Source organism: Pan paniscus, chromosome 11 (genome assembly GCF_029289425.2).
Source record: "Pan paniscus chromosome 11, NHGRI_mPanPan1-v2.0_pri, whole genome shotgun sequence".
Classification (NCBI taxonomy): domain Eukaryota; kingdom Metazoa; phylum Chordata; class Mammalia; order Primates; family Hominidae; genus Pan; species Pan paniscus.
The window spans coordinates 79,142,710-79,286,888 of NC_073260.2; the positions used below are offsets into that span (position 1 = coordinate 79,142,710).

General features: G+C 37.4%; 1 long non-coding RNA gene and 1 pseudogene across 3 annotated transcripts; one reads left to right on the top strand and one right to left on the bottom strand.

Annotated features, from left to right (window-relative positions):
- The first annotated feature begins 13,045 nt into the window (after positions 1-13,045).
- LOC117981700 (uncharacterized) lies at positions 13,046-116,112 on the top strand. Of its 3 annotated transcripts, none has more exons than XR_004673320.3 (5): positions 13,046-13,301; positions 57,453-57,638; positions 61,198-61,295; positions 109,832-109,869; positions 114,192-116,112. It is a non-coding gene; the product is annotated as an uncharacterized LOC117981700 (long non-coding RNA). The 3 variants fall into 3 exon arrangements; XR_010109057.1 differs by lacking the exon at positions 114,192-116,112 and adding an exon at positions 114,029-114,175; XR_008619711.1 differs by lacking the exons at positions 109,832-109,869; positions 114,192-116,112 and having other exon boundaries at positions 61,198-64,328.
- Positions 116,113-136,795: 20,683 nt separating this feature from the next.
- On the bottom strand, positions 136,796-138,555 carry LOC129398679 (tigger transposable element-derived protein 1-like; annotated as a pseudogene).
- Positions 138,556-144,179: the final 5,624 nt, after the last annotated feature.

A 144,179-nucleotide genomic window follows, 5' to 3' on the forward strand; every position in this document is an offset into this window, starting at 1 on the left:
GTGAGCAGAGTAAAAGAAGCAACACAGTACAAAATAGTTGTTGAAAAGGGAAAGTGAGGGACCTCAGTGTCGGATTTTACTTATTCCCTTTACTTATTTTACCATATATCCAGGGGGCACCTGTGTTCTCCTAACAGAAGCTAAATTCCATGAGCATGGACCTGTCTGTCCTGTTCTCAGTGCCCAGAGCACTGCTGGGCACATAGTAGATGCTCAGCAGCTATTTATGAATGAATGAATAAATGACTAAATGATTGAATGAGCAGAGAAAGTAGCAAGGCCTACAGCCATCACTGATCTGAGACTCTCCCACAAGAAGATCAGGAAAAATGTATCACGAATAAAGAATGAGGCCACCCAGAAATGATTCTGGAACATTGTTACTGACATTGGGGGAGGGGACATGGGGAGAAGGAGGTAGCGAGGAGGCAAAAGGAGAAACTAAATTAAAAATGCATAGGCAAAAACATTAGAAAAAAAGAAACAATGGGTAAAGTTTAAAAATAAGTATAAAATTGAACAGAGATTGAGCACATTTAATCAGACTATAAAAGTCTTTCATAATTACTAAGATGACAAACCCCTTGAAAGGAAGTTTATGAAGCACTGCTCCAATCAGATTCAGAGCCTTTTGGGATCATTTGAGTGATAACTGTGTGGGTGTTACTCCCTGTAGATTATCATTTTCTTTCTGCATTCATTTCCTTCAGCAGAAATGAGAGCCTGCGTCACTCATGGGGCATTCTTGGGCGATGTGTGGGTTTCCCTACCCAAGAACTCATAGAATCACAGAGCTCAGAGTTAACTCAACAGGTCACAGAAGGCTCACCCTGGCCACAGTGGAGAAGCCTTGGCCATCATTCAGAGTGAGAGTCCCAGAGATGCCCACGTAAGAAGATTGTGTCAGCACACTGGGCACATTTTCAACTGGTTGTATTGTGCCATCATTTGTCCAAATGATAGGACCTTTGGGTCGTCCTCATCCTTCAAGTCTCAGTTTTTAATACTCCTTTCCTTTCCTAACTCATCCAAGACTTCCTTCTCCTTAGTTCCCACTGGGCTTTGTACATATTTACAGGATACTAATTATACTCAATTATAACATGAACAGCTCAATTACCAAGCATGTATTATGTACCACACAGTTTATTCAAGTATTCATTTATTCCAACATTCATCATTCATTCATGAGTTATTGAACATCTTTTAAACCTAAGACACTGTGCAAAGTAAATACTTGGGACACCAAGACAGTAAAACCTGGCAGCTGCCTTTAGAAGCTTAGTACCTAGCGAGGAACAAAAGGTACAAGGACCATTTGCTGGCTGACTACTGTGCTTTGGCCACTGTGCTGGATACTTTACCTTTGTTATCTCTAATTTCATAACAATCATGTATGAAAGAAGACAGGAACTGGGAAGCGGACACTCAGAGAGTAAACTGATTTGATTGCCTCAAAGCTACAAGGTTAGAAAGATTACATAGCTTGGTTCCCAACTAGCCTTTTGTTGTTGTTGTTATTATTGCTAAATTCATTACTATTGTTTTTCTTTATCAATCTCCCCATAAATGGCAGCTGCAGCTCCTTTTCTCACTCCCTTATTATATTACACTATAAGATCTCTGGATTAGGGTACATAGCTCTATCACTAGTTTCTACCAGAAAGTTTATGATACTGTAGGTGCCCCCTGTAAAAATTTGTTGAAAGGAGGCTTGCATGCATGAATAAAACGGCACGCTCCCTACACTAAGCTTCAGATCCCATTTTCAAAGTGGTCTGGCTTTAGTCAACTCTGCTGTCTTCCCCGGTTCCAGGCACGTATTACCTGCATCAGTCAGGTTTCAGCCAGGTATGTGAAACAGGAAGTATTTTAACATGGGTAAGTAGAGGCTGGCACATCCATGAGGAGGGCTAGGAGCCAAGGTCAGGCAGAAACTGCCTGTTCAAGAAATCTGGAAGTGCAGGAAGCAGAGGGAATCTTGGGCAGCCTCATAGTAATTTTCGATAGTATACTGGGACTTGCAAGTCCTGTCCCAGCTACTGCTGGAGAAGAGTGGCTTCTCTTTCTCTTCCCCTTCCAAATCCTGGTGAGATCCCTTCCTTTGAAGCATCTGACCTGGAATCCTAGTGGTAAGGAATGCTGGGAAGTGTAGTTCCTGGGCAGGGAGTGGCGGGGGCAGGGGGCAGGGGCGGGGGGATGCCTCGGTCGACAACAGACAATCTGGCAGTTGAACTCTCTTGTTCATCCTGTCTTTATTTCTTAGGTAATGTTTCTCACCCAGCCCTGAGAGTCCCGGCAGCCTTGCCTCGCTCAGGCAGTACTTTTGTAAATCGCCTCGTATCTTGTTGCCACGCTAACAATGGCAACACCGGAACTTTTGCCAGTAACAAAACACAAAAGATCCATTTCTAACCTAAACAGAAAAATTATTTTTGTTTGTTTGTTTGTTTCATCCAACAGAGACTAAATTATGAGTTCCAATTCTGGGTAGGGCTTTCAAAATAGAGCCCTGACCAGTGCTGAATCAACTTGAAGAATGATGAAGGGTTGGCTTCTCTCTCTCAGCAGCTGTGAGTTTGGTCAGCCCTTTGCAAAGTAAGAGGAAATTTAATGAACCTAAATAAGACATGATCCTTTGTGGCTATAAAAGTTACACTTTGAAAAAAGCTCAGCTGGTCAAGAGCCACTTGAAAATGATGTTACTGCAGGGGAACTCTGTCAAAAGTCCACTCCTCTTGGTGAGTTTCCTTTTCTTTAAGGGAAAACAAAGAGAGGTTTTACAAGCTAGAGAAGGGTCATTTTGCTATTTGAAAGAGTGCATTCAAAATTTGAGGCCCGGTGCGATTGGGAGACATCCACAGTCAGTACTTGTTTATTTGTCCAGCTTTACACCATGTAAGTGATGCGGAATCCTTTCCGCCTCTAATAATAACACCACCGTGGCCCTGAGTTAATGGAAAGCTGGAATGGCCAAATGAGAGCTGGTGCTCAGATTAACCACTGTGGGTCAGACCAGTCCACAGCTGCGGCGGGGGAGGCGGGAGAGAGGTGAAGGGGTGGCGTGGAGGAAGGGCAGAGGGAACGTGTCTTAAAATATTTTTGCCTAGTCAACAGATTTAATGCATGGTGTTTTTACCACCAGATTCATCAACTGGAGCATTTTTAAAAGGATCGGGGAAAACAACCACCTAATTCACATTCTATGGCCTCTAATTGTGCAAGCAGTACATTTTAGAAACCCTTTGTGCCGAGGAGTCTTCATTTGTGGAGCATTTCGTTTGCTTATACAGTAGGCAACAGTGCTTAAATAGTGTAATTATTATGTGTTTCTAGTTTGCTTCGAATTTTGATTCAATCAGAATTCCTAAACCTGACAGCCTATAATCAAACAAAGGGAGTGCTCTGGAAGCAAGGGATTAACAGAGGGGAATTAAACTGTCGTTTTGAAACAGCTTAGACCAGTATGAAAGCCCATTTAGGAGTCTCTCCATAAATATCCCTTTTGTTTTGTCTAATTGCCGGTTTGAATGTATCAGACTCATCAATGGGATTAGGGTTAATAGATGTTTGGTCACGCAGAACATGCAGAGGAGGAATCTGATACACACACACAAAAATTGCACTTAATGAGCTTAGCAAATGTTTGCCATATTTTTAATGAACCCTGGGGCTGTCATTTAGAAATGCTTAGCAACGGCTTTTCCATCCTTGAAAATAGAGCAACTGAAGGACATTAACACTATGTACACCGTAAATAAGAGGAGCTATTTAAAGACACCAGCCAGGAGGAGGGAATGATGATATTTTTCTTTCTGAGCGCCAGTGATGCTTAACACTCTGGGTGTGGGTTCAGTATGTGACAACAGAGTTGGGTGGTTCGAGTTTCCCGAAGGGCACTGCGCGGTGTGAGGTTTTTGCACAGGGTCAGGTAACCTTTTTTTTTTTTTTTTCTTAAGTTAAATCTGTTTAGGATCGAATCTGCCACCCTCCTACACCTACCCCTGCTTCTGTTTTCGCACCTTCCTCCTGCCCTTTCCAAGTATTCGTGTATAGGCTTTTTAAAGAGGAGGTTATGCATTTGCTGCTACTTCCCCAGGCCGGATACTGCACTGGCCACGAGGCCGGCTGCTCCTGTATCTCAGCCAAGCGGGCCGGAGCGGCAAGCTCTTGGGATTGATTACTCAGAAGATTGAATGATCCATCTTTGGAGCCCTTGGGATTTGGCTCCGAAACCAATGCAGTCGGCAGTAATGGGGACTTATTGAAGGAGGCCATGTGGCTTGTGCTCTCAGAGCACAGGCTGAGCCTAAAAGAATCAGGTTTTCCTTGGGGAAGGTTTGATTTGATAGAGCACGAAATGCAAGTCCAATGGATTATGGTTAGAGCAAATGAAGGATATCTTAGACCTTTAGTTTTCCACAGAGCCAATTGATTTCAAGGACTTCCTGCTCCTTGCCATCTCTCCTCCAGCCCTGCCTCTCAAGGAGCAAACATAGACACCACCTCATTAAAAAAAAATATTATGAACTAAACACAGCCACCTTTCAGCTTTGCTGGAAAATGAACAACCCTCCTGTGATAGCAGCTGTACTTTTGCGTTGAATGATGATGTCATAATTCTTATTAGGAGAGAACTGAAAAAAGAAAAAAGTTATTTCTAGTATTGTACAGGAGCTCTGTAAAGCCTACAAAATTAGAAAGTTTTCTTTGGAGGAAGCAGGTTAAGGAAAATTAGCATCATGAGGGAAAAGGGCCGGTGTGTTTTGTTCTTGTGGTGGTGGTGGTGGTGATGGTGAGGGTGGGGATGTGTGTGTGTGTGCTGTATGTTTGTGTATTTTGTTACTCATTTGTCATCAAGTACTCCTTGCCCTCAAGCAACTATTAGAATGCCTGGTTTGATTAATGAAGCTAGAGATATTACCAAAGGCTTTATGGTTCTGTAGTTTAAAAACATTGTCAGTAATAAGCTATTTTTCTTTCAGAAGTGTCTCAATTCTTGGCATCCAAACCAGTGGATCAGATGAGTTCCAAAAACTCATGTATTAAATAAATCCCTTAGGTCACAGGTCCACAACCAAAATACCTACAGAGTCTAGATTGGTAATATAATGGAATGAGTCTGGCTAAATGAAGTATTAAGGAATGGTGGAGACTGTCACAGACTGGAAACCACACCTGTCCCCTCCAAAGAGGGCAGGATGCTCTGTTCTTCAACCCCTCTGCTCTGTCTCAACTTTACCATCTTCTTGGTTTCTGGATTTTGAGCTCGATTTTGACTTTCATACCAGTGGTTCACTGACTTTATCTTATCTTTAGGCTTTAAGACACCAGCTAGCATTTTCTCTCAATTCCTCTGAGCACCATCCTACATCCAGGTCCCTCGGGTGAATGAAAGAATGAGTGAGCGAATGAATGAATGCCCTACTGTATTTTAGCACCAGTGTGTGTGAATATTCTTTTTCCTCCTTCCTTCCTTGCTTTGTGGCTTCTGTCCTCCCTTTTTTTTCTGCATATATACAGATAAGCAAGAAATAGACTCTCTGCATTGTAGACACTATATAATCTAGAGAGAGTGATTCAAACATTGTATCATGGCAGGTGCTCTGGCTGCAACACGACAGAGGCCAGAGGGAAAAAGCAGGGGTCCTCTGAGTCTCCCCAGGTAGTACCAGGGAAGGAATCACCAGCGGCCTGAGTGTGTGAAGTTGTCTGTAGGCATTTGCCAGGAGGACGGTATTGAGAAAAATACTCGATATAGATAGGGCAGCTTAGGCAAAGGCATAGAGTGTGAGAATATGGCTTCCATGGAAAGTAACAAGCCTGGCTAGAGATCGAAGGAATTGCAGGTAAGAGGCTAGAGAGGTGGACACTAATTAAAGCCTTAAGTCTGGACCTTATGTGACAGGTATTGGAGAACCATTGAAGGGTTTTCCACTTTCATATCATATTCAGGAATTATTTAGCTCTTCACAAGAAATCCAGCTGCTAACGCTTATTTAGATTTCAAACTCTGTATTAAAGGTTCTGCTTTTCCAGAACCTTTGTGTCTGCATGTATTTAACATTGGGTAAAAACCACAGATTGCTGAGAATATTCAGTGAATGTCCTAGGGTCTACTCTCCAAGGGAACCATCTGAGGTTCCTTAATTTCATAGTTGGGTACCTACAGATGTTCTTCCACTTCACTTGTAGAAAATGTGCTCAAGCTGTTTTTCATACTCCTAAATTCCCTTTACAAAGAGATGCTCAAGTGTGGCTTGACATTAAAGCCAAAAATTTTCTGCTACTGGCCTAGCAGCTTAGCCTAGAACAGACAAAACCCTCTGCCTATCTTTCTGCATGCTTCCCTTTTCAGGAATGGTGTTTGGCTATTGAATGGACACCACCAGTTCACTGAAGACAATGTTTTTACTTTTGTCATTTCCAAAATATTTGTGTTAAGGAGTGTTCTATTGTCCTGCCAGTTCAAATCAATGCAATTAGCACTTTGAACGCCTAATGAAGACATGGCAGTGTGCTATGTAAGGTGGACTTACAGAGGCTATGCCATGAAGATCTTTTCTTAAAAAGTTTATAATCCCTCAGGAACAGTGACGGGGCTACTTAAAAAGGGGTAGGGAGAACTTTTGGGGAAAAAGCCATATTTTTACAAAAAACAAAGCAAAACAAGTGTCTTCGTTGCTTGAGACTTTTCAGTTTTAAAAATTTATCAGCTAAGACATTAGAGATCCAATCAGTTCTTTTTAACTTTTGTAAAAAAAAGTTAAAAAGTACAACATTTAAGTCAGAAATTCTCTTTGTGAGTGGAGCGAGGAAAAACCGGGTAGAATTCTTAGGCTAGTCTGTTTAGGCTGAGGTTACGCTTTTCAGGGTATGGAGTTGGCCCTGCTCGTAAACTCTGTAAACAAAAGCCTCACCATGGAGCTTTGAGTGTCTCAGAAATTTAATAAACAATTTTAATATAAGGCCAGCATTACAGGGGAAAAAGCTAGTTTACATTCTGCTTGTCTTCCAGAAGACTTAAATATATTATAAATATGATAAAATTAAGAAAGATGAGTATTTTAAAACCTTACTAATTTTATCTATTCTTGAGTTTCTTTAAGACTAATTTAATATCTTGGTTTAAAATTTTTAATTTCTAAAAATTGTGGTAAAATACTCATAACATAGGATTTATTACTTAAACATTTTTAAGTCTACAGTCCTAATTTGCTTCAAAATAGGGGAAAAAAGCTTGTTGTGCCAAACTATTCCCTGGAGGAGATCATTTTTAAATGTTTGTATTTAGGTTGGAAAATGAAAAAAGTCCTTTCTTTCCAATAAAGTCAAAAGAGGGAAAGATGGGAACTTTACAGTAAAAAACAACACATTAGCTTTGGGCTTCTTACTAAGAGGGTCAGAACAAAGGCCTTGGCTGTAAAACGCCCACCCATTGTGAAATGAGACTGCCATGTCGGTGAAGAAGAGGTGGGAGTGGAGCAAAGGTTTACAGCTGACTGGTTTGGTTTTGCCTCCTGCTGATCTATGGCTGCTGATCTGTTTGGGTCTTTTCGGGAAGGGGGCAATGTTTGGGTTATTTATTCTGACAGGAGGCTAGATGCTATTTCCATCTGCCTTGGAGTATTTGAGGAGATAAATGTCTGCCACATCCTGATGAATGGCCTCTATGGTTCATTGCCACAGAAACTGAGTTATGGCTCCTATATTTCATTTAAGAGAAGATTTCAGCCATCCAAAGTATGCACTGCAGCCTTCCATTTGACCGGGACAGCAAAGTGTTTTTCCGTATAAAGGACAAGGTTTGCACAGTTGCACCTTAGGGGGATTGAAAGGTAGGGGATAAATAGAAAGCACTCCATAAGTCAGGCTAGTAAATCCAGTGTAGCCAATTTAAAATACGAAAAAGAATCCAGGGAACAGAACGTAACAGTTCTGTGTCCTGGCTGAGTTTAAGATCATCTTTTCCTGTGAACTCACATCTTCAGTCAGTGGAAATCATTCCAGAGAACATTATTTTTAAGAATAAAAAAGGGGGAGCATATAAATTTAAATGCTATCAAAAGTATCACAAGATATTTATTTTTTAAGATATGTGAAAAAGACACAACTTGTTGGCCCATATACCAATTATATGTATCAGTGCATTGAATGAAAATTTATTCTAGACACCAACAGATTTTCAGATACCAAATGGCAAGGGGATTATACTTGTAAATAGGTTTGTCATAACCTAGTATACAGAGGCATATATATCCTGTATTCATTACTTACTGATATATGAACACCTACATATGTTGAGTGGCTTGTATGGATGGGGTGGAGTATTTGTTGCATGAAAAGGGGGAAATATTTCAGGGTAATACAGCCCAGTGGAATGTGTGAAATCAGTACCTCTCGGGAACACGTGCCAGTCACCAGGACCTTTGGGGAAACAGACAAAATAAGGAGGAAAGACCAGAGAATGTTTGCATTCATGTTAGCAAGGAAATGAGGTAAGCCAAGAATTCACTCAGGATTTAATCAAACTGCAGAGAAAGTCCATACATGCCAAACTGTACCTTTTCTGGTTGTCTGGGCATTGGGGCCATACTTTATGAAAAAGCTGTTATTATGAGCCAAAACAAAAAGCTTACTCAGATAAAATGATATCTGAATGAATGCTAATTTACAGGTGAAGCCCAACCGTGGTCTAGCCAGCTCTACTTTGTGGAGATGGTCTGGAGGGAAACGTTGGAAAGTTTTGTGCCACAGACCAAAGGTTAGGAGTTGGGGAAAAAGACTTGGAGTTACGTACACAAGAGTTAATTTAACTCTGCATTCAACAGAACTTCTAGGTATGACGCTTATCTATGGTTTCTCTGACTTTGGTCAGTTGCAGACCCATGTTGCCTTGCCTAATTTAAACGTACGCCACTTGATCCTTACTGGAAGCAACACTGGGTGAAGTGGATGCTCATCCTCCCAGTACCCTATGTGAGCTGGTGTGGGACTGAAGCAATTGCAATAGCACATTGTCCCACCTAGGGTGTGTGCGTGTGCATGTGAGTGTGAGTGTGTATGAGTAAAGTTTCCTATAAATCTAACTTATTTTCCCATAAACTGGAGACTGAAGAAAAAAAAAAAAGAATACAACCTCAGAGTACTTGTTCTTATGCTAATATGATGGGACAGTATAATTTGGAGCCGAATCATGAACACAGTTTATGAAATTATTAACCTACAGAAAGAACCCCTACTTATGAATTACATGTGACTTCCCCCAAGAAACCTTCTTTAATGCTCTCATCCACCTTTCCCCATCTTTGAATATTGACTTATCTGCCCCTTTCTCCTATTGGCAAAATATTCTGTGCATGCCTGTGTTATTGTACTGTCCAGATAATAACTGGCTTGCCTTTTCAACTGGACTGTAAATTACTTAAAATCATTTGCATTCCACAATACTAAACATACTGAACACATAGTAGGTGTATTAGTCCATTTTCACACTGCTGATAAAGACATACCCGAGACTGGGCAATTTATAAAAGAAAGAGGTTTAATGGACTTACAGTTCCACATGGCTGGAGAGGCTTCACAATCATGGCAGAAGGCAAGGTGGAGCAAGTCATTTCTTACATGGATGGCAGGAGGCAACGAGAGAACTTGTGCAGGGGAACTCCTCTTTACAAAACCATCAGATCTCATGAGACTTATTCACTATCGTGAGACCAGCACAGGAAAGACCCGCCCCCATGATTCAATTACCTCCCACAGCGTCCCTCCCACAACAGGTGGGAATTCAAGATGAGATTTGGGTGAGGACACAGCCAAAACTTATTGGTAGGTGTTCAAATAATGTTGAATGAATGGATGTTTACAAATAAATCATTCTGAACCTCAAAGGAAAAGCTTATTGTGTCCACTGCCTCCAAGATCATTGTTTCCTAAATGGATGTAAAAGGGCTATTTCAAAGCAGAGGTGAAAAAGAAAAGAAAATCCTATTTATCAAGTTGGAATATATTTGTAGTTGATGAATGGTAGAAAATAGGCTATCCAAGGACTGACCGACTATAGAATTCTGCTAATTTTGAGTGCTGTGGACTTAGAATCTGGGCTAATTGTTGCATTTGACTAATTAAACTCTCAAGGAAAGGCTTGGCTTGACCACAATTCAGGCAAGGCAGGACAGATAATCACTATGGTCTTAAAGCAAAGCAGGAGCCCAGGGGGTAGCAGGTATCCCTGGGTTCAAATCCTGACATCACCACTTAACAATAGGAGTAATAAGACCAATTTTCCATGGTATTTTAAATGTCCAAAAGGATAATGCATATACAGAGTGTTAGTTTCTCTTCCTCTGTGTCTCAGAAGGTGGTTTGAATTGTGTCAGGTGCTCTGAGTGCTGCCCAAATTCTCCTTCTCTGTTCCACCAAGTTCCTATTCTACAAAGCAGACCCTGTAAGAACTTTCAGGGAGTCTCACTAATCCTTCAACACCAGCCACGTCGTTACAATGAATGAATTTCCATTTCTCCTTCAACGTATAACGCATATGCTTCTTAAATGTTCCCCTGTATCCCAATCAATTGAAACTGAATCTCGAATAATATGCTGAAGGAAGCTCCCTATTTAGAAAACTGAGATGCATTTCCTCTGACTTTAATCAACACCACTCTTTCAGGCTTGCTGGTTAGCCTCTTTAAAACCACCCCTACTCCAGGGAAGGGGAAGATAGATCTCACTGGAGAGGTACAGCTGCATCTTTGAACTGGCTTATCATTGCCTAGATTGTGGCAACAACTCCTCAGGATTGAAAGATGCACAATTTGTATACTGGAACTTGAGGCCAAAATCTATACTGGTAATGTTGCTTTACAACTTTCCTATGAATTAGTATAGATTTTCAAAAGAAACTATAAGTACAGCAATGGTAGCAAAGCAGAATTTGCTATAACTTTCCAATTGCTGCTAGTTTGAATAGCCAGTTCACAACAACCTTCTTTATTCTTTTGGGTTGTTTTATTTGAGCCTCTTTTTATCTTCTTATCAGATAGACATGGATAGACACCTGTAAATCAGTTAGCTTCATCTATATTAGACTTGTTTTGCATGTAAATGATCACATTAAGGTGAATGCAAATGTATCTCACCACACCTTTTCAGAAGCATAAATTTAATTTTTTAAAATTTTATGTACATGTGGGTTTAGGAATACCTCTGCTCTTCTTCTTGTTTTTGCCTGTCAGAAGATCAATGATGTATCAAAAATCACAAGTATTTATAAAGAAAACAGATAGGATCCATTAGGTTTTATGCCACTGCTTTTTAAAAGTATAGTTTCTAAATATCAATTTAAATTGGACTTTGATTTAATAACTCATCGAGGGTTGGATACAATTTCAATTGAGTAATGCTAATATGGATAGAAGTTGGAGCCAGGCCAACATAATTTGAGTGCCAAGGGACCACACCTAATTATTGTTACCCAGCCTGAGATGTGACGCCTTGTCTTCTGAAACCAGCTGAAGTGAGGGGAAGCATGCCAGGGAGAGGGCATGCCAGTTTGCCCTTACATGCCCTAAACTTGCTGCCTAGGTTGATTAGTGGAAAGAACATGGGCTTTGTTGACAAACCTCAGATTGAATTCTGGCTGTTGCACTTGTAACCTTGAGGCCTTGAGCATATTACTTAACCTTTCTGAGTCTCAGTTTCCTTTCCCATAAAACAAGGATTATACCTCCCCTGCAGTGCTGTTTGTAAAGATGAAATGAAATACAATAACTCATGTCTGATCACTAGGCCAGCACACAGTGGCTCCTCCTATTCGTTCCTTCGCTTCTTTTTCTTTCTGAGTAGATCAGATTAATGCAGAGCATTGTTTTTGGCAAGTTGTTGAAAACAGCTACTTCTATATAATGATGCTGAGATTCACTAGGTCTTTAATACTGTGAACAGGGATACTCATGAAAGTTATAGAGAGGGTATATCAATTAGAGCAGGATTGTTTCTTAAAATATTCTTCTCATTTTTCTTCCTCTTAGACAAGAAAAGGAAAATGACCCCATAGAATAAAAATGTATTCTGATTTCCCTACCTCTCCTTTGATTTTATTTATTTGTTCATTTCTTTCATGTCAAATTATTTATTTATTTTCGGCAGACTAGAGAACTTGAATCAGAGCTTTAGAGAACAGAGCAAATTGCTGTCTTCATTCTCCATCCTGGGCCAGTCTGATAGTTTCCTCGAGGCAGATCTCCTTTGTGATGGTCTCCTGTAAATCAAGCACAGGGATGCAGTTGCATGGGTCAGCATGTAAAATAACATGCTGTCCGCATAGAACGCGATGTGCAAAGTACCAGCGTAACTTGACATCCATGCCCCTTTAACACCTGTTTCCATAGCTACACTGTAATCCAGACATTTGAGAGGCAGGCTTGCCTCTGCCAGGCCTGTCATTTCAGGGAAATAAATTAAGAAAGCTGATGACAAGGCCTGGATTATACAATTTCTTTAAAGTACAAAGCAGACCTGAAATCTAACCAGGAATGAACAGAGTTCAGATAAAATGGATAAAATCCATTTCTGGTAACCTTTGTGAGAAAATTTGAATGCAGCCTCCTTTATACATTTTGTTCCCCGACTCCCAGAAGCAGCATCATATGTTACACCTGGCAGCCGTATTTGTGGCACCATATTTTTCTTATTTTTAAGCGGTGCTACCATATTTTTTAAAATGAAAATTTGGAAAAAATAAACAGATGGGAAGATACTGGTGGAGGGGGGACATGGTGCAAAGAGAAAAAGAGAGAAAGATGGAGTTAGGCAAGTGCTAAAGGGCAGAGCGTCAGTATCAGACACTGAGATATTTGCATATTCACAATATGTTTCTGGCCCAGAGCACGTTTTTCTGGCGTTCTGTATGTATTTCTAGGTCTCTATATTTATCCATGTCTCTGGCTACATATGTAAGACTAACTTTAGAGGTGGTGTGTTTGCTGGATGCTTTGCAGTGGTACTTGAAGAATTTCATGTTAAATATGCACTGGCAGCAGGAATGAGCTGCTCTCACATAGGAAGAGAAATAGGAGGGAGGTGGGGACCCCAGCCATGGTTCTGCTGCATGCTGGCCAGCTGGAGACAGGGCCTTTCAACACTATTTTCATCAAGTGGTTCTGAGCCAGTTCATTTATTTTTGGATTCTCCTTAATTCCAAATCAAAGCAGGTGATACTAAAATCAGACTATGCTGCATGAGAACAACTACCCTCCTCCAAAAGACCCTCACCACGCTATTTTTCACCTCGTGGAATCCAGGTAATGCTTGCTTGCTTGAGTGCATTTATCTCCTTATTTAGTATGCAGGGGAGAAGGCTGTTTTGGAAGCAAAGAAGGTAAAGAGAGACTGAGTTTGAAGAAGGGGTTATTACAAGGATATGTGCTCTCCCAGGGACATGGCACTTGCCATTACGGGAATGTTCTCATCACTAGTTGCTTTATTTTAATGTCCTTTTATTCATGCTCATGGCCATCCCAGGTAAAACTGATGACTCAGCCTGATTATTATTTTTGGATCATCGGTAAAATTTACTTTTGACTCAATATATTAAAAACTTGTCGGATCGCGTACAATATTAAACATTGCCTTTTAGTGATGTTCTAAATTTAGTATTTTATTTAAAATTGCTTTACAAGAGAAAATTTGCCAGTGGGTTTGCTCTGATTAGGTGAATCTCTTTTCTATATTGAAAAACAGAAGATAAACTTTATGAAGTAAAATTATTAGGCTGGTGCAAAAGCAATTGTGTGTTTTTGACATTAAAAGTAATGGCAAAACCTCAATTAGTTCTGCAAACTAACACATGAAAACTGAAGAAAAGCATATATTATTAACTTGAGGTGATGTGTGTGTGTATGCATATATATGTATATACATATATGTACATATATATACACACACATACATATATAGTATATGCACACACATTTAGTTTTTTTTGTTCATACTAAAGTTTTATTTACCTTAATATGAACAAAAGCAATGAACTTTAAGTTAATATAATGGAGGTAATATTTTGAAATGTTTTATTGTGCTTTAGTCCTTTACTTTTGCAGTTATAAGCTCTTAATTCATTCCACCCAAAGCATCCGTCTGCACAGGGACTGTGGATAGAACATGACGGATGATATTCAACGTGCAACCTACGACTATGCAGTGAGAAAAAAACCTGTAAGACAGGCTATTGACCTGAAAGACGACTTTCTATTCCAGTCTAGAGAAGCTACTTCTTTAGCCCCTGATGTCGTTGACAGGCTTACCTGCCTTAGGGAGTAAATTTTGATATAGTGGCTGTGTAAATAATGTGATCCCCCTTCCAGACTCAGGCAATGGTAGGAAGGAGAAGAAAGAAAGAAGAAAGAAGTGATGATAAGTGAGTTCTGAGTTTCATCTTTCCTGGCTTTCCTCCAATCTTATCTTATAGGCTCTACCATGCATTCTGAATCTGAGATGCCACCATATCAAAGTCTCATGGTGGCAGAGAATGTGCTGAGGGTCCCCAAGACCACTTCCAGTTTCAGGGATTTGCTAGGAGGACTCAGAGGGCTCAGCTTGTGGTTGTACTCATGGTTATGGTTTATTACAGTGAAAGGATACAAAGTAAAATCAGCAAAGAAAAAAAGGGCCTGGAACAAAGTTTGGTGGAACCAGACCCAAGCTTCCAAGAATCTCTCTTGGTGGACTCTCATTGGATGTACTTGATTCTCATGGCAACGAGGTGTGACAACACGTGTAAAATGTTGTTTACCAGGAAGCTCATTAGAAACCCAGTGCCCAGAGTTTTTACTGGGAGCTGATCATGAAGGTATCCTCTTCCTGGCAGTTGCCAAATTCCAGGCTCCCAGAAGGAAAACAGGTCTTCAGCAAAAACCACATCGTTTGCACAATAGTTGAGAGACAGTGATCCATTCTTATTAGTTAATATGGTGGAAATCCTCCCAAAATCCAAGTCCTAGACACTAGCCATGGGATAATCTTGTAAGCAGGCCTAAGGCTAGCAGTCTCAGGCTTGCTGTGACTCTTTTCTGCATAGAGGGTAATCAGGCAGAGAGGCTCTGGGATAGGCTTCCCTGGCAGCCTTCAGTTCTCAAGTGGTATAAGTGCTGTATTAAATGATCATGGGATTGCTGTGGAGTCTGCTGTGCAATGAGATTGATTGTGCAAGACAGGCTGGGATGGGTGGGGATCACTGGTCCAGGTGGACAACTCAGCAGTTAGGATCTGTAGCCAGCAGGAGTAAGGGGGGGACCAAGTTGTCCAGGGAATACCATCTAGAACCTTTCCCAAGGAAAGGCTGAACATTACCTAGCAGACTGTTTAGGTTACAGATCATTGCTTTAAGCTAAAATTCATACTCAATATATTTTTTCTCCTACTCACCAGTATATAGTCATTTGGGGCAAAAATCCAGGTTAGAGACTGAATAAAGAAATCACATTTCCCCCCACATCTGCATTGTAATGTGACTTAAATTCTGTGCCTTTACTGTACTAGTAATTTTTATTTAATTTGTGAGAAAGGGTACTAAAGATATTTTCCATTTCACTATCCTAAAGCCCTTTTCCCCTTTTAGATATCTGCCAAAACTAAGGACATTTTGCCACTAGGTGATGGTACTTTCCAATGTGCTTTAAATTCAAAGTCCAAGATACATCCAAATACAAAGCTCTTTTAAAGCCACTACGTGATAGTCTTCAAAAATGGCTGCCCACAATCCTATACCTCCTTTACCCCCACTAAGGTAAGGAGTCCTGATTCATCTAGTTCTCCTTCCGTGAAAACTGGGTAGGCCCTTGTGATTTGCTTTGATCGATACAATGCAGCAGGAATCCATAGTGTAACAGTCCTGAGCTGTCTGTTAGAAGCCTGACAGCTTCCTCTTTTTCTCTTGGGAAGTCTGCTGCCATGTAAGAAATCCAACCACCCCTGAGACCACGGGGCTGTGACTATGTCCAGTTATATATTTGGCAAGGCCATGGGGAGGAGTACTTAAAGCCCTGCCAACAGGAAGAAGCAACACCCCAGACCTGTGACCCCAGCGGAGCTGTCCACCAGGTTCCCAGCCATCTGCGTCATCCCAGCTAAGACTCCAGCTTTCGTGGAGCAGAGACACTCTTGCTATGCAAATTCCTGCTCTACGGATTCACAAGCAAATGCAATGGCTGTTATTTTAAATCATTAAGTTTGGGGGTAGTTTGTTATGCAGCAATAGATAACTGAAACACAGAAATTTGCATTTTATTTGCCGATAAAACTAAAAAGGTAATCTTCTAAAAAAACAAACACAAATGTTCTTTATCACCTATATGAAAAAGCTTTAACTTATGCTTTTGGAGCCAAATTATCCTTTAAGTAGCCTAAGTTTACCAAATCTTTAAGTCCTTTTCACATTAAAATGTCTTAGGGCTTTTGACAGTACAGAGCAGGGAATGTTAAAATTTAGTGTCTGTTTTTGGAAGTAGGCAGTAGAAAATTTAGCATTAATTCTGTTACTCGGAAGTCATTAACTATGTTAACTGCTTTGGTTAATTGGTTACTGATTTTTGCCTAAGAAAACATTTTTTACTTTTCATTATACAATTTTTCAAAAATATACAAGATAGGAAATTAGTATAAGGAACCCCCCCACCACGAACCCTTCAGTCGACATCAATGATCAACATTCTGTCATTCTTCTGAGAAATCAATCTTATGATCATCCTTTTCATGTAGATTTCCTCCTAGGCACTTTTGTCTGAACCACGTGGCACACATTGGCAGAGAACAAGGAAAAGAAGAACAGAGGAAGGAGAAAAGGAGAAAAGTCATTCTGCTGAAAACTTAAGAATCTCTTTTTTCATTCTCTTTAGTCAGGTGACTTATTTCTCCACTTAGCACTCTAGTTAGTGAATCAAGGAATATTGACTCCAAAACTGAAATAAAGTGATTAGCCTCACTAAATCCCTAGCAATAACTGCAGTTCAGACTTTAATAAGTGCCTCTGATATAAACCCTTCCAGAAATTATTTCTCAAAGGGCATCCTCTTGCAGAAAGGTTTAAACAAAATTTAAACAAGATTTTGAACATAGATTTACAATAGTTTCATGACAAAAGCTATGGTTTAAAATGTTTTAGAGTTGCTGTGGGTTTTCGACTGAGGACATAGTGTGTTATACATTAGCTGTTGAATGTGTTCAGTTGTTGAATCCAAAATTGCTTGGAAGGTTTAAACGTTGGCAGCCTTGAAAACAAACACTAGTCCGTGTTCCCAGTGCCTAAATGAAATCAAAGCAAACCTAATCATTTTCTTTCATATGACTAATAAAGATGTGAAAAAACAAGCTTCAGTTTTACATTTGAGCAGTAATCTTCTTAATTACATCTGGGTTACAAAATGCAAGGCTATGGTTCTTCACCATAGTTGTAAAATGAAAGCTGAACGTTTATGTATTCCTTCTTCTGCATCATGTGACCAGGGTGGGCCTCATAAGAAGAAGGCAATGGGCCAACAGGAAATTTAATAGAGACCCTGTTTCTCTTTCTTTATTTGTTGAGGGTGGGCGGGGGGAGGTGGAAATCTTTGTCAGAGTTGTATTTATCTTGGGGTCAGAGTGTTCTCTCTCAGTTTATGAATATGTGGTGGGACAAAATGAAAGTGTAGATTAGATAAATATAAGTAGGTAAAAATAGGAATTTGCTGATAGAGGGCTGCTGAGCATTTTGGCAGGCCTAATGGTTTTGGAAAGCTTTGTGTAAGGCCGAGCTGATTTTGTTTGCTTCTAAAACAATGATAGGCCCTGAGTGTTGAGCTGTAAGATACCTGCTTTTATAGGTATTTCCCATTGAGGTAAATTAATTGTATATTTCTTTTTGAAGGTTCTTAAAAAATTAAATTCTCTTGGACACACAGAGAGCACCATGAATATCAGCACACTCAGATGTCGTAAGTTTCTTAATTATGGTTTGCAAAGAACATCACGCTAAAAGAGGAATATCTGAATGAAAGTTTTGATTAACTTTTCTCTAGTGAGTCTTGTTGCTATATTGCTACATATGCTTAGATTTTTTATGCAATGGTCAATGTCTTAGTTGTTTTATATGTGAAACAGAGCTAATAAAACCTGTACTATCTACCTGATATTGTTCAAAAAAATTAAATGACATTAACCAGTGGCTTGAAAACAGGTTGAAAAAGTTCAAGTAGAGGATGAAAACCTGATTGTGAACATTAGTGTTATTTGTAGGGTGCTATGTCATGCAGAATAGAGGTTAGGAAGGGGAGTTTCAAAGAAACATGGCAGATGTTACTATTAATATAAACAAGATTGTAATTCTTAAGTAAATAATTTGTTTCCAAGACTAGGAAAATAGATAAAAATGAAATAAATACATGGCTTTTATCATTATTCTTTCCTTGCTATTAACATTCATTGGTAGATCAGTAGGTATTTGGTCTTTATTCAAAGAATATATATGCATTGTGTGCAAACTTACACATACACATTGATTTTCTAGCAACTGGTAGAGTCTAATAACACTAAGTACAACAATCTAAATGGACATCATTGATGTAAAAAGTTAGAAAAAGAGTTCTATAAAGGACTGAGCTCTACTAGGGGAAATATATCACTACAAGAACTTGCTTAACCTTCCGTTTCTGTTTTCTATTGCTGCATAATGAACCACCCCAAAATTTAGTGGCCTAAAACAGTAACTATTTTATTGCTATAATTCTGAGTGAGGAATCATGGCTGGGAGCAGTAGGGACTGGCTCATTTCTGCTTCACATGGTGTGAACCAAAGCAGCTCAGGTGGGCTTGAGGATCCAAGGTGGCCTCACTCACATGTCTGGGATTCAGTGCTGGCTGCTGGCTGGGGGTCTTCAGTCCTTCTCTGCCTGGCTTCTCTCTCATCCTCCAGGGGACTCTCTTCACATGGCCTCTCCTCCAGCATGATAGCAGGTCTTTACATGATGGCCAGGGTCCAAAGGGCAAAATGGAAGCTGCAAGATCTCTGCAGACCTGGATCCAGAACTGAGAACAGCAAGTACCTATCTCTTGGCCTCCTGTGATGTGAGAAAAACAAACTCCTAAATATTCAAACTATTCTGGTGGGGTATTCTGTTAGGTGGAGTTATGTTATCATTCCTGTCTGCTCCAACACCAAAGCCTGGCTTGTCTGGAGACTGAGCCTTTCTTCCTCTGCCCTCTGTGTTGTTTAGTGTCAAACACCAAGGCTTTCCTCAGGTAGCCAGTACTATCACTGTGTGGATTATTGTTTTAAATAAGAATGGTGACCATTTCACCATTTTATTTGCTTTGTTTTGGGTTAAACCCTTGTTAATAAGAACATTTAATTAAACTGAACATTTATGTTGCCCTGAGAAATACAGTTTTTCTAGGTGAATTTGGTGAGAGGTGACTGCCTTGTGAATTTCAAAAAGGATGCTGCAGAGAAGGAAATGGTACAGGAAGAAGAATTAAGTGGTAACAACAAGCATTAATATTCATGACAGCCCTCCAAAGAACCTTAAAGAAAAGGGAGACAGCCAAAGCTAATGGATTATTTTCATAAACCTTTACCTCAATAAATAGTAGAGAATTAATCCAGCATCAGTATGATCATAAGATTCTAATCATACACTCTTCCTCAAATGTCATAGCTGAGAACAGAAGTAAACCATACCTTATGCTTGAATACTTGTTAGTTAAATCACATCTTAGCTGGACTGCATGAAATCTGATAGATTGCAAAGTAGCAGATGTGTGGACTGAAAATCAGAAGACAGAAATTAGCTACTTCACTATAGCCTGCCCTTTCCAAGGCTTCTGAACTTTGAAAGGGATGCTAATTAGTTATTAGAAAATTGATTCAAGGACACGAGAACTTAAAAATGCAACAACAGATCACATGAAAATGGCTATTATCTTTGTGACAGAAAGGGTCCTTTCCATGGCTTACTGTGTCTGAAGGTAATCTGCTGAAGGGAAGCTACAGAGTAAGGCACAGGAGGGGAAAAGCCAGATGTCATTAAAAAGGTCAGTCCAGCGAGGCCTTCTAACCTTGAGCTTCATCCTTTCTCCCTTTCTTTCTCTCCCTTCTCCTCCCCTTCATGGGGATCGGACACTCTTGGTGTTTTTCCTCAAGTGAACATAAAAATGGGTCCAAATCATCTAGTCTTGTTAGACTGGTCCATAGATTTCTAGCCATGAAGGCCTCTTTATTCCAGAGCTGTGTAATAAGCTGAAATCCTAGATAATTTACTCCACAGAGGACCTAGGGGACTGCATTCAAAAGACAAAAACTCATGTTGTGAACACCGCTGAAGAGAAACACCCTCTCTGTTGACTGGTCACACTTTCCATTCGTGATCACGGATGGGCACACAGTGCTATTTTTTTCTTAGCCTTCGGTGTTGGTTTCTCCTCACCTTCCTGACTGCTCAAATATTTTGGTGCTCTAGGACTTCGGAGGAGCCCTCTTGCCTTCGCGCTTTCCTTGGGTGAATACTTCTAGGTCTGTAACTTTAAATATCTATCTATATGATAATAACTTCCAAATTCATATCTCCAAACCAGATTTCTCTCATAAATTCTGGGCTCCTAGATCTACATGCTACTTGACATCTTCTTTTAAATGTTGATAGGCATCTTAAACTCAACATATTTTTAAAAGTCTTGATAAATGGCGCATCTCCATCAACACACAAACACACGCGCGCGCGCGTGCGCGCGCGCACACACACACACACACATCCCTTCCTTTTCTAGGACTTCCTGTATCAGTAAAGGCGCCCTCCCGCCTGCACTTACTCAATTGTTCAAGCCAAATAGCTAGAAGACGTTTCTTATTTTTCTCTTTTACTTTCCCCAAAATTGATTCTATCAGCATGTCAAGGCAATTCAATCTCTAAAACGTATCTGGAATCTATCTTATTCTCCCGCATTTTTACTATTAACACCTTAGTCTAAGTCTGTAAGCCACCATTGCAAATGGATTAAGCCACTCTCTTGCTAACTGTTTTCCTTCCTTCTTTTTCTGACTACAATTGATTCCCCAAACAGGAGTGGAAGCAGTCTTATTAAGAATGTAAATCTGATCATGCCACTCCTCTGCATAAAACCATCCAATACCTTCTCAGACTCATAGAATAAAATCTCATTGCTTAAAGCCCTGCATGATCTGGTCCTGCCTGTCTCACCCCCTGATCCTACAGCCCCTCTTGCCTCCTGAGTGTGTTTCCAACCCATAGCCCTTTATCTCTCCCTCAAGCACATCAAGTTCGCTCCTGCCTTAGATCTTTTGCATCTGCCATCCTTTTTTGCCTGGAATATCTTTCCTTCAGAACCTTTTATGGATGGATTTTTCTTGTCATCTAGTTGTCATTTCAGATGCTGTCTCTTCAGACTGTCCCTTTCCAACCACCAATTGCATCACTCTTTTTTATTTTCTTCATGGCACTTCCATTGTGTGATATTGTTTATGGAATATCTCTCCTGGTAAATTGTGAGCTTCTGAAACAGGGACCATACTTGTTTACTTCTCTACTGAATCTCCCATACCTAGAATAATGTTTGGCACATACTGCTTTTTCAGTAAATATCTGTTCAATGTAAGATTTCAGACTGGGCACCTAGATGTTCAAAGCCTAATCCTCAGGTGAGTGAACATATGAGTGATGCATGACATTTGATGATACCGCTCCTAGAAAGGACTCTTCTCCTCCATACCCCAAATCCACCCCACTCTATTTGGATGAGTTTGTCTATCTTGGGATTTTATATGCCAAAATATATATATATATTTGGGCCTAGTAAGATTCCAAAGCAAGGAAGGGGTATTTTCTTTTTTTTTTTTTCTAAATCAAATATTTGTCCAAACATATTTCAATAGGTATTGGTATTTTTACTTTATTGGAGAGAATTATTTTCAGGACAGAAAATGTTCTTTCTACATTTATTTCAGGCATAGGATTCTATAAGTCTATTTTTCTTACATTGTATTTTCTTTACTTAAATATGGAGGAGTTACCAACAGTGTTCACATAAACTGTCTTCTATACTTAGTGGAGTCAAAGGCTAAGCGGGTGTCTTGACTTGACTTGTCTTCCAGATTTCTGCAGACATACAAGAGCAGAAGTCATTTTTATGGTCAAATTTGTTTCCATTTCTTTTGAACTATGCGACATGTTTTTCCTATTTGTTAATGGTGACCTTTAAGCATTTTGCCATTGCAAAAACAATGCATAGTTTTATTTATTTATTTAATTCCTGGTGATAAGCCATCATAACTCCATTTAAAAAAAACATTCCTATTTGGAAAATTTAATGCAAATTCAAATTTAGACTAGCAAGATACATCAAATCACATGTCATTGTTGAACTGAAAAGTTGACTAGTCTGATATTTTGTCTCCAAAGAATATTTTTAAAAATGTAAATTAATTGATTTATTCTGCACAGCACAATAAAAATGATAAATCTGTGTGAGATTAGAGTCTACCACAGATTCTGATTTGCTTATATAATGGAAACTATTTTAATTGACATATTTATTTAAAAATCAGGAATTTGTATCTATTTAAAAACTAAAAATCGGGCAGTTTATAAACACCATGTGTAAGTACATATATATACACACATATAAAATATTACTCAGACTTATTTTTATGTTTTTTCCCAATGTTATAAATAATTTGCCAGAAATCTTTAAGACTTTTTAATTGAGTAGCAATTTTTGTTTTTTCAGGTAACAGTACTGGCAGTAGGAATGGGTCAAAATTTTAAAAATACTGTCTAAATATGATTGTTGTTACCAAGTAATTTTTGTTCTTGGGTGTTGTCCTTTTATCTAAAGTAGCATAAAATATGGGAAAGCAGTACAGATTGGTATCAGAATACATGATGTCTTGGAAAGAGAATGAAAGAGAGATTCTAAGTGTTCTGGTTCTGGTTCTAGGACTCACTAATCATCTGTATTTATAGATAAGCTATACTCCTTTGGGTCTCAGAATTTCCAAACATGTTTTTCAGTAAACTCGTCTGAAGGATATTCATATGCATTTCACTAAGAAATATTTCAATAATCAAAACATTGTGGATATGTTATATAATATCCTGGTGTAGTCTTGAAAATTCATTAGGAATATTATCATATTAAAGCATTAAAAATACAAGAAAAACTAGTCTGATATTAAAAACTTGGCATTTCCTGAATATTGTTACTCACAGAACTTTCATTTCTTTTTTTTTCTTCTCAAATCTTTAAAAATTTTTCTCAGAACACCTATCAAATCTTGCAAATCAAGTGTGCTGTAGTAACCCAGCTTAGGTGAGGTCATACTACAAGATTCTTAAGGTTCTTTCAAACCCCAACCGTCTATGTTTCTTTATATCAAAATGATAAAACTAATAGCTCAGAGGAAGCAAGAGACCAAACTTTCAGAATTACCCTGTATTTATTCTCATAATGTAATATAATCAGTCAATAAAATGTCTCTTATCACCCATGTCAACCAAAAATCTAAAGGCCTAGAATTTACATCTACTTAAGGCTTGTTTAAAAAATCTGATTACATAAAACATGCAGAAAGACCTAAGTAAGTGATAAGCCTGAGAATATTTACTATGTTTCCTGCTTGTTAGATTTGATGTCCTCCTTTGGTGCCTCAAATAATGTTTTTGCTATCACGATGCTTTGGAGAGGAAAGAGAAGAAGAATGATCACTTAAAATCAAACCTTGGGGACAGTTGCATTGGAAAAAAAGGGCCATGAGAAACAAGCACCAGCTTTCTGCTTGTATCATAGTAGAATTGCCATGGATCCATTTGAATTGACAATGCCCAAGCGATGCAATCATTTGTGGTGCCATAGTGTTTACCTTCTCGGCTTAGTTCCCTTGAAGAAATTAATGAGCCATCTTTATGTTTCAGGCCCTAGGCCAGGCACTGGAAATATGCATGAGTAAAACATCGTCCCAACACCCCATGATAAATGTTCTGATGGGTAAATGTGCAGGATATTAGAAAAATCCAAATGCAGTGTGAGTATGCGTAATCTAGGAAGAGAAAATACAAGAGAAATACAGTACAACAAGAACACCAAAGTAAATGAAGGAAAACCTCTAAGATGGAAGCTGAGAAAAATTATTGGTCCTAGAAGGAAATGGGGCCAGAAGACATGGGACATAGTTGCTGCTATGGTTTGGATATTTATCCCCCCAAAACCTCATGTTGAAATTTGATCCCCAATGTTAGAGGTGGAGCCTAATGGGAGGTGTTTGGGCCACAAGGACAGATCCTTCATGAATTGCTTGGTGCTGTCCTGCTGTCCTGGTGATAAAGAGTTCTTGCTCTATTAGTTTCTGTGAGAGCTGATTATGAAAAAGAGCCTGGCACCTCTCCCATCTCTCGTTCTCTCTCTGGCCATGTGATCTCTGCACGTGCTGGCTTTCCCTTCACCGTCTGCCATGAGTGGAAGCAGCCTGAGGCTTTCACCAAATGGCCAATCGTCCAGCAAGCAGAATTATGAGCCAAATAAATCTTTTTTCTTTGTAAAAGCCAGTCTCAGGTATTTCTTTATAGCAATACACATGGACTAAGATAGTTGCCACAGAAAAAAGAGCCAGGAATAGCAAGTCTCAATAGTTAATGGATCTCATTTCAAAGAAATTTATCAGAGGATTCTAGACTTTAAGAGAAAGGGGGTCCTTGAAGCTTATTAACTTGCTCATAGCACAAATGAGTACACAAAATCCAAGATCACAAAGCAGGTTTGTGGCAGAAACAAGACTGGAAGCTAGAAAGTCTGACCTTAAGCTCATGTTTCACTGTTTTATTATTTAAATTATTTAGGGATCCTGTGATTTTTTTTTAACCATCACACATAGTTTGAAGTAAGTAGACCATTGTTTATGTGATGTAAGGTAGATTTTAATGATGTTTATTTTAATGAGACTTAAGCCATGAACCATTAAACAATTTTAGGAAAGCTATGAACCTTTAAACAATTTTAAGAAAGTCCATATTAGAGGAACAGAAGTTCAGCTTGTACACAGAGAAAATGGCAAATAGAAGATTCAAGGCACATGAGGAAGAAAGAATTGACCTGGTCTCCGATGATATATGGAGGTGGAAAGAAAGGAAGGAAGATGTCAAAACTAATTCATATTTCATTTTCAAGTGACTGGAAGAATGTTGATACCATTGCCAGCTGGAAGTAGCCTGTAGGGTAGGAAAGCAATGTTGATGTCTCCAAAGGGGAGAACACAGAGGCTGAGATCAGAAATTGTCTGTAGACTAGAGAGGGAGAACTGGAAAAGACAAAGTCTCTGCAGGGTGAATCAATGGCACCTGACTATGGACTGTACATAATGAATGAGGCCAAACGAATTTAAAAATCATGGTGATGGAAGGGCGTGCAGCCTGAGGCCTGCTATAGGGTTGGAGTCAGGAAAGACCTCTGGAACAAACATTAATATTTTCTGTACATGAAAAACTGCTATAAATAATCATAAAATTTTAGGTCTAGGAAAACTATAGCAGGTAATCGAGTTTTTTTCTGCCTCCAAAAAATTACTCCTTAGGCTTTAACAATGGGTAATGCAGAGTTTGTGGTTTGTCCTATTTTTAATAACTTCCCTTGATAAAATATTTGAATACCTATCAGTCATTTTATTACTAAATCATTCCACATGCATAACTGTGGGCCCTCATTTCTATTTGGTCCATTTCCTTGAATTTAAATCAAGAATAGATAAATCACTAAGGCATTACCTCCATTCCGCTCCCTAAAGGTATTTGAGAGACAACCCTCGTAGTCTTCTATTCTTAGAACTACATTTTCTAGTTTTGTGAAGTTTTCCTCATGGACATTGTACATCAGCTTCAGTGATATGGTTCTATTTGTCCAGCTTCAATTTGCCTATAAATTATTTTAGTTGAAGAGACAAGAAGCAGAAACAGTTGTCTTGTAAACAAAACAAAACAAAAACAAAACAAAGCAACATTCAGATAATGGATGAGCATATTGTATTTCCTGCAAGTTCTAGTTTTATTTATGTAGCCAGAAAGAACCCTTCTGAACTTCTTAAAATAGTGCTATGTATTTTATACGAGATAGGTTTGATATGTAACATATAAAGCCTCCCATTAATCCCTCCAGAATACATAAAAATAATTTTGCCCTCCTTTGCCAGACATTGGCAATTGCTTTGGAAAATATGTAAATAACTTGTTGAAATATTTTCCCAAGCTCCTTCTCCAGCATTCTTGTTTTCTTTTCAGTTGAAAGACTTAACTCCAGTACCACAATTTAATACAACAAAGGAACATATTTTCCCAGGTAGTGCAGAAATAATAAATGGAAAAGATTCCCACAGCTTCCAGAGCCTGCTACTTAACATTACTTTTTTGAATCTACAGAAAATAAATTGATCCATTGATAATTTTAATAGATGTCTGAGAAAATAAAAAGTGTATCAATTCTTGTCAGTGGCAATATTCATCTCTTTCCTTCTGTGTAGCAGCAACTCTTTGGGATCGCTCATCATAGAGACATTATAGATATTTGCAGAGGGAAATGAGAGGGCATAAGTTATTTTATTTATAGACAATTCAAATTTTTCCTGCAAAGAATTTATAGCAACACATAAAAAAGCTAAAATACTGGCATTCTCACTTCCAATCCTGCCCATCCTTTTAAGTCACTGTCCCTAAAATCCTCATTTCCTCTCCCAAATTTTCCAAAGTGTTTCCTTCACGTTTTCAAATATATCCTTGTAAGTTCAGCTCTTTTCTGTTTGTATAAAAGTAAGGTAACTATACTGGTCTCTCTAACTGTCCATAACTTGCATTTTTCACTTTGACCTTATTTAAAGTGTGCAAATATTTAGCCCTTGAATAATATCAATTATGTAAATATGTATTTGCACATTCTATTTTCTTGAAAAGATACCATGTGATAAGCATATTCACTATTTTTTTTCTAAAATGGTACCAAAATGTTATAAATATTGGTATAAAAAAGGAGACAACTAATGGATTGGTGAAAATTTGTGGGAGCTAGATTAAGTTGATAACTATTCATGGGTTGACAAATTTTATTGCGTTGCTGGTGCCATGTAGAAGAGGGTCTTTTTAGACAAGGCCATTGATTTGATGTGTTTATAGCAGAATTTTCTAAAGTGTTGTCAGAGGGCCACCTTTACAGGATCAACTCGCCTTTTAAAAATTGCAGATATTTGTGTCCCATCTGTGTCTGACTGAATGAAAATTTCTAAATGGAGAGGGCCTTAGAATCCACATTTTAAGCAAGCAATTCAGGTTATTCTCCTCATGTTAAAACACCTGGGCATCATTTGTTGATAACATGTTACTAAAACCACATTTGTGTTTTAACCCAATCTCCTTCTTGAAATTCAGAATCTGTTTCTAGAAGGAGCTATTAGTTTACTTTCTTGAGTGCTCTGTGGGTATCTCATATTCATTGCATGCTTCATCCCACGAAACCTGCCCTTCCTTTTTTACTTGTCTTGCCAATCAAAAGCCTAAGAGTCACCCTAGACTCTGTCCACACCTTCATCCTCAGTACCCAAATCACCAATAAGAGCCTTCGTGTCTAGCTTTTACGATTCTTGTGTCTTATCACCTCCTCTCAAACCTCACCTTTTCTAACATGCCAACTTATAAAGATTTTCATCTCTAAAGTGATGAGGCCCAGCAGAGCAGCACATCACTGGCCTTTATGAGCCTCCACAATTGGCACAACAAGGAGGAACAGTGGGAGTGATCTGTCACCTGTGCAGGCTAGAAGTCTTGTTTTTGTTACTGTTTGTGAAAAATTTTTAAAAATAATAAAACTGTTGGTTTGCTTTAATCATCACCATTAAGTAATGTTAGTAATAAAATACTCCTTGCTGCCAAACTGTTCCCACCCCTTCCCTTGACACACGGTTGGCCCACACTATATACTTTCTACATATTTCTATTATCTTCATACATGCCATTTTATGTTATAATGAGCTGCTTACGTGTTTGTCCATCTCCCTACACTGTGAGTTCTTTTTTTTCTGAGTTCTTTCTATATTTTATATTTCCTACTAACCAGCAAAAAACTCTCTATGCATTATACACACTTAATAAATATGAGTCTTGCATATTGGAATAAATTTATTATTATAACATTATATACAAGAAATGGATTAAACTGCAAGACTAGGTACATGTATCTGCATACTCATTTTCAAAAACATCTCTAGAAATTGTGAAGCAGGGATATTTTAGAATTACAATAACATGTAGGTATGGGAAACAGAGAAGTGTCATCAGTGGATTAGGTAATTTAAAGAATAATGAAGTGACAAAGTCAAGTAGGTATGACTATTTGAATAAATCACTCCCCTAACACTGGCTGAAGAATACATTAAAACACAAAGATACACACACACACACACACACACACACCTATCAACAGGTGAACATGGAATATCAGGTTGAAAATTAGCAAAGACCCCCATGTGCACACACACATTCACACCACTCATATTTAAGGAAAATGAATACCATAAAATAGAAAGTAGTATAGTAAACTTAAAATAAATATAACTCATATACATAGATAAAAATAAAGCATATTTCATCAGGAGGAAAGAATAGTTTTTCATGAAAAAGGAAAAACTAGAATGTAAAAAATATAATTATGGGTATAAACAGAAGCTCAATTCTCAGTAGCAGAATGGAGGCAGCAGAAGAGTACATTGTTGAACAGAAATATTGAGCCAGAGAATTGTCCAACATTTATCACCAAACAGCAAAAGAATAAGTACTTTGAAAACATAGTTAAGAGGTAGGAATCATAGATATAGAATTTAAAATATTCTTTTCATAAGAATTACAAAAGGAGAGAACAGTAACTGGAAGACAGGAAATAAACACATAATATTGAAAAAACTTGATAAAGTAAAACATGCAACTTTGGGATAAAAGTGCTTCCCAAGTGCCTACCAAAATCAATGAAAACAAAGAAAAAAAATCTGCATCTAGGTATACCTTGTGGTAAAATTTCAGACTTTCAAAGATAAAGACACTATGCTAACAGCTTCTGAAGACAAACCATGACACAAACAAGTTGCCTGTAAAACATAATGCATAAATAAAAAGATCACGGCTTATTATTTTTCTTCTGCCTTCCTTGTCAGCATCCTTCATGCATTGAGCAGACTTTGGAATTGTCAGTCTCCAAGGCTGACTTTGTTTACCAGTATTTTCTTTATTTTATTCATCTTTAAAACTGTTTAAAAACAGCTTTCCATTCTATTGATCAACTCCTATGGGTAAACCAAGGAATGTGATTGCTGAGTCATATGATAAAATTATGTTCAGTTTTGTAGGAGACTGCCAAACTAGCTTTCAAAGCAGCTTACCACTTTGCATTCCCGCCAGCAATTAATGACAGTTCCCATTGTTCCACATCCTTGCTAGCATTTGGTGTTGTCAGTGTTTTAAGTTTTGGCCATCGTAATAAGTGTGTAGTAGTATCTTATTGTTGTTTTAATTTGAAGTTCCCTAATGACATAACATTGAGCATCCTTTCATATGCTTATTTGCTATCTCTTTATCATCTTCAATGAGTTGTGCAGGTCTTTTGCCCATTTTAAAATTGAGGTGATTATTTTCTTATTGCTGAGTTATAAGAGTTCATTGTATATTTTGGATAACAGTACTTTATTAGATATGTCTTTTGCAAATATTTTTTCCCAGCCTTCTTGTTTTCTTGATACACTTTTTTTTTCTAATTCCAGCATTTTGAAAACATTGTTTCACAGTATTCCGGCTTCCATTGCTTCTAATGAGAAATTAGCAGTTCTTCATTTTGTTCTATGTACAGAACGTGTCTTTTTCCTATGGCCGCTTTCAAGATTTGTTTTCTTTGATTTTTTTTTTTTTCTTTTGAGATGGAGTCTCCCTGTCGCCCAGGCTGGAGTGCAGTGGTGCGATCTTGGCTCACTGCAAGCTCCGCCTCCTGGGTTCACGCCATTCTCCTGCCTCAGCCTCCCGAGTAGCTGGGACTATAGGTGCCCGCTACCTCGCCCGGCTAATTTTTTGTATTTTTAGTAGAGACGGGGTTTCACCATGTTAACCAGGATGGTCTTGATCTCGTGACCTCGTGATCTGCCCACCTTGGCCTCCCAAAGTGCTGGGATTACAGGTGTGAGCCACTGCGCCTGGCCGATTTTTTTTTTTTTTTTTTTTTTTTTAGACAGCGTCTCACCCTGTCACCCAGGCTGGAGTGCAATGGCGTGATCTTGGCTCACTGCAACCTCCACCTCCCAGGCTCAAGCGATTCTCCTGTCTCAGCCTCCCAAGTAGCTGGGATTACAGGCGTGCACCACCATGCCTGGCTCTGGCTAATTTTTTGTATCTTTAGTAGAGATGGGGTTTCAGCATGTTTGCCAGGCTGGTCTTGAACTCCTGACCTCGTGATCCACCCACCTCATCCTCCCAAAGTGGTGGGATTACAGGCGTGAGCCACTACGCCAGGACTTTTCTTGGATTTTTATCGGTTTGACTTTGCTGTGCTTGGTTATGATTTTCTTTGTTTTATCCTATTTTGGGATGTCTGAGATTGTTAAATCTTTTTGTTTGTATTTTTGGAACAAAATATGACATTTTTAAAGCAATGTTTTCTTCCAATTTTTTTTTCATGTTTTCTCTTTTCTCTCCTTTTGGGACTTCAATTACACATGTATTATACTACTTAATACTAGCTCATAAGTCATTAAACTATGTTTATTTTATTTAATTCATCTTTCTTCTTTCCTTTGGCTAGGATAATTTTTACTGTTTTGCCTTCAAGTTCACTGAACCATTCTTCTGTTTTGAATGTGCTTTGCTTATCCAATAAGTTTTTCATTTTAAGATTACACTTTTTAGCTCCAGATTGCATTTAGTTGTTTTTAACAGTATTTAATTCTCTGCTGATATCTTCCATCTTTTCATTTGTTAAGATCACTTTCCCAGTTCTTAAACATACTTATCATAACTTTTAAATGTTCTTTGTCTATTATTCAATATTAGGAGTCACCTTCATGTTGTAAAAACAGTTGAAAGCATTACTATTTTCAGATAATCTATATTTGCCTAGAGAATTGACCCTAAAACTATTAAAACTAGTAAGAAAAAATTAGTGAGCTGTGTATATAATGCACTATACAATAATCAATATGCTTCATGTATGAATAAACTCAAAATATGTATGACTTGTTTTAAAATATAATTTTTATTGACACAAATTAAGATGGAAAATTGTTTTGAATAAGATGCCTCAATATTGTAAAGATGAATGTTCTTCCCAAATGGATCAAATTTATGATCGTTCTAATTGAAGTATAGATATGATTTTTTTTCTGTGTTTGAAATTGCTTGGTGAACTCCTAAGTTCATCTGAAAGAAAAAAAGCATCAACAGAAATCTAGAAAGAATTTAAAGTAAGAATAGAGAGCAGATATTATAATATACTAAAAAAGCTGCAGTCATTAAAGTATATAAATATTGGCTTTGGCACCTTCAGTGCAAGCACTTTATTCCAAACTACCATCATATTTTCCCTCTATTAGTCATTACTTTTTAAACTGGTATTTCTGCTTCCACTATTTCCTCTGTCATTTATTCTCAGCCCAGCTGCTAGAATAATCCTGTTAAAATATAAATCAGATGATGTCACTTCTATACACAGACTGCCAATGGCTTCCCATCTCACTCAAAATAAAAGCTGAAATTCATACTGTAACTACAAAGTCATACAAGATCTGGCTCTTATTTGTTTCTTTTGTCATCTCTTATTGTCCCTCTTTACTGCTTGTCCTTCATGTTCAGCAAGCACACTGGGTATGCCCGTGCCTTGGGAAGAAGCAACTGGATGGGGTGGAAAGGAGACTGAGTTACCTACAGCAGGTAGCAGGGCCTCTGCAGTGAAGCTACTCAGTGACTAGAAGAGCAGCCACACTCTCTGGATCCTGAATTAGAGGCTTGGCAAGTCAGCACTGTTCACAATTGTGGAGCTGGTCTCTGGAGGTCATGTCCACATGTCATGTCTGGAGTTGACTAGTCACTGTCATAGGTAGCTTCTTCTAGCAGATGTAGAATGTTCAGGTTGCAGCAATGATCAGGAAGAAGGCCATTGGGATCATGTTTCTCAACACATGCAATTTACTTAGTGGCTTCATTTTGACGTTCTCTTTCCTTTCCACTGGACATTTGTTGAGCTTTGACAATCCTACCCTGTCTCCTTCACCCTACATCCTAGAGAGAAGAGAGATTTGCTGAATATAACTGTCTTCTGTCCTGGAAGCACCACTGAGTTCCTTTGACATCTTTTTCCCTTCCTCAGATGTCATCATTTCACAATGCATGCTTTTGTTTGCTAATTCAAACTAATGTTGCTCCTCTCCAGGCCAGGGGCTCTTCTGCTCACCTGTGTCAAATGGTGCTACTTACGATATGCATTAAGGCAGCATTCTATTTCTGTCTACACAAAGAGCTGCTGGAAGATGTTTTCACTGTGGGGAAAAAAGGCTGTATGATGGGGCATCTGACTCCAAAAGCGTAAATGTGCTCTTTCTGAGGTATAAATGCCTAATTTCAGATCATTTTCAAGAGCACATGGAGACAGAGAAGAGGAAAGAATACTGGCTATTTGGAGTAAAAGCTATCATGTTAGAGGAAAGGAGTAGTGTGGAGAAGAAGTTTGCTTTGCCCATTTAACACATTTTATTTGATACTTATTTTAAATATTAGCAAGTAGAATGTCAGATGTGAGGCAGAAGCCTTTTATAATATGGCAATGTTCAACCTGAAGAGAAAGGATCACACTCAGCATTTTGAAGTTTGTTTTATTTTACCTGGACAAATTTCAGCACCTTTTTCTTTATTTAATACTCATTTTAACTAGGAAGCACTATTGATTGCAAAGTGTAAAACTTTTCTGATTAACTTTGCAGTGCTGTGGCCGAGGCTTTTTAAGGAAACATTTAACCTTAGAATCCATAGTTTAAGTCTCCTTCTGCATCAACCAATTTTCATTTTGTCTCTGGCTAGTCAATGATCTCCATAATTTCTTTAACTTGTTCTTCCAAGCTGGCGATGTATTTAGTTGCTGTCACTGACAAGCACAGACTAAATAATAACACAAATAAGCAAAGTGATTTAGGTGACAGCTTGTTGGCTTTGTCACAATAGACAGAAGACCTAGTTAGTAGAGAGTTGCTAGCAGGGTGATTTTAGATAAATGGTGAGAATAAATTTTATGTTTTATTGTTAAGGTAATTTTCAAAGTTAATTGTAACTTGTAATATATAAGGCTCTGTGAAGAGGAATAAAAGTCACTGAAATTAAAGCTGTATGACCTGGGGATGAATCTTGAGCCAATACCTTTGTGAGTTTCTGTTTTCTCATTGGCATAAAGCATCCAGACTGATTTGTTCACAGAACTGGGATAAAAATGTAAATGATAATATGTGAATATAACTAGCACAGTGCCTGACAAATTACAGTACTTTTCAATTGGGATTTGAAGATATTTTGGGGAAACATCAGCAACTTTATATTGGATTCTTACTCATAATTTTTAAGCCATCAAATTAAAAAAATATATCTATTGAAGAATAACCTATGTGTAGAAAGATGCATTGCTCTTAAATGTATGGATTGATGAATATAACTTTATAAAGTGAGTATAACTTTATAAAGTGAGTATAACTTTATAAATATGACTCAGATTAAAAATATTATCAGCACCCCAGAAGCCCCCTCTTGCACCATCCCAGCCACTATACCTGCAAAGGTAACCACAGTCCTAATGTCTATCTACATCAGTGTTCCTGTTTAGGAACTTTATGTAATCAAATTCTCTATTCCATTTTTTGTGTCTGGCTTCTTACTGTCTCTATTATGTTCATGAAAAATATTCATGTTATGTTCTTTAGCATGAATTCATCCATTCCCAGTGCCGTAAAATATTTCATTATAACAATTTATTTATTCATTCTACTATTGGTGAATGTCAGGGACTTTTACATTTTTGACTATTAAAATATTACTACTATGAATATTGTGCATGCATTTTTTGGTTTACATGTATATGGAGTTTTAAAATTTTTCCTCAATCTTTTATTTGGGAAAGAATAAAAGTTAAAAAAAATGTTGAGAAATAGTACTATGCCCTACGTATAGTGTATGGCCCTATGCCATTCATCTACTTTTACCAATTATTAACATTTTATCACATTTTCTCTTTGTTTCTATTTCTTTCACCTCTGAGTACTTTATTGAGTTATCTCTTAAAAACAAGGGCATTTTTTTCTATGTAAGTACAATTAGCACACTCAGGAAATGTAACTTTGATAGAATACTATTATTTAATAAGATACCATCAATATTGAGACTTCTCTGTTTATACTAACAATGTGTTTTATGGCTGCCATTTTAAAAACAATGGTTATTATTTTAAGATCTAGAATTAAGAATCTTGCATTCAGGTACCAGCTTATTTTAATCTCCTCTAATCAAAAGAAATTCCTTAACCTTTTCTTGTCTTTTTTGACTTTAATATTTTTGAAGAGTTCCGGGTATTTACTTAGCATAATGTTCCTCACTTTGGACTGGTCTGATTATTTTATATGTATACATTTCTGTTCACAATACCTCTAAGTAGTGGGATTTTTGCATCAGAAGTCTGCACAGATTCAGCTCTATTAGCTATTGCCAAAGAGTTTTCCAAGGAAAAATGTTCAATTTATAATCCCTCCAGCATTATATCAGTGTTCTAGTTATCATGAAGTAATCATAGGACTTGGCCAGAAATTTGACTTGACAGTGTTTTTAACATTTTAACTATTATGGTGGGTATGTAGTAATATCTTGCATTTCTCTAGTTATTTTGAGAAATTTATCATAGTTAATATCCATTTGCCTATTCCCTTTTACGAAGTGAATTTTTAGACCTTTTCGTGAAGATGATCTTCAATCATTTAACTTATTTTTCATATATGCATATAAAGCTATTACAGCTTTAATAGAATCTCACAAGTTTTTAAAAACAGCTTTATTGAGATACAATTCACATACCATACAAATCCCCCATTTATATTATATACAACTCAAGGGCTTTTAGTGGATTGACACATCTTTGCATCCATCATCACTATAAATGTTAGAGTTATTTTTTTATTACCATGAAAAGAAGTCCCACAAAACTTTAGATGTCACTTCCAAATCTTCTCAGAGTCTCCAGCCCTAGAAAACCAGAAATCTACTCTCTCTATAGATTTGTCTCTTCTAGATGTTTCATATTAAAGCAGTCATACAATAAGTGGTCCTATGTGGCTGGCTCTTTCACTTAGCATAATGTTTTTAAGATTCACCCATGTTGTAGCAAGTATCAGTACTTCACTTCTTATGGCCCTCCTAGTGCTGTGAAGTGGTATCTCTTTGTGACTTTGATTTGCATTCCCTAAAGATTAATAATGTTCAGAGTATTTCTATCTCCATTTTGCCCATTCGTATATCTTCTTTGGTGAGGTGTCTGTGCAGGTCTTTTGCCCATTTTTAAATTAGGTTATTTTCTTATTGTTGAGTTGTGAGAGTTCTTTAAATATTCTGACTACTAGTCTTATTGGACATATAATTTGCAATTTCTTTTTCTATTCTGTTCATTGTCTTATCACACTTTTGATAGTGCCCTTTGATGCAAACATTTGGTAGAATTCACCAGTGAAGCCATCTGAACCTCAGATTTTTTTGTGGGAAATTTTTTGATTACTAACTCAATATCTTTATTTGTTATAGGCCTGTGCATTAGTAAGGGTTTTCTGCAGTAGCAGAAACACGATGGATATATATATATATATATGTATATATATATGTATATATATATCCATCACGCGTGCATATGTGTGTGTGTGTGTGTGTGTGTGTGTGATTTATTATAAGAAATTGGCTCACATGATTATGGAGGCTGGCAGGTCCAAAATCTGCCAGAGCAGATGTCCCAGTTCATGTCCAAAGGCTGGAAGCTGCTGTAGAACCAGGAAAAGCTGATATACTACCTTAAAGGCCATCAGGCAGGAGAATTCTTTCTTACTCACTAGAGGGTTAGTATTTTGTTCTCTTCAGGCCTTCAACTTATTGGATGAGGGCCATTTACATTAGGAAGGGTAGTCTGCTTTACTCAGTCTACAATTTAATTATTAATCTCATCCAAGGCTATCCTCACAGAAACACTCAGAATAATGTTTGACCAAATATCTAGGTACCCTGTGGCCCAGTCAAGTTGACACATAAAACTAAATATCACTGTCTATTCAGATTTTCTGTCCTTTTGAATCAGCTTCAATAATTTGTTTTCTATGAGTTTGTCTGTTTCCTCTAGGTTATCTAATTTGTTGGCATATCATTGTTCACAGTATTTCTCTATAATCCTTTGAAATATGTTCTGTAAGATTGATAGTATTGCCTCCTCTTTCATTTCTGATTTTAGTAATTTTAATTTCCTCTCTTCCCCATACCCTTTTTGGTTGGTCTAGCTAAAATTTTGTCAGTTTTTTCTATGTTTTCAATAACCAACTTTGGTTATATTTGTTTTTTTCTGTTGTCTTTGTATTCTCTACTTCATTTATTTCCCTCACATCTTTATTTTCATCCTTCTGCTTGTTTTGAGTTTAATTTACTAGTCTTTTTCTAGTTTATTAAGATGGATGTATACATACATATTGATTTAAAATTATTCTCCTTTTTAATGTAGGTGTTCATAGACATACATTTCTCTCTTTGCACTCTTTACGCTGCATCCTATAAATTTGGTATGTTGTACTTTCGTTTCCATTCATCTCAAAGTTTTCTCTAATTTTCTTTATAATAGCTTCTTTCACTCATTGACTGTTTAGGAGTGTGTCATTGAAAATACATGTATTTATGTATTTCCTAAATTTCCTTCTGTTATTACTTTCTAATTTCACTCCATTGTGGTTATGAAATATATTTTAGGAAATATATTTTGTATCATTTCAATTAAAAATATTGATATTGTTTTAATATATATTAGGACCATATAACATATGATCTATTCTAGAGAATGTTCCATGTGCACTTAAAAGGAATGCATATTCTGTTCTTATTGGGTAGAGTGTTCTATAGATGTTTGTTAGTCCAAATTAGTTTATGATGTTGTTCATGTCCTATGTTTCCTTACTGATCATCTGTGTGGTTGTTCTATCCATTAGTGAAAATGGAGTATTGAAATCTTCATCTATCTCTCTCTTCAGTTCTGTCATGTTTTGCTACATGTATTTTGGAACTATGTTGTTAATCCCAAATGGCAGGTAAGTCCCATATATACTTATACTTGTTATAGCTTCTTGATGGAATGACTCTTTTATCATTGTAATATATCCATCCTCGTCCCTAGTAACATCTTTTTCCTTATAGTCTATTTTGTTTTATATTACTGTAGCCATTTCAACTCTGTTTTTGCTACTGTTTGCATGGCATACCCTTTTCCATCCTTTAATTTCAGTCTATTTGTGCTTTTGAAATTAAGGTGTATCTCCTGTAGACAGCATATAAAGGTATCATGTCATTCTTTTATCTTTTTTTCTAGTATCTTCCTTGTTCTTGAAGTATTCAGTTCATTTATATTTAAAGTAAATATTGATAAGTAGAATTTACATCTGCCATTTTGCTATTTGTTTTCCACATTCTTTATACTTACTTTGGTTCCCAATCTCTCCATTATTGCCATCTATTTTGTCAATAGATACTTTCTAGTGTATAATTTTGATTTTCTTGGGTTTTCTACTGCATTTTTGAAATATATTTTTAATAGTCACACTGTGGTTTCCAATTATCAACTTACACAAATCTAGTGTGAAATATTATCAACTTAATTCCAATATTATTTAGTTTTTGTTCCTCTATAGGTAGCTTCTTTGTTTCTCATTTTCTTTATGGTGTTACAATACTAACTAAATTTTTGTATATGCCCATTCACACAGATTTATTACTATTTTTCTTTATGTAGTTGTCTTTTAAATCAAAGGGGACCAAAATATTGACAAATAAAAAAAAGATGTATTCTGTCTTTTACATTGACCAATGCAGTTACCTTTACGAGTCCTCTTAATTCTTCATGTGTATTTGAGTTTTTCTCCAGTATTTTCTCATTTCAGCCTCAAATTCTCTCTTTAGGATTTCTTGTAGGATGGGTGTCCCAATGAAGAATACCTCAGTTTTTGTTTATGCAAGACTCTCTTAATGTCTCTGTCATTTTTAAGAAGTATTTTTCTGGATGTAGAGTTCTTGATTAAGAGCTGACTTATTTCAGCACTTTCAATTTGCCTTGCTGTTGACTGCTGATCTTCATGGTTTCTCATGAAAAATCAGCTGTAAATCATTATGAAGTTACCTGTACATGATGTGTCACTTCTCTTTTGCTGCTCAAGATTCTCTATTTGTCTTTTTCTTTTGACAGTTCGAATGATGTGTCCAGGGGTGAATGTCTTTGAATTTATCCTACTTGAAATTTGTTGAATTTCTTAGATATGAAGATTTGTGTCTTATAAGAAATTTGAGAAGTTTTTGGATACTATTTCTTCAAACATTTTTCTGCCCCCTTTCTCTCTACCCACTTATTGGGACTCCCATTTTGTGTATGTTGATATCCTTAGTGATATCCCACAGGTCCCTGAGGCTCTGTTCATTTTCCTTTTTTCCTTTTCTTTTTGTTCTTCAAACTGGATAATTTCAATTGGTTTGTTTTTGTGTATGCTCATTCTTTCTTCTGCCGGCTCAAATTTGCTATTGAGCCCATCTAGTAAAATTTTTATTTTGGTTATTATTCTTTTTAACTCCAGAATTTCTATTCTGTTCTATTTTTGTAATTTCTCCTCATTTACTAATATTCTCTTTGGTGAGAAATTATTTTAATACTCTTCTTTAGTCCATAAAATGGTCTTATTTAATTCTTTTAACATGTTTAAAGTAGCTGAATTAAAGTATTTGCCTAGTAAGTCTAATGTTTGCTCTTCCTCAGGGACAGTTTCTATTGATTAAATTTTCCTTCTCTGTATAAGCCATACTTTCTTACTTTCTTGCTTTTGTATCTCTCTTAATTTTGTCAAAAATTGCTCATTCTAATTACTATAATTCTATTAATATATTAATATTAACATAATATAACTCTGAAGATGAAATTTTTCCTCCATCTCTGGGGTTCATTACTATTGTTTATTTTTGTTTCTGCTGCTTTTTTCTTTAGTAATTTTCCTAAACTAATTCTGTTAAGTCTGTATAGTCAGTCATGTGTGGCCACTGATATCTCTGTTGAGTTAGCTTAATAATCAGCTAATGACTGGACAGAGATATCCTTAAATGCCTGAAACCAAAATGTCTCCCAGTCTTCGCTGATGGGCTCTATATCTACATTGGGGCATAACTTCACACTCAACTAGGCAATTTACAATTCTTCCTTAGCCTTCACTTCCTGTTTGTGCAGAACCTCAAGATTAGCTACATGTGAGAACTTAGGGTCTTCACTGGCATTTCCTGTACACATGCATAGCTCTGTGTATACACACAGCCCTAAGTGTGCACATAGCCTTCTCAATTACCAGGAATATGTCAGATCTTTTTAAAGTTCTCTAAGGACATATTTACCCCAGATTTTTCTTTTCTTTTTTTTAAGGTTTTTTTTTTTTGCTTGTTGTTTGCCCAATTGTTACAGCTACAGGCAGCTGCCACTGATTGTTTTTAACAAGTGTTTAGGTTGTGGGTACAGAGGGTGTGGGGGTGTGTTTACACTAAGTAAGCTCTTAATTAGGTTAAAGACAAGCCTTGCAAGTAAAGTTTTCCATAGGATTGCCATACATGCCAAATAATGACAATTCCCTGAGAACAGGGCAGTGAAAGAGCTTCTACCCCATTCCAACCCCTCCATTGGCTGCTAGAATGTTGGTTTTCACAGTAATTGCCAGCTGTTGATTTTCAAGGCTATCACAGAAGTGGACAGTTGAGAATAGGTCAAATTAAATACCAAAAAGTAGTTATTCTTACTAACATTCAGCTTTGTTTTTTGAGTAAACATTCCTCAATTTTTGTAAGTCTGAAGTTAATTTCTAGAGTTCTGAAAAAGTTGATTTTGACTTTTTTTTTTTTTTTGCCAGTGTTCTTGCTGGTTTTATGGAGGAAAGGATTTTTGGAGGTCCTTTACTTACTTCACATGCCAAATGTCCTTCTGGCCTGTACTTTTGAATGACATTTCACTAGATGGATGTGAAATTTGGGGTTGGTAGTTATTTTCATTTAGCACATTAAAGATATCATTCCTTTTTCTTCTGAGTTCTACTGTTTGAATAGAAAATTTAGCTGCTTTTTTGCTGTTGTTGTTGTTGTTGTTGTACTTTTGCTCCTTTGATGGTGATATATTTTTTTTCTTCTGGGTGCCTTTGAGATTTTTGTATGTGTTCAGTTTTCAGGAGCTTCGGTATGCCCAGGTGTGATTTTCTTGGTGATTAATATTTATAGAACTTTTAGAATCTGGGGTTTGATGTTTTCTACCTGTTCGGAAATTTTCAGCCACCACCACTTGAGCTACTTCTTCTAACTTGTTGTCTTTCTCTTTCCCTTCTGGATCTCCAGGTTCCTTCATATTCACCCTTTGCATAAGGTTCTGTACATCTCTAATGCTATTTTCTGTACTTTCCATATATTTTGTTTGCATGCTTCAGTCTAGATATTTTCTACTGACTTTCTTCAGCTCACTAAATCTCTCTTTAACTCTGATCAATTTCCTTTTATAACCATGTACAGTCATCCCTAAGTATCCACAGGAAATTGCTTACAGGACCTCCTGTGGATACCAAAATCCACAGATGTTTAAGTCCCTTATGTAAAATGGCACAGTATTTGCACATAAACTATGCACATCCTCTTGCATACTTTAATTTATCTCTCGATTACTTATAATACCTAATAAAATGTAAATGCCATGTAAATAGTTGATATGCTGCATATTTTATTTGGATTATGTTTGTTGTTGTATTGTTATTTTTTTTTGTTTTCAAATATTTTTGATCTGTGGTTGGTTGAATTCATGATGCAGAATCCATGGATAGGGTGGGCCAACTGTATTGAGTGCCTATTTGCTGTTACCATATTTTTCATTTCTTTAACATCCATTAAACTCTTTTTCTTATATTAAAGTTCTTTTCTGAGGTATTTCACATTCTCTATTTTCTGAAATGTGTAACTTACTTATTTGAAAATACATTTCTGATTATATCAATATCTAGGTCTCTTTGGATTTGTTTGTGTTGTTTCTGTTTTCTCTTCTTCTTATTTCTTGGTATGCTGGTAATTCTGACTAAATATTGAACATTATGATGAAAAATTGTGGAGGCTTTGAATAATGTCATCTTCCTCCAGAGTGGATTCATTCTTTATTCTGGCAGACAGCAGAAAGTCAGATCAACTCAATCTAAGTTTCAGACTGTCCTGACTCAAAGCTGGTTTGCAGTCTTTGTAAGGATCATTCTACTTCTCGTTTTCTTCCACTCATCCACCTTCAGTGGATTCAACACACAGCCTGGAGCTTCCTAAGCCCTTTCCAACTTTGCATGTCATGAACTTTAATTTTTCCTCCCTAGCAAAAAGGGATAATGTTTTCTTATGCCTTTCAGCCATCTTAATCTTAACATTTTAGCCTTTTGTCTTTCTTAGATTAAGCAAGTGACTCAAGAAGAAAATGAGTTCCAAATATTAGTATATTAGTCTTAGGTCTCTGTACCTCAATTCTATCCTTTTTTTTTTTTTTTTTTTTTTTTTGAGACAGAGTCTTGCTCTGTTACCCAGGCTGGAGTGCAGTGGTGCTATCTCGGCTTACTGCAACCTCTGTCTCACAGGTTCAAGCAATTTTCGTGCCTCAGCCTCCCATGCAGCTGGGATTATAGGCTTGTGCCACCACACCTGGCTAATTTTTGTATTTTTAGCAGAGACAGGGATTTGCCATGTTGCCCAGGCTGGGCTCAAACTCCTGGTCTTGAGTGATCTGCCCACCTCGGACTACCAAAGTGCTGGGATTACAGGCATGAGCCTCCATGCTCAGCCTCTCTGTCCTACATTTCAGATCCTTAATATCTGGCTGCTTTGGCAGCCTTGAACTTCAAGTTTTGTCTTCCCATGCTCATGAGACTGCCTAAAGCACTCCCATGTCTTAGCAACTAAATTTTGCCTTCCTTCCTAGGCCATCATCCCATGCCAGGGCTCAACAAGTGCTGTAGGATATATCAACAGGCAGAATTTGAGCTCATTTCAATGAGCTTTCCTTTGGTGTATAATCTGGGTCCTTCAGTCCTTTTTGTCACAGTGGCATGCTGCTGTCTACAAACAGATGTTTTGTATTTTGAGGGCTTTAAAAGTTTTTCTCAGTGGGAAAACTGGTATGCTATGAGCTACAGCGTCAAGAAGCAGCAGAATTTTCCTTGTCAACCTTTTAACATACAATTCTTATCAAAGGTTGCTTTCTTTCAAATATGATTATGACTAAAGTGTACCCATTTAAGTTGTTTCAAAAAAGAAAACTTGTACTTTCAAACATGTCATAACTTCATAATTTTAGAATTTGTTTTTCCTGGAGGAAATTCTCCATTTTAAATTTTGGGCCAAGGGAGATATTTTAGAACACAAAATTTATGTCAATTTAGCCTGCTGTTTTTTATATATTCCATGGTTTGTAAATACGATGAATGTGTATGTATGCACACATATATAGAGAAAGCTGAGATATCAATACAGAATAAAACTTTTCAAATAAAAATAACGCAGAAGCAGCTGCTGTTCTCTAAATAAAAGAAACAATAAGCTTGATTTTAATTTTTAATTTATTTTCATGTAATTTTATGGCTTTCAACACTTCCTTATTCTGTCGTTAAATTCTCAGTTTTTATAGTTTAATGGTATATTCTCTGTAGTGCAGGCATTATATAGCTCTTTTTCTGTAGCTATTTATCTATATTCATAATACTTATAATTAGGAAATTGTTAGAAGACGTTTTCAGTATGAAGGGAATCAAGTTGAAAATTATGTAGGAATAAGAAGGGAGAGACCAAAAATTGGATGAAATGAGTCACTTATCAAGAAGAGTAAAACAGTGTTTCCAAACTATAATGTGATCAGAAAGAACCATAATCTTTGGAAACTATGAAATTAATATTGTTAAAGAAATTTTTGATCCTCCAAATTTTAAAATGTCCAGGAAAACAGATACTGTGATGAAAAACATAATAAGGTCATTAAGTTTGGGTTAATTGGTGTCTTAGCTACTGACATGATTAATTCAAGGGATTCTGAAAGTCATACAAAATTATACAATATAGAAGAAAGCAATTTATTTTACAGAGAATCTTTTTATTCAATAGTTTTTAATTCTCCACTGAAATTCTCTTTACTTTGCTATTCTTGAACATATTAAGCACAGCTATTTTAAAGTTTGTGTCTGTTATCTCTATCTGATTAGAATCCTTGTAGGTCTGCTCCTCTGGGATCTTTTTCTCTGGATTTTCAATCACACTGTCTTGTCCTCTCATACACTGAGTAGTTTTGATTGAATGCTGGACATTGTATATAAAAAATTGAAGAGATAAATTGACTTTCGTTAAAGGCATCTTCCTTTTGAAAAGAATTACATTTGCATCTGGACATAAAAAAATATATATATTGTTTGACAGAGGAACTAGCCATCCCAGGTCACATTAGTCCAATCAAAAACTGAGATGATGCCAAGATAAGTTTTAGACTTTGCTAGGATTGTTTTATTTCTGGCTTACCTTGCCTCTAGGGAGTATGTGGCCCTTCAGAATCCTAACTGAAAACTTGGAGAGTTTTCCAGGGACCCATTACCTACATTGCCAAGGCCCAAATTCTAATTTTTATCTCTGTAGACCTGTGAGAGTTTGGTTATGCAGGTCAACAAGTTGGCTTCTTAACTATCTTATTAGAAACTGGAAGAAACCCAGAAGAAAAGCAACCTGAAATGCTGGGTTCAACTTTCTAGATTTTCTTCTTTTCTTGGATCGTGGCATTGTAATTCTTCATGGAAAGGTTACTTCTCCATTGCCTTCAAAGAGATTTTTAATCTTGTTCATATTTTCAATGGGAGATTTGGTATAAAATGCCTAGGGTATCATTACTGCAATAGAACACCCTAGAATTATTTAAGTGGGAATATCAGTTATTTTTTTCCTGCCACCTGAGAATGTGAAATTAGTTTACCCATGTCAATCATTGTAGAGAACAACCTGGATTCTATTCTACTCATTTTATTACATTGGATTTTTAAAATTAGATAAGAAAAATATATATCTACTCTACTATACTAAGTAATATAAAATATATTAATAAAAGCAATAATTTCTCTCCTCATTTCCTCACATCCTTGACTAACCTCTGCTCCTTAAAATAGCAAATCTTCAGTATGTATAACTCTATATTTACCTTTACATATACATACACAAGCTTATATACATATATGTATTTTTTATAAAAGGATTATAGCATCACCATTGTGCTAATTTATTTTAATAACTTTCTATGTAAATTATTCAATCGGCATTTCAAAATTGGATACAGAGTTTCATCAATTTTTGGTAGACACAGTAATTCCATAAAATAAGAACAAAATTAGATTTGTTTTCATTTTAGGGGAAAAATGCATTTTGTGTTCATTCATCTTTCATTGTTTTCTTTTATTGGTTCTAAGGGGATAAAGTTTTTATAAGACCCTGATTTGAGTGGCTTCCAGGCTCTTTGTACATCCCATTTCAGGGACAGATGCATCTGTGAATGAGTAGGTATGCAGTCCTCTTTAAAGACTGCATCATCTTAGGCAAAATATGTTTGGTGGTTTAAGGCCAGCAGAAGAAACTACACATACAAACACTCACCATATATATATGTATATGTATTATGTATAGACACATATATGTATATACATTTAAATCTAATATAAAATATGCATTATATAAAAAATAATATGACATACATTTATAATCAATTTTAATTCTACATTATTCTTATATATACACATAGATACACATAAACACACACTATATGAAGACAAATGTTATCTTTATACATAAAATAAGTACATTGTATTGTGTGAGTCTGATATATTTTTAGAATACAGAAATCACTCTTCATCTACTTGGGAAAAGTTTTCATAACTGAAAAGAGGATTTTAGCAGCACATATAAGTAGCTACTAGTACTATGTTAAATGGTTTTTTAAATTGTTAATGATAGCATTTCTTCAATATCACATATATGCTATGTATTTTGTTATGCACCTTGAGTGTAGTATTTTATTTAATACTTAAAATATCTTTATAGATTAGGTAATTTTTTTCATTTGCTATTTAACAGAAGAGCAAAGCAAAACAGAGAAGGTCATTTATTTGTCCAAAATCACAGCCAGGATATTTGATACTCAAACTGTCCTTCGATTCTGAGCTCACTCCTGTCTACTCAATTATACTGTACTTCAGTTTGTTCAGTTGCATTGTGTTCACATTTTCTTTTTGATCTTGCAACTTCTTAGAATTTTGTTACTTGTTTCATTTTGTACTTTTGTACAAAGTTCCATTCTGCATTGTGTTGTAAAAAGGCAGGGTGAAGCAACTTCTGTTTTTTCCTTTAAGTGGAACAAATTCACTTGAGTGACATAAATTGTCTAATACCTCAAGGGTTTCTTGAATTTCTATCAGTTTAGGCTGATAGTTTAAAAGGGTACATGATTATTCTGTAGAAGTCCTCTTATTGAAAATGATTTCCCTAAGTATTTGGCCAGTTAAGCAGAAATTTCAATTAAAGCAGGGAATCATAAAATATGATTCATACAGTAATACATACACATATATACACAATATCATGCAATGTATTCCTATATCTTACACATTTTATTTTAATGTGAACTATATACTTGTAGAGTTTTTGCCAATCAATCAATACACTTTGAGTTCTTATGTGGCATCAATCAAACCTCTTTTATTGCACTGACTGGAATTTGGCATCATCAGTTAGGATATTATATTTGCTGTGTAGATCAAGCCCGTAAGCCATTACATACATTTTCCAGATTTGGCTGATTTAAAGATTAATGACAATTTAAACACACTTGCAGAACAATTTAAAACAGGATACCTTATAATTTTCTTCCTCAAACTTAATGTTACAGCATTTTTAGTACTCATTTTTACTGAGATTTTACTAAGCATTCAACTTAGTTTTCAGAGAAATGACAATTTTTCTGAAATTCTTTTATTTTCCTCATATTTCATCCCCTTAAAAGTAGCTGTAATAGGTTTAGGAAAAAACACTACCCCTCTTGTTACGCATGTAGCCGCATAGGTGGTAGGAGACATGCGGAGTAGATGTGTCAGAGCTAGCCTCTGGTCTCTAGCAACCAGCATATCCTACACTGCATGTTACTCAAGAAGTAGAGTTTCCTTGTAAATGAATGGAGAGTCAGTTAAATGGGGTTTCATTTTACTGCAGTGCCTACCTTCTTTCCATCCATTACATTTCCAAAAGTAGGACTGGGAGAGATATCCAGGGTTATAAAAATGCATTCTCCTGTTGGCCCTATGTGATGGAATGCTATTTTAATCAAGGAATGCTACAAAATATTTTCTGGATCTTACCTAAATAATTTTTATAAATATTTTCATTTAGTTTACTTCTCTAGCAATTGCTGAAATTGTTGATGCTGTTCCTGGAGATTGCTATCTATTTTACATTTTCTGTTTCAAAACTGTGTCTGCATTGTAGGCAATTCTCTGGCTACCCAAGAAATTTAATATTTTATTATATCACAATTTTTTTATTAGATATTTCGTAATTCAAAGGTCAGGTCTAACAAAATGATCTTTCTGACCAAACTGGCTAGCTAAATTTAGCAACTAATTGATGGCTTTTCTTTTTTACAATGTCTTGTCTGATAATTGAAGTTTCTGAGTCAACCAGTTGTTTTGCCCTCACCTAGACATTGCCTAAGCAGGTTTATTTCACAGTCTGGTTACCAGGGTGCCTCGCTCACATAAACACATCTGGAGTTCACTTCAAATTCTTAAACTAAATACTAAAGTATGCATTTGATCAGTGAAGTCTTATCAACCCATAAATCTCCCCCTTTACTGTAATCAGCGCTAGAGTTCTTTAAAACCATTGTCATACAAGCGTGAACCTGAATCCTTTCTCCTGGCCCATTTTGTATCTATAGGAAAAAATATAAATACATTAAAACACATTTCCCCAAACTTTTCTTGCTGCTTTAGGTTCCAGAAGTATCAAAAGAGTGGGGTGTAATTGAAATGAGCCCTGAGTGATTTGTTGCTAATGTCTTTTTAAGAAACCCATGGAAATCACAGTGACTTAAAATGAAACTCATGAATCTATTTTAAAGTTCACATAAATCTGAGATTTGAAGTTGAAGGTCACACAAAACATAAGAACTGGAAACCCTGGTGTTTCTTAGTGTGGTAGCTATTCTGATTCTGTCATTTCTGTGTGATCAGGCTGACTTCTTTTGGAGCATTGCATTATGAAAGGACACCTAGTCTGTCAGTCAACTTCTGCATACTTTAGTAACATCTTAAAAATTCTTTAAGAAGTGATGGGTGAACATTTTGTGGCTTTTCATCCCTGATATACAACTTTTTCTTTTTTGATTTCTAAATACTGACTATTATGCATTCAGGGTTTGAAAGCATATTTTCATTAAGGAGAGACTTCTTCACTCTGGCACAGGATATTTCCTTGTTCTACCATGAACGTTACCTTTCCTAGCACTGCAATCTTCCATCAGGTCCTTCTGCTGGGCACCCTCTTGGTATCATGCTCTCTTGTGGAGCATCCTGGCTCCTGGGAACCTGCCAGGGAACTACGGGCTGCACTGAATGTGCTCACAAATACTCTTCCACTAGGAGCCTCCAAACTGATTCCTTGGAGTCCTGGTGATGATAAACCTACATGGCCACCCATGGCAAAGTGAAATAAAACATTTCTCCCCTGTTGGTTACAGTGTTTGGAAAATATCACATAGTATGGCTGCAGCCAGATATATGCTAGGGTTTCAAAAGAAATTATTGTTTCAGTTTTCATCCCTCTCACTACTCCTCTTGTTGGGTCGGGAGACACTGTGAATGGCAGACATCATTCAGAAGTCTAAGTGTTGTGAATGGGCCAACTCATAACCCTTTGTTCTGTTGCTGCTTAAGGTCACGTTCCCCCTAGGAGCCTCTTATTAATGATTGCTGCTACAAATAGATTTTTGTGGCTCACATCTCATTCATTTATTCCATAAATGGAGGTTTTGTTCTATTATATTTATTTATTTTTGTTGCTCTTGTTGTACTGTTTTCATTGGTTCCAATTTCACTTAACATGAGTCTTTTATTCCCAACAAATAATCTTGGCCTTTTATTTATTTATTTATTTTTTGAGATAGTCTCACTCTGTTGCCTAGGCAGGAGTACAGTGGCATGATCACTGCAGCCTCAACCCCCCCCGGTTCAAGCAATCCTCCCACCTCAGCCTCCTGAGTAGCACACCACCACGCTCAGCTAATTTTTGTGTGTGTGTGTATTTTTTTGTAAAGACAGAGTTTTGCCCTGTTGCCCAGGCTGGTCTCAAACTTCTGGGCTCAAGTGATCTGCTCGCTTCAGCCTCCCAAAGTGCTGAGATTACAGGTGTGTGTCACTGTGCCCAGCCTATTCTTGGCTTTGATTGCACAAAACTCAATAGCTTACAAGACATGTCCATGTATATCAGTTCAGTGGTGAACTGAGCTTGGGTTCTCTCATGGACAACTCCTCAGCCTCTACTTCAATGTGTTTATGGAAGTCTGGGCCAACTATCTGCTGGACATGATGAGTTATATACAAATCCCACTAAGACACAAATCTGGACACTTCCCCACTTTGCCACATTAATACTAGGTGTAAAGGTTATGAATTATTACCTGATTTTTACAGTTGAGTACACTTGGCCTTAAAGAGTTTACAGAAGTTGTTCAGGGCCTCACATCCAGTGAGAGGTAGTACAGATTCCAAAGCCAGACCATATCTACTGCATCTTGTTATTCTATTAAATCTGTGATATGGCATAAAAATCTAGCATTTCCTGGAGAAAACTCTTCTAGAAAGAGGTAGGAGAAATGATCTCCATCGTCTATGTTTACTCTCTCATTCATCAGGAAGTGATTATGTGATATTTTATAGGTTTTTGTTCATGGTTCCTGGCTTATAACTCCCACAGCCCTAGTTATAATATTGTGGTCCTTTAGCCTTCAGAAGCAGGTCTCAGGAAACAGCATCTCTTTCTCTGAACTTCTTCTGCCCTCCTTTCACCTGCCCAAGGCAGGACTCTATCTGACTGTCATCATTACATCTGAATCTATCATTCCAAAGAGAATCCTGCCCCATACCCCAGAGAAAGGCATGCTGCACAGAGAGGCCAAGAAGAATCTGAACACACAGGCCTCACTGGGTTTAGATCACACCCTTTTTGTCCAATCACATTTCTACATGGTTGTCAATTATGGAAAACAAATAAAATCTTCATGAAAGGCCTAAAAGACAGGGTTCAGAGAGCTTCTGGAGAGCTGAGTACATGGAGGTTCCTAGATGGCGGCACACCCAGATATGGTTTGCCTGTGTCCCCACCCAAATCTCATGTTGAACTGTAGCTCCCATAATCCCCACATGTCATGGGAGGGACCAGCTGGAAGGTAATTGAATGATGGGGGTGGGTTTTTCACATGTTGTTCTCGTGATAGTAAGTAAGTCTCACGAGATCTGATGGCTTTATAAAGGGCAGTTCCCCTACATACACTTTCTTGCCTGCCACCATGTAAGACACGACTTTGCTCCTCCTTTGCCTTCCATTATGATTGTGAGGCCTCCCCAGCCACATGAAACTGTGAGTCCATTAAAACTCTTTTTCTTTAAACAAATTATATAGTCTCAGGTATGTCTTTATTAGCAGTGTGAGAACAGACCCAGGAAGGACATAAAAGCTCTGTACCCCTTCCCCAATACCTTACCTTATGCATTTCTTCATCTGGATCCTTTGTGATAGCCTTTATAATAAAGCAATAAACATAAAGCAAGTGTTACCTTGAGTTTTGTGAGTTGCTCTAGCAAATTAGTTGAACACAAAGAAGGGTCACAGGAACCCCAACTTATAGCCAGTCAGAAGTTCTGGAGGCCCAAACTTGTGACTGAAGTGTCTGAAGGCAGGAGGCAGTTTTGGGGACTGAGCCCTCAACCTGTGGGATCTGACACTCTTCTCTAGGCAGGTAGGATCAGAACTGAATTGGAAGAAACCCAGCTGGTATCTACTGCAGAACTGATTGCTTTCTTGCTGGTAGGGAGAAATCATGACATGTTTTGTGGTCACAGATGTCTGTGTTGATGGTTGTTGTTCTTTTGGTAAGAGAGCAGAGGAAAATTGGTTTGGGAGTTTTTTCCAACCGAGTCACTTTCAAATTCTCCAGATTGAAGAATCACTGGGGAACTAGACTTCTTTGCTTTTCTTCCAGATTCTCACAGAGAAGTTTGTTTCTTTGTTTTACTGTTAAGAAAATAGTTGTTTTCACATTACTTTTTAGTTTGTTTGAAACCTGTTGGCACCTCATTTTAAAGTGCCATCTAACATTGTTCAGTCATAATGAGAGAGAAACTTTTCTTAGACTTATAGAATGTGGGGTCTAAGAAACACATACTCTACTTCCACATTTGATGCTTCAATCTCACCAACCAGGAGACTGGCATGCTTTCCTATAGACACAACAGACCACTCTCCATAGCCTAAACACAAGCTACTCTATCTTCACAGCATTTCCTATTGTGCCAAACTTGTTCCCTTGTTGAGCACAAAGCTTCTGATCCTACCCGTGCCTTCCAAGAGGATATGAAAATGTCTCCTGTTTCTTCCACATAGAGAGCTTTCAGAAATCCTCACGACCCTTCCAATACAATAAAAATAACCCTTATTTCTTTCTTATTTTTAATTTTATGGACCACTTAAAAATCTTGTTTGAAATGCCCTCTGACGTAAGGGAAATTAATTGTTTACAGGCAAGGAAAATGAGGTTCAGCTAAAATAAAGGAGTCAAAACCAAGATTCTTCTGGCCCATTTGTTGGGACTCTTTTCTCCAAGCCTCCCTCCATTTCTAAGTGAACTGTTCCCATTTTTTGCCAGTTGTTCCTCCTATAAGCCTTTGCCAGTGTCCACTCAGCATCTCAGGCCCTGTCCCAGCTTATGATAATGTTCACAGTGCTCGGGACTGAAATTAGGGACCACAGCTATTTTTGATCAGTACAGATGGATTATGCTCTCCAAGAAAGATTGTGCTGATAAACTTATGTTTGCTCAAGTAAGATCAGTGCAGAAACCATGTAAGGTGAAAAAAAAAAAACCTCAGCAGAACACTGTAGGGGGCTACATTAAAGGAATTTTCTAAGGATGAAATTGTTACATAATAAAAAATATTATTTCAACCGTTTTCTTTTGCATGCATTATTTTCCATCTTACCTTACAAAGGTATTCACCCCCATTATATTTCCATTTCCCAAAGTTCCAAAACCGTTCAGAAGATAGAATTGTAGGAGTCTCTCCTGTGCATCCCCATCTCCATTGCCATCACCCTAACTGGGTCCTTCATGCTTATCCTGGCTATTTGAAATATCCTCCTTATTGTTCATAATCACTCTCATTACTCCCTCTTGCAGATTCATAATCCACATTGCTTCCAGGGTTATCCTTTCCAAACCTAAAGGGACTATGTTAGTCAGGGTTCTCCAGAGGGACAGAACGAATAGGAAAAATGTATATATAAAGGGGAGTTTATTAAGGAGTTTTAACTCACATGATCACAAGGTCCTGCAATAGGCTGTCTGCAAGCTAAGGAGCAAGGAAGGCAGTCAGAGTCCAAAGCTGAAAACTTGGAATCCAGTGTTTGAGGGTAGGAAGCATCCAGCATGGGAGAAAGATGTAGGCTGGGAGGCTAAGTCAATCTGGTTATTTCACATTCTTCGGCCTGCTTTATTCTGGCCACACTGGCAGCTGATTAGATTGTTCCCACCCAGCTTGAAGGTGAGTCTGCCTTTTCCAGTCCAGTGACTTAAATGTTAATCTCCTTTGGCAACCTCTTCACGGACACACCCAAGAACAATACTTTGCATCATTCAATCCAATCAAGTTGACACTCAGTATTAACCATCACAGGAACTAAGTTTATTTCCTACTCAAAACTTTCCAATAGTCTCCCCTTATGTGAAAAATAACATACAGCTTCTCAGGCTTCTAACCCATCTTTTACAATTTTCCCCAAACTCTCCAAAGACCTTCACTAAAACATTCTTAATTCTAAGAGACTAGAAATTGTATTTGCAGTTCTCCAACGACAGCTTGTATATTTCCTGCTTCTGTGTCCGAAAGCACACTGGTCTTCCCTTCTTTCTAGGATTCTAATTGCTTCTTAGCTACCTTCCAGAATCTTCCCATTTTTCAAAGGCTCATTAAAATCTAATCTCCTCTGAAAAGCCTTCCTGTGGTCTTCATTTTTCTCAACTTCTTTTCAACTCTATTATGTATTTATCAGAGTCTGCTACTATTAATTATTTATGTATTTGGCTTGCCTGAAACACTGCAATTCCTGGAGAAGAACATTCACTGCACATCATAGGCACTTAAAAGGTTTTATGGATTGAATTGAATTCCAACTGATGTTAGCATATTCACATATTTATTTATTCATCATGCATTTCCTTAGCAGATGTTTATTGAATGACTACTACATGCCAACTGAGATAATGCCAAGCCTAGTAGGCAAGATCGGCACAAACACTTCTAAGTAGAATTCAATGTAGAAGAATGACACAATCGAGATACAGCAAAGGGCTGGTGATCTGCCATACCTTAGTTTTATGTTGTGCTTCCTCAGTGCCCTTTTTATTCTTTCTGCTTCTATTTCTCTTGATTGTGAGGCTTTTGTCTCTTGTAGGCTCTATCTGAACTGTTATTGGAAAGCCATGTAAAACATGATGTCATCCAGTACTGTTTCGTTCTTGTCATAGTATTCTAGTCCTAGTTTTCTTTTCCTTTTTGTCTATAATAACAATTATGAATTCCTTCAGCATTTTCTGCCTTTTTTTGCTTGCTTCAGAGTTAAAGAAAGTCTGGTAGTTTTCTTCCTCCTAAAGATCGACAAACAAAGCATTTGAATTTTAAGTTTTTTTTCTGTTATTAATAATAAGTGAGGTCAGAGAGAAAAAGTGTTAATACAAGAAGAAAACACAAAGATCCAGTGACTCTTACAAATGTCATTAAATCTTAGCCTTTTACTCATAGTTCAAGGATTTCTTCTGGAAGAATATTTAATTGCATAATTATGCTTTTGCTCTAATGGATATTTATTTTTATTACGGTAAAATACACAGAACTTTTCAGTGCATGGCTTTGTGGCATTAAGTACATTTACATTGTTGTGAACCCTCACCACCATCCCTTTCTAGAATTTTATCTTTCCCAAATGAAGTTCTGTACCCACTAAACACTAACTCCGCATTCCTCCCTTCCCATCCACACTTTCCAACACCTAGAAACCACCATTCTACTTTCTGTCTCTGAATTTGACTAGTCTAGTTATTTTGTACAAGTAGAATCATGCAGTATTTGTCTTTTTGTGTGACTGGCTTATTTCCCATAAAATAATGTCCTCAAGATTCGCCCAGGTTGTAGTGTACGTCAAGTTTTTTTCTTTTTCAGGCTGAATAATATTCCCTATATTTATATACCACATTTTGCTTACCTGTTCATCTATTAATGGACATTTAGCTTGCTTCTACTTTTTAGCTATTGTGAATTATGCTACTGTAAACACCAGTGCATAAATATCTGAGTCCTTGCTTTCAGTTCTTTTGGGCATATATCCAGAAATAGAATTCCTGGATTGTATGGTAATTATAGGTTTAATGTTTTTAAGGAATCACCATCCCTTTTTTCAAGTGCGTACATCATTTATATTTTCATCAGCAATGCACATGAATTCAAATTCTTCCACACCTTCGCCAACACTTATTGTTTTCTTTCTCTTTCTTTTAAAGATAACCAACCTAACCAATGTAGAGCGTTCTCTCATTGTGTCACCATGGATATTTCTGATGGTGACACTTACCAAATCTTACTCTTTCTTCAGACTTTTATTTTTTATGGAAGAGTATGTTAACACTTTCCTCTATGAAGTCTTATTTTCCCAGAATGTCATTGTAAATGGTCATGTAAGGAAAAATAGTAGATACTTTTTATGGAAAGAAATTTATTTAGATTTGTGAAAGCTCCATGCTGATGATACCATCACGGTAGGCCCCTTCCCCCTCAGCAAGGTCTCCATAGGAAATTTCCTCATACCTCTATCATCACATTTGACATCAGCTCAGACATGGACCTACCAAGCAGCAATAATCCATCTATTTTCATCCAATCATTCATCAATTCATCCCTCTATGCATTCATTCAACAATTAATTATTGTACACCTATGCTCTGTTTAAACCTAGCAATTCCTTTTAGTCTTTTTATTATTTATGATAACTAAGGAAATATATTAATGAAATACTTTGGCTATTTTCTTCTGATTGAGTATCCAGGCTGGTTCTCCGGACATATTTTCTGGGCAAGATAAAGAGACAAAGCACAATGCTTTTTAGAAATGAAATGTTCACCTCATCTATGGCTCACATAGGCATTTCAAAGTGGGACCTAATGCTTTTAGAAACTATATTTACACAGCATAAAATAGGAACATGTATTCCACTTAGAGTGAAAACTATTCATGCCTTTCTTATATGGTAAATAACATATTGTGAGTTAAGGATGTTTAATAGACACTAAATAATGTAATACATGAGAAAGGAAACTATGATTGGCAAGCCCAGTTACCTCGGTCTTACAATATATTTTTTTAAATTGAACTTTCTATCATTAGAGTAATGATTTTTGTTTTTTTTTTTCTGTCTTCTCTTTTTTTCTTTTTGAACAAGAAAAAACAAGATTGACAATGAGAATTGTCACATGCAGCATGTTGTTAGATTTCAGAGTTATAACAAAATAAAAATTGAAGTAATTTCACATCAAATATTGCCCAGATAAATCCAGGGATTTCCACCCACTTTGTTCTTAGGAAATCATCACCGTATCTCATTGTAGAAGTATTTCCATGTGTAATTAATTTAAATATAACATAAAAGAAACAGACTCTAGCTGAAACAGACAATAATCTTTTACTCAAACATATTCAACCACAAACCAAAGTCATATTTTGGATCGTGTCCTCATTTTGATGATCACAGGATTTATCTTATTTGTGGTTTACTTGGGCTATTTTCAATGCCTGGAGAGACATGATGTACATTGTAGAATAATGCAATAAAGTAATTGAGCATATTTTCCTCATCTCTGGGCATATTTATGCTTGTACACACAGTTACATTAAAAGGGCCAGAATGCAGCAAGCTCAGCTGTAAGTTATTACCATGATGGTGCTGGCGTGCTAGGGCTGCTCTCACACTGTGATGCAGACTGGGTGTTCCAGTGGGATGGATTATCCTAGAGTCTGCTACGAAGTCAATGCATCTCATGGAGAGAAAAATCTGTTGGGCTTAAAAGAAAAATGCCTGTGGAACAACACAAACTAACATCTAATCCTTTGCCAGCAGAAGTTTTTAAGGGAAGTGAAAAATTATTGACAGACAGAAATGTTCTTCTGAGTCTAGAATCAGAACAAATCCAGCTGTGGTCATTCTACTAGATCTCAGCAAAACAAACTTGGTTGCTTACATTTGTTCTGACCTCTTACCTGAGAAAAGATTCAGAACTGGGTAATTTCAACTGAGAAAACTTGGTTAAACGAAATGAAATAGGTTTAGATACAGGATGTTGAGGCAAGTACAACATGATTTGAGAGTCAGAGTTTGGAATTAGGAGCCTCAAATCAGACCAGATGATTTTTAAGACAACACTAGAAACTTGAAAATGCAAATAATGAATAGGACCCCATAGACTTTTAGGGGCAGGCAAGAAATTTTCAATGCACTGGTTTCTATTCAAGTTATAAATTGATCCTGACAGTAAATAGGAGTGTTTTGTGCTATATTTGCCTTATGGCAAACAGGCTTGAGCTGATTTTGCTCTCTGTGAGAAGTGGCTATGAGTTTTGATCAAGAGTGCAAAGGAAAAAGTTAGTTTGAGGGAAAGAATCAAAAGACCAAGGTCTGAATTCTAGAACATTGGTCTGATCTAGAGTCAGAAGACCAAGGTCTGATTTCTAGTTTCTTTACTTACCAGGGTTATTTTGGAAATGTCACTTCATCTCCTCTTAGTTTTCTTTTTCCTGAGAAAATGAGAATGTTTTCTGTCATCTTTATCTGAGGACAATGTGCAAATGTTTTGTAAACTCTTGTCAAGGATTATCATTATTTTAAAACTGAATTCCTTTCTCAGTGATAATTAAGTAAACTATGAGAAAAATAATTCTTAATATGAGAACTATGTAAAACTTTTTTTGTGTGCAGTTGAGTTGGAAGTGTGTTTTGGAGAACTCAATGTCTGGAAGCTATAACTGGTTTGTTTCCAACATACAATACATTCCTATTGCAGGTTTATGTATTAGGGTATTGCTAGCAACCATACCAAATAAAGCTAAAATTGCAATTCTTTAATACAATAGGAGTATATTTCTTGCACATATAAAATAGGTATTCTTGATTGGTGGGCTGTTCTTCAAGTGGCGATTCAAGAACTTGGTGGTTTGTTTTGTTTTGTTTTTGCTTTATTATCTTTAACACACAGCTTCCTACATAGCTATGTATGCAAGCCACTGGATAGAGAAACAACACAGAGGATATGGTGTGGAAGGCTGTTTATGAGTCAGCTCTGGAAGTGGCACACATTCCTTCTGTTTAATTCCATTGGCTAGAACTCAGGCTCACAGTCATGTCTCTTTGAAAGGAAGGCTAGAGAATACAGTTGATTTTTGTGCCTGAGGAGAAGATGAAATGGGATTGGTAAGCAGCTAGCTAGTATCTGCTAAAATTTTGGATCAGAACAACAACTCATGCAGTATCTGGACTGCAATACAGGTAAGTTGATCATTTTAATTGAAGTATCAGTTGATGAGAATAAAAAGACCGGGCTTTTCATGAATCCCCAGAGGACATTCAGAAATTCCGTGTTCAGCAGTAGTGGATACGTGTATGCTTGTGTGAAGCATCGGCAGAGGGTAATCCCAATTCAGGTGTAATATTTTCCCTTTTGTCTTCTCATAGGAGCTGACTGAGTTGGCTTGGCTGTACATAGGAGGAAGACCCTGATCCCTGGTGCTCAACACAAAAATGCTTCAATGATACCCTGAGATTGTTTTACCTTGCAACACTCTCTGGAAAATTGCTGCTCCAGGAATGCGATGAAAAGATCTGTAAGAGAGCACAGCCCCTGTTGATTGACTTGTCTTGGTAAGCTTTCCTAGTTCTCTCGGGAAAAAAAAAAGTGAGCCATAAAACCACTTATATGTGGACAGCACTCTCCTGGTCTAACTTTCAAGCAGAAGGGATTTCATGGTCAAGGGCTAGCCTCAGAAAATAAGCCTTGTTAATGAATACATAATTCTATGGTTCCTGAAGGTATGTGCATACAAGAACTCTGATGTGAAAGGACCATGAACTGAGGGAAACTGACCCATTGGGTTGGTGGTGGGCACAAGAATGAAAGGCATTCAGCCATTGAATTACAAGCACCTCCAAGTACCACATAATTACATTTCTACCAGGATTTTTATAAACAAATATAACAATGTTGACTTTGGATTTGTTAGCTTCAGGCTCCCACACATTTTTATTCCTCATGACTATTTTATTTTATTTTCAAAAGAAAAGAAACCCCCATATATGTGGTCAGAGAATAATTCTGTGCACTGGGAACTTTTCAAATAAATTTACTACTCACGCTCAGTGAATGACCTTCACTAAGCAGCAGTATGTAAACTTTGGAAAAAATTAAAGCCAACATAAAATTATCTGAAAATTCCAGAGTTCTAGTTCCATGGCCCCTATAAGAAATTCTGAATCAATAAGTATGAGATCTGGGAATGTGAATTTTAATACAAACCTCATACAAAATAATTCCAATGTAGCTAGTCCTTCTACTTTGGGAAATACAGATTTGGTGATTTAATATGATTTGCTCAGGTTTGTGTACAAGTATACACAAAGAGTTTTCTGTATCCCTTAACATGACAAACTATCACATGATTATCATTGTCAAGTGAATATTTGCTCCTTTTTTATCTTAGGAAGTCAGCAAGGGTACAATAGATTTGGATCAAATGGGTAATATAATTTGTGGGCATTGTAAGTGATATGTTGACATCACTCCAACTATTTAGCACCTACTATTTTCCACTAAAATATACTGCACCAGACACTTTATATTCATGTCTAAATCTCAAAATAACAAAGAGAGGTGGCTATCATTGACTCAATCTTATAGTTGAGAAAACTGCAATGCAAAGGGGTTAAATTGTATTTGTCCATTTGCATTGCAATAAAGGAATACCTGAGACTGGGTAACTAATAAAGAAAAAAGGTTTAATTGGCTCAGGGTCCTGCAGGGTGTACAGGAAGTGTGATGCCAGCATCTGCTTCTGATGAGGACTCAGGAAGCTTATAATCATTGCAGAGGGCAAAGGGGAGCAGGCACATCACATGTTGAGAGTAGGAGACAGAGAATGAGAGGGGTGAGGTCCCAAACCTTTAAGCAACTAGATCTCACTTGAACTTAATAAGCAAAACTCACTCATCAAAAAAGGAATGGGGCTAGGCCATTCATGAGTGATCCACTCCCACGATCCAACCACCTCCCGCCAGGCCCCACCTGTAACACTGGGAATCACATTTCATTCCCTCCCTGGCCCCCCAAATTTCATGTCCTTCTCACATTTCAAAATACAATCATGCCTTCACAAAAGTCCCCTGAGATCTTAACTCATTCCAGCATTAATTCAAAAGTCCCAATTCCCAAGTTCCAATTCCAATGTCTCACCTGGAGATAAGTTCCTTCCACATATGAGCCTATGAGATAAAAAACGAGTTATTTATTCCCAAGAGACAATGGTGGTACTGGCATTGGGTGTACATTTCCATTCTAAAAGGGAGAAATTGGCCAGAAGAAAGGGGCTACAGGCCCCATGCAAGTCTGAACCCATCAGGGCAGTCATTAAATCTTAAAGCTCCAAAATAATCCCCTTAGACTACATCTCCCATATCTTGGGCACACTGGTGCAAGGGCTGGGCTCCCAAGGCATTGGGAGCTTCACGCCTGTGGCCTTGCAGGGTACACCCTCTGCACCTGGTCTCATGGGCTAGAGTTGGGTGCCTGAAGATTTTCTAGGCTCAGGATGCAAGCTGCCAGTGAATCTATCATTTTGGGGTCTGGAGGGCAGTAGCTCCCTTCCCAGAGCTCCACTAGGCAGTGCCCTTGTGGGAACTCTGTGTGGGGGCACTAACTCATTTCCCCTTGACATTGCCTTAGTGTTTCTCTGTGCGGGCCTGCCCCTGTTGCAGACTTCTGCCTGGGCACCCAGGCTTTTCCATACATCCTACAAAATCTAGGGAGAATCTGCCAAGCCTCCTTCACACTTACATTCTGTGTGCCCACAGACTTAACATCACGTGGAAACCACCAAGGCTTGTGGTGGTTTGCACTCTCCAAAGCAGAAGCTTGAGCTGTACGTGGGGGCACTTTGAGCCAGGCTGGAGCCAGAGCAGCCCGGATGCTGGGAGCAGTGTCCTGTCTTCACGGGCAACAGAGCCCTGTGTTTGAGCCCTGAAATCATTCTTTCCTTCTAGACCTCTGGCCCTGGGATGGAAGGGGCTGTCTCCAAGATCTCTGCAGTGCTTCTAAGCATTGCCTTGTCTATTAGCATTTTGTTCCCTTTTAGTCATGCTAATCTCTCTAGCAAGTGGTTGCGCTACACCTTACTTGAATTTCTCTTCTAAAATGCTTTTTTTGTTCTCTGCCACATGGCCAGGTTGTGAATTTTCCAAACTTTTATGCTCTGCTTCCCTTTTAAATATAAACTCCAACTTTAAGTCATTTTTTTTTTTTTGCTTCATTGTCTAATCATAGACTGTTAGAAGCAGCCATGCCACATCTTCAAAGATTTGTTGCTTAGAAATTTCTTCTGCCAGATACCCCAGGTCATTACTCCTAAGTTCAAACTTCCACAGATCCCTAGGTTACACACACAATGCAGCCAAGTTCTTTGCTAAGGTATAGCATAGGTAAACTTTACAGTGAAGGTCATTAGCTTGGCCTTCACTGTCCAAATTTCCATCAGCATTTTGGTCAGAACCACTTAACAAGTCTCTAGGAAGTAACAAACTTTCTCTCATCTTCCTGTCTTCTTTTGAGCCCTTCAAACTCTTCCAACTTTTTCTCATTACCCAGTTCAAAATCTGCTTCCACATTTTCTGGTATCTTTATAGCAATATCCCACCTCTTGGAACCAATTTTCTGTATTAGTCTGTGTGTGCTACTGCAAAGGAGTATTTGAAACTGGGTAATTTATAAAGAAGTTTAATTGGCTCAGGGTTCTGCAGAGCACACAGGAAACATGGTGCCAGCATGCTTCTGGTGAGAGGCTCAGGAAGCTTACAATCATGGCAGAAAGCGAACGGGGAGCAGATGCATCACATGGTGAGAGCAGGAGCAAGAAAGTGAGGAATGCGGAGGTCCCAGGCTTTTGAACAACCAGCTCTCATGTGAACTAACTGAGCAAAAACTCACTTATTACCAAGGGGATGGTGCTAAATGATTTATGAGTGATCTGCCCTCATAACCCAATCACCTCCCATTGGGACCTCCTTCCAGCATTGGGAATCACATTTAAACATGAGATTTGGAAGGGGCAAACCTCCAAACTATATCACTTGCTAAATTTTGATGATAAGTGGCAGAGTCTAGATTTGTATCCTATTGTTTCATTCCGGTTCTCTGCTTTTTCATTTGCTCTAGATCGAACCAGAGCTTCTGGCTGGGATACTGGTATCTTGAGTGAGTCACAGCAGGAGATACGTGCTGGAGCTGAGGAGGTTGGAGAGGCAGCAGAAAAGGTAGGAGACAGCAAGAGAAGGAGAGCAGCCTACAGATGAGAAGGCAAGTAATTTACCCTAAAGTTCTAGGACTGCTGTTGGTCAAAGGAAAAATCCTTCTGAGAGATTTCGATTTTAGGTTTTGATTCTACTTCTGTTTCTATGAATGCTAGAGAGAAGAAGAAGCCTATGAAGTATACATTTTCATAGTATTTTATAGATAAGAATCAGTGTATTTAAGCTATTAACTGAGTCACCTAATTAGTTAATGAAAGAGTTGGGATTACAACCCAAGTGTGTTTGATCTCAGGGACTACACTTTCTAATTCACAAATAATCTTTCCCTAGTAGAATCCATAGCAGTGTTTTCCAAACTTGTTTATTCTGTGAGATTAACAAAAGTAAATTTAGAGTATAATCTGCAATAAAAGTCATTGTTGATGGTGAATTAGAGGCAAGAGTCAGAAAGACCATGTAATTGAATATGTGAAGCAACAGGCGTTTTCGCTAATGGGCTGTGTTCTTGAAAAGGTAAGGAAAGAGAAAATAATGAGGATAAAGAAGTGAATAAGGCAGGGAAAAGACAATAATAGAAGCCGAAACGAAGTGAAAGGAAAAACAGACCATTTGCTATATTTTGCTTTATTACCACCACCATTCTTAGACATCAGAAGATTTAAAAAAAATCATGGCAGTAACTTCTTGAAGTAATATTGATAAAACTTGCTTCCAAATATTTATATTTTTTGTAAATAAAAGCATAATCAGAATTCAATGATCCCTTTTTAATGCCACAAGTAGTGCAATGTTAACAAGCTAGACTGCATGGTATCCTGTTTAAGTGTGTGTCTGTGCGTGAGTAGGGCAGAGAGGGGGTCTTTGTGATGTCATATCTACCTATCAGTATGAATGTAGGAGGTAAATTCTGAATTGAGAAAATCATCATATTGCAACTATATCTAATTTATGTGAATTAATAATAAGGGCATAAATCTTGCTGCTTATTCTAGTTCATAAGGAGCTGGTGAAGAAGTCCTTTATAATGAAATAATTACTTTTTCAAGGCAAGAAGATAGTAGTAATTTGATAGGTGAATGATTTCCCAATATATAAAAATCAAATCCAAGGGAATTTCTAAAGCCAAATATATATTATTTTTGGCTTTTGTACCACTTCAGATAATTTGTATCCATAGCCTTTAATTAGAATTTAAAAAATCAGAAGTTGATTTTAAGAAGATCTCCACAGATAGGATTTAATGCGATTTTTGTCTGCACATTGTTATTTTCTGATTATTCTACAATTAACGCAGGTTAGTAAACAAATTAAAGGAGATAATTGTTGATAAACAGATAAAGCCAATTCTCAAATTCTGAATAAGCCTAATTCATTGGCAAATATGTTGATTGTAGATAAGACCACATTTTTAGATAAAGATGACAATTTAAATTCTATTTTGATTTGAGGTCAGCTCACAAAGACCTCTGAAACTTTCATTTAGTTTAGCTTCAGCACTGATAAGAGAAACTGAAATTTACTGTCTTCTCTTTTATTATGTGATGCTTAAGACAGGAAAAAGAAAGAGCTCCTTTAACTCTTCTTGGACTTTTTAAAAAAAAAATAGCTTCACTGATCTTTAATTGACATACAGTAAACTGCACAAGCTTAAAATGTGCAATTTAACAAGTTTGACTTATCTTGTAATAAGTTCTAATGAAAAATTTGAATTAAGCCAAAGCTATCCTCTTATTCTATTTCCTTATACTGTCCCCTCTACCATGCGCATTGCAAAATATGTTTGTTAGAATGTGGGTAAAATACTGTGGAGACTAGTCTCAAAAATGACAATTACTGGTGATCTAGTGTCTATGAGAAAAATATATTCTAAATTCTTAGACACTGACTTACAAAATTATTATTATTTTTATTTTTATTTTTTTATTATTATACTTTAAGTTTTAGGGTACATGTGCACATTGTGCAGGTTAGTTACATATGTATACATGTGCCATGCTGGTGCGCTGCACCCACTAACTCGTCGTCTAGCATTAGGTATATCTCCCAATGCTATCCCTCCCGCCTCCCCCCAACCCACAACAGTCCGCAGAGTGTGATGTTCCCCTTCCTGTGTCCATGTGTTCTCATTGTTCAATTCCCACCTATGAGTGAGAATATGCGGCATTTGGTTTTTTGTTCTTGCAATAGTTTACTGAGAATGATGATTTCCAATATCATCCATGTCCCTACAAAGGACATGAACTCATCATTTTTTATGGCTGCATAGTATTCCATGGTGTATATGTGCCACATTTTCTTAATCCAATCTATCATTGTTGGACATTATTTTTAACACATCTTACTTGTGAAATGAAGACTAGCCAGCATTTACCAGTGTTGATAATCATCCTAACTGGTACATCTGGTCTTCTCACTTATTCTGAATATCACATACATTCTCTTATATCTTTCTATATCAAATGTCCAATAAAGCCCAATTATCTGATGTCATATGAAAGCAGCTTGTGGAAGGTGGGACTATTGGAGATGCTGTACCCCTGCTAGGAAGTGGCTCTGGAAAACGTTTCATTTAATATCCAATGAGATTGAGTTGGAGCTAATGTCTGAGTGGTAGATATAAACTAAAGCTGAGCTTTCTATGTTCTGCTCAGCCCTTTGATCTTTTGAGCTTTGCTACCTCTCTTCTTTACCTCCCTACTACCGCCTGCTGCCTGGAGGCCTCCTCTTTTTTTCTAACCCAGAATATAAAATTCTACTTAATAGTGCATTTTTCAAGGCAGTTAACAGTACAGCTTTCCTCCTTGAAGTCACTCTGCATTATTGCTATTAGAAGAAGGAGGAACCTGCAGGGATGTGCAAAAGTTAGACCGAGAAATAAAACACATTGGTGGTCTTCCACCAGATCATGAGTACACCCATATCCATCTTACAGCCCTGGTTTTGCTTTTATGCAGTGGAACTATCACCCACTGCTTCTATATGAAACTTTTAAGATTTTCAACCTACAAGTCTTTTCATGCTAAGAAATGGCATTTCTTAAAAGAAAAAAGAAATAAAAGAATGTCTGGAAATTAGTTCTACAATGAAGTTACAAATGAGAGCATTGATAATTCAGTCTTATGCTGCTTCTTGAAATATGACGGTTTCTTTTTTGATAGAAGATGTCTTTCATATGTAAGCAGCACAAAAAAACTTATAATTTTATATTTTATTCTTAAAATTCTTATAATTTTAATCCCATTAGAATATACTATATAAGTGACTACAGTCATTATTATGTTGATAAAATTTTATTCTCAATCATTATTAAATGTGATTGTGAGATTAGAATTGATGCATTTGATAGTTTGGTCTCTTTATTGTGAATTTCTGTGTCCCTTTTGCCCCTGCAAGATTTTGGTGAAAGATGAGACTTGAACGCCAAACCTCGTGTTACAGATACTTTATACATATTTCCACCTTTGATCTTTGCAGCAACTTTGTGAACTAAGTATCATGATTTTAAGTTTACAGATTAGAAAACTGACACCCAAGGAGTTAGAGAATTTGTTTAACTCCACATGGGGGAGTCTGAGATTTGCTTACACCTAGGTCTGCTGGGCACCCTTCACTATCTTAGGACAAAGTGCCACAATTTAGGTAAGGGCCAGGACTTTATTCTAGGTGCATTACTCACATTGCTATCTCAGCTAAGGCTCCTTGCTCTTCGTTCACATCGTCTCTGGGGTATAAACCATCAAATGAAAGATGACCCTTTCTGTCTCTCTCAATTAAAAAAGCATAATCCTGAGTTTTAAATGAATGTTTCTTTCCCATTTCATGGTCACTGTTATCTTTTTGCCCTCCTGTTCTCAGTTTTACTTTTAGGCCTGAAGCATTTGGTAGGGTCATTGCTGAATGTGGGAAGTTTCACTATTTTTCTATTCAGTAAGGAAAACCAAGAAGTCTGTGTTCTTTTATTTTATTAATTTATGTTTTTGAGACAGGATCTCGCCTTGTTGCCCAGGCTGGAGTGCAGTGGGGTGATCGCAGTTCACTACAGCCTTGATCTCCTGGGCTCAGGCAATCGTCCCACCTCAGAATCCTGAGTAGCTGGGACTGCAGGTGTGTACCACCATGCCAGGCTAATTTTTTTTTTTTTTTTTTTTTTTTGAGATGGAGTCTCGCCCTGTTGCCCAGGCTGGAGCGCAGTGGTGCGGTCTCGGCTCACTGCAAGCTCTGCTTCACGGGTTCATGCCATTCTCCTGCCTCAGCCTCCCAAGTAGCTGGGAATACAGGCGCCCGCCACCATGCCCAGCTAATTTTTTGTATTTTTAGTAGAGACGGGGTTTCACCGTGTTAGCCAGGATGGTCTCCATCTCCTTACCTCGTGATCTGCCCACCTTGGCCTCCCAAAGTGCCGGGATTACAGGCGTGAGCCACCGAGCCCGGCCCCCTAATATTTTTTTAATTAATTTTTTGTAGAGATGGAGTCTCAAACTATGTTGCCCAGGCTTGTATTCTTTTAGTATCAGGCTTTATTCCATTTGCTTCCACAGCTCAGCAAGTTAGAGATGAATGAAAGAGCATATGAGGAAAGGGCTGAAATCAGCGTCCAAATCCTCATCTGGCAGAGGGGCGTGATACATCTATTTAACTTACTTGACTTCAACCGTACACGTCAGCAAAGAAATAGTAAGAAAGTTAGGGGAATGGAATAATTCCAATGATGCTGGCGGGTGATGGTATGCCCCAGAGGGAGGGTGCTCTATGGAATGTAAATCCCCTGACCTTTCAAAATGGCCTCACTTCCTGTTACCTCTCATGATGTGAGCATCCCCACATTTGGACAGGGATTCTGGGGTTTGCAGATATGTTTCCTATTCAACATGGTACCTAAATGCCAACCAACAACATTATGGAATTCTCTGCCAAGGAGGCAGAAGTTGATTCCAGCGGTAAGAGAAACAAATTGCAGAGGCAGCAACATCCAAGACAACACCAGCCAAATAACTGATGCACAGTGCATCCGTGCATTCTATTTTATGGATGATATAAAAGAGATTTTTCAATGGTAATTTTAATTATTTATAATTTTTGCCGTACATGCTAACTTCAGGACATAAACTCTTTTAAGTTGAAATGTAGTCTTTTTTTTAGAAAGCGAGTTTATTAAGAAAGGAAAGGAATTAAGAATGGCTACTCAATAGGCAAAGCAGCCAAAATGTAGTCTTTATTATTATTATATATTTTTTGAGACAGAGTCTCACTCTGTCACCCAGGGTGGAGGGCAATGGCGCAATTTTAGCTCACTGCAACCTCAGCCTCCCAGGTTCAAGCAATTCTCCCACCTCAGCCTCCTGAGTAGCTGGGATTACAGGCATGCGCCACCATGCCCAGCTAATTTTTATATTTTTAGTAGAGATGGGGTTTCACCACTTTGGCCAGGCTGGTCTCAAACTCCTGACCTTCAATGATCCGCCTGCCTCACCATCCCAAAGTGCTGGGATTACAGACGTGAGCCACCGCACCCAGCCAGAATGTAGTTGTATTTCTCCATTTATTAGAGGACTTTGGTCACATCACTTTAGATCTTTGAGCTACACTTTATTTGAAATCTTCACAGTTAGCAGTAATGTCCAAATGTCTGTGTCTTTCAGAGTTTTTGAATATTTAATAAGAAAAAATATATGTGCATATTTTTAAGTACTTAAACATTCAAGTTATATAATAATAATTTCTAAAAGAGTGTAAAGCATCGGTATCCTTTTGAAATTCCCTGATCCCATCATGAGCTAAAAAACTTTGTAAGGTTGTAAATAAATTTTAAAAAACATTTTCAGTCTTTGTAAGGTGTGTATGTGTATACCTATATCTATATCCCTATATATTTGAATTTTGGAAAAGGTTAAAATGACTTCAAACATATGAATTAAGGTTTGGGTTAATTTTATTTTGCCTGATTAAGTTTACTTATCCCCATGGCAAATCGGCATCTGAATTGTCATCCGGCAGGTGTATTCCACACTTTTCGCTTGTCTGTGTGTGTATGAGCGCACAGACCTTCAAGAGCACTCACAAGTCTAACTGCAAGTTTGCCTCTGAGTGCATAGACCTGAAATCTTAATATGCTACTTTTTTTCCTCCATAAACAATACAAAGAAGTTGACAGGTCTGAAAGGGGCTTATGTGAAAAGATAATTAAGAGCTTTAGAGAGTGTCAAGAGTCAATAGCTCAGCACTGTCAGCACTCCGGAGAGTTACAGGCTATAATTAGATGGCATGGAGGTGTAAGGCATGCTTGGCAGTTGATTCCTGCATGATCTCCAAGGGAAAAACAAAGAGCAGCCTCCATGAGATCTCAGGCAAAGTGGAAAACAGACGTGCTGGAGTCAAACCTCTCACGCGTCTGCTGTTTTCCCAGGTTGCAGCGTTTGGTGAAGAGCTTTTTTGCCTTTTGATTGGCATCTGCATGGGCCTACTGGCCTGTGTTCATCATTCCCACAATCCCCTTGGTTTTGGGGAGCAGACCTTCCTTCAGCTTTGTGAATTAGAGGTCATTTCTGTGGAGTCTGTGAGTACAGCCTGCCCCATGTTCCTATATTCACTTTGGACTCTGAAAAGTTCAAGTTTATGTGAAACAGAGTTAGTTGATCCCTGATAAAAGACCATTTTGCAAAGAGATCTGGAAAAGTCCAGAAGAATCTCTCCCTAAGCAAAGTTGAAGAGACAAAAAGCATGTGCAGAAGTAGATTAAGATGCCCAAAATACTGAAAAGATTATGGAAAACAACCAATCATACGATGTTAACTTTTAAAAAATCAAAATAGTAAAATATGTATAAATAAGTCAAACAGTGTTCTAATTTTTTCCAAATATGTATGTGTATGTGTGTATATATGTGGGCCTTCAAAATGTACATGGAAAATGCATATTATGAAAAAATTTTTGCATAAATTCCAATTTTTTGCACCAAAATAACTCATACTAACTTGTTACAACATGTCTGACCAGAATCTAGTTTGAGACACTAAGAAGGATAAAACATCAGTTTAAAAAGAGCCCCTGTCAGAGCAACATGAATTCTGCCAAAATTAAAGCAAGAACAAACATCAAATGTATGGTAAAGCTTGGGTGGAAGAATCTGAAATCACTGATGTTTTATGAAGTTTATGGAGACAAGGCCTTAATGAAATCAATAGTTTGCAAATGGATAACTTGTTTTAAGAAGGGACAAGATGATGTTGAAGATGACATCCACATCAGTTTGCCAGAAAAAAATTAATCTTGTGTTCCTAATTTTTTTTTTTTTTTTTTTTTTGAGATCAGTTCTTACTTAGTCACCCAGGCTGAAGGGCAGTGGCATGATCATGGCTCACTTCAGCCTCAACCTTCTTGCCTCAAGAGATCCTCCCACCTAAGTCTCCCAAGTTGCTGGGACTACAGTTGCATATCACTACAACCAGCTAATTTTTCAAAAAAAAATTTCATAGAGACAAGGTGTCGCTATGTTGCCCAGGCTGGTTTTGAACTCCCGGGCTTAAGCAATCCTTCTGCCATGGCCTCCCAAAGTGCTGAGATTACAGGCATGAGCCACTGTGCCCCACCCTTGTTTGTGAACTAGTTGAACAAGATGGGCGACTAACAGCAGAAACAACAGTCAACACCAAAAACATCTCGGTTAGTTCGGCTTACACATTTCTGACAGAAAAATTAAAGTTGAGGAAACTTTCGACTCAATTGTGCCCAGATCAGCTGCAGATAAAAGCAGAATTTTCAGTGGAAATTTTAAACAAGTAGAATCAAGATCTTGAAGCGTTTGTTTTAACAATTGTAATGAGATGAAATGTGGCTTTACCAGTATAATCCTGAAGACAAAACAGAATCAAAACAATGACTACCAAGAGGTGGAAAGTGTTCCAGTCAAAGCAAAAGCAGACCAGTCAAGGACAAAGGTCATGGCAAAAGTTTTGTGGGATGCTTAAGCCATTTTGCTTGTTGACCTTATGGAAAGCCAAAGAATGATAAGATCTGCTTATTATGAGAGTGCTTTGGGAAAGTTAACCAAAGCTTTAGCAGAAAAATGACCAGGAAAGCTTCACTAGAGAGTCTTCCACCATGAAAATGCTCCTTCTCATTCTTCTTATAAACAGGGGCAATTTTGTGAGAGTTTCAACAGGAAAGCTTTAGGCTTTAGTCTCCTATAAGACTATGAGATTTGGCTCCTTCTGGTTTTATTGTTGTTGTTGTTTCTTATTCTTAAAAAACTTTTTTAAAGGGCACCTATTTTTCTTCCATTAATAATGTAAAAAAGGTTGCACTGACATGATTAAATTCCCAAGACCCTCAGATCTTTAGGGATGGACTAAACAGCTGATATCATTGCATACCAAAATGGCTTGAACTTGACAGAGTTTATGTTGAGAAATAAGGTTTATATTTTTTATTTTTACCTTTTAATTCATTTTTTCCACAAACTTTTGATGTCCCCTCATATGTATCATATTCCCCATTCCCCTACACGCACACACACACACACAGCATACATGTAAACATATATATGTATATGTGTGTATACATATATAAAGTTTTATATATATATACATATAAAACTTTTTCACAGATGTTAGTGCTTTAGTGATTTTATTTGGCCTGTGCTTTAGATATACTCAGCCTTTTCATTTGCTCTCCTAGCTCTGGCATGTGTTTTTCAGTTAGATGCAAAATATACCTTGATTTTACTGGTGAACCATCACCTCCATAGATTCCAAAGCACTGTCCATATTATTGAGTCAAAATGCAAGTTTCTAGGTAAATACTGCTGGTCAAAATTTGACCTTAAAAGTTTCTCATTATATAGAAGCTTTAATTGAAAAACAGCATTTAATCGAAAAAATTGCTATTTAATCAGTAATATTTAAGTAAAATGTGCGAACATAATGTCACAAACTGTATAAATACAAAGAAAATATATATGTGACAAAAATTAGCTTGAAATAAACCTGTATGCCCTTAAAACATAACTATTTTTAAAATGATTGAAAATGTATTTCTTGACTCCAAGAAATCTGACTGTGATCAAAGAATAATCCCACACAGATCTGCTAATTTTTAACATTTCCTTCAAATCTTTTTAGAATAAAAAGTTATAAAATATTACAGATGAAGTTGAAGTCCTCAATAGTTTCATTACCATCTCTCATTCCAAAGGCAATTACTTTAATAAATTTTAAATAATTTACATATATTTTAATCTGTATGTCTGGACAATAATATTGTTATTGTGTCTTCAAAGTTATTTATAAATGGTGTCAAATAAAATATGCCATTCTGTAATTTGTCTTATTTTAGTTAATACTATGCTTTTTGAGATTTAGCCATATTTATATATATCTGTTTCATTTCTTTTAGCTACTATATATTATTCCATTTTGTTTCTTTGTTATCCTGTTGATTAAAAAGTAGGTAGTTCCTAATTTTTCTCTTTAACAAATAGAGTTTGTATGAACATTCAAACATGTCTGTATATGGGGGTGAGTTTCCTCATGTAGTTGTAGAATTTAAATTACACCCATTTTGGCAAATTATTCATGTTCACGTAACACTTTGGGTTTTTGGCTCCCAAAGAAAAGTAGATAAGTAAAAATGATCTGATAATGTGAATAGATGTGATTAATACACAATACCTGAATTCAAATCTGTTGAAGTTAAATATTGTATTGCTTAAATAGTTTTCCATATTTTATCATTCCACTGGGTTAGTTTTTGGAGTGATGCATTTAATTAATGAATCTCAGCCATCTTTATCATATTTCTAGAACTCAGATACCACTTAAACCTGTAGATATTTAAGATCACAGCATCTGCAAGTCCAGGTGCCAGGGTCCTTTAAACTAATCCTAGAATCCAATGACCCTGGATCATGTGGCTTTCACCTCGACAGGCAAGAACATCCAGGATACTTTTTTTTAAGCTTGGTGTTTTTTTAGAAAAGGAAAGGCAGTGAAGATGAACTCGGGCCCATTTAGAAAGGAAGCAAACATATTAAAAATGGATAGCATTTACTAGCTTTTGTGACCCTCTTCTCCTGCTCTCACTCAGACTTGAAAAAAAAGTACATTAAGCTTTGCACCTGTCTCTAAGAGCTGTTTGTCATCACTTACTCGTTCCTCATTTTCTTTCATTGAAAACTAACAATAAGTGTGATAAGACTGCTGAACTCCAGTGTAAGCATTAGGTAGGCTGTGATTAGAGCAAGATGAGTTGCTTTAGGCCAAGATCTTCTAACCCCCTTCTAGAAGAAGCCTGTAGAAGCCATCTCTTTCTCCATAACCCTGGACAGCAAGTGACCTCAGGCCCTCATTGTATTTTATAAGGCTATTATATTACACTCTGAATTGTGGTTTTAACCTGTAGTCCCACAAAACTCCCCTCCAAATCTGCTTTCCATACTCTCCCCACACTCATTCTTCTGATACTCGGATCAAATCACGCCCTTTAATGCTTAGAAACATTCTGTGATGCTCCACTTTCTTCACACCAGTCACTCTAGGTGAAGTTTAAAGTCTTTAATAAGGAGATTGAGAGCATCCACAATTCAGTCCGAATTAACTTTCCAGGCTCATTGTCATTGATTCTTATTAACTAGTGTTCTCCCAGGACACTCATTGGGTCTCAAATATGCGCTCATCTTTTGTAGCTCTTTGCCTTTGATATAACTATGACTGAAAATCTTCAAGTGACAACATTTTCATGAAATCTTACTTATTGAATAGCAGTTTATATCTTCCTTTCTTGAAGATATTCATTTTTATGAATAAAGATTTAATAAAACACAGCCACATAATCTTTTTTTCTTCTTTTATTTATTTATTTATTTTACTGGTTCTCACTCTGTCACCCAGGCTAGAGTGCAGTGGTGCAATTATGGCTCAATGCAGCCTTGACCTCCCAAGGCTCGGGTGACCCTCTTACCTCAGCACCCCCGAGTAGCTGGGGCAACAGGCACACACCACCACACCCAGATAATTTTTGTATTTTTAGTAGAGATGAGGTTTTGCCATGTTGCCCAGGCTGGTCTCGAACTCCTGGGCTCAAGTGCTCCACCCACCCCAGCCTCCCAAAGTGCTGGAATTACAAGCATGAGCCACCGCACCAGAACAACAGCCACATAGTCCTTTACATATTGCTTATGGATGCTTTCTCTATATGGCAGAGTTGAGTAGTTGTGATAGAGAGTGTATGACACACAAAGCCTAAATATTTACTACACGGCACTTTCCACAGAAAATTTTCTGACCAAATGAATGAAAATGGGCTGTGTGGCAGGGAGAGGCAAGATCAGAGAGCAGCATAAAATGTTTCTAAAAATATTTAGTTATTACTCACATTTGTCATTTCAGGAAATTTTCCCTGTCCTCCATTTCCATTCACATGAAGATAGGAATATATGCAGTTGTTGTCAGCTTTCTTGTCTTTATTGATGGCAAATGATAATAGTGATCAGTCCAAGATAGCTTGAACTGATATTTGGGGTAGCTAGCCACCCATCCATCCATCCATCCATCCATCCGTGTACATATATATATATATATATATACACACACACACACACACACACACACACAGAGACATACATATATGCACATATATATGACATATATCATTTTTAATTTTAGACTCTTTTTGGAAAATGCTCAGGAATAAAGAAAACATGATTACCCCCTAATCACACAATTCAAAATTTTAAAAATCACATGAATAGTTTAACCTGACTGCTTTTCAGAATTCAGTCAAGAAATTTGAGGTTTGTGTACCTATACTCATTACTGGCTGAATATCCAAGAGTGGCCTGCATATAATTGCAAGATAACAATATTATAATTCCATTAGAAACAGTCGTACTTATTACATCCTAACTTATGTTTGTCCTGAAACTCCACCACCTGATGAATATGCAATTAACCTACTTATTACCACAGAAAACATCTCCTTAGAAATACAACACTTTCACATAATTTTTAATCTGATCTTCAAAGGCTTTCTGTGGGAAAAAATAATTTTTCCCAATAAGATATATTATTGGAAACACAAGTCTATGTAGCCGATTTGCTACATCATCTGATTTATTTTAATTAGAGGTTAGCTGCTGAATGTGATTACAGTTATAATTATTACAATACCAGTCATCCACACTTCCATTAGCATTCCACTTGATAGTTAGCAATAAGCAGAAATAAAATATTAGGACTTTTAAGAGAAGAGATTACCAATTAGTACAATTCTCCACTGGCACAAGATAATTATTAATTATGATCATCACGGTAATTATTCACCAAGCTAAATTTCACAGGGCTACCTGTGTGCAGATTCTCTCTATACTGCATTCTGACATCAGCAGTCTTCTTATCTGCTATGGAAATCCTGAAGCAATATTTGTATGAAATACACAGTTGACTGCACACCAAATGGAAGGGCAGCTGCAAAGGTACAGGATGAATCTCCATTTCATTAAAGGATCTCTTCTCTTTGTAGGGCATGGCAAGGGGACTATGTAAAAACATATACCTTCAGAAAAGCATCACTAGTCACATATGTGTTTTCTAATCACATATGATAAAACTGTATCAAAACTAGCCCTCTCACTGTCAGCTCTTGCATTCTCCTGATATTGCCATTCATATCAACACCATTTATAAATAAAACAACAACAAATAAAATTTAGGGATTATTGATCGCTCAAGGACTAATATTATGTAAATAAGTTAGAAAAATATCTACAGGCATCATGGTTTTCAAATTACATCGACGTCACCACTGATGTACTAAAATATAAAGTCATTATTCAGAAGTATGTTAATTCTTATACATAAATACACTTTATATGATACCACTAGGCTGGGCTTGGTGGCTCTCACCTGTAATCCCAGTACTTTGGGAAGCTGATGTGAGAGGATTGCTTGAGCCCAGGAGTCTGAGAACAGCTTGGGAAACACAAGGAGACCTCGTCTCCACAAAAAATGAAAAAATTACCTAGGCTTGGTGGCACTGGCCTGTGGTTCCAGCTACTTGGGAGGCTGAGGCAGGAGGATCACTTGAGCCCAGCAGGTCGAGGCTGCAGTGAGCTGTGATTGGGCCACTTCACTCCAACCTGGGTGACAGAATAAAACTCAGTCTCAAAAACAAAAAACAAGAAACAAAAAAATCCACCATATTCTGCTCCAGTTTTTCTGTCTGAAGTGAAAGAAGTTTCCGAAGGTTCAAGGGAAATAAACACCAAATGCAACCGGGAAAGAAAGACAATTTGCTGGAGTGGACAGCACTAGATTGGGAATCAGATGAGTCAATACTAGTCTTGACTCCGAATTTACATGGTTACTTTCTTGAGGTAAGTTATTAAACTTCTCAGAGCCTCAGGTTCTTTATTTGCGCTTGTGGACAATACCTCTTCTGCCTTTCTTGGGAGGCTGTTAGTCGAGTCAGATGAGACTCTATGCAAAATAATTTTTACAAGCTATGAAGTATTGTTCAAATATAAGGCAACTTTTAATAATTCAAAAAAATCACATTTAACTTAGACTGTTGAATGTTTCTTGAAAAAATAATTTTAGAGTGTCACATAGCCCAAGTTTATGTTTTTACTCAGTAGACAGGACGGAAAGTCTAGAACTGTCAAAAATGGAATTAAGGTAAGATATTAGAGTTTCTTCAATCTCTGGATTAGGAATTGGTGACACAAAGTATGAAGCAAGGTTTCGTTGTCTTGGTTTTTGCATATTTAACAGGAAAAGGCAGATAGCTGATGTTTTGAAAAGGAAGAGCATATGGGCCACCCTACTTCTAGGGGTGGGAGATAGAGGAGAACAACCTCTAGGGAGCCTTTTCAGGGTCAAGATCATCTGCATTAGTCACCCGGATGCACTTCTTTGCTGTGGTGACTGCATCAATCAATGTGCTGCTGATTCTAAAGAGAGGAAAAATAAATTTCAAATGACTTTTTTTCACTGCTGTTCATGTTTGCTGCCAATGTTTGCCTCCATGCTTGAAAACATGAGCAAAGATTTGTTATTTGGAAGAGCTCTATTTCTCATGTTCAAATAGCTTCTGCTCTAATGCGGACTGAGAAGAGATGGGGGACATCCACTATCCAGTGGACATATTTGCTCAACAAAACAAAAAATACCTAAGAGTAAAAGCAAAGCAATTTGTAATGTGGTGTTTGTTATTGCCTACCTATACTTCTTGAGTTGGATCAGAAACAAAGGCAGACAGACATGGCTCAAATTGTCTTTGGGCATTTATCATTTTAAGTGTTTGAAAAGTCCAGCTTCTGTAAATACCAGTGCTATTAAAGATTTATAGATGCAACAGTCATTTTCTTGGTAATTTAATTCTGTTACAAGTTAAAAAAAACTAACATCTATTATAGGCCACATTTCTGAAATATCTGTCAGGAAGAAAATATATATATGAATTTTTTTGCCTTATGAACTGATTATTTTTAGCAGCTTTTATAAGCATAATAATAGTAATTTAAGCAGTTAATTTACCAAAAATCATTTTATTCCAAAACCTGAAAGCCCCCAAATCAAAGGGTTCTCTTTGTCTAAAAAGTTAAATCAAAATAAATGTTTCTAGTTAGTTTTAAGAGGAGAAATTAGGGTTTCTTAATGCTCAAATATTTAGCAAGCTCTCAAGGAGGTGTAGGGGGAAGCAATCTGCCTGTCATAGGAGAGAAAAAAAAATTAAAGAGCAGAATTTTAAAATTGTACCTCTTGACACCAATAAATAACAAGAGAGAGCTAGTACCATTCTTTAACAGGCGTGCATACAATACAATAAGCAAATCTGACTCATCTGCCAGCTTGATTGCTTTGTTTAGAATTCCACTGTCAGAGGTAAGGTGGGGGTGAGGGGATTTATGTAAATTAGGCCCTTCCAAGCTGGAAGAAAGTTGGATTATTTTAAAAAAAAAAAAACTTTTCCAAGTTTAGAAAGTTAGAAGTGTTTTTGTTCCCACACTCTTCTGAAGAGCAGTGACTTGAAGTTCTCAGAATCAGGTTAAAAATATTATCTGGAAACCATGGCTATGAATTTCCACAGATTTCTCAAAGCTTTGAAGGCAACTGTGATCCATATCTTCCTGCCTTTCTGGTATTACCATGTGTGAGTGCTGGGAAGGGAGGGTGGATTTTTGGATGTGATATTTAGTTTCCTGTTTCTAAAATGGGATGAGGGTAATCAATCAGATTAATCTAAGAAATAAACAGTCATTTGTCTGAAGGTTTCATAAAGTGATGAAACTGCAATTTGTTTATATTCAGTTGGAATTCATAGGAAGGTGCTCCTGGAAATCACTGTCTAGTACTCTAACATTGTGGGCACTTTTGTTTCATTTTGTTTTACAGAATATCAGGGGGCTGGAGTCTAATTCTTAGACTCTGATTCCTTACCCTGATGATCCCCAGGGATCTGCAATAGAGAGATGAATTTAATTCACTTAAAGCATTCTATAGATACAAGCTACATAATACATGTGCAGGGTGGGAATGTTGCAGAAATGACACAAATATAGGACAGCATAAGTTCAAACCCACACCAATTGTTGGGGTATTTGAGAGCACACTCTTCTTGAGGGGAGTTTGGTTTCAGGGCAATGGCTGGAGGGTGACTGTGGGGCTCCAGTAGGTTGTCCATTTATGCATCACTGCGATGATCCTCCCTTCTAAGCTTCAGTCTGATCAATAGCCATTCTTCATGAGCTGATTGTGAGAATCCTCCAGCTCCCATAGTGAGTGTCTTAGAGGAAAAGAAGAAGAAAGAGAGCAGACCTCCAAGACTCCATTCCCCTCTGGAAAAGCAGTAAGCCTAAAGGCTAGCAGCAGAGATCTGGGCCTGTGGTTCTCAGGTGTTATGGAGAGGAAGGGCAGCTTTGACCCGTTTTGGTTTGGAGAATATCCGCTGATATCCCTCATCCCAGAGAAGTTAAGGGACAGGGAACTCACTTTCCTTCTCTGTCTGAGGTGGAGCACATGAACATTTGCCACTAAGGAGACCAATCTTTGCTGCTTCCTGTGGTCTTCATGACTTACCAGCTGCAACTTTGTAAGCCTACAAGGATATAAATGTCTCCCAGAACCCACACATGTTCCAGTATTTAAAGTACTAGCAGCCTGAGTGAATTTATATAATAATAAAATACCAAATTGTTATATATTTTCTTCATTATATTTTAACTCAATGTATTATCATTTTATTATTTTTAAAATGCAGGAGTGAAGGGTAGCATGGCTATGCATAGAATCCCCTGTTAGATGGTTACTCTAACATTAATTAATATTGTTCATTGGGAGCTTTGCATGATATAGCTTTAAGCAGAGAATTGGAGAGAAGAATTCATCAACTGTTAATATTTTGCCATATTTGCTTATGTATGTGTTTATCTGTATATATACATGTCTATCTAGGTACATTTTTTTCCTGCACCACATGAAAGTAAGTGATAAACATAACATTACACTACATATTTCAATATATGTATATATGCTAAGGATAAAAACATTTATTTACCAAAACACAATTTTTCCACATATTAAAAATTATTAATTCACTAATATCATTTAATACACAGTCTTGCATAATTTTCATTTGCCTGAAGAAAAAATGTTAAGTATAGCCACTTATTTTAAGCTCAGAAACTAATCAATATTTACTCTTTGGGTTGGTTATATTTGCCTTTAGTCTGTTTTAATCTAGAAATATTATTCACTGAACTTTTAATTTGTTTTTAATAACATTAACTTTTAAAAAATGGTCCAAGTAGATTGCATTGTAGAGCATCCCACATGCTGTATTTGTGTTTCCTCATGCTTAGATTTATGCAAAAGATTTTGGTAAGAACAATCTTCAGTTCTTATAAGTGCTTTGTACTGCTTTACAACCAGGGACTTTTAATGTCAGGTTGTTCCACTATTGATGTTGCCACATATTATCACTTGACTAAGGTGGTGACTCTCATATCTCCTTATTATAATGGTACGTGATTAACTTTGTAATAGTAACTAATCAAATGGATGAAAAGATCATTCTTTGAGAAAGCTTTTTTGGAAAAACCTTCTCTATATTTTGATAAAATAAGCTGTAGAATCCTGCAAATTATAAGAAGTGTAATGGTTATGTGAGATGAGGAATAGGGACAAGTCCTGATGTCATGTACTCCATTTGTGTTCTGGGTTGTTTGACCATTTTATTATCTTAATAATCTTTAAGGGAGACTAATGTCAGAAAGATGGCTTAATAAAAGTTTCCAGCACTTGCCTTCTCACAGAAACATTAATTTGAACAATCATCCTTGCAAAAAACTACCTTCAGAATAATTAAAGGATCAATGTGAGAGATCACTGGACCTGGAAGTGCACAAATAATAAAAGGCACATTGAAGAGAGTAGAAAGAAGAGTTTCACATTACTCATGAGATTCCTCCCTCAAGCTCACACAGTGCAGTATTGAGAGACATATCATCTGCATAAGGAAAGGAGAATGAAGTGAGAACCTGACTTTACCATGGACCTCAGTGCCAGGCCTGCCTCAGTGAACCCCAGAGTCAGACTGGTCCTTGCAGACCCAGTTTCCAGGCCAGCCTCTGTGGGTCTAGGTGCCAGGCCCATCAGCCCCTTGACTGAGGAACCAGGCCATCCTACTCTCAGACTCCAGCAACAAGCCCATCATAGATCCTCCCAGCCAGTCTTTTCATAATCTGTGGGAGACGACTAGTGAAGGGCTTTCCCTATAAAGACTGAAGAAGGTGTCTACTTCTTTACATGCACAGACACCAATGCAAGACCACAAGGATCATCAATAATCAAGAAAACATGACACAATCAAAAGAATGAAATAAAGCACAATTAACTGACCTTAAAAACAAACTGCCTAAGAATTAAAAATAATGATTTTTAAGAAGCTCATGAACTACAAGAAAATACAAATAGACAATTAAATGTAATTTGAAAAATAATATGTAAATAAAATTAGAAGTTCAAAAAAGAGAAACCATAAAAAAGAACCAAACAGAAATTCTGGAGCTGAATAACCAATGGTTGAACTAAACTTTCCAGAAGTTCAACCTCAGACTCAAGAAGAAGAGAATCAGTGAGCTCGAAGGCAGTCCATTTAAAATTACCTAGTCAGAGGGGAAAAAAGAATAAGAAAGAGTGAAGAAAGTCTATGGGACTTATAGGACACCATCAAGCAAATCAACATAGACACTATGGAATTTTCAAAAGAGCAGAAAAAAAAAGAGGACAGAAAGCTTATTTTAAAACATAATGACAGAAATCTACCCAGGATTACAGAAGGAAATGAACACTCAAGTTTATGAAGCAAAAAGAACCTCAAGTAAATGTATCATAAACAGATTTTCAATGAGAAACATTATAATCAAACTCTCAAAAATCAAAGACAAAGTGAGAATTTCAAAAGCATCAAGAGAACAGCAGCTCATCACACACAAAGGAACCTCTATAATACTATAAGTGAATTTCTCAGCAGAAACTGCAGGACAGGAGAGAATAGGATGGGATATTCAAAGTGCTGAAGGAAAAAGAAATCGTCAACCGAGAATACTCTACCCAGCAAAATTTTCCTTCAGATATAAAGGAGAAATAAGGGCTTTCCAAGATAAAAAAAAGCTGAGGGAGTTCATTACCATTTGAACAATCTTATAAAAAAGACTAAATGGAGTTCTTTATATTGAAAGGAAAGAATGCTAACTAACAACATAAAAACATTAAAAGTACAAAACTCACTGTAAAGATAAGGATGTAGTAACATTTAGAATGATCTGATATTGTAATGATGGTATATAAATCACTTTAACTGTAGCATAAAAGTTGAAAAACCAAAAGAATAAAAAATAACTATAGCCACAATAGTTTCTGAATGGATACACAGTATAAAAAGATATAACTTGTGACATCAATCACATAAAATGAGAAGGGAGGAAAAGTTAACATGTAGAGTTTTTTTTTTTTTTTTAGTGTGGTTGAAGTTCAGTTGTTGTCAGCTTAAAATAGACTGCTGTAACTATAAGGTGTTTTTGTAAGCCTCATGGTAACCACAAGGAAAAAGCCTGTATTAGACACATCAAAGATGGAAAAAGGATTCAAAGCATCCACTACAAAAATACATCAAATCACAAAAGAAGACAGCAAGAGGGGAAGAAAGAAACAAAGGAATGACAAAACAGTAAGAAAATTTTAACAAAGTAGTGGTAGTACTTACATCTCTATAATTACTTTAAACAGGAAATGAATTAAATTCTCCAATCAAAAGACAGTGGCTGAATCAATAAAAAGCAAGATCTAACTATACTTTGCCTATAAAACCTACCTTACCTTTGAGAACATATTGTCGAAAAAAGATACTCCATGCAAATGACAACCAAAAAAGAGTGGTGGTAGCTTTACTAATATCAGAAAAAAATAACTTTAAGTCAAAATTGTCAAAAGAGACAAATAAGGTGATATATAATGATAAAAGGATAGGTCCATCAAGAGGATATAACAATTGTAAATATATGATGCACCCAACATCAGAGCACCCAAAGATATAAGAACTGAAGGGAGAATTGAACAGCAATATAGTAATAGTAGAAAACTTCAGTACCTTATTTTTAACAATACATAGATCATCTGACAGAAAATCAATAAGGTACAGTAGACTAGAATAATATTATGGGCCACATGTACGTAATGCACATATGTGGGACATTCCACCCAACAGCAGCAGAATGCACATTCTTTTCAAGTGCACATGGAATATTCTCCCAGATAGATTATATCTTAGGTGGCAAGCAAGTCTTAATATATTTAAGAAGATTGAAATTATATCAAATATCTTTTGCAAACACAATGATATGAAACTAAAAACCAATAACAAAAGGAAAATTAGAAAATTTACAAATATGCAAAAATTTAACCTCACACACCTGAACAACCAATGGGTCAAAGAGGAAATTAAAGGAAAAAATTTAAAAATAAGTTCGACAAACAAAGAAAGAAAAATAAAAATAGAAACACACTCTGCCAAATCTTATGGGATGCAGCAAAGTCAGTTATGAGAGGGAAGTTTATATTGATGATAAACAGTTACATTAAGAAAAAAAAAAGATCTCAGATAAACAATCTAACTTTATGCCCCAAAAAACTAAAAACAAAAGGAACAAATTAAGCCCCAAATTACCAGAAGGAAGAAAATAATAGTTAGGGAAAAACACATGAAATAGAGACCAGAAAAACAATTAAAAAGATTAATAAAACTGAGTTTTCTTTTGAAAAAAGAGAATATTCAAATAAAATATAATGGAAAAGGAGACATTGCAACTAATGCCACAGTAATATAAAAATACAAAGTATTATAAGAGATTACTATGAACAACTATATGCCAACAAATTGTAAAGCCTAGAAGAAATGGATTAATTCCTAGGAGCATACAACCTATACAAATTGAATAATGAAGAAATAGGAAATCTGAACAGACCAATAATGAGTAAAGAGATTGAATCAATAATAAAAATATCTCACAAGAATGAAAAGCCCAGGACCTGATGGCTTCACTGGTGAATCTAGAAAACATTTAAAGAAGAATAAATACCAATTTTTCCTAAACTCTTCCAAAAAATTCAAGAGAAAGGAATACTTCCAAACTCATTTTATGAGGCAGCATTACCCTGAAACCAAAGGCAGACAAGAACACCACAAGAGAAAAAACTTACAGGCCAGTATCCCTGATGAGCATAGATGCAAAACTCCTCAACAAAATATAAGCAAACAAAATTTAAAGGATTATATAACATGATCAAGTGAAATTTAACCTTAGGATGCAAGGATGATTACACATATGCAAATCAATAAATGTAACACACCGCATTAGCAGAATAAAGTATAAAAATCATATGATTATCTCAGTAAATACAGAAAGGGAACTTGACAAAACCCAACATTATTTCATAATTTAAAAAAACTCAACAAACTTGCTGTACAAGACATAACCTCAACATAATAAAGACTTTGTGTGACAAACCCACAGTTAACATACTCATTGGTGAAAGTTGAAAGCTTTGCTTCTGAGATTAGGAACAAGACAAGGAAGCCCACTTTTGTCATTTCTAGTCAATATAGTACTGGAAGTCTTAGAATAGTTAGGTAAGAAAAAGACAAGAGTCATTCAAATAGGAAAGAAAGAAGTAAAATAGTCTCTTTTGCAAACAACATAATTTTATATATAGAAACCCTAAGGACACCACCAAAAATCTGTTAGAACGAATAAGTGAATTCAGTAAAATTATAGGATACAAAACCAACTTATGAAAATTAGTTAGCTGTGTTTTCATACATGAAAAACAAACTATCCAAAAAATAAAGAAAACAATTCCATTTACAGTAGCATAAAAATACTTAGGAACAAGTTTAACCAAGGAAGTGAAAAATCTGTACAATAAAAATCAGAAAACATTGATGAAAAAGTTGAAGAAGACATAAATAAATGTAAAGATATCCTGTATCCAAGAATTGGAAGAATTAATATGGTTAAAATGTCCATACAATCCAAAGCAATCTACAGATTCAATGGAATCCATATCAAAATTTCAATGACATTTTCCAAAGAAATAGAAAAAAATCCTAAAATCTGTATGAAACCACAAATCCCTCAAATATACAAAGAAATCTTGAGTAAAAAGAACAAAGCTAGAGGCAACACACTACCTGATTTCAAAATATACTACAAAATTAAAATAATCAAAATAACATGGTACTAGCATTAAAGCAGTCATATACACCAATGAAACAGAATAGAGAGCCCGGAAATAAACCCATGCATTTACAGTCAATTGATATTTGACAAAAGTGCCAAGAACACGCTTTGGGGCAAGGGTACAGTGCTCAATTAATGGTGCTGGGAAAACTGGATATCTGCCTAAAAATAATAAACTGGAACACTTTTGTCAAACCCATATATAAAAAATCAACTCAAAATGGATCAAATACTTGAATGTAGGACCTGAAACTAAAACTACTAGAAGAAAACCTGGAGAAAAGCTCCATGACATTGGTTTGAACAAAGATTTGTTGGGTATAACCTTAAAAGCACCTTCAAAAAAAGTAAAAATAGACAAATTGAATTACATTGATACAAACAGGAGATAGGGAAATACTGGGTAGAAGACAGTGGTTCCCCAGCAAATGCCCCACCCTCAAGCCTGATGGGCAAAGGGCCTGAATAGACATTTCTCAAAAAAAGACATCCAAATGGCCAACAGATATGTGAAAAAATGCCTAACATTACTAATCATTGGGAAAATGCAAATCAAAACCACAGTGAGATACTGCCTCACACCCGTTAGGATGGCTATCATAAGAAAGACAAAAGATTACAAGTAGTGGTGAGGGTGTGAAGAAAAGGGAAACCCTAGAATATAAATTGAGGTGGCCATTATGGAAAACAGTATGGAGGATCCTTAAAAAATTAAAAATACACCTACCTTATAATTCAGCAATCTCACTTCTGGGTATATATTTAAAGTAAATGAAATCAGTATGCAAAAGAATTATCTGCACTCCCATGTTCATTGCAGCATTATTCATAATAGTCAACATATGGAATCAACCTATGTGCCAGTCAATAGATGAATGGAAAATGAAAATGTAGTATGTATACAATAGAATATTATTCAGCCTCAAAAAAAAAAAAGAAGAAAGAAATCCTGTCATTTGTGACAACATGGAAGAACCTAGAGGACATTCTGCTAAGCAAAATAAGCCAGGCACAGAAAGACAGATACCGCATGGCCCCACTTATATGTAGAATTGAAAAGAGTAGAGCACATAGAAGAAAAGAGTAGAATGGTGGTTGCCAAGGACTGAGGGGGTGGGGAAATAAGGAGATGTTGGTCAAAGGGTTTCAGTTATGCAGGATAAATAATGTGTAGAGCTAATGTGTAGCATGGTGACTATAATTAATAATAATATATTGCATACTGGAAATTTGCTAAGAGAGTTCATCTTAAATGCTGTTACCACACCAAAAAATGGTAGCCATGTTAGGTGATGGATATGTTAATTACCTTAATAGTGGTAATAATTTCACAATGTATACATATATCAAAACATCACATTAAATATGTACGTAATGTCCCTTGACTTTTGAAGACAGCTATGATAGATCTCTTGAGTTTATTAAAAAAAAAAACCATGACATATCCATTGCCCAGTCATCCTGGGCCAATGAGTAGCCTGTGGTGGGGTAGCATGAAAAGTTGCACTATAACCAATCCCAACATAGCCAAATACCTTAGTGTATAAAAGGAAATCAGTTGACTCATCTTATTCCATATGTATTAGAAAGCTGGATTTTAGAAATTATTCTTTTTAGAAAATAATGTATCAACATCAGGGGAAGTAAAACAAATAATCCACATTTATATTATCTAGTCTCAAAAGCACAGATGCTCTTATGTGCTCAGTGTCCTCACTAGGAAGAAGGAATATTTGGAGTTAGAAGAGCTGAGTGTGTGTGACAGTGAACAAGTTCTGGGTTACTTTTACTACTATTTGCTTAAAAAACAGAAATAATGTTGGTTATATCACAGGGTTGTTATAAAAATTAAATGAGATAGTGTGCTTGATGGGCATAACATAGTGCTTGATTATGTCCTAGAAAGTGTTCACTGAATTATTTTTATTTTTGGTTTCAAGATGGGGTCTCACTCTGTTGACTAGGCTGGAGTGCAGTAGCACAATCACAGCCCACTGCAACCTCAAAGTGCTAGGCTCAAGCCATGCTCCTTCCTCAGCCTCTGGAGTATCTAGGATTACAGGTGTGTGCCACCATGCCTGGGTAATTTTGTGCATGTGTAGAAATGGGGCTCTCACTATGTCCCCCAGGTTGGTCTTGAATGCCTGGCCTCAAGTAATCTTCCTGCCTCTCCCTCCCAAAGGGTTAGGATTACAGGTGTGAGCCACCACACACAGATTTTTTTTTCTAATATCACTATTTTTATGGTAAAAATACACCAATCTTTACAAAACTGGAAAAAGAATGAGCATGAAATTTTAAGAAGATATTAATATTTTTCCTGTTTCAAATATAGGCTTACATTTTATTATAAGCAGTAAATTTGGCACTTCCTGTGTCTTAATTTGGCTTATTGAATAGCTAATGATTATTGTAAGACCAAATTTCAAAACAATCTGCATTGTAGTTTATCTAACTTACACATGGCCGCATGCATCGTTCTATGTTCCCATCTTCACAACAAGATTAATAATGCCTTGTTTTTTAAACAACTGTGGAAATATCAGGAATGGTAATTCCATTTTAGAAAAAAATAAGCTATTAAGAGTGGCTAATTTTCTAAACAAATAGAAAATTGCTATTTACTTCTTAGAAAATACAACAAGGAGTCAAAACAAAGCTGAACTGTGCAATTTAATATCCATGTTCAGAAGAGATTGGTATTTTGGATTCTTTGAATAGTGACTAGCCTTCCAAACAAAATAGTGTTTAGGGATTCTTGACAGTTTTGGAAATTTATATTCTAAGTGGCTTACAGTAAAAAATGTGAATCCAGGGTGTATTTCATCTGAATTAATCTTTTGGAAGTGATGGCATGATATGCAGATGAGCGAGAAGATATAGGCAGAGGAGCCTGGGTTGCAGTGGTAGTGCTGCCACCATGGTTGCTGATTGAGAGATAAGGGAAACAAACGGGTCTTTCTTCCACTGAACTCATGGGGCTGGGTGGAACAAAGAAAGGAGATTTTTTTTTTTCACCTTTCCCCCCTGTTTCACATTCTTTCTGACCTGTGCCCAAGGATATCAGTGCTTAAACATATTAAGATACAGACATCAAGACTGACATCTCAACGTCGTTATCTTCACCAGCAAGCAAAGCCAGATGACATCAGTGGTGTGGCTACACCCAAAGCATGTGGGACCGTATCTCCTGGTGTCATCAGAAAGTGTCAGAACTTTGCGGTAGTTATTTGTTGAAGCATTAGGGAAGAGGCATATGAGTTATTCCTACTATTATCTTGCAAATTGATTGCTTATGGAAACGTTGATGGCATGATCTGCATGTGTACCTGAATAATGCTAAAGAGGCTGCTGCTTTGAAAGTTCCAGAGGCATCCTCTGACTGCTACTGAGATATCCAAAGGAATACATGTGGGGTATTAACATTATTGATAATGATGGTGACATTTTTAATCAAAATTTTTTACCTAACCCACGTACTTGTCAACTAATGGAGGAAATTCCATGTGTGGGAAATGTTAGGATTTCAGATTTTGTAGTAATATGGATAATTATTGTGAATATGATACATAGAAATGTATATAGTAATCACATTTGGAAGTAGTTGAGAAATTGTTCAAGGCACTGATCTAGTGATTCTCTAAGTCAAGGGTAAGTTGGAAAATTGAGTTTAGCTTTGAAAATCTTTTTGATTTTGTTGGTGCTGTGGAGTATGGGGCCTTGGTTTATATAGAAAACCACCAGCAGGTTAAGTAGCAAAATCTGGGGCATTATATCAACTAGCTTTTGCTAGATAAGAGTACTCCAAAACTTAAATGCTTAAGACAATAACAACTAATTATTTGGCTCATAATCTGTGGGTCAGAAGTTTGGACTGGGCTTCACCGGGTGGTTCTTCTGCTTTTGGGGTCAGCTCTGTCACACGTCTATATTCAGCTGCTTGGTTAGCTGAGTTGGCTCCTGAGGATGGCCTTTAGCTGTGACAGTTAACTCCTGTACACAGTGTCTCATCCTCCAGCAGGGTAGCTCAGGTTTCTCCCAAGGCAGATGGGCAAGTTTCCAAAACGGCAAGCAAACATGTATGTGACGTGTTATGGTCTCGGCTTGGAAGAAGCACAACATCCCTTTTACCCCATGTTATTCACCAGAGAAAATCACAAGTCTATTTCAGATTCAAGGAGTGTGAAACTAGACTCCACCTCAAAATGGAAAACACCACAAAGTTACATTGTAAAGACTGTGGCTTAGGAAGGGAAATATTGTGGCCATTTTTATAGCCTATCAAAGGCCTCCTTCAGGTGACTGAAGTTTAGTTTGGTCTGTGTTACCCAGGCTCTTTTCATTTCTATTAAAAAGACAACCAACCTTTTGGGCTGACTTTATTAGTAGTAGTAGTAGTAGTATTTTTGAGTCAGTCTTGCTCTGTCACCCAGGCTGGAGTGCAGTGGTGTGATCTGGGCTTACTGCAGCCTCAACCTCCTGTGCTTGGGTCATCCTCCCACCTCAGCTTCCCCAGTAGCTGGAACTACAAGTATGTACCACAATGCCCAGCTAAATTTTTTGTACTTTTTGTAGAGACAGGTTTTCGCCATGTTGCCCAGGCTGGTCTCAAATTCCTGGACTCAAGCAATCTGCCTACCTCAGCTTTGCAAAGTGTGAGGATTACAGGTGTGAGCCACTGCACCCAGCCTAGCTAACTTTATTCTAATGATCTCCCAGGAATGGGGAAATACTAGTGGTCTAATATTGATCTCTAACAAAATCAATTAATGGGTGTAGAGGTCATGTCCTTTGAGGTAGTATAAATCAGTTCCATGAGTTAGATATTTTGGAACAATCAAGAGTTTTAAGATAGCTCCAGAAATTGGAAGGATCAAAAACAAATAGTTAAATTGTAGCTGAAGCCAGCTGGTGCTCTTGGGCAGTGGGGATGAGCTGAGCAAGTCGTAATATATTCAGAAATACGAGTTGGGCTGGATATTGCCATGCATGATTCTCTTTTGAATCTGTACAAAATGATTCATGCTCATTTTTTATTTTTAATTTTGCCTGCAAGCTAGGTAAAATAAAAAGCAGTGAAATGTAATGTTTTGAAATAATCCCATAGTTTTCAAGTGCTCTTGAGCAATAGAAAGCAACAGGGCTCCATGTGCTTTTCTCCACAGACTTAATACTTATTGTTTATGCTGCCTAGAACAGTTTTCTTTAATTGATACTTGGCTTGATATCCTTTTAAATTATTAAAAATTGGAGGCACTCATTAAATAAGACATTAAAAGACATGGTAGACACAGCTAATTATTAAAGGCCCAAGAAGGGACATGAAATGCATTTTATCTGAGGCTTTAGTGGATTGTTAAAGTAAATGAATGGTTTAGTGATAAACCAGTCAGAGTTAATCAATTGAGCAAAACGATAGGGAAGCTATTTGAGTCCAGATTTGAAGGGTTTATGAGTAATCATAGAGACTTACAGCTGCTCCCTACTTCTTTAATTTTAGACTCTTGAGCTGCTAATTGGTCAGGAAATTGGGTCTAAGCTCTAGAGTGGTAACTAGAGGAAGGCGGCTTAGGGGTCTTTGTGGGGAAGGTCTGCATGGCTAACCATTAGCAGATCAGAAGCTAGAGAGAATTCTTTTGTGGCACATTGTGATTTAAAGGCTGTCATCATTCTAGAGACAAAGCTCTGAGGAGGCCTATTTTCAACTTCTTCACTTCCTGAGCTTCTCAACCTCTCAACTGCTCCCTTAATTTCCAAATAATGAGCAGTGTATTATTTTTGCCTGCTTACTAAGAGGGAATGTTGGTTGTTGACATAGCCACTGCTGGCCAGTGAGATTAGTAACATGATACAGAGATTTTCACCACTTAGAAGTCACTGGCTCAACATGGCTCAGATAGGTAATGACTTAAAGTTATTCTGACCTGACAGCTGTTTAGAGGCCCATTTGAAGTGAACTATTTCTCAGTTCGCTTCCAGACAGGGGACACGTTGCTGCTGTGGATTGCAAATGTCATCTCTGTTGGAATCTTACATAGCAGTAAGGCTCAGTGTTGAGTCATCATCACCAAGGCTAAAATAACATGTTCCCTAGAATTAGGAACATTTGGCTGGCTTTTGTGTAAAGGTTTTGAGCCCTGTGGAAAAATAATATTGAGTTAGTTTCTCCCCAGAGTCAGAGTCACTCTACTTACAAGCTTAATACCAGTAACTAGTTCAACACACCAGGGCACCATTTAATGCATTACCAACAATCGACCGAATCTTCAGAGAAGATACATTTAATGTCCTGTCCTTGGGCCTTCAACAATTAGCCACATCTACCATGCTTTTTAATCACTTATTTAATGAACATCTCTGATTAGAAATAAGTGTCTGCCAGCCACCTAAGGAGTGATTTAGGCACTAGAAAAGATAGGGTTCAGAGGTTTTAAATCACCAAGGACTCAGTAATTTCCAGCTTCATAAAATTCATGTTGAAAATGCACATAGTTCAAAGAAAACAGCCGAAGCAGACTGCAACAGAAAGCGTGAAAGTAGAATGGGATGGTAATTAGGGAAATGGAATATGACACATTAGTTAATAATAAAACTTTGTTTAAAAACTGCTTGCATTTAAAGTGGCTATGACAGAAGGACATACTCCAGCTACAGAGTTTCTAGTCTTTGAGTGTAGCTCTTCTAATCGTGTGCCTGCCTTTACATCAAGGAGTCTAAAACACTTTTTGCGACATAACGTCTCTTTTCACTGTTTGGTGATTGTGATTATATCCAATGCATGTCTATTGTAAGAAACATAATAACTTGTTTCTGATTTTATATTAAACTTAGTGCTGATGTTACTGCAAAGTATGCAAAGACATTCACCTGTGCGGTTAATTTCTTATGTTTAATCTTTCTAAATTATAATTAATCTTTCTAAATTATAATCTTTCAAATCTTATTATGTATCCTCTTTTATGTATTCCTGTCATACCTTCACAGCTAATCTGTACTTCCTTGGAAAGCAGTGCACATATTTTTTTTCTTGCCTTTATACACCCTCATGCTGCTTATCCACCTTCACACCCGGCACACATGTGCTGAGAATATGGTCAGTGGCTGATGAATGAATTTTTAAAGTCACTTTTGAGCTCCTTTGGACATAGGATTAAATTACTGTCATGACTATTATTGCTATTTGCCACACAGCCCTAAGTTTAAGGCAGGAGCAAGAGACTATGATTCTTCTCAACCTCCCCCCATCCTATTTATGGACACAAGGCATTGGTATAGAAAGCGTGTGCCCGGAGAGTTCTCAACGTGCCGTGTTTTGGGAATCTTCTGGCTTCTTAAGGTTCGGAGAATTCATAAACTGGTATAAAAATTTTGTGAGGTTTGGGAGGCCGAGGCAGGTGGATCATTTGAGGTGAGGAGTTCGAGATCAGCCTGGCCAACATGGTGAAACCCCGTCTCTACTAATAATACAAAAATTAGCTGGGCATGGTGGTACACGCCTGTAATCCCAGCTACTCAGGAGGCTGAGGCAGGAGAATTGCTTGAACCCAAGAGGCAGAGGTTGCAGTGAGCTGAGATCGTGCCACTGCACTCCAGCCTGGGCGACAGAGCGAGACTCTGTCTCAAAAAAAAAAAAAAATTGTTAGCTAAACATTGTACAAAATGAGTGCTTTAAACAGAGACTCATAGAGAAGCCAAAGGAATGAGGATATAGAGACCTCATTTTAGTCATACTGCTTTCCCTAGGGAAGCAGATAATTTCCTCATTTATTTTGTTCCTTCTTTATTCAATACCTGTGCTGCAGCTGGGATTCTATGCTGTGCTGAATGTAGAGTCCTGTGTCTTTTGATGTCACCCTCATCTTGTGATGCAATGATGTTTAAGATATTTCTGTCTTTTATTATCTGTGTTAACAGGATGTTTTCAATTTTCTTTTCTCTGGACTTCTATTCATCTTTTTCTCTTCCCTCCCACCCACCAGAAACCAAATTAGAACATAAAGACTTCTATTCATCCTTCAAAACTTTTCTCATACTTTATTTTCTTTGCAATACCTTTCCCCAGCGCTAATCAACAATTGTTCATTGACTTGCCTGTGTTCTAATAAAACTTTGGTTTTGGCTTTGCTATTGTAAAGTATCATTGACTCACAAATGTGTGCTTCTTTTACTACTACATGAACTTTTGGGTGGCAAAAATGATGTCTGTAATTGTCATTGTATCAGTGCTGCACTCTCTATTCTCTTCCTTCCCAGTGCCAGGGATATATACAGAGCCACGCAGTACTCAATAAGCATTGTGAAATGTACTGAATTTGGGAAAAAAAATAAGATTTTCTTTAAAAATTTCAGAGGAAACATGACTCAGCATTGATACCAAAATTATAGTTTGTTTTCCATTGAAAATAATCTCACAGTTAATGGGAAATTTTAATGTGATTATTGCAGATAAACTAACACAATATATAAAATGCCTCTAAATGTAATACTATTCTAATAAATTTCACTGCAAAATTATATAATTAATATTGCCAGTTTTCAGAATGGTTAAGGAATAACAAAAATTGTAATGAACTTGTAATAATTTCATTAAGATGATGGCTTAGAAGCTACTCATATGATAAACTTATCATAAGATAGTTTTAGAGGATGAAAAACTAAACCCATTAAAAAATAAACCTAGTAGAATGGATAAGGAATTGCTATGTAGGAAAAAGGCCAAGAAATAGGGTGTTTTGATTATCATTAAATTCACTCCTAAGTTGATAACTGTAATACTTTGTTAGAAAAGCAATGCGTGGAGTTGGCTTGCTTAATTTCCTCAAGTCTACACTCTATAACATATCATTCATGAAGTGACTTTGGTGTCTTAATGACATGCTGATGCTGAGTGTGTTCTCCTGGACCACCAGTGTTTGTATTCCCTGGGAGTTTGTTGGAAACGCAGACTCTAGAGCACCTCTCCAGACGTTTGCCTCAGTAGCTTCATTTTAACAAAAGTCCCAGGTGATTCCCACGTACAATAAAACTGAGTCACACTTGTCTTAATGTATGTCATTGAAATATGCATGATAATTACGGAAGATTAAGCCCATTTGAACAAATAATCAATTGTCATTGTCTTCCAACAAAGGAGAAGGACATACATATTTAACACAACAGCTTTCTGGATATCTTTTACTAGGATAGCAGTATTTATCTGAAAATCATTTTATATCTTCTGAAATTTATTGTGCAACTGCCAGAAGGGGGGAAAAAAGGAATACCAAGTAGTCCACTTAAAATAACCATTGTTTTCATTTCATTCTGTCAAGAAGTGACATTTTCAATCAAAAGTTTAAAAAATAGGAACATTTATGGATGCTTGCTAGCATCTTTAATTTAGGTAGTATATTTTAGTCTACCCAAGCAGTATTTCCAGAGCAGGTACTTTAGACTTGTGATATGCATAGAAAATCCTGCTCATAGGGTATACAAATGTACTGGATTATTAGGGAAACTTTAGGAGTTAAATTTCACTTTGACATCTGGGTGTTTTTGATTGACTGGTAAGGCTAAAACCTGAGTGAATAGTCCACAGTTAGATCATGGTTTTCTTCTATTGTTGTAACTGTTAGTTCCATTCAGATTTTATTCAAATCCTAGGTTGTAAGTATTCCTGCAGTTTTCTAGACAAAAGCCATGTAAGACATAATAAAAACCAAAGTGTAGACTCAATAAAGAAACCTGGTGTAACCTACTTTTTTGCTTTCTTTCTTTCATTTTGCATTTTTTTTTAAAAATGAGATTCTTTGTTGGAGAAATTCCCATGTGTTTTATTTGTCTCTATTGTGAAGCGAGGAGCAATATTAGGCAGTGTGATTCTAGGGCCTGTTAATGAGGGTAAATACCAATCACTCAGCCCAAATGTAAAGATATTTGGCTTTAGAATTTTCAGAGTCAAACCAGTGGTGTTAAACCTGTTTTATTCTGATTGTTACAAAACTACTTCCATTCCCTGCTGTCAGCTCAAACAACTTTCTCTGGAAAATCCTCCTGTCAAATACTTGTTTCCCCCCTCCCCCACCCCACCCTAAGTCAATCAAACACATGAAACTTCTTAGGTTCATCCCCTACTAATGTCCAAGTCCAACCCCATCTAATTGCAGTAATGGAGATTTACTTTTGAGCTATTCTGAGGGACGGTTTTATCTACTGGGTGGCAGAGACCCTTTCATGCAGCAGCAAAATATAAATATCCCAATATGCCCTTTTCATTCTCCTTTCCAGGGCCCAGAGCATGAGATCAGATCAACTCAAATCTCTGAGAAATAGTGCTTTCTACTGGTAGTTATTATTCTGCTCATTTTTAAAGTTACCTTAATTTTTTTTCTCTCCTTGTTGCGCTGACAGCCTGAGGCATCAAGAAATACAAACCCATCCCAAAACACATCCAGACATTTGCTTGTCATGCCTTATGTTTGTATTTTTGACTGTTTGAAAATTAATTAAGAGATGTTGATTTCAAAGTGTTTCTTCTAAGTTTCCCAAATATTTAAACAATTTTTACACACTTTTTAAAATTTCCCCTTTCTCTGTTTGTAATAAGATTAATTATGTGAGGTGCACCGCTGCTTATCCCCATGAAAGAAAATCTAAAACGAGGGATTTCAGCTTCAAGAAGGCTATTTTGTCCTGTTTCCGATGTTCTAACGGGATTAATTTACCATATCGTATAGCCCTGGAAGACTGTGATAATTGAAAACATCCATATTCATTGCATGTTCAAAGGGATCTGTCTGACTTTGTAATGTAAAAAGTGCATTTTTAACCTGAACGGGGACCTGCATCTGCTATTGCTTAATCCTATTAGTCCGACAGTTCCAAAGCTTTAGTGTATAATCATTAGCTCGTGTTAATCCTGAGACATGCCTCCAGCTTCAGCCTGCCAGAAGGAATCCCTGCAGGGAAAATGTGGAGGTGCTGATAGCACAACACCAACTAATCTTATCTTAAATGCTAGCAGCAGCCTCTATCTGTGATAGCCAGGGAATTAAAAACAAATTTTTTATGGGTATTGGATAGCAGGGTGTTCCTAACCACATCCCCCTACCCACCAGCCTCTCTCTCTCAGCTTTTTCCTTGCCCTAGTTTCCCTAGATTCTTTGTTAGGGTGATGCTAGTGATGACAGAACAGGATGAATGGAAACGGGGTGGGCGAAGAAACATTTAAGATACTGTTTCAGCAGTGGAAGCTCCTTGCTAAATCACTTAGGATACTTGCCAGGTCTTCTATCATTTTTATTCCTTGATGTCAGAAAGTTAAGCCAATCCTGTCCTTTGCACTGCTGTGGATTATAAAGTAAGATGACAAAATTTATCTTACAGTCATCACCCCTCCCATGGCATGGCCTCCTGAGAGTCTAAGATCTAGGACCCCAGATACTGATACAAGCTTGCCTAAGTAGAAAGGTAAGCTGCCATAGAGTGGTGAGGCTAGCAGGTGAGGATTTCACGGGTGGGGAAGAAAATGGCCATGGGGGATTTTGAGAGTAGGAGAAAGTGTGGGTTTGCGGATGCTGTAAGAGGTATATAGAAATGTTGTTACTGAGTAGAGTTTAAAGCTGTGTATTTTAGATACAGCTGAAATACAGTTGGGGTAGAACACCCATCAAGGGTACTGTCACTTTGGAAGGGGAGGTTTCTACAGAATGAAAGAGAATATTTAGTCATTTATGTAACCGTTGTTAATTTGGCAATCAATATATGCTAATCAGTGGGATTCCAACAGTGAATGTGGCCCCCACCAGTGATTGTGGTCCTCACTCCCATAGAACTTAGAGGGGTGGTCTAGACACAGTTAGTAAACCAATAAACAAAGAAAAAATGGGCACAAAATAAACAATTATACACTATAATAAATTCTAAAGCGTTGTGGTCCATATCCTAAGAGCTCTTTGCCTGGATGTTGTAAATTCAGCTTGGTCATTGGTAAAATGCCTCCAAGGAGGCTTCTTGACAGTGGCATGGTCCTCCTTTTCATATAATTTATCAAAGTTTATTCACCTCCTAAAGAGCCTGGAAATAGCCGGAGGTTACACTCTTTCTTTACCCATCTAAGTTTACTCTTTATTAATTAAAGTTTAGAGGTATTTCTAAATTCATGCATTTTTCCAATGGCATGAATTCTGGCAACATCATGTAGACCTAGTGCAACTGGCAATCAAATAATATGATTTTACTTATGGTGTTTTCTGTTGTGTGGTGGTTCTCATACTATTGGTGGGATGTGAGAGAAACACCTTTTGCTTTAATATTTATATATGTCCTATTATAGATACCTTCTATTTATGACAATGATTTGAAGTTTCTCTTTCAAATTCATTGAGGTAAAGACAGTGAGTGATTTGTCTTAAAAATATTAAGTGAGTTATGAATAGTATAGAAGTTGTAAATGTATGGCAAAAATCTTGAGTCTGGTACTTGGATTTCTTAGTATATGAACAACTACACTGCAAAAATACAATTTTTCTTTTTTATAAAGTAGCGATGATGCAGGATTTGTTGTTCCTTAGCTCAGGTAGGTTTGGGTTCTTGTTTCATGACCAGGAAGAAGTGGACACAAGGATGCTCAAAGAGTGAGCAAGATGGGAAGTTTTATTGAGTGATAAAACAGATGTTAGCAGGGAGGGGTATGGGGTTGTCCCTCTCCTGAAGGCAAGGCAGGAGAGTTCTCAATATGGCTGAGCCTGGGGCTTTTTATGGGCTCAGAATAGGGAGTGTGTGCTAATTGGTTTGTGAGTATGCAAAAAAAGTCAAAGTGAAGATGCCACTCAAAGGTAAGCGTGACAGTGTAGAAAACCAATTAGGAAAGGGTAAGCGTATGTAAAATAGGTAAAGGATGGAGATCAATCAGAGCAAAGTACACCAAACGAGAAGGTGTGTTCTCAAAGTGGTTGGAGGATTTAACATGTAGCTTGGCTTTCAGGCTTTAAACTGTCTTGGCTTGGAGGTGGGGTTTTGCCAGGGACCCGCTCCTATCTGCCTATGCATTTGGCTGCCTCCTGTTGCTGTCAGTAAGGATTGGTAATTCTCCAGTCATAACTGGGAAAGAAAGAGTTATTGCACTTTCTGCAGACACATACAGCTGTCTTGGTTGAGTAGTTGATCCATCAGGTAATATGCTATTTGTTTGATTAGAGTTGCCAGTTGCAATGAACTGAATGTTTGTGTCCCATCAAAATTCATATGTTGAAATCCTAATGCACAATTGATGGTATTAGGAAGGGGGGACTTTGGGAGCTAATTAGGTCATAAGGTTGGAGCTCTCATAAATGAGACCAGTGCCCTTATAAAAGACATCCCACAGAGCTCCGTGGTCCTCTCTTCTTCATGTGAGGACACAGCAAGAAGTTGGCCGTCTGCAAACTGGAAAAGGGCCCTCAGCAGAACCTAACCATGCTGGCACCCTGACCTTGGACTTCTCAGTTTCCAGAACTTGAAAAATAACTTTTGTGTTGTTTTTAAACCACCCCAGTCTGAAGTGTTTTGTTATAGCAGCCAGAACTGACTAACACATCAGTGTTGAGCTGTGTTGCAAGTAAGCTGCCTTGACAATATCAAAGTTGGTAACAAGAAAGAAGAGATTCTTGGATGTATAAATGGAAGGACAACTGAAAAAATAAGCAGCTTCTTTTTATTTTGGTTAATTTTGATGAATTAATTCATTATTTTTAGTTTCCTTAGCAAATACAATTATATATTAATCACCTTTTTATTATAGTTCCCGAAGGACAAAAAAGTAGGTTTTTCTCTACCTCCTAAATACTGCCTTTCTACTCCTGATACTATTGCTTTGAAGACAACTGCAAACTTATAGCAGAACTCAACACACAGAATGTCTTAGAAGAAATCCACCATATCATTTATTTCTTTGCCTCCAAGAACATGCCAGGAAAATTCCCTGTAAGTAGATTTTAGGTGTCATCCAAACAAGAATTGCCAAATTATTAATCTTGATGTTTCACTTTTCACTTCCTCATACATCCTTACTTTGCTGCTCCATTGAAAGGGGCTTCTTAGAGTTTATAAAATTAAAACCCTCTAATTAGATTTACTCAGATGATCAGACAGTGTGCCACTCAATGAGTTAATACTTATTCAACATGATCCCTGCCATGTGCCTTGCTAGAAACTGAGCATATAAAAATGTGAGACAGAGGCTCTGCCCTCCACGAACTTACTCTTTAATAGAGGAGAGGTAGTATCTACACATCTACTTTTTATAAAGGGTAGAAAGTGTAAAAATGGGGATTTTGCAGAACTGAATATTGTTGCTAGCTGGAGAGACAAGGAAGTGTTCCATTTCAGTGGTTGCCAGCCCTGATTGCAGATTAGAATCACATGGGAGCACTGAAAAACTATCAGTGTTTGGGTCTCACTCTCAGAGATTCTGACTCAAGTAGTTTAGCTAGGGCTCCATTATCACCATGTTTTAAAAGCTCCCTGTGATTTTAATGTACATCGAGGGATGAAAACCAGTCTTCTAAATACTTATCAATAAGAACTGGATGGTTTTGAGAATTTTTAAGTGTAAGACTCATGTTTTCAATTAAAAAGAAAATGTCTTGATGGAATATCCTACATAGATTTTGTGTATTGTCAGTGTTGATATGGATCAATTTATTTAAAATATTTCATCAAACAAATGTTTTCCTTTGTGAGATTGTTTCACTGTATATTTTAACAAATTATAGTAATACAAGACTTGGTTCCTATAAGGCACTGCATGCAACAATAACATTCATTAGCACATTGAAACAGAAGGTAAAAAATATTGCTTATTTATAATGGATACAGATTTTGTCTACTTTTGAATGTGAATTGGTAAAGAGGCAAAGTTTTAATATTTCTTCAATACTCTAAAAATTGATCAATATCATTTGAATTCTTTTCAACTCTAATTTTTCTTTTGTATGGAATCCTCTGCTCTTGACACATATCTTAGGCCTAATTTTCATAATGGAAAAGCAACCATAAAGAGATTTGAAGAGGAACTGTCCTAAAACTTTTGCATTATAATGGTAGAATATTTCAAAAACCATCCTTAAGCTATGAAATTGGCTTGCTTGCTTTCTGTTGGCCTGATGACTTCTATGAAGAGAAATTTGGATGCTGGGAACAAGTATTGCCAAATGGAGATGCGATGAAAAGGAGCCCTTATTTTCTCCTAAGGGCACCTCATTAAGCAGATAGCTTCCTGAGAATTCACCCTTTAGCATTCTGGAGAAACTAATGTAATGCTCTTTTAAAAATTGTCCAGTTTATTCTTTGTTATGGATTTTCTTCAACTGTGCAAAACCTGGCTCAATTAAAGACTCTTCTAATTCCAATCCTTTAGTGGAATTAGAAGGGCGCTCAAGAAGCTACCAAATTTAGGCATGATTGTGCATAAGTCATACAATGCAAGTCTATTCTATTTTTTGAATCATAGGAAATAATCTATGATTAATAAAGGAATAAATGAATGAACAAATAGATGTGAAAGGCACCAGGACCACTATATAGTCACCTTTCCCACAAGTATTTCATTACTTATCCTATTCTCTGTGAAAATAAACAATATCTTCTCAATAGCTCCTCTATGGCTCCCATCTACGGCATAAACAAAGGGAAGAACTTGCTCCTCTTAATGAGAAAAGGCAGAAAAGCTCTGCTCTGGGGTATCCTAGGGAGTCAATCTAAGTTAAATATTGGGAAGAGTCATATATATGGCATTTGCGGCAAAGAGAGTATTGCTCACCAAGTTCTATATTAATTGCCCTATATTTCCCAGTGTGTTCGCAATAAGAAACGGGTCATGGAACTAGTCTTGGTCAGGAAAATGTGAATACATGTGCGTCAGTTGCACAGTGAAGTAGTGAAAAGCCCATGAACAATTTTGTCTCTTTCTCTTCCCCTAACATGGCGACTGAGAAAGCTACTTGTTACGGATAGCCAGCCACAAGAAGGTAGGGCCTCTGTGTGTCAGGGAGACTGGAGCTGAGCCTTTCCCTCTGCTCTTCACCAGCTAACATGGGTCATATAGTGTGCCTGAGAAGTAGTAAACCATTGAGGATTTTGTCTTGTTGCATCTGCAGCAGAGGTTAATTATCTTGACAAATACAATTAACTAACACTGTGATCAACTATTAATACAGTATAATCTTCACGGATCTTGGCTCTTCTCTGCATTCAATGATTCTAATTCTGCATATCGTTTTTACTTTTTGGAAGTCGCATAAAATAACAACAACAACAACAAACTATTGGTAGCTATTCAATCAGTCCCTCTTGAGCCAAGCCTCAGTTTGTTGGGGGAACAACTGCAAGAAGCCTGGGGAGGAGGCCCATCTGCTCTGTACCCAAGGGAGGCATGTTGCCAATGCCCTCCCTGGGCTTGAAGGAAATAATTGGACTCATTAAGTTGCTTTTCACTCTTCTTTTCTTTAGTATAAATAACCCTTAGGTTAATTAGACATGGTTTCTAGCCTCGGGAAATTTTTCTGTGTGTGGTTAGTAATGGAGAGAATGGTCATAAACTCAATAATTAAATTTTCAGTTTTGCAAATGCAAGAGAATGGCAAGGTACCTGTAAGATGTCTTTAAAAATCAATAGTCCTTGTGAAACTAATATCTTATATCAATAATTCTGCAACTATTAGGTCATAATTGAGATGGTTCTGTTACGGTAACAAAACAGTTAATCTCAGTGCATGCCTGGCCAAGTGTGCCATTCATTAACAGACAGAATCATGTAGCGCACTTGCTGCCCAGCCCTGGCTACACATATATCTGGGTTTGTTTTTAAAATGGTGTTGCCTGGGCCTAATCCCAGAGCAATGGAATAAGTATCTCTGAGTCATTCTAATATCCAACTGCGGGTGAGGACCACTGGTGAAGTGAACAAGAACGGTAATCTAGAGTCAGAATTTGAGTTTTGATACTGTATCTTTTAATTAATCATGTAACTTCAGACAAAGCATGTAGTCTCTCTGGACTTCAGTTTTTTTTTTACCCATACAATAAGTATAGTAACATTCTCCCTGTCTAGTTTCTAGTACAATTTTGATACTAGGAAAAATGTATGTATGGAAGTGCTTTCTAAATTTTGAAGAGTGAAAGTATACTATTTTCCTTATTACCATGGACTCATAGTCATGATTCAATTCCATTTCTAATCATCTCATTAAAGTAGTATGAAATAAGTGAATTAGTAAATTACCCACCTGAGTATCTGTGCCCAAGAGAACAAAAAATCCAAATTGAGTGATTTTGCTGGCAGACTTCTCCCTTCCACTCTGATGGCCTGTGTTTGTACAAAGAAGAAGCATTACAACTTTTTGATAAATTACCATTCTTTGGCTCCATTCAGGGCATAGTGAAGATAGTGATATTGTCAGAATTGCTGCTACCTTTGTGAGCTGACTCTTTCCCACTTTTCTCTGGGTATTTACTACTTTAAAGATCGTACACCTAAACCCAGACCCTGTAAAGGGCAGAGGCAGGATAAGAGTGTAACACAGGGGGCTGCTTTACACTTTGCATTCATATGGGCCTACATTGGATTCTTTTTTTTTTTTTTTTATGTAAGAGATGGAGTCTTACTCTGTTGTGCAGGCTGGAGTATAGTGGCACAATCATAGTTGACTGTAGACTTCAACTCCTGAGCTCAAGCAATCTTCCCACCTCAGCCTCCTGAGTAGCTGGAACTACAGGTGTGTCCCACTATGCCCAGCTAATTTATTTATTTATTTATTTTTAGAGACAGAATCTGGCTATGTTGCCAGGGCTGGTCTCCAACTTCTCACTTCAAGCAATCCTCCTGCCTTAGCCTCCCATAGTGCTGAGATTATAAGCATGAGCCACCATTTCTGGTCTAGATTTGATTCTTAAATTTATTATTGGCTAGTTGTGTAAACCTGGGTAAGTTATGTAACCTTCTGGAGCTTATTAAATTTTTATTAAGCCATTATTATTGCCAGACAATTTGCTTAGAGCAGAGAAGATCTTTTTTTTTTTAAGCCCCTCCTCAAAGAGCTCACAGTCCAGAAGGGAAGACCAACAACAAAGGTACCATCACGTTTACCTTCAGTGATGTTTTGTAATTAAACCAGCCCAGTGCCTGGCAGAGAAGCAGTTCAGTACATGGTAATGAATATTGTTGTTATCCATTGTCTTGGGCATGCTGGAGGCACAAGCCATGGGACATGAACTGAAGCCCTCAGCTTAAGCAGATCTGGCAGTGACAGATCTCAGCTTATCTAAACTTTCCTGCCCCTGGCCAAGCTCTGGGCTGAAGGAAAGCAGGAACTTCCTCTGAGTATAAAAAGGCCTTGCAGGGCCTGCCCTTGACCTCAGCCATCCCTGCTGTTGGACTCGTTCTAAAGCCAATCTATGGCTTTGGGTTTTCTCCAGGACTGACAGGGCATGATTCCAGATCACGATTTCAGAACGCATCCTGGCCAGCAGGGAGCTGCCCGAGTTATCCTCAGGAACACCTTGGCCTCCTGAGAATCTGCCCAACCAAAATTCCTGGGAGCAGGGCCAGACTCACTCAGGCGATTTCTGGTCTTGCCGGGGAATCAGTTTTGAGCCAGAACCTATTCCAAGTTGGGAGGTGAGTAGAACTTCGCCCAAATATCAACCAGCTCTCCCAGCCATGGCTGTCTTTTGTAGGTTCATTATATCAAAATTAATGGAACATATTTTTGAATCACAGAGATTTATCTATGTGGTAAGAAAATTTTAATATCTGACCATTCACTTTAAAGAACATAACCGTTGTTACCTTTTGACATTAATTAATGGTATTCTACCATGTTATCAGGAGACTCTGCCAAGCTAGAGCTTGAATCTGCTCATCTGCTGAAACCTACAAGTGTTTGTAGTTTAAAGAAAAGCAAAATCAAAATAAAAAAATTCTCTCCAGTAAAAGAAATACTGAAAAATTGAGTCACAACTTAAAAGCATTTTTATGTTTTCTTTTTCTGTTTTCAAGCCTGACCTCAAACATGCCCATTTACTCATCTAAAGATAATCAGCTACGTCACTATCAGCTCAAAATTGATGCTTTGAAAGATCATTTTTCATTATAGCTAATTAAAAATGCATCAAGGGTCAGCATGCTATTATAGGTTCTGAGCAGTTTAAAAGGGAAGGGCTGGCTGATGGAATCACCTGCCATGACATAGCACCTATTTACTTGTTTCTCATAGAGATATTTTCTGAAAAATACACCAACCTGGGCTATTTAAGGTTGTGACATATAACGGAGGTTCTGTGCCAGACCAAACTTCATTCAGCCTCCTAAACTTTCTCCTAGGCCCATTAGTTCACTTCCTCATAACATGAAATCTTAGCAAAGAACCCTGCTAAGTTAGTTTAGCAAATACACTCCCTGCCAATAGCTGATCATCCTTGACCTCTGATTATCCTTGATATCTGATCAGGTTTCTCATCATCCACCATCCCCCAAATGATGTCTGAGCACCCTGGCCTGTCTTCAGCAAGAATGTCATTAAGTAGCTTCAGCCAGGACTCCCCCTTACCCTTGAGGATTCTCTTAGCAATTTTCCATCCACTGATGCCATGCTGCTCCTTGGATGTCAATTCCCATTTGCGTATGCTGTATTTGAAGTAGAGCCCAGTCTCTCTCTCCCACTGCAAAATGTCACTGTAGAGATCTCTACACCTATGCTAATCATCTAAATAAAGTCTGCCTTACCATACTTTAACAAGCATCATTGAGTAATTTTTTCTTTAAGACATACATGGGGTGAAATCATCTCAATAGCCTGCTTCTACATCGGAAAAGCTGTTAAAGTGTTCGAATCAAAATAGTGGCATTTGGTTGAAGATGTTTTCCTTCCTTCTCTGCTCATTTTTCATCTTCCCGGAGGGTCCTCCTTCTCTCCCTCCCCCACCTCCCCTCCTCTGCTATTCTTTACCCCTCTCACTTGTCTCCACTCACGACAAGAAGGAATGCCTCCACAGGGCCAATACATCAAGCCGTGACACCAGCAGAGTCTCATTCCCTCTGACAGACGTCAATTTAAAAGGCAAGAGAAGATTTCAAGGCAGGGGTGAGGGAAGTGAATGAAATTAGTCATCATTACCCTGAAGCAACATGGGCTCGCTGTAGCCGTTCCCTCATCAGGCTTCTCATGACTATGCCCCGAGGATCACCCCCATCACTCTAAATAGTCATGACACTGCCAATGTATGGGTTAAAATGATGAGCAGGAGAGACAGGCCGATCCCAAAGTAAATAGACTGAATTAGAGGCATTACAACAGTTAATATGTCAGGTCCCTGTAGGGAGGCCATAGATCCTGTGTGGTCTATTTCCCCTGCATATTGAAATTGATTGTGCCTTGGGCAATGGCAGGACTGATGGGGGAGGGGAGCTGACGATTCATCCTTCCCCTCACATGGATCAAAGAAAACAGACAGTGTTATGTGAAATTATTTGCTCTGAAAGTGCTGATAATAGAATTTAATAGTGAAAGAAGCCATGAGTGTTAGCCAGTGTCTCCCCAGGCCACACCATCCAAGGGGTATAAATAAGGTCATGCTCTCACCAAAATCATATTTCTCTGGCAAAACTGCAGGAGCTATACCCTCCTTTATCCCCCACCTGGCCAACTGTTTCTCGAAACCTCAAGGGATGCCTCCTGTATTTTTGAACACAGTCCTCTTGGCCCCCACATCTGAGGTTCTCCTCCTGCCCTTCTGCTCACTGTGGTGGTATCTGTCAGGCGAGGCTACCAACTCCTGAGCTAGTCCCTGATGGCAAACACAAAGGACATTGGTGCCACAGTGATGTTGGCACTGACCCTGGCACCTATAATGCCACAGCGTCTCAAGTTAGTGCTCACAGGCCCAGCACCAACACTGCTAATCCAGTTGGTTCCTTCTTAAAGCAAATTCAATGCCACGATAACTTCAATGAAACTGATCTTTGTGTTTCTATTTCCTCATCACTGCCACCCACCTCTTCCAAGCTGTAGTCAAGAATGCTCAGTGACTGTTTCAGACGCTGGTCTGGGTAATTGTTAATGCCCTGGTTCAGGGTCTCCTGAGACAGACTCAGAAGGAGATTTGTGTGCAGGATATGTACTGAGAGTACACTCAAGACCGACAATTGAAAACAACAACGAAAAAGAGAAAGAAAGCAAGCAAGCAAGCAAGAAAGAAAAAAGGCAGAGAGAGACAAAGGAAGGAAGGAAGGGTATGATGGCTCATGCCTATAAGGTAGGAGGATCACTTGAGCCCAGGAATTCAAGACCGGTCTGGGCAACATAGTGAAACTCCTGTCTCTATAAAAAAAAAAAGTTATTTTTTTTAAAAGACTGATGATTGTGTGAGAGGACATAAAGAAGCTGATAAGGTAGAGGGAGAAGATGAATAATCTGTGGGGGAGTGAGGCAGCAGGGGTTGGAGGAGGAAGCAGATTAATTGTGATGAAGTTGTAACAGAGGCCTTTTCCGATTGCATTGGGGAGATCTGGAGCTGGCCTGGCTCCTCAGAGTTGTTTGCCATTGAAGCAAGGAGCTAGAATTTGTACTCCCTCATCATGCAGTTATGAGATGTGGATTGTCTCAGGTAGGAGACTTAAACTTGAGTGAGGTGGTTTTCAACTGAAGGCAAGTCCCAAAGGATTCAGATGGGAGTGGTCTGCAGCAAACTCTGTGAAACTGGGGGAATGAGTATCTTGGTCTTCAAGGGGGATCTGGCTGGTACACCCTTGATCTCTCTCCCTCTTCTTTTCCCTATAGACTTTGTTTGTTGACCTTGGCCCAACACTTTTCCTTCGTAGGCTGAATTATTTTTAAAGAAGATCCTTAAACCAAGGCAAGCCCCTTCACCTCAGTCCTCTTTGAGCCCTTGGATAAATGATTGCCAATGCTCATAGCTGGACCACTGCCATAAGCACAATCAAAATATGTCTCATTTAAATCCTAGAAATAAAGGCAAGGAGCCTGTATAACACAAAGCATGTGAGACCTGAGTTCCCCTCTGCCTGTCTTAGCTCTTAGGTGACATTGAACAATTACTCCACCCCACCACAGGCCCTGCCTCTTAAATGCAAATTCAGACTAACTAGTTTCTAAGGTCATTTTCCAGTTTTAGATTTCTCCAACCATGTGCTCATGGAGACATAAAATAAGCAACTGGCATGATTTATGTCTTAGAGTATATTTAAGCTGCAAATGAGGCAAAATAAAGCAACTAAGAAAAAACTAAAAAACTAGAATAATGAACCATAGTTAATGCACTAAAATTCTAAAATATTTGCCAGAGGCAATTGATACAGAGGCAATTGATACTAAAGCAAACCATTTTTTTCTGTAAAGGGATAAATAGCCAATATTTTCAACTTTAAAATCATACATGGTCTGTACTGCAATTAATTTTTATTGTTGTGATGTAAAAACAACATACATAAAATGTTAACGAATGAGCATGGCTGTGTTACAACAAAACTTTGTTTACAAAAACAGATGACAAGCTGTGGTTTGCCAGTCTCTTCTGTAGAGTTAAAAAGATAAAAGAAACCTTAAAGATTAATCCCTTGCAACTCAAAGAGCAGTTCACCGATGCTCAACATTGGCATCATTTAGGAAAGTGTTAGAAATGGAGAGGCTCAGGCAGCACACACCAGACCAGCTGAATTATAACATGCATTTCAAAAATACCACCAGGTAATTTATATATGCACAGTACAAAGTAAATAGCACAAATCTCAACTTATTTTCTCATTTTTACAGATGAATATACTGAGGCCCAGAGTGATCAGATGACTCATCTGAGGTCACACAGCTAGTTTCAGATCAAATTGAGATTAGAGATCTGATTTGTTTCTTCATTCTACAAATATTTATTGAGCATCTCCTACATGTCAGGCAAAACTACCCACTTTCATGTGTAAATTAGTTCAACCATTGTGGAAAGCAATGTGGTGATTCCTCAAAGAGCTAAAAATAGAACTACGACTTGACCCAGCAATCCCATTACTGGGTATATGCCCAAAGGAATATAAATCATTCTATCATGAAGACATATGCAAACATATATTCACTGTGGCACTATTCACAATAGCAAAGACATGGAATCAACCTACATGCCCATCAATGGCAGAGTGGATAAAGAAAATGTGGTACATATACACCATGAAATACTATGCAGCCATAAAAGAGAATGAGTTCTTGTCATTTGCCAGAACATTGATGGAGCTGGAGGCCCTTATTCTTAGCAAACTGATGCTGGAACAAAAACACAAATACTGCATGCTCTCACTTATAAGTGGGGCCTGAATGATGAGAACCCATGGACACAAAGCGGGGAAAAACAGACGCTGGGGCCTACTTATGGTAGAGGGTGAGAGGAGGAACCAGATAAAAAAAAAAAAACTATTGGGTATGAGGCTCAGTACCTGGCCAATGAAATAATCTGCACAACAAACTTGCATGTTGTGAGTTTACCTATATAACAAACCTGTACAAGTGTCCCTGAACCTAAGATAAAAGTTAAAGAAAAAAAAAAAATACTACCCACCTTCATGAAACTTGTGTTCCTTTAAGAGGGAAACAGAATTTAAAAATTGGCAAATTAAAAATTAATAAATGTTTTTGGGGAATAATAAATCAAGGATAGAGAATAGGGAATATAGGGAGGTGCACACTACAATTTTATACAAATTGGCCAAGGGAGACCTCATTGAGAAGGCGAGGTTAGCAGACAAAGGAGTACATAAACATGTTGAACTTCCTGTCTTATGAAAGTGATATGAATATTGATGTAATAAATCAATTAGAAAAGTAAATATGAGTTTGAGTCTTAGTCTACAGGGAGCAAACATGGGAACAAAAACAGAATGCATAATTTTTACACAAGCCAAAGGAAACTCAGTCTATCCAATGGGCATTAAGAATTGGGGTGGGAAAGAGAATAAAACTGAAGGAACGAATAATAAATAGATGTGGAAAATGTAAAAAATCTCAGATTGCATAAATTATACAATTCAACAATACTTGTCTCAGGAAACATGCTTAAAACCAAGACAAAAGGAATATTTGTGGGTAAAAGAGAGAATAAAAATATATTGGTGTGGGAATCATAATATCTGATAATATATAACTAAGGTAAACAATGTATTAAGAGCAAAAAAAACCCTTTGTATATTGATAAAAGAAATCATGTTGATAGTAAATTCTATGCCCTCAAAAATAAAGCCTAGAAGTATAATTAAAATAACCGACAGTACTCTAGAGAAAAATAGCTATATCAAACACATCCTTCTTAAAAACAGATTACAGAAACAGACAAAAATAGATATCAAATACTTGAACAATTTGAGGTTTAAACTGTATCAAAGGTTTAAGCTATATTAAACCTATATTATTGCACATATATTTTGTGCATATGTGTCATCTAACTCCATAATTCGTAAACAGAAAATGTACAATCTTGGGAAATTTTATAAAATTTGACTGTTAAGCCGTAAGTGAATGTACAACCAATCTAAAATCATTGATATTATTCAGATTATTTTACATAATGTAGTAAAGCTGGAAAACAAAATGGAAACCAATCTTTATTTGTAAGCTAAGTAAAAAGTAGTAAATAACCATTGTGTTGAAGAAATAAACATATAATACTTAGAAAAGAATGATAATGGGTGGGGTAGGCAGAGATCTATAATGGCCCCTAAGATTCCTACCCCTGGTGTACACTGACCTTCTTCCAGTTAGTCCATCAAAGACAAATCTAGTTGGGGCTGTGAAGGGAATTGCAGACGTAATTAAGAGTTTAAATTATCTGACTTGGAGGTAGACAGATTATTCTTGGTAGGGCTAATCCAGTGTGGCCTTAATGGAAACTGGGCTCTTCTTGGTGAAAGAAATTTAAACAACAAGAAGGAATATATGCAAGGGCTTTTTGTTGTTGTTGCTGACTGCGAAGATGGAGAGGGCCAAGAGGAAAACAACGTGAGTGGTCTCTGGACGCTGAAATTAACCACTGGTTAAGAGCCAGCCAGGAAATGGGCACCTCAGGCCTACGACCACAAGGAACTGAATTTGCCACAACCATGAGAATTTGGAGATGATCCGGAGCTCCCAATGAGAACACACCCTGGCTAATACCTTATTTTAGACTAGCCAGATCCTGAGCAGAGAATCTAGCCCACTGTACCTCAAATTCTGCCCTAGAGAACTGTGAGATATTAAAGGAGCCTAGAGTCTTTTATATTGAGAGATTTGGGAGAATTTTACCATAAATTTATTTCTCTCTCTCTCTTTTTTTTTTTTTTTTTTTTGAGGGGACTGAGTTTCGCTCTTGTTGCCCAGGCTGGAGTGCAATGGCACAATCGCGGCTCACCCCAACCTCCGCCTCCTGGGTTCAAGTGATTCTCCAACCTCAGCCTCCCAAGTAACTGGAAGTACAGGATGCACTAAGATACCTGGATAATTTTTCGTATTTTTAGTAGAGACAGGGTTTCTCCATGTTGGTCAGGCTGGTTTCGAACTCCCGACCTCAGGTGATCTGCCCTCCTAGGCCTCCCAAAGTGCTGGGATTACAGGCTTTAGCCACCGTGCCTGGCCATTTCTTAAATAGATATGAAATGATTCAGGTTATCTATTTTCTTACATGAAATTTTCTAATTTGTGTTTTTGTCCTCTATTTTTTTGACAGATTAATGATAGCTATTTTCAAGTGCGTGTTTTATAGCTCCATTGTCTGACTACCCTATGTGTCTGTTTTATTTCCTGATTTTTTTCCTTTGATTTTAGTTACTTCTTTTTGTATGTCTGGTTGTTGTTCTTTAAATTTGCTTATTTATTATTGATTGGTTGATTGATTTATGTCTCCAGAATACCCTATTTTTGTTTAATCAGGATGCTGAAGCTTGCATATGAAAAGCCTCAGAAATCATTTGGGGCTCAGGATGATGTTTTCTTCCTCTAATGAGGTTTCACTTTATTTCTGACTGGCAGTTATTCTAGGGACGCTAAGAATCTCAGGTCATCTAAATCCCAAAGGGTTTAAAATTATTTGAACCTAGACTTTGTTTCCTGTTTGGCCTGGTCTGTTTCTGTTTCAATGTTACCCTCAGAACCACCCAAAGACATGAGTTTTTACAAGGACCCTCTGCCTAGGCAGGACCTGAGCTTCATTTTGGGCTCAGACCTATGAGTCTATTGGAAGCTGTGCTTGCCTTCTCCACCTTACAGCCACTGCTTTTAGAAGTGGCAATCATCTTGAGAGAAGCTGCCCCAAATGCTTATTGCTGTGCTGTTATCAAGCCATAGAGTAATATTCCATAATATTGATTCATCATCACTTAATATTAACATCTTGAAGAAAATTGAGGTTACTTGTAACTTTTCAAATATGCAGAGATCATATATCTTTCAGAGGGAGTTTTTTCTTAGACATTTGACATTTTTGTTTTACTATCTCACAGTATGCAGTGTTGTCAAGGAGAAGCCTGATGTGAAAATGCTTCTTTCTGTTTTGTAGGGAAGCTACAAAAGTGATTTCTTTCTAGAATATTTTAGGAGTGGTATTCTTTTTAGTCTTTGCTTGTAGAAGAATCACACCTTGGTATATTTAGCTATAACATTTTACTCATTCTCCAGGTTGGTAAGTTTGGGTCTTTTCAATATATTTCTTCTACTCTGTAAACATTTTCTATTTCATTGATTATGTGTTTTTCTCTATTCTCTAGGTTTCCTTTTCCTGATGCTCCTATTAAATGGATTTTGGGTATACTGGATCTATTCTCTGCAACTATTTATTTCATTGTACTTTCCATTTTTTTTTCCTTTCACACTGTTCTGTGAAATTATTTGCATGATCATCTAGCTCATTAATTTACTCTTCAGCCTAGTTCATTTTGTCATTCAACTCACCTTTTGAATGTATAGTATTTTTATTTCTAAAATCTTCATATTTTTTCATAAAATACTCTTTTATAGATATGATAAACATATTCATATAATTTCATTAGAATTTAGTCTACTTGCTCCATTAAATATTTTTTCACATTAGTTTTGTACTTTTTGAATGAGGGTTCTTTCTTTTGTGGTTTTGGTTTTCCTCAGATATTTGTTGATTCTTAGATATAATTCAAGCTTTAAAGCATATTTATTTTAAAGTTCCAGACAGTTGAAATGCTGTTGATGCATGCACATGTTTGTCACAGCACTATTACCTGTTTGTGGTTGCATGTTGTGATTGTAGAACCTGGTCTTTGGAGAGATAGAAATATTGTGGAATATAGTATGCTGCAGCCTGCTTTGCAATTTTGAAGGTACCCTCTCCATCTCTCACTGGATCTTTATATATCTGGAATTCTCTGGCTTTATTGCTCCATTCACTGATACATCTGGGAGGAAACTTAGTTACTTTGTCCTCTCAAAACATTTGTACAAAGAAAGTAATAGCTCCAGTTGATAACTACCTAAGGCCTCATAATCATTACCTGTATCCTTTGGCTTTGAATATTCCCCTAAAACAGCGGTCCCCCAGTTTCGTGGAAGGCAATTTTTCCACAGACCAGGGTGCTGGTGGCGGAGGGGGCGGGTTGGGGATTAGATAGTTTTGGGATGAAACTGTTCCACCTCAGATCATCAGGCATTAGATTCTCATAAGGAGTGCCACCTAGATCCCTTGCATGCACAGTTCACAATAATGTTCCCGCTCCTGTGAGAATCTAATAACACTGATGATCTGACGGGAGGCAGAGCTCAGGCAGTAATGCCAGCGACGGGGAGCAGCTGTAAATACAGATGCAGCGTTGCTGTGCGGCCCAGTTCCTAACAGGCCGAGGACCTGTACCAGTCCGCAGTCCATGGGTTGGGGACCCCTGCCCCAAACCACTCTGATTTCAGTACCATTTCTTTACTTTGTATATTTTCATTACAATTTGATGTAGCCTTCGGTTCCTATTTCATTCCTATCAGCTTTCTATTCTTCAGAAATTCATCAAACTTTTGCATTTATCAGAGACAATGTTTTTTATTTTCCAGTAACATTATAAAATCTTTTAAAACAGTTTATGTTTCATTTCTAAGGATTTTAGACTGGGGTGAAAGTGGTTGCTTATGCTCAGTCCACACCATAGTTTTTCAATGAAAATCGTAATGTTGCAGCAGCATAGATTGTAGAGAAGAAAGGCTCAGGAGAAGTTTACGCAGAACACATAATGATGGTGCATGTCTACTGTGGGGTAAAAGGATGAGGATATGAGGGTAAGCATGAAATTTCCAGAGACTGACTTTTATTCCAAGATGAGTATGATTAAATATTTTGTCCTTGGTTAGCCAAAACAGAGAGAGAGCAGTATAGTAAAGACTGAGCTAGAACTCAAATCAGAGAAATGCTTCAGAATGAGTCAGGGCACATCTCACACAAATCCTCTTTCAAAAACACAGGACACAGGTGAGTATTTGATGACAGAAAGAAGTCTGAAGGCAAAAACCATGTTGAAGTGCAGGATTGGGTTGATTTCAGTATAGTGTTTATTGACAGTGATTGACATTTCATTGCAGCCATCACTGAAAGAGACTGCAATTACCTCTGAACTAATACAGACCAGTGATTTTTCTATGGCATGTAAATAATAATGATCATTATATTTCTTGAACTCTCCCGACGTATAATAATAAAATAAAATTTTAACACATTTAAAATCAGGCATTTTTAAAATTATATGCTATTTATAAAAGCGTGTTACTAAAGATGTACACAGAGGCATTGCACAATGTGGAGGCAACACATTGAGGTCAACTCAACCACCTCTATGCATTTAAATTTGAAACCGAATATTAAGAGTAGTAGACTGTAGGTGAAGGGATCTGGAAACTTATTAGGCTGACATCACTAGCATTTTATTTTATTTTTATTTATCTTTAGAATCAGGGGGTATATGTGCAGGTTTGTTGCTTGGTGCTGAGGTTTAGGTTTCTATTGGACCCATCACCCAGATAGTGAACATAATACCCAATAGGTAGTTTTTCAACTCTTGTTTCCCTCCCTTTCTCCCAGCTTTTGGAGTCCCCAGTGTCTATTGTTCCAATCTGTATGTCCATCTATACCTAATATTTAGCTCCCATTTATAAGTGAGAACATGCAGCATTTGGTTTTCTGTTTCTGTGTTAAATTTAACCACGATTAAGATAATGGCCACCAACTGTAGCCACATTGCTGCAAAGGACATGATTTCACTCTTTCTTATGGCTGCAAGTATTCCATGGTGTATACATACCACCACTGATGGGCACCTAGGTTGATGCCATGTCTTTGCTATTATGAATAGTGCTATGATAAACATGTGCGTGCATCACCAGGATTTTAAATGTCTGGAACTTTAAAATAAATACGGTTTAAGGCTTGAATTATATCTTTCTTGATCACCAAACATGACTGCATGTTAGAATAATTTAAAAAAATCTCTGGGTGATATGGTTTGGCTGTGTCCTCACCCAAATCTCATCTTGAAGTTTAGCTCCCACAATTCCCACATGTTGTGGGAGGCACCTGGTGGGAAGTAACTGAATCATGGGGGCAGGTCTTTCTCATGCTTTTCTCATGATAGTGAGTAAGTCTCATGAAATCTGATGGTTTTACCAGGGGGAGTTCCCCTACACAAGTTCTTGCCTGCCACTATCCATCTTAAGATGTGACTTTGCTCCTCCTTGCCTTCCACCATGATTTTGAGGCCTCCCCAGGCATATGTAACTGTGAGTCCATTAAACCTCGTCTTTATTAATTACCCAGTCTCGGGTATGTCTTTAACAGCAGCTTGAAAATGGACTAATACACTGGGTTTTACTCAGATTTTGTTTCAGTTGGTTTTTAGGGTGCCTTGGGAATTAACAGTGTTAAAAATATCCTAGATTATATACGACATGCAGCAAAGTAGTAGAATCACCGATTTAGAAAACCGAATTCTTCATAGCTCTTTCACTGTAAAATATGTACCTTAAATATTTACATGTTCTCAGTCTCTCTCTCTCTCTCTTTTTTTTTTTTTTTTTTTACTAAAAGGTCTAGAATTTCTCTCAAAATGCTCCCAGATCTCAATTTTAGGTAAACATGGGCATAAAAATGAACTCTAGCAGGAAATCAACCTATCTCCATAGAACCTAAGTGGCTTTTTTCCTTCCAACAAATGTTAGAAACACCACCCAACACAGAAAAAAAGGAAAAAAAGAATAACTTTCATTGTCAAAAACAGGAAACATCTGAACTTTAACAAATCCTTTGATGAAAATTTGCAAAACTAACTCATTCTAAAAGACAACGTAAAAGAAACCCCCAATTTTCCACACATGATCCTCGACAGAATTCATTGCTATTCTCTAACTAGGCACTATGAATCACCTACGAACTTTCATAGCATGATTTATATTTATTACTGGAGTATCCAAATTTGTCTTCAGTCTTGATATTCATTTTCCATTCATTTTTAAACTTGAAACAGACCAGAAGCATCTCACATTTTTTTTTAAACCAAGTGAATGAATGCCAATATGGAAAAATATGTGTCTTTACATGCTGTGGTCTCATAAAATCTGTAACAAAAAAGCCCTAGCTGCTCAATTTCACCACTTAACTCCTGTGATTAAAATCTTTCAAAGGCTTCTTATTTTTCTTAGGATAAAATACAAAATAGAATATACTAGTTATTTTCTGCTCACCAATCTTCCTCCCCTTCCTTTCTCTGCTCTGCTCTATGTTCAAAGAAAGGCACTGGCCGGGAGACATTGGCAGGGTGGAAGGAGAGAGTTGAGAGGTGTTTCTGTCTTGCTGCCTCTCTGTTTCTGTGTTGCTTCTCTGCCAGCAAGGTGGGCAGCCTTCCCTCTACAGGTCCTGCTACCACTGTACTCTAATAGCCCTATTCCCCTCTCCTTCCTCCTAGGGGCGAGGGTAGGAGGTGATGACAGCTTCCTGATGTTGTGATTCTCTAGGTGCCTGGGTTCCAACCCTTGTTTGCCCCCTAAATACTGCCTACTCATGTGTAAGTATCACTTTTATTAAAGTATCTTTATGAAACCATTTGAGTGATTTCTGTTTCTTCCTAGGACCTTGACCAAGAGGCTGAGGTTGTGAAGCCCTTTATGAACTAACTTCCCACCTGCCCTGCCCACATTTCACCTACATTCCAGCCATGATTTCTCCCACTCAAGGTCTTGTGCTGCTGCCTTTGCTTAGACTGCTCTTCCTTACACTACTACCTGGCTAAGTAAGAGTCTCCATGTATTTGAAATGATTTGTAGATCAGTACCAAGAAGTTACCAGCAGATGTTTGACAACTAGTAAATACTCTGTGGTTGAGGATAGTACTCATGCAAATGCTTCATCATCAATTTAGTCCAGAGAAAGGGCTATTGACAATTCAGATGAATTTGCTTCTTTATAAAATTTTTTTCACTATTTGGTTTATTGGACATACTTATAGCTTATCAGACATACTCACAAAAATTATTTTAACCTGGTGGAAGATCAGTTAAGTCTGACCACAAGACTTTTCTAGAATGTACTAGATAAATTTCATTCTTTTGAAATTTTATAGGAAGGTCAGGGATGGTGGCTTCGATCTCAGCATTTCAGGACGCTGAGGCAGGGGGATCATTTGAGGCTTGGTGTTTGAGACAAACCCAGGCAATATAGCAACACTCCGTCTCTACAAAAAGATTTTTTAAAAATTAGCCAGGCGTGGTAGCACAGGCATGTAGTCCCAGCCACTAAGGAAGCTGAGGCAGGGAGCTCACTTGAGCCCAGGAGTTCGAGGCTCCATTGAGCTATGATCGTGCCACTGCACTCCAGCCTCAGTGACAGAGTGATACTGTGTCAAAAAAAAAAAAAAAAGAATGAAATTTTATAAGAAATACAGAAGAGGCTTAAGGAGGAGAATGTAAGTTTGTTCCTGTATGATATTGTTCAGTATATACAAGTAAAGTGAGAAAATGAGAAGTAAAAGAAATTGAATGGTCTAGTGTATTAATTGTTGGTATGAGTTGGCTTTAACCTGCTTGGGTCTGAAGAAAACCTTATGGATCAGGTTTTCTTATGAAACAGAAATTATTTAAACTATTGATGATAATCATAAACTAGGATATCACCAGCTGTAACTTTTTAACTTGGCGACACTTCAATTTGATCTCAGTGAGCATTATGAGTGTTTGTGAAGGTCACTTCTACTGATCTCATGTTTGGAGTAAAAGCCCTGTCTGTTTTTTTTTTTTTTCTTTTTTTTCTTGAGATGGAGTCTCACTCTGTAGCCCAAGCTGGAGTGCAGCGGTGTGATCTCGGCTCACTGCAACCTCTGCCTCCGGGGTTCAAGTGATTCTCGTGCCTCAGCCTCCCGTGTAGCTGGGACTACAGTTGCGCTCTACCAGCCTGGCTAATTTTTTGTATTTTAGTAGAGATGGGATTTCACCATGTTGCCCAGGATGGTCTCAAACTCCTGAGCTCAGGCTATCTGCCCACCTCGGCCTCCCAAAGTGCTGGGATTACAGGCGTGAGCCACCGCACCTGACCAAGTCCTGTCTTTTTTTTATGTTTGCATAGAATGTCATATCTTTCTAAGCTCCTTCACATGTCTTGTTTCTTCTTGACCCAGTGAGGTAAATAGAAGCTCAGAATGTTAAATACTTTGGTGAAGGCCACAGAGATGGAAGCGGGTAGAGTTTTAAAATCACCTCCTGGTCTTCTGTCATAAAGTCTGGTCTTTCTTCCACTGCTTCATGTTGCTGCTGCATATATCCCTGATTATAAAAAAATGGACAGTCATCTTTCCCTGTGCTTCTGAAAGGAGACTGATTTAAAAAGGTTAAGGACAATGAACATTATAGTTGAGCCAATGCTAAGAAAGATGTCTTTTTTTAAAAGTGGCAATCATTAATATCTGGCAAATAGAAGATATTCTATAAATATTAGTTGCTCTCCCTCATGAAAAGAACTCTGAAAAAAATGTTCCTCTGGAAATAAACAAATTAATAATTGGGATCATTGTGTCTTGGCGAAAGTTTGTCACTGGTGTATGAACAAGGAGCAAAAGTTGCCCCTGTCCCAGAATAGACTTCAGCTACAACTGCCCATGGATATGATGTCTTTCCTGAATTAGAACTTAAAGAAATTTGATCATTAATTTTAAGGTCATTGATTTAAAGAGAATCTGGCCACAGATTATCTGCTTAATGAAGGCCATTAGGCCAGGTGCGGTGGCTCATGCCTGTAATCCTAGCACTTTGGGAGGCCGAGGAGGGCGGATCAGTTGAGGTCAGGAGTTCGAGACCAGCCTGGCCAACACGGTGAAACCCTGTCTCTACTAAAAATACAAAAATTAGCCGGGCGTGGTGGTGCTTACCTGTAATCCCAGCTACTTGGAGGCCGAGGCAGGAGAATCGCTTGAATCTGGGAGGCGGAGGCTGCAGTGAGCTGAGATCGTGCCACTGCATTCCAACTTGGGTGACAACAGCAAGACTCCATCTCAAAAAATAAATAAATAAATAAAATAAAATGAAGGCCATCAAGCGCATTACGAACACAATTTAACACAGCAAATATATCTGTATGTCATTGCAGCAATCAGCTCCCCATGTGGTCTGCAGAAAATCGGGTCAGAGCAGGACACAGGTGGTTGGGCCCTTTGCCTATGGCTGATTTGGTGGCCAATTCAATAAATTGATTGAATCTCCTTTGTATAGAAATATCACCTCCCATTTCAAGAGCAATCATTAGCAATAACAGAATAAGATTAGCAGGTCTTGGCCAGGCCCTTTTTCTACCTGGGTAAACTGATGTACTCATGAGGCAAATGGATGAGTGAGGGGTACCTTTTTTACTGGATCATGGCTCAAAGGTGGTCCTCCAATTTAGCCCCTTACTTTTATAATGGGATCAGGCGCTGTGTTTAAAACTCAGCAACTAGTGGTTCAATGAGAAAAGAATATTTTAAGTGTAGGATGTGGAATTTCCCCAGTTCTCCATCTTCAGCCAATTGAGACATTTAGTTCATTCAGTTTCTTGAAGAATTGGAGGAAAAGAATAAGAGGATGGGGAAGAGGGAAAATCCTCTTGGATAAAAAAGCCAATCATCAGGTGACATCTCTGGCACTAACGTTTAGTAACTGATAATTGCTGTAACTAGGGCCATTGAGCTTTGCAAATATTATCTAGTAAATTTTAATTAGCACCCGGGGGATTGAAGAGTTTTGGAATAAGCTCTTGAGAGAAGATTCCCCCGCTAGTGGTGATGTGTGCTGAGTTATTTTAGATCAGCTGGCCTGTCAGAGCGGATCAGTGTCACTGCACCACTTATCTGGAGGAAAATGCACCTGCTTCTTCATGGAAATAAGGTGCATTATCTGCCAATTTGTGCTGCTTATTTCTACTGCTCCCCAGGTTTGACGAGTGGGGAGTGCAAGGGCTAAATTGGGAGGCTGTGGAGAAGAAAGGAAGGAGAGTTTTGCTGTCCTTCAAGGACACACACTGTTACAGGCTCCGGGTGGCTCTCTCTTCTGATTTTGGTTGGGTTTGAGACCTCTCTTGGAGCTGTATCAAAATGAGAGGCATTTTGCTGTGAAAACTGATGATGCTATTTTGCAATAAGATTATCAGTTTCTTATTTTTTTTTTTGTATGGAGAATTTTTGACTAATCCAAAGAATAGGGTGACCAATTAGTTATGGTGGGACACTGATCTCTGACAAGAAATCTATTAAAGCCTAAATGAAAACATTGACTGGAAATGTTTAGAAACAAATAATATGTACAATTATAAAATGTACAATTCATTGATGTTTTTAATTGCACAGTACAGGAAACACCTCCTCATTGTTAAAGAGTCAATGAATGTAGAAGTACTTAGCTAATAGTTATAAACAAACAACTTAGCAAGCACTATGAGAAGCAAGTTATGTATGCTACTTCTATTGTTCCCACTTACAGATAGGGAAAATGAACTTACAGGAATTAAGCATCCTGCTTCAGGTCATTCAGGTATTATATGGCAGTGCCTGGATCTGACCTAAAGCAATTTAACCCAAGAGCCCATGCTTTCAATAGTTCTGAGATATACACAATTACATGCACATGTATACATACTTGTAAGACACACATGCAGTATAAACATGTCCCAATACGCATGTATACACACATGCATGCACATTTATATCAGCTTAGTGTATACATGTACTCTCTTATTTCTATCTTACTGATTTAAGTATTTTAACATTGAATTGAAAAGCTGTAATAAATATGTTAAGGTGCACTTCAAGAAAAGCCTAGCATTAACCATCAGAGAAATGCAAATAGAAACCAAAACGAGATACCATTTCAGACCCATTAAAATGGTGTATTAGTCAAGGTTCTGCCTAATAAAAAAGACAGATAATAACAAACATTGGTGATGATGTGGAGAAACTGGAGCCCTCATACACTGCTGGTAGAGATACAAAATGGCGCCTCCACTTTGGAAAACAGTTTTTAAAAAAGGTTAAACGTGAAGTTACCACATGACTCAGCAATTTTACATCTAGGTATATATCAAAGTGAAATAAAAACGTATGTCTACACAAAAATTTATGTAAGAATATTCATAGCAGCATTTTTTCTGGTATCCAAAATGTAGAAACAATAAAAATTACCATCAATTCATGAATGGATAAACAAAATGGGCATAATAAAATATTATTCAGCCACAAAAATAAATGAAGTGCTGACATGTGCTATGACATGGATGAATGTTGAAAACATGCTTAATGAAAGAAATAGTCAAAAAGACCAGATGTTGTAGGATTATTCTACATAAAATGTCCAGATTAGGCATATCTATGGTGCCAGAGAGCAGATTGCCTAAGGCTGAAGAGATGGGGGAATTGGAATCTGATGGGTAAATGGTGCAGGGTTTGTATTGAGGGTGGTGAAAATATTCCAAAACTGATTGTGGTGATGGTTGCACAGTTCTGTGAATATACTACAAGCTGTTGAGTTGCCTTGTATAATTTAAGTTGGAGAATTGTATAATATGTGAATTACATCTTTAAAAGCTGTTTAAAAAAAAGAGAAACCTACATGCATGTTGTGACTGAATGTTTTAGTTGGATGACATCGGTATGATGAGTTACATTTCCAACTCCCCGTTTCCCCGTTTACAAAATATGACAAATCATATCTCCAATCCAGAGTGGTGAGAATTAAAGATAATACTTGCAACAGTTTTTATGAATATTGGATTCCATTTTGTTGCCAAAGAAGAACCAGATGCAGTGAAAGCAGAAAGTGAAGGAGAGTTAGCACTGAGAAGCTAATAGACAGAGAGACTCAGAAAGGGCGAGTGGGCAAAGGAGAGAAAAGTCACATGGACATTTAGAGAGTTCAGAGATGAGGTGTGATGTGAAATAACCTGAACACAGAAAGCCAGTGGAAGAGCATTCACTGAAGGAGGGCTGAGGAAACCTCCCTGTCACATGCTGCTATGTATTTTGTCTATGGACAGCCATGTTTTACTGCTGAATAGAATGTAGGAATTAGCTGATCGGCCACCATTTCGCTCTTCTTTATTCTTGAGGCTCTAACACTCTAGGTTTTCATCCTTCCCTCCTTCCACTCCCATTTCCACCATGCCCAAGGTACACTTGTTACAACGTGATTCTCTTCTGGGGGCCATAAGCCAGACACTTGAGCCCTGAAGAGGGAATAACCACACAGTCTATACAAGATAAAAGTAAGTGGCCTACAAAACAGGTGTGAGAACAGATAAAATGAAACCAAGGGCTAGACTAGGGCCAGTCGGGAATTCATCACTTCTCAGCTTCACTCATAATCCCATCATTTTCTTTCCTCTCACACAGAAGTGGAATATTAGTGGCCAACACTCAGCAGGCTTGGTTAAGTTGGTTTCGGGATGCAAAACAGAGCAGTAATCAGAAAATAGACTCAGCAATCCAATTTGTGTGATCTTTGGAAAACTATTTAGCCTTCTCTGAACCTATTTCCTCAAGGCCTATCATGGCTATTTTACAGGCTTGTTGTAATTTTAAAGGGTAAAGATGTATATTGGCAGCCTAGTCCCTGATCATAGTCATTTCTTAAATGCTTATTTCGGTTTAACTTTTATTTTTTACTGGTTTATCATCCCTGCACATTTAGAATTTACATTTTATCAAACATGAATCTTATAACTTATGCATCAAAAAAGGCAAGAATGAAGTAATTCATTCAAATCAAGGCTAAACTTGAATAGGCCAGGCACAGTGGCTCACGCCTGTAATCTCAGCACTTTGAGAAGCCAAGGCAGGCAGACCACCTGAGGTCAGGAGTTCAAGACCAGCCTGGCCAACATAATGAAACCTTGTCTCTACTAAAAAATACAAAACTTAGCCGGGCGTGGTGATGCACACCTGTAGTCCCAGCTACTTGGGAGGCTGAAGTAGGAGAATCGCTTGAACCTGGGAAGCGGAAGTTGCCGTGAGCTGAGATCGCACTCCAGCCTGGGTGACAAAGCAAGACTCTATCTCAAAAAAAAAAAAAAAAAAAATAACTTGAAAGTAAAGAAAGTTTTTTTTGGTTTTGAAAAAACAATTCTACATAAATAGTCACATGGTGATGTGCATTTCGCAGATATTTGTGTGCATGTAAATAATATGCTTTGTTTCCTCTTAAGTGTTGATACAAAAATAGAAATACAAAAATATCACATGGTATTTCCAGTCTTACTGTAAGTATCAAGAATCTTAAAGGTTCCCATGTCAACACAGTGTGCTGTGATCCTTTATTTCAGGTTTTATCCAATCTGTATATATTTTTAAAACGTTAGCATTTCATAGAACTCATCAAATCTGCTACAGAAATTAATTTACTTTGAGGTTTCTCAATCTGTGGCACACTTTGATTTGAATAAAGGCAAACAAATATACATTTACCAAATATCGCCTGTAGACTTAACCTCCTGTCATGCCTTGGAAAAGCCACAGAATATGAAGACCAGCCTTCAACTTAATTTTTTAATTGGAGAGACAAAAAAAAAATTCATGAAGTAGCTGGGATACTGAAAATAAAATATATGACAGTTTTAGCATTTTGGAAAGAACAATTTTAGAGATGCTAGGGCAAGAGGAAGCTGGATGGAAAGATTAGAGGAGATGTTTGAGAAATGAAAGCTGGTGGTGATAGCATACACCAAGAGAAGTGGTTTTTGTACAGTCATAATGAGCATGATGGTATGAGTTTTTCTTTTTAAAAATAAAATTCTTTTCTTAGCCCTTTTTTCCCTTCTCCCTTCCTTCTTTTTCTTCTATGCGACATATAAATTTTACAACACTTTAGGCTTTATCTAAGAACTTAGATTGAAGGCTGGGATGTTGTCTGTATGCATCAGACTATGTTCAGGTATGTATCTTTATGTAGACGTCCTACTGGTAGACATTTTGAAAGCCTGCCTCACTTTAATAACTGGCTTTAATTTACACTTTACTTGAGTTATATTAAACATACTAACTAATCTTTCAATAGCACTTAAAAGTTTACCTAGAATTCCCACAGATTGTCTCATTTGATCTCATAATTACCGTGTGAAGTAATTTCATATTAGCTCATTTTACACATAATATACTGAGATTTAGAGAGACTAAGTATTTTTCTGAGATCGTTTAATGTTGAAATGAACAATTCTAAAGCCCGAGTATCCTTTAATTATAAAGAAAAAACATGCAAGAGAAAAGATTGTGAAATTTAACATACTGGGAATGACACCTTTCTGGTATCTTGGAATTTCAGTGAAAGTTCTAAAGCTGTGAAGGGTTTAAAGGGTTAAAAAAAAATTCCAACTTAATTCTATAGAATTTGTGGGAAGTGGAAACCCTGGTCAACCATGATCACTCCAACAGTCCAGGGATGAGAAGATCAAACATTCAAAAGTAAATTTGGTGAGGAAAAATTTTCTTTGAAGAAAGCTGACAGTTCTTGACTGCCTCTCTTAGGAAGAGAAGGGACTGCTTCCTGCCTCTATGCCAAAGTGGAGCCCAGTCACTAAATATGATGCTGTCTGCAAGAGGGAGGCTAGCATCTCACTCTGGCTTGAAGAGTGCTGAGACTTTTAGGCTACCCAGAGCTACTCCTGGAGCGCAGGAGGCAATAATTCTTGGGAGAATTTGGAATGTGTCCTCCGGATCTGAGGAGAGGCATAAAGCCTCTCACACAGAGAAGTCTGCAAGCCCTTGGGGATGGCTGGAAGAAGCTGTAAAGAAAAAAAAAAAAAAGAGAGAGGACAGAAGATCAGTAGATTCAGGAGAGCCAGGATAGGTGTTTTGCTGTAAGACACTATGAGAGGTAGTAGCCAGGCTTGGAAAGTCTTGAAAGGATCTTGACAAAGAGGGGCATCGCCAAACGCCAATTCATATGCTGTACAGTAGGGCTATCTTTTAGAAGTCTACCATAGTAGACAGAAGACATTTGCTGTCTGAAAAAGAACTACTGAAAGCTCTGGCCAGAAGCAGTGGAGGAGTTAGAAGAGAAAGCAGAGTGAAAAAGCCAGGAGTGATATTCAAACCATTTTACATTTGGTGGGACATGCAGGTTGACCACCAGAAAAGATGCCTTCCAGGGCTACTATGAAATGGGTTTTGTTTCCCCTTCTGGGCTAGTGCTTGCCAAACCTCAGATTAGCCTTGAACTTGGGGAGCAGAGAAGCAACTCTACATTGGGTACGTTACGATGTGAAAGTTTAGGTGCAGACTAAAGTAGACCTTTTAACACAGAAAATGAGACTTTCCAAATGTATGGGACCTGCTGAAGATATTGTCCGGAGGAGACTGTTGCCTCCTACAGAGTCCTTTGAAACATTAAAACATTTGAAACATTGGAAAATATTTTGAAACATTAAAACATTGGAAAACAATTAAACTAATGCGGTTTGTACCCTACTGAATTCAGCAAGTTGGCTAAATGATTTACATGTAGCAAAAAAAATTAATTTTAATTTTTATTTTTTGAGACAGAGTCTTGTTCTGTGGCCCAGGCTGGAGTGCAGTGGCGTGATCTCGGCTCACTGCAAGCTCCGCCTCCTGGGTTCACGCCATTCTCCTGCCTCAGCCAGTACTGGGACTACAGGCGCCCGCCACCACGCATGGCTAATTTTTTGTATTTTTTTTTTTTCAGTTGAGACGGGGTTTCACCGTGTTGGCCAGGATGGTCTCGATCTCCCGACCTCGTGATCCACCCGCCTCGGCCTCCCAAAGTGCTGGGATTACAGGCGTGAGCCACCGCGCCTGGCCGCAAAATTATTTTTATAAAACAATCATGAACATAGAGGAAAAAAGTTTGAGGTGGACTTGGCTAGCGTTTTATAAGTGAATTTCAGAACTGAGTTTCATACAGGGGAAGTTGCTTGGCCCAGGTCATACACACAGTTTAACAGAACAACACTGAACCATGTGCAGGATGTTTGGAGCAAGGTCAAACCTACCTTTTACTAATGGAATAACACGTTGCACTGGTTAAGGTTACACAATACACATATGTGATTTCTCCAATAAACAATGGGAAAGGATAATTTGTTGTAGGCCCAGGAGTACAGAGATATTTGGTAAGACTCCAAAGAAAGTAAAGACAAAAGGAGGACAAGCTTTGTCTTATTACATTTTGGAGGAAATATTGAAGGCTAGAAAACAGCGGGCAAAATCCAATTATTAAAGAAAGGAATTAAAGCCATACCAGAGAATTAGTTAGTGACCAGTTTGAATAACAATAATTTCTAAGCAACAGCCAGAGAAAATATTTTGAAGGATTCAGTATTGGAGAAAAAATTTTTTTAAATCAAAATAGGCCAACATATGTGAAAGAATGTCTTGTGTATGGAAAATACAACAATTGAGAACACATTTTTTTCTTTTTAAAATAATTGATTCAAAATATATCACTTTCTTCTAGTTTGTGTTCTTCCTATTGTGCTACACTTTGATACATGGCATAATCTCTTCTTATTAAAAAAAATTCATGCCTTAGGGTTAGATATCTCATTTTGGAGAAATTTAGGAAGAAAATGTGATAATGTAAGAGATAACTAGGACCTTACAGCTACTCTCATGAAGTTCATATTCTGATGCAAATATAGAGTCAACCAATAAAACATAATTAGTAAACTGTGGGAAAAAATAGAGAACAAGTAAAGGGAAATTGAGAGTTCCAAGTGAGTTGCAGGTAAGGAGATAGGTAGCAATTGTTAAGAGTAGCTGTTATTGCTATGAAAAACATTATGGCAAGTTAGGCTTGATTTGGACCTGCCACAACAGATACCTGTGGCATGCTCAGTTGTATATCTTTTCTGCTACATTAAAACAATAGCAGGTTTTCTGCTTTTTAAATACAAGTTCCTTTCCTCCTACTTCTCTTCCTACTCTTCTCTTAACATGTCACTTCTACCTGCTACATAGCTAGAGGCTGATAAAGTGGCATCCGCTCAGGTTGGTGTAGGCGTTTCTTGTTTCTTGAGTCAAATATGCAGACATGCCACTGCAAATGGATGACTACTCAGTTTGTTTGCTTGTGGATTTTTACAACTTCATCGGTGTTTTATCAGTCAAATTGTCAGTGTTTTTAACAGTTGATGGATATGATAGAAATTGGTACAGTGTAAGTCTGTGGTTCTCAACTCTAGCTGCATATGAGAATCACTCAGGGAGTTTGGAAAAATGCAGATGCCAGGGCCCAGGGCCAGGGATGTTGATTTGATTGGTCTCTATGAGGCCTGGGCATTAGTGCTAGGTGCTGGCCAGTGATTCTGAGAAGTAGCCAGGCTGGGGTATCTCAAGGTGTGCCAGGCAGCCTGCAGGTACTTTCAGAGGAATATGCCATGTGATTTAATCCTCACATCAGTATAACAAAGGCATTGGGGTCCTCATTTTGCAGAAAAAGGTCTGTATTTTTGAGTGATGGCATGATTTTCCCAGAGCCACATCACTAGGGTGTAGAAGGGTGTATTTCATTTCTGACATCGTATTTGGAAATTGTGGGTTGGAAAAGCTAATTCAGTTCCACTCAAATAAAATGGTTTACTTGTGAAATGTTTTTCCACCATCTGCGCCTCTGAAAATAGAGTAGCAATTTCCATTATGGAATTGTAGAAAGTTTGACCCCAAATGTACAACTGATAAAAAGTGAAATTAAATAACACACCCTACTTTAGAGAAGGAATCCCAAAATAGGTATCTTAAAATTATTTCCATTTTTTGCTTTTATGTTTATACATTTCAAAGAAGAGATTCAGCCAACCTTTATTTTTAATGTTTGAAACAGCATTTTCCCCTGTTATTTCTGAGCAAGATAAACCCAGGAAGCACTAGAAATTTCAAGCAATATGTTTTTTTTCTTGATGATAACACTTGAGTAGTGTAAAATATTGATAAAATAAAAAGTCACTTTTGTTATTATAAATGGTTTTGAATTATTACTTTAGTTACAAATAAATTCCAAATATAGAAGGTATTGTTAATGACTTTGACAAGCATGATTGCTTCCATATTAGGCTCATACTACACCTCTGTACATATGTGAATCTTTGTACAAAATGTCTTTTTTTCCCAATTGAAAGGCAATTTTTAGCATGTGATAAAAGATACAGAAGGTTAAAAAAAGAGATGATCGTGAAAAGGCAGTAAACCTGCTAGCCAAGTGTCACTATCCTACTGATTCCCAGAATCAACCATTTTTACCAGATTTTTGTTTTATTTTATTTTTATTTTATCCTTCTAGAAATACTACATGATTCTACAAACATAAAATACATATATTTATCTTTTCACTTAAATAGCAGCATACTATAAATTCACAGTTTTATATCTTGCTATTTTTACTGGCTAATACTTCTTTGAGGTCATTATATCAACACATATAGACCTACTTCACTATTTTCAGTGACTACATAGTGTTACATTGAATGGATGTGCCATAGTTTGTTTAAATGAGTACCCACAGGTGGGCATGAGTTGTAATATTTTTTGTTTTACAGACAATACTATCAAATGCTCTATGAAGTGTTTGAACCAACTTACACTTTGGCCAGCAATGTATGAATGTCTGTTTCCCTATACTTTAGTCAACTCTATATTATCACATTTTAAAATGTTTGCCTGAATCTAACGGGGGAAAATGCTTGCTTATTGTTTTAATTTATGTTTTGCATTCATATCTTAGAAAGCAATTCATAGTTTATTCTGAGAAGTGCCTAGAACTGCTCATATATATTGAAGGATACAAATACAAATAGCAATGCAAATATTCATGTATGTACCACCTAGCTTCATGTGTAGAACATCAGTGATTTTCTTTAGAAAAGCTCTGTGGATGGTTCCCATTTCTTCTTCAGCATTCAAAGATCACGATTACCCTGAATGGCATCTTCTCTTCTCTTGCTTTTTTCAATAGTTTAATGATATTTGATGAGTCCCTAAATGTTAGATCATTTAGCTCTGTGTGCTTTTTAAGTTTCTATATGTGAAACCAAACTACATGTATATATTTGTGACATAATTTTTTTTTGCTCACTCAAAAATATTTTTATATATTTTTAATATTCACGAATATCTATACCTAAGAGTGTGTTTCTAGTGTTCTGAAAAATTCTCAGGTACTATCTCTTCAAAAGTTACATTCCTCATTCCAGAATTCCTCATCCTGATCTCCATGTCTCTTAACTTCTTTATTATTTCTATTTTATTTGTATTTTTAAAAATTTTATTTAGAGGTAGGGTCTTGCTCTCTTGCCCAGGCTGGAGTGCAAAGGCATGATCATAGCTTACTGCAGCCTTGAACTCCTAGGCTCAAGCAATCCTCCCATCTCAGCCCTAGAACAGCTAGGACTACAGGGACATAGCACCATGATGCCCAGCCAAGTTTTTTCTTTAATTTTAGAGACCGGGTCTCACTATGCTGCCCAGCCTAGTCTTGAACTCCTGGCCTCAAGCCATCCTCCCATCTTGGCCTCCCAAAGTGCTGGAATTACAGGCGTGAGCCAACACACTTGGCTTCTTAACTTCTTTTCAATATTTTTCATCGATTTTGTTTTATGTTACATTTTAGAGAAAAAGTATTTATATCTCTGCATAAACTAAATATCTCAGTCTGTATAATCTATGATTTAATTTATCTGTTAACATTTTTATATCAATTTTTTAACTTCCAAAATAAGTATTATTAATTTTTATATCTCTTTTGTCTTTTTATAGTCTTTTTTCTTGCTTATATTTTAAGTCATTTTTATTTGAATGTAGAAATACAGTTATTTCACAGTTTCATTTGATAATGTTGATATCTGAAGTCCTACTAAATATAATTCTGCTATCTGTTATTTATTTTGGCTATCACTCAAAGTGCCTTGAAATCTTTGCTATTATAAATGGTATCTTTTATACAATCCATCTTCTAGTTTTGGGTTACTGGTATACAGAGACAAAACTGATGCTCACTTTACATACTGATTTTATCCAGTGTCCTTGATAAATTCATAAATTAATTTTAATTTGGGTCCTTCTACATACACAATCACTTGTAAATAATGACAGCTTCCCAGTCTTCATTTATTTAAACCTTTATTTATACCTTTTATTTCTTTTCTTGCCTAACATCACCCGCTAAAATCTCTAGGTCAATGTTAACTAGAAATTACAATACTAGGCATTCTCATCTCCTTCATAATCTCAGGTAACTAGCTTTCAGTATTTCATCATTGAGCTCTACGTTTGCTATAAGGTTTTTATCGATACTTTTTAATGGATTAAAGAAGCTTCTTCCATTACTAGTTTGCTAAGAGGGCTTTCTTCATTTATCATGAAAGGACATTGAATTTTATTAATTTTTTGCATCCTCCAAAACATGGAATGATTTTCAGTTATTACTAGACATGAACCCATCTAGATTGTGATATATTATTATTTTTATCTAACGTTAGAGTCAATTTATTAATTTTTGTTTAGAAATTTTGTATCCATGTTCATGGAATTGGCCTGTAATTTTCCCATCTTGTTATGCTCTTTTCAGGCCTACAAATAACTATTTAAAAAGCATTTCCTATGTTTATATTCTCTGTAAGAGTTTTTGTAATATTGGTGGTGTTTCTTTCTCAAATGTTTGGTAGAATTCACAGGAAAGCCATCTGGACCTGCAGTTTTCTTTGTGGAAACATTTTTTTAAAGCAGCTTTATTGAGACATAATTTACATATCATAAAATTCATCCATTTAAAATGTAAACCTTAATGATTTTTAGTAAATTTACAGAGTTGTGCAGCCATCACCAAAATCCAATTTTAGAACATTTTCACCACCTCAAAAATATACCTCATACTAATTTGTAGTTATTTTTATTCCAAACCCCAGTTCCAGGCAACCACTAATCTACTTTCTATCTCTATAGATCTACTTTTTCTGACCATTTGGTATAAATATAATTGTACAATATGTAGCTTTTGTCCCTAGCTTCTTTTACTTAACATAATAATTTTGAGATTCATCTATATCTAGCTATGTGATCAGCAGTTCATTCTTTTTATTGCTGAATAGCATTTGACAATATGAATATACTTTATCTTGTTTATATATCCACCCGTTGATGAATATTGGGTATTTTTATGTTTTAGCTATTACTAATAATGTTGCTATGAACATTTATGTGTAAGCCTTTGTAAATACACGTTTTCATTTCTTAGAGTGGAATTGTCATATTGTTTGGTGTATCTATGTTTAACACCTTAAGAAACTGCCAAACTGTTTTCCAAAGTGGTTGTACCATTTTACGTTTCTATATCCAATGTTGCAGTGTCTTCATATCTCAATAATACTTATTATCTTTTTTACTATAGCCATCTAGTGGGTATGAAGTGATATCTCATTGTGGTTTTGATTTGTGTTTCCTAATGACAGATGGCATTGAATATCTTTTCACGTGCTTGCTTGCCATTTGTATATCTTCTTTGAAACAATAATTATTCAAGTTATTTGCCCATTTTTTAAATTGGGCCACTAACTTTATTATCATTGAATTGTCAGTGTTCTTTATATATTCTGGATACCTGTCTTTTATGAGACATAGGATTTGCAAATATTTCATCCAAGTGTGTGGCTTATCTTCTCATATTCTTAATAATTTTGAAGCACAGAAGTTTATTAGTTTGATAAAGTCAATTAAAATTTTTTTTGTTTATAAGCCATGCTTTTCTAGGTATTATAAGATACTATTATGTATTGTATCTCAGAAATCTTTTCCTAACCCTCAGGGTCAAAAAGATTTTCTCCTGTGTTTTCTTCTAAAAGTTTTATAGTCTTAGAAGTAACATTCAGGTCTATGATCCACTTTGAGTTAATTTTTGTGTCTTATGTGAAGGGTCTAAATGAATCTTTTTATGTATGCAGGTAACTAATTTTAAATGAAAAAGAATAGCAACACTGGATGTTAGTAAGGATATGAAACAAATGAAACTTTCATAAATTGTTGAGAGAATATAAAATGGTAGGATCTATTTAAGAAAATAGATGGCTGTTTATTATAAATTATAACATTTATCGACCTTATGACCAAGCAATTCCATTTTTACCCAAAACAAATGAGAATATATGTCCATAAAATAAGTTATACATGAGTAGTCATAGCAGTATTATTCATAAAATCCCCAAATGGGAAATGGCTGCAGTGTCAATAAACTGTGATGTATTCATAAAATAGAATACACTACTCAACACTAAAAAAGGAAAAATAATGTTGTTACATGCAACAACATGGTGAATTTCAAAAACATTATCCTGAAGGTAACAAATCGTACAGACAAGAGTGCCTATGTTATGATTCCATTAATATAAATTTCTAGAAAAAGCTACCATATGATTTTCTTTACAAAGCACTAGAATAAAGAGAGAAAATATCAGAACAATGGGCATCTCAGGGTTAGAGGGGGATGAGTATTTCTATAGAGGGAGGGTGAGAAACTTTCTGGAATGATGGACTGTTATATATTGATAGGGGTTTAAAATACCAAGATGTAAATCAAAACTCAGTGGATACACACTTAAGAATTTTGCATTTCGCTATGTGTACATTTAATTTCAAAAGAAGAAAACTATTGAAAAATTAATTAAACTGTTGTTAGAAATATATATGTTGAACTTGCAGTTTCACTAAAATATAAGATGATTGATGGTTGGATGGATAGATATGTATCTGTGGATGGATAGATCTGTAGTAAAGTAAATATAGCAAAAAGTTAATGGTAGAATTTAGGTGGTAGGTATATGGGTGTTCACTGTTAAATTCTTTCCACTTTACTGTACATTTGAAACTTTATATAAAAATACTTTTGGAAATTTAAAAAATGTGTTTCATTGTTTCCTCAAACCCAAAATTATTTATTTTACTGTCACAGAAAGAAGGAAGAAAACTTGGATTCACTTCAAGACACATTCTAGAGAAGGCCCTGTCTTGTCTTTATACATTTATCTATATTTCAAGTTAAGAAGATGTGAAACTTTAGTCTACATCTTATCTAAATTTATTCATCTCTTTAGGGTAGCCAAACTTGCTCCTTTTTAATCATGACAATATCCAGGGGACTTTAAAGAGTATCTTAGTTAATTTATTCATTTCATGTACAGAAGCCAGTCAAAAACGTTTGTGGAGGAGGTTAGTTTGACGTCTTTATTTTAAAAAAAGTTATTGGTTATTGAATTATGTAGAATGCACAAAAGTAGCCCATGATCCAAAGGAAATAAAGTTATTGTCTCTATTTACTTTGTTCCTGATGGTTCAAATGATCTTACTCTTACCAAAGTGGGATAACCTTCATTTCATATTTACAAAATGTTTATTGAGAGCCTGCTATAAACCAAGTTCAAGGGCCACAAAATCAAATAGATCATACCTCATATGATTTTTCTCTGTGTCCCCACTCAAATCTCATCTTGAATTGTAATCCCCATGTGTTGGGGGAGGGGCCTGGTGGGAGGTGATTGAATCATGGGGTAGACGTCCCCCTTGCTGTTCTGGTGATAGTGAGTTCTCAAGATATCGGTTTGTTTGAAAATTTGTGGCACTTCCCCCTTTGTCCTCTCTCTCTCTCTCATGCCACCATGGTAAGACGTACCTTGCTTCCCCTTCCTTTTTTCCCATGATTGTTAAGTTTCCTGAGGCTTCCTTAGCCATGAGGAACTGTAAGTCAATTAAACCTCTTCTTATAAATAGTCCAGTCTCAGGTAGTTCTTTAAGCAGTGTGAAGCTGGACTAATACAATATCCATAATGAGTTTAAAGTCTACAGAAGAAACTTTCCCTTTCTTATGCTTTTCCCTTTAATTTATTGTTAAAATATTGAGTTCTTAAATAATAGACTCTCCACAAAACTGCCATGCCAATGTTACTATTTTCATTTTTCCACAGTACAATTTCTTTATGCCACTATTTATTTTACATTTTTACATAATTTCTATTTTTTACATTTGACTTTAGAGTAATCACATTTTCTCATGTATATTACTCTAAAATGACCTCTTGTCATAGAGTGTAAGAGAGACTAGGAAAGAGTATAATAAAGATAGGCACAAACAAGTTTCTTCCCAAGAAAAACAAAGCAATGAAGTTAGTCTAGACTTTATTTTCCAGGAACTAGTAGCTTCCTCTCCCTTCTCTGTAGAAGAACTAGGAGTACTTGTCTTTCTCACACTCATTTTTCTACATTTTCTTAAAAGACTGCAGATAGGCCAGGTGCGGTGGCTCACACCTGTAATCCCAGTACTTTGGGAGGCCAAGGCGGGTGGATCACAGGGTCAGGAGTTTGAGACCAGCCTGGCCAATATGGTGAAACCCTGTCTCTATTGAAAATACAAAAATTAGCTGAGTGTGGTGGTGGGTGCCTGTAGTCCCAGCTATTTGGGAGGCTGAGGCAGGGGAATTGCTTGAATCTGGGAGGCAGAGGTTGCAGTGAAGTGAGATTGCACCATTGCACTCCAGCCTGGGCAACAGAGCAAGACCCTGTCTCAAAAAAAAAAAGAAAAAGAAAAGCCTACAGATATAAAAAGATTTTGTCTTTATCAATAAAATTGTAAGCTCTGAGGCCAGACGGGATTGCTCATGCCTGTAATCCCAGCACTTTGGGAGGCCAAGGCAGGCAGATCACGAGGTCAGGAATTCGAGACCAGCCTGACCAACATGGTGAAACCCTGTCTCTACTAAAAATACAAAAATGAGGCCTGGCGCAGTGGCTCACGCCTGTAATCCCAGCACTTTGGGAGGCTGAGGCGGGCGGATCACGAGGTCAGGAGCTCAAGACCATCTTGGCTAACACGGTGAAATCCCGTCTCAACTAAAAAAAAAAAATACAAAAAATTAGCTGGGCGTGGTGGCGGGTGCCTGTAGTCCCAGCTACTAGGGAGGCTGAGGCAGGAGAATGGCGTGAACCCAGGAGGCGGAGCTTGCAGTGAGCTGAGATCATGCCACTGCACTCCAGCCTGGGCCAAAGAGCGAGACTCTGTCTCAAAAAAAAAAAAAAAAAAAAAAATTGTAAGCTCTGTGACTTTTCAGAAAAAGTAAGGCGTGTTTTAAACATCTTGATATATTTAAATAACGGTTTTTTTTAGCTAAAAAAACTAAAGAATTAAAAACTATAGCCTTCCATGTGAACATAGAAAAACTACTTGTCCTATTTAGTAAAATGTTGTTAGGACTTGTCTTTTGTTGATTCTCAAGAAAAGGACAGTAGAAGGAGAAGATCAGAATTTGTGAGTCAAGAAAGCACACATACACATGAAAGCCTGGGAATTGAGAATTTGGGAGAAATCTAAACACTTATAATAAATTCTTAATTACTTAGCTTCTTGTCTGTATTTGCTTTTTCTCTAAAACAAATGTTATTTACTCCAGAGATGAGCAGCTGGATTTGTGAAATATACGTGAAATATTGCTTGAGTTGGAACTATTTTAGGTGAAAAAATATTATCACAGTATCTAGTGAACCAGCAGTCTTCTGAAATGGGGCAGGAGCGATGAATGGTTTTACCTTCGTAATTTTTGAAAAAATCAGAGTCATACCTGAAAGTGAGTCTTCCTATTAATTTATAGATATGGTATTAAATGTTATTAGTTTATAAGACAAAACTTTACCTGAATGCATTTGGTTGACCATAATTGGTATCAGGCTAGGTGAGTAGCAAAACTCAACAAAGAATTTGACCTATTGGCAGGAAGGATTCTAAGAAGAGAAAGAGTAGAGGTAATGGTGTGTTACAGAATTAGGCATAGCAGGAATTAGAAATAGGTATTAGGCTATGTGGGTTAATTCTGAGTATGTCTTGGAAGACCTTGGTTAATTTGGAGCCCGTGAATTATACCAGGTAAGGACTCTTGAGTTTGGGTCCAGTGAAACATCGAGGTGGATAAGGGCAGAAGGTCAGAGGAAGGAGAATAAACAGTTGCCATTTCGTTTATTCATATGACATATTTATACTGGGAGCTTATTGCAATTAACACTGCACATTCAATGATGAGAAATATATGTATAGTCTTTGTATCAGTCAGAGTCTCAGCAAGAAAGAGAAGGTACACTCCAAATGAACACTTTGAGTAGATCTTCTTTGAGAAGAATTATTTACATAGGTATGGGCAGGATTTCAGGAAACCAGCAAGGCACGGTGTTGGGTTCTAAGGCAGTTACAGTGGAAAATGGTTACCAGGAAAAGTAGCTGCTTTGAGAAACTGACAGAAACAGAGGCATTGGATACAAGTGTGCCATCTAACCATGATAACCCACTATAACTAGGACACTTATCTCCATCTCACTTTGTCCTTGTCCTCCAGTCTCCTGAGAATGCCTCACATTGATCACACCCAACTGGAAGCAAGAGAACAATGAAGCCTGTTGATAGAGTGCATGTGAATCAGCAGCTTCTGGGGCAGAGAGAAGGGTGGAGAAGGTTGGACAGTGGATAAGGGTGGACCATAGATAAGGGTGGGTGGCAAACGGAAGATAACCAGCAGAGCTTCTCTTCTCACGAAGCTTTCATTTTAGGGCAGTGGTTTCATTAAGGGCAGTGAGGAAGATTTTGCTCCCTCAGAGGACATTTGGCAATATTTGGTGATATTTTTTAAATTGTCACAACTTGAGGGAGTGGTGCTACTGGCATCTTTTACGTGTAGAGGCCAGTAGAGGGCAAGGATGCTGCGAAACATCATACAATGCACAGTATTGCACACGCCTCCCTCAAAACAAAGACTTGTTTAGCCTGAAATTCCAACAGTGAGGAGGTCTGTTTTAGTGCAGGAAAAAATATTTGTCAAATTATCATATAAATGAATGTAAAATTGTAAACTACACAGTATTCTGTGAAAGATGGTCACTTACTGCTATCAAGATGCAGGATCAGAGAGGCTTTTGTGAAGATAGGATGATTAACCTAAGATTTGAAGGGTGAATCAGAGATAAGTAGAGCAAGGAAGAGGAGGGGAAAAATAATCCAAGCAGAGAAAACACCATATCAAATGCCTAAGGCAAGAAGCAGAATGGAAATCTTCAAGAAAAGGAAGGAAGTCTGGTGGGATGGAATGCAGAGAAAAAGAGAGAACTTGGTACAAAACTGGATTGCTGGACCCAGGCCAGATGTAGCAGGGAATTTTGGACCATTTAAGAAGTGCAACGTCTTTGAGCACATACATAGCTGCAAATAGTAGACAAGCAGATGCTTATCCTCAAAGGTAAATCAAGATACAGAAAAACATAGCCACTTTTAGGATGTCCTTTTAGGACAAGATGGGGGTGAACAGAGAGTTAGAATAGCCTCCCCTCCACTGCCCCTCAAGAGGCAACACGGCCTGTGATTAAGGGTGTTCAATCTCTGGGGCCAAATTGCCTGAGCATAAATCCTGCCGGACACTGATTAGCTGTTTTGACTATGAGCAAGGTAAACTTTCTGAGCCTATTTCCTCCTCTGTAAAAAAGGGCTAATAATGGTATATTCCTCATAGTGTTATGAAAAAAATTAAAAATGGAAACAATGTCTGGATAGTGCCTGGCACATAGTAAGCATCTCACATAGTATTAGTAGTAGCAGTAGCAGTAGTAATATTTGTTGTTGTTGTTGTTGTTGTTGTTGTTCTGAAAAAAAAAAGGGTTGGGATATTGTTGCCTGTTAGCCGAATTTAGTGACTGCCTGCTTTTGTACATAAAGTTTTACTGGAACACAGCCATGCTTATTTGCTTGCATATCTCTATGTCTGCTTTCATATAATGATGACAGAATTAAGTTGTTGGAATAGAGACTATATGGCCTACAAAGCTGAAAATATTTACTATCTGGCTCTTTACAAAATACATTTTCAGACCCTTACTCTAGAGGGATTAAGCACTGCTTGTCCCATGGAACTGAGCCATCATGGGTTCCTTCAACAGTTTTCTGAAGACACTGTAAAAACTCTCTTTCCATATTTTGAGTCCTTATTCCACTTTCTAAAAGTGCACTTACCCTATATTCTAAACTAGCTCCCAGAATCTTGACTCTCTTTTTTAGTCTATCTTAATAAGAGATTCTTAATGGGAGCCTCTTACTCTACTAACCTCTCCAGTTCTTGGTTAACAAAATACTCATGACTCTGCTGTAGCTATTTAGAGCTGTGATACTGTAATCGTACCCTATATTCTAAACTAGCTCCCAGAATCTTGACTCTCTTTTTTAGTCTATCTTAATAAGAGATTCTTAATGGGAGCCTCTTACTCTACTAACCTCTCCAGTTCTTGGTTAACAAAATACTCATGAATCTGCTGTAGCTATTTAGAGCTGTGATACTGTAATCTTAGGCTTTGTCATTGTAGGATTGGTCCTAGACACCACCTTCTTCCCACCTAGTTGAAATTATATGCTACCTGGTGGGATTCACCAGAGGCTCACCAATTTTGCCCTGAAACAAGTCCTCACACTGAAAGACTGAAGTAAAATACAATACCCAGATTTACAGAGGACTTACTGAGTTGCAGGCATTATTATAAAAATATTAAACAGATTATCTCATTTAGTCCTCAATCTGATAATCCACATTTTATAAATTAGGATTCTGAGGATTAACAGAAGCAGCACCTTCCCCAAGGTCTCCCTGCTGGTCAGATGCCTGAGCCCAGCCAGTGTGACTGTGGGGCCATTTCCTTAACCTCCTCCTCACTGTGAGAGCTGACACCTGGCATTGTAGGTACGAGTCCTCGAACCACAGTCTCCACTTCATCTAAAGAACAGATGGAACGGGAGAAGCAATAAGAGCTCAGTAACACAAGGAGTCTGTCCCTGGAGGGTTAAATTCTCATGCCTGCAAGTATAGATATCCAGAAAATCCATCTGGATGGCAGATTAAGGGAGGAACACCAAGAAGGCCCTGAAAACTGAGGCAAATTTTTGTCTCAGAGAGATTTTTACATGCTTTTGGGAAAACAAACAAAACAAAACAACACAACAGTATAGCTAGCTTGGAGCCCAAAGGTTGAAGAATACAGGCATACCTTGGAGATATTTGATTCTAGACGACCACAGTAAAGCATATTACGTAAATATTTGGTTTCTCAGTGCATAATAAAAATCATGTTTACACTATAGTTTATTAAATGTGCAAGAGCATGTCTAAAAATGCAATGTACATATATCATAATTAAAAAATACTTTATTGCTAAAAAATGCTAAAAATCCTCTAAGCCTTCAGTTACTTGTAATCTTTTTGCTGGTGGAGAATTTTGCCTTGATGTTGATGGGTGCTGATTGATCAGGGTTGTGGTTATTGAAGGCTGGGGTGGCTGTGGAAATGTCTTAAGAGAATAATAAAGTTTACCATATAGATTCATTCTTTCTTTCATGAATGGTTTCTCTGTAGCATGCAATGCTGTTTGATGGCATTTTGCCCATGGTAGAACTTCTTTCAAAATTGGAGTCAGTCCTCTCGAACTCTGACACTGCTTTATGAACTAAGCTTATGTAATATTCTAATTCTTTTGTCATCACTTAAACAATGTTCACAACATCTTCACCAGGGGAAGATTCCATCTCAAGAAATCACTTTCTTTGCTCATTCATAAGAAGCAATCCTGATCCACTCAAGTTTTATCGTGAGATTGCAGTAATTCAGTCACACCTTCAGGCTCAACTTCCAATTCTATTTCTCTTGATATTTGTAACTCATATGCAGTTACTTCCTCCGCTGAAGTCTTGAAACCCTCAAAGTCATCTATGAGAGTTGGAATCTTCTTCCAAACTGTGTTCATGTTGATATTTTGACCTCTTACCATAATTCACAAATGTTCTTAATGACATCTAGAAAGGCGAATCTTTTCTAGGAGGTTTTCAACTTATTTTGCCTACATACATCAGAGAAATCTTTATCTATGGCAGCTATAGCTTTACAAAATGTATTTCTTAAATAATAAGACTTCAAAGTTGAAATTACTCCTTGTTCCATGGACTGTAGAATGGACACTGTGTTAGTAGGCATGAGACAACATTAATCTCCCTGTATATCTCCATTAGAGCTCCTGAAGGACTAGGTTCACTGTCAATAGCAGTAACATTTTAAAAGAAATCTTTTTTTCTGAGGAGTAGGTGTCATCAGTGGGCTTAAAATATTCAGGAGACTATACTGTAAACAGATGTGCTGTCATCTTGGCCTTGTTCCATTGATAAGGGCACAGAGTAGATTTAGCACCATTCTTAAGGGCCCTAGGATTTTTGGAATGGTAAATGCGCATTGGCTTCAGCTTAAAGTCATCAGTTGCATTAGCCCCTGACAAGAGAATCATTGTATTTTTTAAAGTTTTGAAACCAGGGACTGACGTCTCCTCTTTAGCTATGAAAGTCCTACATGGCATCTTCTTCTAATAGAAGGCTGTTTTATCACATTGAAAATCTGTTGTTTAGTGTAGTCACCTTCAATTATCTTAGCTAGATCTTCTGAATAACTTGCTGCAGTTTCTACATCAGCACTTGCTGCTTCACCTTTCAGTTCTATGTTATGAAAATGCATTATTTCCTTAAACCTATGAACCAATCAGTGCTAGACTCAAACTCTTCTCCTGCAGCTTCCTCACTTCTCTCAGCCTTCACAGCATCGAAGACAGTTAGGGCCTTGTTTTAGATTAAGCTTCAGCTTAAGGGAATGATGTAGCTGGTTTGATCTATCCAGACCACTAAAACTTGCTCCATATCAGCAATAAGGCTATTTCACTTTCTTTTCATTGGTATGTTCACTAAAGTAGCACTTTTAATTTTTTTTCAAGAACTTTTCATTTGCATTTGCAACTTTGCTAACTGCTTGGTACAAGAGGCTTAGCTTTTGGCTTATCTCAGTTTTTGACAGGCCTTCCTCCCTAAACTTAATCCTTTCTAGCTATTGGTTTAAAGTGAGAGACTTGTATCCTTTTTTCTCACTTGAACACTTGTTTGCCACCATAGGCATATTAATTAGCCTAATTTCAATACTGTTGTGTCTCAGGGAATAGGGAAGCCCAAGAAAAGGGTGAAAGAGGAATGGTTGGTCAGTGGAGCAGTCAGAACACGTACAATATTTACAGATTAAGTTCTCCATCTTATCTGGGTGAGGTTCATGGCACACCAAAATAATTACAATAGGAACATCAATAGGAACTGACCACAGATCACCACAACAGATATAATATCGATGAACAATCTTAAGGTATGTGAGAATTACCAAAATGTGACATAGGGACACAAGTAAGCACATGCTATTAGAAAAATGGTATCAATAGACTTGCTCGAGGCAAGGTTGCCACAAATTTTCAATTGGTAAAAAACGAAATATCTGTGAAGTACAATACAGCAAAGCACAATAAAACAAGGCATCCTGTATCTACCACATTTTATTTATCCATACTTCCACATATGGACATATGGGTGGTTTCTAGCTTTCAGATATTGTGAATAATGCTGCTGTGAACACTGATATACACATATCCATTGAAATCCCTGATATCAATACTTTTGGGCATATATTTGAAATTGCTAAATCATGGTGCATTTGATGGATTTTCATATATTGAACCAGCTTTGCCTTTCATAAATAAATCTCACTTCATTGTGGTGTATAATATTAATATGCTGTTGAAGTCAGTTTGTTCATATTTTATTGAAGCTTTTAAATTTTTTATATCAATTTTCAAAAGATATTAATCTGTAGTTTTCTTTGTCTTGTAGCATTTTTTTTTTTTAAGACAGGGTCTCCCTTTGTCATCCAGGCGGGAGTGCAGTGGCACAATCTTGGCTTACTGCAGCCCTGACCTTCTGGGCTCAAGCAATCCTCCTGCCTCAGCCCCTCAAGTAGTTGAGACTATAGGTATGCACCACCATGCCCAACTTTTTTTTTTTTTTTTTTTTGTAGGAACAAAGTTTCACTATGTTGCCCAGGCTGGTCTCAAACTCCTGAGTTCAAGTGATCTGCCCAACTTGGCTTCCCATAGTGCTAGAATTACAGGCATGAGTCAACACAATTGGCCAGCATTTTTGTCTGGCTTCAGCATCAGAGTAAAGCTGGCCTCATAATATTAGTTAAAAAGCTATTTTCTCCTCTTTAAGTTTTTAGAAGAAATTGATTGAGAAGAGCTGACATTAAGTTACTATGTAGCATCCTTCCATTTCAATATGAAAGACTTCTTTTGTCATTTCTTGTAAAGGAGATCTGGTGGTAATGAACATGTCAGCTTTTGCTTATCTGAAAATGTACTTAATTTTTCCCTCATTATGGTGGACAGTTTTGCTGGACATAGAATTATCAGTTCACAGTTTTTTTTTTTTTTCTTGTAACACTTTAAATATATCAGCCCACCAATTCTGGATTCCAAAGTTTCTACCTGATAAATCAGTTGATAATTGTATTAGTCCGTTCTCACGCTGCTATAAAAAACTGCCCGAGACTGGGTAATTTATAAAGAAAAGAGTTAAATTGACTCACAATTCCACATGGCTAGGGAAGCCTCAAGAAACTTATAATCATGGTGGAAGGGGAAGGAAACACATCCTTCTTCACATGATGTCAAGGAGAATTGATGAGTAAAAGGGGAAAAAGTCCCTTATAAAACCATCAGATCTCGTGAGGACTCACTTACCATCATGAAAACAGTATGAGGGTAACTGCCCTCGTGATAAAATTGCCTCCCAAAGGGTCCCTCCCATGACTGGTGGGGATTATGGGAACTACAATTCAAGATGAGATTTGGGCAGGGATGCAGCCCAGCCTTATCAATAATCTTACTTATGACAACTTGCACATAATGAGTCACTTTTTGTTGCTGCTTGAAAGGTCCTCTCTTTGTGTCTTTCAACAGTTTGGTAACAATATGCTTCAGTGTACTATCTTTGGGTTTACCTTACAAAGCATTTAATGAGCTTCTTGGATGTATAGATTCATATCTATCATCAAATTTGGAGATTTTAAGACATTATTTCTTCAAATAATCTCTTTGCCCTTTGTTCTCTCTCTTTGCCTTCTTGAACTCTCATAGTGCACGTGTTGGTCCTCTTGTGGTGTGCCACAGGTACTTTAATCTCTGATCTCTTTCTTCATTCTTTTTTCCAGGGTTTGTCAAGAAGGATTTCTGTGAATTTATTTTGTTCCCTTAAATAGACATGTTTTCTTATTTCTCTGCATGTCTTATGATTTATTGTCATTGTTGAAAATTGGGCATCTGGAAACAGCCACATCTTCCAGTTTTTGAAGACAGACTCTGTCTGGGACAGTACTTCACTGATTAGCTGGATTGGCTCTGAGTCTAGGGATCAGCTGAATGTGGAAGGTTAAGGTGTTTTTGGAGTATGTGTCTTTCCTGGGTCTGAAAGTGGCCTTCTCAACTCTACCATATACATGACTTCTCTCACTGTCTTAATTTCCCAAAGAGTCTTACCCTAGATTTTCCTTGGGGCCTTAGATGGTCTATTCTATGTCTCCACTGTAATTTTTTATGAGAGATATCCTCAGGCATAAAGTCTCTCTGCAGCTTGTACAAGCATAGACTGACACTTTTACTACCCGAGATGTGAGTTATGAGTAACAGAAACCAGACCTTTAAGCAGCCCTCAGACAGTTTAGAACATTGCAAATAAGATCTCCACTCACCCCAGTTTGAGAGGGGGAATCGGTAACCAGGCTGCCACCTCTTCCAGGCCAAGACCATGATACACAAGAAGAGGGATTGGAATTTGGGCAAAGGCAGGTGAAAACACCACAGAAGTTCCCACCATTTGAAGGTAGCTTTCTCCTGATTGAGCACACATTCATTTGGTGTAAATCTTTTTTTCAGAGCTTTTAGAAGATTAGTTAAGCCAGTTTCTACTTATTCTTTGGTGTTTTTGGTATTTCCAAAGCTTGGAGATTCCTAGTCTGCCATTTTGCTAATGTCACTGTTGTCAATTAGTCTTTCCATTGAATCTTTCAATGGGTCCTCCACATTTATTGATAATATGACAGAGACCATTCATTCTAACATGCCACCTATATACATTTCAAAAGTCCTCAATGCTATTATTTTCCATCCACATTCTACAGGCAGTTTCTACCATTCCACCAAAAATTACTCTCAAAGGCCACTTGATGACACAGAAAGAGCTTGGAGTTCTGAGTTCATCAGGATTTGGTTGTAATTTTTGTCCACAATTACTTGTTTTTATATCTTGGACCATCATCATAAGCTCTGCAAGTCTCAGTATAGTGAGTTATGTCGTTACTTCATCTGTAGTATAATCACTTTGCAAATTTGATTTTAAAACAAGATTAGGCCACAAGCTAATTTCCTTCTAACTCATCCCTATAGATTAACTCAAAAGCCATCTTTCCCTTTTTCAAATGGTTTCTCCTATGGAAACCCGATAAGAACTTTTGTGCCTCCTTCGAATTGCTGTAGCACTTGTTGTCTGTATCATTCACATGTCAGATGCCACTCTGTGCCTGGAAACAAAATTTTTCTCTTTGCTCATGTCTTGGCACCTTTTAAAGAATGTGTTCATCTGGAAAGAAAGTCATGCCTCTATCTGTTAATTTATCTGTTGCCTATTTATTGACTATTTTATAGACATCATATTAGGTTCTGATTACAGGTGCAAGTGAAATATAGTTCTACCTCAGAAGCTTAGAGTCTTTGTGGAAAAAAAAAACAGCTTATTCCTCAAATAGCTTTACATTTTCCAAAGAGAACACAGTTATTAGGTAGAATACATTCACGTATTACAGGTAAATATATAAATACTTATTTGGTATGAAAACCCTGTTAATCACTTCTCTATTTTGAAAAAGGAAATTTATCTTTTCTCCTTGGTTTGCTCCTTGCTATCTGGGATAAACTTCAGATATCAAGGAGCAAACCTAAAAAGGTTCAGAATGTTAGTTCAGAGAAGCATTGAGAAGTTATTATCTGGCACTTATACAACATGGTTGACATGAAAATAGAGCTGGAAATCTCACAAAGTTAGGTGATCTTTCAAGAATTTCAATACTTCCTGCTGTCAGTTGGAAGACCTATAAGAATAGCCTCCTTTATAACGCAGTTAAGGTGGGAGGCAGAACAAGATAGTGGAATAGAAAGCTCCACCGATTGTCTACCTCACAAGAACATGAAGTTAACAACTGTCTACATGGAAAAAACACCTTCATAAGAGCCAAAATCAAGTGAGCAATTTCATATCGCTGAAAGAGGCACTGAAGACATGGAAAAAACAGTTCTGAATCGCTGATGCCACCCCTCCCCAACCCCAGCCAGCAGTGGCTTGGTGTTGGGAGCCTCTCCGGATGCTGGAGGAGGGAGAACACAGCAATTGTGAGGCACTGAACTTAGTGTTGCCTTGTTAGAGTAGAAAGGAAACCCCAACCAAACTCTGCTGACGTCTGCCCACAGAGGGAGCATTTAAAGCAGCCCTAGCCAGAGAGAAAAGCAGATCTCATGGGTGGAACTTGAGTGCCTGCAAACCACACTACTGAGGACTAAAGCACTTTGTGTCTGCAAGTAAACTTGAAAGGCAGTCAAAGTTATGAGGACTACAACTTTTAGGTGAGTCCTAGTGCTGAACTAGGCCCAGAGCCATTGCACTGGGCAGGGCATGTGACCTACTGAGACACCAGCTGGGATGGCTAAGGAAGTACAGGAATCACCCCTCCCCTAACCCCAGGCTGCACAGCTCCTGGTTCCAAAAGACACACTATTCAAAATAGCTTTTCTGCTCTGGTTTCTCCCCATCTTTGTGGTTTTATCTACCTTTGGTCTTTGATGTTGGTGACCTACGGATGGAGTTTTGGTGTAGATGTCCTTTTTGTTGATGTGGGTGCTATTCCTTTCTGTTTGTTAGTTTTCCTACTAACAGTCAGGTCCCTCGGCTGCAGGTCTGTTTGAATTTGCTGGAGGCCACTTCAGACCCTGTTTGCTTGGGTATCACCAGCGGAGGCTGCAGAACAGCAAATATTGCAGAATAGCAAATATTGCTGCCTGATCCTTCCTCTGGAAGCTTTGTCCCAGAATGGCACCCACCTATATGAGGTGTCTGTTGGCCACTACTGGGAGGTGTCTCCCCATTAGGCTACCCAGGGGTCAGGGACCCACTGAGGAGGCAGTCTGTCCATTCTCAGAGCTCAATCGCCGTGCGGGGAGAACCACTGCTCTCTTCAGGGCTGTCAGACAGGGATGTTTAAGTTTGCAGAAGCTGTCTTCTGCCTTTTGTTCAGCTATGCCCTGCCCACAGGGGTGGAGTCTATAGAGGCAGTAGGCTGTGCTGAGCTGTGGTGGCCTACACCCAGTTCGAGCTTCCTGGCCTCTTTGTTTATCTACTCAAGCCTCAGCAATGGTAGACACCCCTCCCCCAGCCAGGCTGCCATCTCGCAGTTTGATCTCGGACTGCTGCACTAGCAATGAGCAAGGCTCCCTGGGCGTGGGACCCGCTGAGCCAGGCACAGGAGAGAATCTCCTTGCAGGCTTCAGAAGGTCAGTAATAACAAACTTTTCTGAGCTAAGGGAGCATGTTCAAACCCATCACAAGGAAGCTAAAAACCTTGAAAAAAGGTTAGACAAATGGCTAACTAGA